The 101,470-nt window shown below is 46.3% G+C and overlaps 1 protein-coding gene and 2 long non-coding RNA genes across 3 annotated transcripts; 1 reads left to right on the top strand and 2 right to left on the bottom strand.

The window, feature by feature from the left end:
* Positions 1-15,833: 15,833 nt before the first annotated feature.
* Positions 15,834-21,234, bottom strand: LOC137324116 (regulator of G-protein signaling 17-like). The gene is made up of 2 exons (XM_067988258.1): positions 21,004-21,234; positions 15,834-16,695 (listed from the first exon to the last, which is right to left on the bottom strand). The coding sequence occupies exons 1-2, from the start codon at positions 21,232-21,234 to the stop codon at positions 16,492-16,494; spliced, it is 435 nt and encodes a 144-aa protein (XP_067844359.1). The 3' UTR covers positions 15,834-16,491.
* A 14,713-nt stretch (positions 21,235-35,947) lies between these two features.
* Positions 35,948-71,208, bottom strand: LOC137324117 (uncharacterized). The gene is made up of 3 exons (XR_010963498.1): positions 71,130-71,208; positions 40,165-40,304; positions 35,948-36,043 (listed from the first exon to the last, which is right to left on the bottom strand). It is a non-coding gene; the product is annotated as an uncharacterized lncRNA (long non-coding RNA).
* A 1,340-nt stretch (positions 71,209-72,548) lies between these two features.
* On the top strand, positions 72,549-78,679 carry LOC137324115 (uncharacterized). Its single transcript, XR_010963497.1, has 3 exons — positions 72,549-73,143; positions 73,320-73,494; positions 78,327-78,679. It is a non-coding gene; the product is annotated as an uncharacterized lncRNA (long non-coding RNA).
* Positions 78,680-101,470: the final 22,791 nt, after the last annotated feature.

Here is a 101,470-nt window from a genome sequence, read left to right as displayed (position 1 = left end):
CAGCAGACAAGTTATGGTAAGCAGGGATTCGATTATTCGGTGAAAACCAGGAATCCTGATTACTGGTCTGTTAAGGATGGACTGGGGTCCTGAAATAAAGTCACAGTGAAGTGACTTTGAAAGAACCACAGACGTATCAGCTTTTGTTTGCATAGCTGTATTGCAGTTCTATTATTTTACCTGAATTGTCTCTGTAATATATAAAGCTAAAGAGAGCATCAATGAATGGATGTAAATCTTTAACTTGCCACTCTGTGGCGCCGTGCTTGTGCAGTTGAAAGATTCAGCTTTAAAAAAATGTTCCGGGGAAGTGGGTGACACTGGCAAGGCCGGCATTTATTGCCCGTCTCTCGCTACCCTGAGAAGGTGGTGGTGGATCTTTTCTGTGAACCGCTACGATCCTCGAGGAGATGGCGCTCCCGTGATGGTGTTAGCTGTGCCCCCTGGCACTGTTCAGTCTTTGGGATAACGCCCATCAATCATGGACAATATTCAGAGTCAGTGAACCATTCTACATTCATCCAACAGGAAACCCGAAATCAGACCTGATGTAGTCAGCTTCAAATGCCGGAAGCATGTAACTGTGATAAAATACTTTTTTCTATACATTAGGGTGACTGCCAGAGACTGTAGGTGCACTTTGCTTCATGTTAGTGAAAATTCATTTTATTTTAAAAGTGGGAGGTGCAAACCGTATGTAACATCAAAATGACTGTGGAATCACTTAACATCGCAGTTGAAAAGACGCATAGAAATTGCCAGGTGAATAAAGACCAAGATCCATCTATTAGGAACATAGGAACAGGAGGAGGCCATTCAGCCCCTCGAGTCTGTTCCACCATTCAGTTAGATCATGGCTGATCTGTATCTTAACTCCATTTACCCGCCTTGGTTCCATAACCCCTAATCCCCTTACCCAACAAAAATCCATCAATCTCAGTTTTGACATTTTCAATTGACCCCCAGCCTCAACAACCTTTTATGGGAGAGAGTTCCAGATTTCCACTCCCCTTTGTGTGAAGTGCTTCCTGACATCACCCCTGAACGGCCTAGCTCTAATTTTAAGGTTATGTCCCCTTGTTCTTGACTCACCCGCCAAAGCAAATAGTTTCTCTCTATCTACCCTATCAAATCCTTTAATTGTCTTAAACACCTCAATTAGATCACCCCTTAATCTGCTGTATTCAAGGGAATACAAGCCCAGTCTATGCAACCTGTCCTCATAATTTAACCCTTATTGACAGAAAAAAAGGCCACTGCCCAAATGATTTATTGACCCTGAGCTGAGCTTCCAACCCCATATTCTCTCCATCACAAAGACCGCCTTTCACCTCCTGCCGACTTTGGATCATCGCCCGTCCCCGCCCCGGCCTCAGCCCATCTACTGCCGAAACCCTCATCCATGCTTTCATCACCTGCAGGCTCGACCATTCCAATGCTCTCCTGGCCGGCCTCCCAACTTCCACCCTCCGTAACCTTGAGCTCATCCAAAACTCTGCTGCTCCGTATCCTAACTCGCACCAAGTCCCGTTCACCCATCACCCCCTGTGCTCGCTGACCTACACTGGCTCCCGGTCTGGCAACGCCTCGATTTTAAAATTCTCATCATCTTGTTACAAAGGGGCGTAGACAGATTCGGTGAGTGGGCAAAACTGGGGCAGATGGAGTTCAATGTGGGGAAGTGTGAGGTCATCCACTTTGGACCCAAGAAAGAGTATTTTCTTAACGGGGAGAGACGAGGAGCTGTGGAGGAGCAAAGGGATTTAGGGATCCATTTACACATCACTAAAAGCAAGTAGACAGGAAGAAGAAGTAATCAAAAAGACTAATGGAATGTTGGCCTTTATCTCAAGGGGGTTGGAATTCAAAAGTGAGGAAGTGATGCTTCAGTTGTAGAGAGCCTTGGTCAGACCCCATCTAGAGAGACTGTGTTCAGATCTGGGCACCGCATCTCAGGAAGGATACATTGGCCTTGGAGGGGGCGCAGCGCAGATTCACCAGAATGATACCAGGGCTAAAAGGATTAAATTATGAGGGCAGGTTGCATAAACCTGGCTTGTGTTCCCCTGAGTACAGAAGTTTGAGGGATGATCTAATCAAGTTCTTTAAAATGATAAAGGATTCGATAGGGTCGATACAGAGAAACTATTTCCTCTGATGGGGGAATCCAGGACATGAGGGCTAAATCTTAATCAGAGGTGAAATCAGGAAGCACTTTCACCTCTGCGTCAGAGGGCAGTGGGGTCAAGCCCTACTCCAGGTACTCGAGCCCACATAATCTACGTTGACATTTCAGTGCAGCACCGAGGGAGTGCTGCACTGCTAAAGGTGCTGTCCTTCAGATCACATATTAAACCAAGGTACCGCCTGCCTGTTAAAGTTTCTGTGGTTATATTTAAATAAGATCAGGGAGTTGACCTTCAACATTCCCCTCTCCACTGAAGCCATCAATAATAAAGAATTGCAAGAGAATCAGTCACCATTTTGATTGTGGGACGTCACCGATACAAAATGGCTGCCGTGTTTGCCTACATAGCAATGGTCAGTGCACTGGGATGTTTCAGTGTTATCAAGAGCTAAATAAATGTGAGTATTATACTAAATATAATTCTCCTCTCTTAATCCAAAATGACCAGGAACCAACTTTTTTTCAACAAGCATTTTATTTACATGATGTTTAATGTTACATCGAAAATTGGCAAAGATCATACATTAGGAGACAGCCTTGTATCTGAATTATCAGCAGGCAAAAAAATAAATCCATAGCATCGTTCTCTGTATTTATTAAAAATCAGAATATTCTTTTTTTTGCTTACAATTAAATCATTTTGACAGACGACAAAGAATTTATTCCAACAGTTATAAATAGATTTTTATTTTTCCATGAATCAAAATTCCTGTGTAAATTTCAAAGTTGGCATTTATATATATATATTTGTCTTTTAAAAAAAATATGAAACTGACATGAAAAGCTCATTATTTGCCCTCGTAGCAAGGTAATGTGTTGTCAGTTTCCAATGAAATTGGCATTAGAAATTACGGCATTTCTTCTGAACGTAATTCATTTAAAATCTGCTCATTTCTGATCTGTCCCGCAATCATAGAATCACACAGCACAGAAAGAGGGGGCCATTCGGCCCATCTTGCCTGTGCCGACTCTTTTGAAAGAGCTATCCAATTAGTCCCATTCCCCTGGGACATGATGGTATTGTCAGGGTCACCTTTGAACCAGGGGGCAGGGCTGTGGATTCCTTCCTCTGCTCACTGTCAGCATTACGAGATGTAAATCCCAGCTCCAGTTTTACCTAAAAGGGACACGCTGTCTTTACGGGAAAGATTCTTTCGCAGACTTTTCTTCCTCCCTGCGTGCGGAGAGATGAAGCAATGGCGTATGGCCAGGGAGAACTTCGTCGCCTGGGCCCACGTGCGTGACCTGCTTTACCGCGAGAAATGCCCCCCCCGACCTCCACCCTTTGGGCTCTGGGAACGAATCAAAAGGGGAAGAAGAAAAAAAAAACAAATTCCACTTGCCAAACCGCTCCCGTATCCAATGGAACGCGGTCCCAAAGAACCCAGTTTCGAGAAGGAGGGCAGCATAGAGGGAAGGCGGCATTCACAATGGGCACAGAAGTGCCCACTCTTTCCTGGTTTGGATTGACAACCTGCCTGCTCTCAAACCTTGCTTTCAGGGTTTCTCTGTAGAGTCCCTCAGTTTGTGAAGGGAGATCCAAAATGTTAAGAAGAGGACGGGGAGGTGAACCAATGAATTCTGAGATTTGTAGGGACATTTTTTTGGTGTTCTACAACTGGAGAGAGTTTCTTCCTCCCACCCCCAACACATACTTCAAAATCTCCAATCTTCTTCCTCACTTCATCCTCACTGTGCTGAGGCTCATCTCACAGTCTCCTGCTCTTTCCCTGGACCCCAAATCTGCAGGAACTCCCAACCTTCCTCAGTCTCTTTCCTTCCCTCCTAAAATCCACATTCTTTCAAAGCCCAAGCTGGGAGTTAGCTGCTTCCCGGTTGTGCCCGTGGTCTGACCTGGCCTTTCCAACCTTGGTGGTGTCCCTCCAGCCTGCCCGCCCGCTCTACGGGCCTCGATCCTCCGCCTGGGCTTCTCAATGAAGAGAAAACTCCCTCTTGGATCTGAGGAGCTGAAATCACAGCGTGCAGTATTAGCAACGAACAAGCAAACACGTTTGCAGGAAATTACAGTGTCTGCCATTTAAGCAAAAGTGGTGTCCCTTTAATCATTAAAGGGCCAGAGTCTCTGCAAGGTGTCCAGCACAAGTCTCATGGAGATTGGTGTCATTTTGTAGTAGTGATTGTTGCTTCTCTACTTGACGAGTCACACCTAGCCCATGGACTATCTCCATGCTCGCCCCCCCTCTCAGAAAACAAATATGGTTGATGCAGAAATGACAGAGACACCCCCCACCCCCACCCCACCACCTTCTTGGGTCAGTTTGGATCCTCCTTCCCTCCCCAATCCTTGGAAAATAGCAACTGTAAGATGTACCTAGTGGGCACAGTAAGGTGTATCTGGTGGACATTGTAAGGTGTACCTTTTGGGTACAGTAAAGTGTACCTGGTACGCACTCTAACATGTACCCGGTGGGCACTGTAAGATGTTGGGCACTGTAAGATGGTGGGCACTGTAAGATGTACCCAGTGGGCACTGTAAGATGTACCCGGTGGGCACTGTAAGATGGTGGGCACTGTAAGATGGTGGGCACTGTAAGATGGTGGGCACTGTAAGATGTACCTGGTGGGCACTGTAAGATGGTGGGCACTGTAAGATGGTGGGCACTGTAAGATGTACCCAGTGGGCACTGTAAGATGTACCCGGTGGGCACTGTAAGATGGTGGGCACTGTAAGATGGTGGGCACTGTAAGATGTACCCGGTGGGCACTGTAAGATGGTGGGCACTGTAAGATGGTGGGCACTGTAAGATGGTGGGCACTGTAAGATGTACCTGGTGGGCACTGTAAGATGGTGGGCACTGTAAGATGGTGGGCACTGTAAGATGTACCCAGTGGGCACTGTAAGATGTACCCGATGGGCACTGTAAGATGGTGGGCACTGTAAGATGGTGGGCACTGTAAGATGTACCCGGTGGGCACTGTAAGATGGTGGGCACTGTAAGATGGTGGGCACTGTAAGATGGTGGGCACTGTAAGATGGTGGGCACTGTAAGATGTACCCAGTGGGCACTGTAAGATGTACCCGGTGGGCACTGTAAGATGTACCTGGTGGGCACTGTAAGATGGTGGGCACTGTAAGATGGTGGGCACTGTAAGATGGTGGGCACTGTAAGATGTACCTGGTGGGCACTGTAAGATGGTGGGCACTGTAAGATGGTGGGCACTGTAAGATGTACCCAGTGGGCACAGTAAGGAGTGGCTGGTTGTTACCACGTAAATAAAATGTAAAATATTGGGGGAGGGGTGGGGGGAAGAGTTCAGGTACAGGGTTCAGACCTGTGTGAATATGGGAAGGTGTTCTTACATTACAGACCTCCCTGCACCCTCACTGTGCAGAAATTAAGACTCATCGCTCCTTCTCTTACTCTAACCCCTTCTTTCCCGGGACCTGAAAACTGTGGGACTCTCTACCTCCCTTAGTTTCCCTTTCCTCCTGCAGACCACAGGCTTTTAAACCTGAGCTCTTTTAACCCCTAATCACTATTCTTGTGTCACCTCATCTTGCTTCCTGTGTTTTTCAAATTTGGTGTTCTGAACTCTGGCATTAAAACCCACGCCCGCACCTCCCAGCCGCTGCTACTGATTTCTCTCATCTTGCCTACTTTATTTCATTTAACCCTTTTTTCCATCTACTCTTCTCCTGAATGGGCCGACTTGTGCTGGAGGTCCTCACCCACGTGGCCACTCATCATATGTGAGCCTAGAACAGTGAGTGGCAGTAGGAAATTCAACTATGGGAAGCATCACAGCAGAGCTCAATGTTGCCTCCTACCCAACGTCCATGCACTTTCCCCCTGGGTTCCACTGGGTATCGATCGAGGGACTGAGTTGTCCCAGGGGCACCGAGGCTGACTACAGCCGACGACAGGGAGCCGTCCCACCAGCCTCCACCCCTGCTCCTTTGAACCTTGATTGTGACTTGCACTGTGGGCCTCGGCCCTTCAACTCGGTTCCTCCATAGAAAAGAAGACCAGCAGAGGATAACACAGTTCGTGCAGATTAGAAACCAGTCCCTCGCTTAGGAACATAGTAGCAGGAGGAGGCCATTCAGCCCCTCGAGCCTGTTCCGCCATTCAATGAGATTGTGGCTGATCTGTATCTTAACTCCATCTACCTGCCTTGGTTCTGTAACCCTTAACACCCTTGCCGAACGAAAATCTTTCAATCTCAGTTTTTGAAATTTTCAATTGACCCCCCAGCCTCGACAGCTTTTTGGGAGAGGGAGTTTCAGTTACAATCAAGATTAAGCTAAATATAATGGCATTGTGTATTCCACACAACTCGCGCACCTACACGCCAAACAAGAGGAAACTGAGAGAGAACCCCAGCGCTCCTTGAGTCCAAGCACGTTAACCCGCAGGAGCCTTTACACGGGAGGAGTGCAGCCTACAACAGCTGAACAGCTCCCTCTCCATCAGCCCCTTCACCTCCCGAGTATTAAAAAAAAAAAGGCCCGACCTGCAGGGAACCAAAGCCATCGCAGCCCCGCTGAAAATGTGGGCGACGCAGTCGAGCGGCCGAATCAATCATCTTGTAGCGGGAGTTTGGGGTGAGGAGGGGAGAGGAGGGCGAAGCAGGCGAGGGGGGAGCCAATCGCACGATTCTTTCCAGCCGGGACTCCGCAGACCCGAGCGGGGCTACGGGGGCTTTAATCTAAATGGGGAGGAGGGGGGAACTGACGGCCCTTCTCCCCAAGATCGGGACATGAGAAGAGGCAAAAAGCCCCTTGAATCTCCTACGTATCAGGATCTCGCATCAGGAGAAACCCTGAATTTATTAACCAAAACCCACCTCCATCTAGTAAGCCATTAACTGTAAACATTTTCAGCTCTTCAAAACAGATGGAGACATTTGTACAGCAGAGAATTGCGTCTACAAGAGGTACGTATTATTGTCCCCTCCTTTAAAACACAGTAACATTTCAGAGAAGATTTCATTCAAACATATTTAATGCTCTCTCTCCATATATATATATATATATGTATGTATGAAAATCATTACTTCTAAAACTCACTATCACATTGGCGGAAATACAGTATTAACTTAGAAAGGGCTGAATGGTCAGCCCCTCCATGTGTAAACTCTACACATCTCTTTAATAGTGTCTACACGACTCCTCAAATTGTACACTATCAGACATCACAACCGCAACACATCTTTGCATAGGGAAATGAGAAATAGCCCTTTTAAAATCGTGTTTCCTGAATTCCTCGGAGGAGTTAGAAAAACTAGTACGAGACGTGACATGCTACTTTATTCTCTTAAAGTGAATTCAGTGACACAAACAACCGTGATTATTTTTTTTTGCCTTATATATAATCTAAATACATACAGCAATGGCTGGTTGTAATTAAAGCGTGCGGTTTCGTCTAAAAATTCAAATCTAACGTAAAAGAAAGAGGGGAAAAATAAATCGTCAAAATAAACGAATCAAATGTAGGCACAAGGTAGTGGCAAACCATCAATGAAGAATAAAGAAGACTCTGATCAAAAGGAAAGCAACAAATTCCTATTTGCACAGAAATAACGGCAAAGCTCATTCCAGTCTTCCCAGCATCAATTTAATCCCATCAAACCATCTACACAGTGGCAAGTTTTATTTGGGGGATTTCTTTCGCTCCCGGCTAGCACTGGGGTCGAGAAGTTGTTTTGCAGGGATCTAATCCAGCTGTGAATCTTCACACGTCCGACTCCGGTTTACTGCTCCGCTCCCACGTACTCCGCACAGCCAGGGGCTGATTTTAACCCTGCCCTGCTTCCCTCGGCCAGTTAATATCTGCGGAATGACTTTCCCCGGCCCCCTTCTCTACAGTCATCAATTTTAACCTGCTGGTCTGAGCGGGCGGCAGGAACACCCGCCCGAGGCCTTCTTTAAATATACAGATCGGGGTCTAATGATGTCTTTCGGGCCCCGACTATTATTTTACCCACTGGCCTGAGCGGGGATGAGGCCCAAAGAGAACCTTTTTTTTTCACTTTCCTTGTGGGGTCAGGAGGAGAAGGAATGCTCTTCCAGGCCCCGCGAATAAAGTTTAGTCCTGCCCTGCCCCCAGATCTCGTTCCCCGTACCCTCTGACCCTGGATTATATCTCATTCCCCGCACCCTCTGACTCTGGATTATATCTCACTCCCTGCACCCTCTGACCCTGGATTATATCTCGTTCCCCGTACCCTCTGACTCTGGATTATATCTCACTCCCCGCACCCTCTGACTCTGGATTATATCTCACTCCCTGCACCCTCTGACTCTGGATTATATCTCGTTCCCCGTACCCTCTGACTCTGGATTATATCTCACTCCCTGCACCCTCTGACCCTGGATTATATCTCATTCCCCGCACCCTCTGACTCTGGATTATATCTCACTCCCTGCACCCTCTGACCCTGGATTATATCTCGTTCCCCGCACCCTCTGACTCTGGATTATATCTCGTTCCCTGTATCCTCTGACTCTGGATTATATCTCACTCCCCGCACCCTCTGACTCTGGATTATATCTCGTTCCCCGTACCCTCTGACTCTGGATTATATCTCACTCCCTGCACCCTCTGACTCTGGATTATATCTCACTCCCCGCACCCTCTGACTCTGGATTATATCTCGTTCCCTGCACCCTCTGACTCTGGATTATATCTCGTTCCCCACACCCTCTGACTCTGGATTATATCTCGTTCCCCACACCCTCTGACTCTGGATTATATCTCGTTCCCCACACCCTCTGACTCTGGATTATATCTCGTTCCCCACACTCTCTGACTCTGGATTATATCTCGTTCCCTGTATCCTCTGACTCTGGATTATATCTCGTTCCCCACACCCTCTGACTCTGGATTATATCTCGTTCCCTGTATCCTCTGACTCTGGATTATATCTTGTTCCCCACACCCTCTGCCTCTGGATTATATCTCGTTCCCCACACCCTCTGACTCTGGATTATATCTCGTTCCCCACACCCTCTGACTCTGGATTATATCTCGTTCCCCACACCCTCTGACTCTGGATTATATCTCGTTCCCCACACCCTCTGACTCTGGATTATATCTCGTTCCCTGTATCCTCTGACTCTGGATTATATCTCGTTCCTGTACCCACTGCATGTCCAATTACAGCTTGTTCCCTCCACCCTCGGCAAATCTTGTTCCCCATACTCCCCCACTTCTCTGACCCTGGATTCTGCCTCCCATCCCCACTCTCCCCCACCCACCATCAATGACCAATCTTTCAGCCCCTGCGACACGGCCCTTTTGAACTCTTTCTCTAAGCACTCTGTCCCGCTCTTTGTCTCTCCCTCCCTTCCTTCGAAAGCCTTCTATCCCTCCCCTTTTTGCGCTCGTGTGCCCCTCTAATTTCTCTGGTCTCCCACTCCCCCCGCATGAAGTGCCGCTGGACACTTTTACACGTGTGTGATGCAATATAAACGCGAGATGTCATTTTCACTCGAGGGTGCGAGCAATGGCGCAGCTCGGGACGTGGTGACATCATCACGTCCCGCCCGTCATCACGGTTATTTGTATTTGTTGGAACAAAAATGTCGGCGGGGGAAGATTTTTTTTCTCCCTTCACTAGTCGCTGCGAAATCTCAAAACGTGTCTAGGGGGAATTCTTGCAATCTCGCTATGAGTAGAGATCAGAGGGAGACTCCACCTCCAGTGCTCGCCCTGTCAGATGTAGTGTATCAATGAAGGAGCTGTGGAGGACACATCTCCTCCCTCCACAGTTGGGAGTTCGAAGACACTGCTGCGGAGAGGTGAAGCCCCCTTTAAGGAGGCAGGTTCCTACTCCTGCCTCAAGATGGTACCGAGGATCTCAATATTAAACGATGCCAGCACCGAGATGGTCTGAGACGGAACTGGAATATACCATTATTCCGTCCTAGGGCTGTTAACCCTCCAGGGTTGGCCCGGTGTCTCCTGGAATTAAAGATTAATCCCCCGGACACGGGAGGCAAATCATAGGGGCATTGAAAAAAAAAGTGTTTCTCTCATTTTCTTTGAACACTTTCATTCGTTATAAAAATAGAGGAGATGGGGAAAAAAAGGGCAGTTTGATTGGGCGGGGCGGTTGGGAGGTCATGTGATTAAACCTCCAGGAATGCACCCAACCGGAGTTGGCAACCCCATTCAGTGTGCTGCATGAAAATACTCACACAATCTGAGCCCTGCTGGTTTTTGAATTTCTTTTTTTACCCCTTCAGAGAGCTGTAACTAAAAATGTTAAGAGTCTTCGGTCTAACCCCGTAACCCTCCACTACTTTGACGGCATCTCCCGTGGCAGGCCAGGGGATCAGCGGGGTTTTGAAGTGGGCGTTTTGCAGTCGCCTGCCTGAAGATGCAGGGGTCGTGTCAGAGTTGCCAGGTATCCATTCACCTTCTGCCACTCTTGTGTTTAAAAGAAAAAAAAAATAGACCTTTCTTCCTCCTCCCCCGCCCCATCGTGTTACAACTCCCACTGTATTCTGTCAGCTGGCTGTTAGTATACAGGAGTCAGAAGGAACCCTGTCTACCAAGATAAGGAATGTTCAAAAGTAGTTCAAGATCCAGAAGGAATTCACTTATAACTGACAGCGCTGATCCTTAGAGTCACCTTCCCCTTTAAGGACGCATCAGTGACCATACCCGCCCTCCAGAGTTAGTCTCCCCTTTAAGAACCCATCAAGGGGTGTAGTGACCCTGAGAATTACTTTCCTTTTGAAGACGCCTTAATTGCCAGTTCTGATCCCAGGAGTTACCTTCCCCTTTAAGAAGCCATCGCTAACCTCCCCTTTAATGACAGTTAAGCCCTTTTTTAAAAAACAAGTTTGTATTTTTAAGCTGTGCAGAGGTTAGAATGAGATAAATTGGTCCCCAGGAGCTCTCCCACCTACAATCCTGCTTCGTTTCCTTGCTCTTTTTTCTCTGAAGTAAAAATTTGTTTTAAATTAAAGACCATTTTAAGTTTGTTTTCACCAACATTGCATTTGTCATAAAGCTCTGAATTGGCATTGACTTTGATACCATTTCTCTCTCTCTCAGCAGAGGCTGCTACATAGGAATGCACAGTCCCTGTTGTACAAAACAAACAGCGACAATTCATAGAAAGCATGCAAAGTGAGACTGCGCTGTCCCTTTAAATAAAGGAGACCGTATCCCTCTCTCCCCCCGCCCCCCGCCCCTTTCCTTCCCTCAACCCCCTTCTCACTTTCCCTAAAAACATCTACACGCTCACATCGAGAAATCCAGCAGGACCTAAAGTGACAAGAGAGTCTTCAGAGGCAATAAATCCAAAACAGTGAGGGGAGGGCGGGGACTTCAAACTTACCATCATTAAAAAGCAAATCGCCAATCACCTACCACCCCCTCTCTTCTCTCTTCTCTTCCCTCCTCTCCTCCCCTCCCTTCTCTCTTCCCTCCTCTCCTCCCCTCTCTTCTCTCTTCCCTCCTCTCCTCTCCTCTCCCCTCCCCTTCTCTCTCCTCCCCTCCCCTCTTCTCTCTCCTCCCCTCCCCTCTCTTCTCTCTCCCCCTCCCTCCTCTCCTCCCCTCCCCTCTCATCTCCCCTCCTCTTCTCTCTCCTCCCCTCCCTCCTCTCCTCCCCTCCCCTCTCTTCTCTCCTCCCCTCCCCTCTCCTCTCCTCTCCCCTCCTCTTCTCTCTCCTCCCCTCCCCTCTCTTCTCCTGTCCTCCAGCTCCTCTCCTGTCCTCCCCGCCCCTCTCCCCCCTCCTCTCCTGCAAACCCCCTCTCACCCCAAGGGGTCACTTTAACCTCACCTTTAATACCAGCCCCTTGAAGATCGCAGGTGCATTTCGTACTGAACTAAAAATATCTGTCAAGATCATAATTTATTTTTGTTTCAAATATACTTTTCTATATTTATATATATATAGCTTTTAGTTCATGGGTGAATACTTTTGAATTAAGAAATGATCGTAGTGTCCCTATAAATTTTCGCTTTACGACATTGCAGTATGTCAGGGAGTGTCTAATTGTGGGGGTAGGGTGATGGGGTAGGGGAGGGGGGAGGGTGTAGGGGGGAGGGTGTGGGGGGAGGGTGTAGAGGCGAGGGGGGAGGGGGGAGGGGGAACAGCAGGACAAGTGTAGCCTCTTGTAAGGCCACAAGAGATAGTTCAAGATTCAAAGGGACCCCACGGAGCTTTAAAGCTATCGGTTCGAGTTTAAAATTAAACAATAATCTAAAGCGAGTTGCAGTGTAAGGACATCTTTTGTTTTTACAAAGAAAGAGGTGAAAATAAATCTAATTAACGGGAGGTGGTTAGAATTATGAGGCGAACAACACAAAGTGCAGGTCAGGCAATTACTGAAAGGTCGGGGGAGGGGGCGGGACATAAAACAACGTTTCGGGGGGAGCTAATTGAGGAAGGCTCGTTCCCCCCCCTCCACCCCCAAATGCTAATGTGTTTTTTACTCTTTGTACTTTGGGCATTTTCTGTTGGATTTCCAGTCGTTCTGTTCTTTACTTCCCGCCTTACAATGATGATTCCTTCTGTTCTGTTCATTTCGGGCACAATGTCCCCCAATGATTACCCCAGAAGTGTTCCAGTGTCACTGCACTGTGTGACTGAATAACCATTTCCCCTCCTCAGGGGTACCCTACCCCAATGCGGTCACCAGCGCTCACTAAATAAAAAATGAACACAAGAAGGGTTTAATCTTCCTTCAGCAATGTACTGCTCTTACGCGGGCTTTTGTAAAATTCCCTTGAGTGCTTAAAGTGGTTAAAAGCCAGTGCTAAGATGTCAGATAAAGTACTACACAAGGATGTGTTCGGCAGTGTATGACCGGATGACATTAATCCCTCTTGTGTCTACTCTTAAAACAGCAAGTACTGAAGACGGAACTAAGTTGGATGGGGGATGGTTATTCGGTTGTGCAGGGTCGGAGTTGGAATGATGTGGACATGGTTGACTTGGAAGCATTTTGTGGGTAATCGTGTTGTGAGATTTCTCCTCTTCCCTCCTTGTTGCACTCGCGCTTATTTTGCCACATTGAGGAAACGGAGGGAACCTTCCCCCATGAGTCTCTGCAAATGACAGTTCCCTCCTTTGCCGACAAGCTAATTGCTCCCTGCCCTCCTCAAAATGCCGTCAGTGTCCACAGAATGAACAAAAAAAAACCATTAATGGAATAGTTACAAAAAAAAAAGACAGGCCATTGACCTTAATCATCTGAGATAGGTCAATCTTTCCTTAGAGATCTGAAGAAGGGTCTTTATCTGAAATGTTTTCTGGCCTTGTCTTTTTTTGGAGGCTCTTGCACCCACTGTGGATTTCTGGCATTTTCCGGTTTTATTTCAGATTGGGGTTTGTTTTTTTTCCTCCACTCCCCTTCTCCCGAAGTGGGGGGTCTTTCCACCGGGGCGCGGTTGTATGGGCGACCGTCCCACTTTGCTACCCTATCCAAGTAGCCATTTTTTTCGCGTGTGTGACCTCTGACCTCAAGTGTCAGTGGGCCGTTCGATGGTGGTGGGACCGGGATCGTCATGACTTGAGCTCGATCCTGCCCTCGTCCAATGTCCACGCGCTTCCGGACCGTGCCATTGGACCAGGAGGGAGGGATTGGGGGAGAGGGGGTTGGGAGTGGGAGGGAGACCCTAACTGAGTTTGTCCTCCCTGGCCCAGGACACTAAAGAGAACTATGACAACCCTACCACAGCTCTGACTGAAACTTATGAACCCTGCACAGGCCTGAAATCCAAACCCAAGGCCTTCATATTTATTTTAATCTCTAACGTCAGTCATAATTCCCGTTTGTGCTCTTTCAGGCTCCCTCTTGAAGAGCTGACCCACAATTCAACCAAAGCCAGATCTCTTTATCGGGTGATTTAACAGGTACTGCATGCAGTAGGCACCAGCCATTTTCACGCACAGAAACACACAAGTACATTCAAATTGAGATGTTAAAGAGATCTCTTTTTTAAAAAATATTTATTTGTTCTTGGGATGTTGGTTTCACTGGCAACGGCAGTATTTATTGCCCATCCCTTAGTTGCCCTGAGGGCATTAAGAGTCAACCACACAATGTGGGACTGGAGTCACGTGTAGGCCAGACCGGGAAAGGGGGAGGCAGGTTCCCCTTCTCCTGAAGGGTCCATTCGGGATCTTTAAATGAAAGTCTGACAGCTTTTCTCGATCACTTCTATCTGGTGCCGGCCCACAGGTTACCAGGTTTACCGAATTCAATTTCATAAGCTCGCCACAGGGGCAAGATTTGAACTCACAGCTAGCGTACCCTGCCCGATCTGTAAGCACCCGGCGACGATTCTTAGACAAAAGAAGGAGATGCTCCTTCTGTGGGAATTGGTGGAAGTACGACAGGACGCTACCCAGACTAGAAAATGCAGCTCCAACCCCATGTGCTGTCTGCCCAAAGCTCACTTGGTTTTAGATACATATAAATCCATATACTTTTTATTATAAAAAAAACTGTGGAAATTACATACAGATTTTAATCAACGATCAAGCAGAACATTTTAGCCTAGAAATTTCCCCTGGCGACAGTAGTGATTTAGTGCATCCTACGATCGCCCTCTGTCCTCCCTTTCAGTGGCTGCATTAACCCTAAACGGCAGCATCTAGTGACACCACCAGTCCAGTCAGATTGGAGATGATTGGGTAATTCCCCCGTCAATCACGCCCGAAGCCCCCACTGCTGGAAGTGACTGGGATCGATTTTACGCACGTAATTTGTACAATGTAACGACCGTCCACTCGTTGCGTTTTGCTGGAGAAATCACCCTGCTGCACTCGAGAGACCCTGCCTGCTGCAGTTTATGAGCAAATTAAAACCACAAGTTCCCACCCGCCTCCCACCCATTGTCTGACAAAGTGGTGTCACTGTTCACTCCGTTAAAATTAAACGGGTTACCGGCTGCGCTGAAAGAATGGCGAGGGGAATGTCAGAGGGACACACTAAACATTCACTCACCAAATAAAAAACACCAACGGAGATTCCTCAGCTTTTACTCGCTAATTATATATATTTTTTTGCAAGGTCTCTTTTAAGATAAATAAATACGCTCCTGTATCTCTCAAAACGATCAGAATTACTGACACTGAAAACTTGCATCCACCCCCACCCCCCCCCCAAAAAAACTCTACGTTTTAATTTTTTTGTGCTTATTAAAATTCATGAAATCCTGCCGACAGCTATAAAGAAAAGACTTGGATTTCTTATCGCTCCTTCACGACCCCAGAACCACACAGCCGATGAAGTACTTTCGAGGTGTGGTCGCTGGGTCACCGTCAGACTGCGGTATCTTTCGCAGAGGCGAGGTTTTGGTTTACAATCCCGCCTTCGTAGCTAGGTGCCACGTTAATATATTTTAGGGGCACTGGTTGTCCCCCTCACCGCAGCGCTCCCCCGCACCCACTGCTCAAGGCTCCCCCCCCCATCTCCCGGAGAGAAAGCAGGCGGAGGGGTGTAGCACGCGTGACTTTTGCCACACGTGCCCCTCTTAAAGTCGGCTTGCTCGATCGGGTTGAGCAACTTGCCCCTTTTGGCGCGCCGCAGGCATCTGTTCACCTATTCGACCCAATCACGAGCTGCTCACTTTGCTGCTGTGGGGGACAACAGTTGAATCTTGGCAAAAAAAAAATATTTTCTTTTTTATTAAAGAACAAACATGGTTGGCATTTTTTTTGTATTTCTAACTGAGGCAGTGAGGAAAAGTTTAATTCCAACCGATATATATATATATATATATATATTTTTAAATGAGCTCAATAGTCAATTTGTCACTACACCCTGAGTAAAGCTATAGTGGAGTTCCCCAGGAACCCAGCTTCAGGTCTTTACGCTGCATCTCATTGTTTAAATCATTATTATCACCGTTGGTGTGTGTGCAAACATGATCAGGTATGTATGCACAGGTGTGTCAGCACCTGTAAGTGCACGTGTTTGTGAGAATGCACATGTTTACAGGTGTGCATGCATGTATTTGTACAGGTGTGTGCATATTCACGTGAATGTGCTTTCATGTATGCACGCTGTGTGTGAGTGTATATGTGCATGTGTGTACGTGTAAATGTGCACACCTGTGCATGTGTATGTGTAAATGTGCACACATCTGCATGTGTAAATGTGCACACGTGTGTATGTGGCTGCATGTGTACATGAGTACATGTGTATGTGCACGTATATATGTGCACACGTTTGTGTGCATGTGTATGTGTGCACATGTATGCGATTGTGTACATGTATGCGATTGTGTACATATATGTGATTGTGTACATGTGTGCGTGTGCGTGGCTGTGTCCAAATTCCACCGATCTTTTCCTTTGCAGGGAGTCCAAGATTAGCTTTCAGTAAGAGGAGTAGTGTCAGGGGGAGTCTGCGGCTTTTCAACGAGGGACTTGTACATCTCCGAGTTCAAGAACCTAGGAAAGGAGTCTCTGTGCATTAGGCTGTATATCTGAAGCTGGGCGTCCTCAAACATAAGAGCATTTGGATTCAGCAAGTTCCTGTTGACTATTTCTCGCACACGAGAGTCAAGACTCACCTGCAAACAGCACAAAGAGAAATAACTGAAGTGCACATTTCACTATTATACAATCTCACTCAAGGCTGTTCAGCAACTTGCACTTAACTGACGTGAGCTCTACGTTTCATTTTGGCCCACTCAAGGGGGCCAACCATCCATAACCACCACTTTCCTAAAGACCGTGAAAGATCTGCAGGCACTGATACCCTCCGTTACCTCGTCCTAATGGACTATTTATCATGTCCGAGCCTAAACAATGACTATGGTAGGATATTCAACCAAAGGGGCATCGCCATCCTCACCCACACATGTGCGAGCTTCCCAGCAGAGGTCGCAGGTCACCGTTGAGAAGCGAGGCTGATTTATGCCCGTTAATCGTTACCGCCTCAGGCAGCATTTGATCCCGAGTGCCCTCGATGGCCCAGTTGTCAAAATCAGCCTTCAAAGATGGAACTGATCCATTCAGAGCAGGAAGCGCCTGGATCCAGTCTGGGATCTGTACTTCATCACCTGACTGTAACGGTCAGTATTATCAATGGTCACCATCACCAAAGGACACTATTACCAAAGGTCAATACTCTTAATGGTCAGTTAGGTTAATGGTCAATTTTGTCAGTGGTAAGTGGTGTCAACTGTCAATGATGTCACTGGTCAGTACTGTTACTGGGCAGAGCTACTCATGATCAGTCCTATTCAGTGCTGCCAAAGGTCAGTGCTGTTAATGGTCAATGTTGTCAATGGTCAGCATTGCCAATAGTCAACATAACCAATGCTCAGTAGTATTAATGATCACTGTTGTCAATGGTCAGTGCTGTCAATGGAGTGGAAGTACATGTTAGCGATGGCAATGGTCACTACAGTTAATGGTGATTAGTACAATCAATGAAGGTCAGTACATTTAATGGTCAGTACAGTCAATGGTGGTCATTGCAGTCAATGGTCAGTGCAGTCAATGGTCAGTAGATTCAATGGCGGTCAGTGCAGTCAATGGTGGTCAGTAAAGTCGATGGTCAATATAGTCAATGGTGGTCAGTGCAGTCAACGGTCAGTACAGTTAATGGTCAGTACAGTGAATGGTGATCAGTACAGTCAATGGTCAGTACAATCAATGGTAGTCAGTACATCCAATGGTCAGTACAGACAATGATGGTCAGCACAGTCAATGGTCAGTACAGTCAATGGTGGTCAGTACAGTCAATGGTCAGTAGAGACAATGGTCAGTGCAGTCAATGGTGGTCAGTACAGTCAATGGTCAGTGCAGTCAATGGTCAGTGCAGTCAATGGTCAGTATAGACAATGGTGATCCATTATGTCAATGGTCAGTACAGTCAATGATGGTCAGTACAGTCAATGATGGTTAGTACAGTCAATGGTCAGTACAATTAATGGTGTTCAGTGCAGTCAATGGTCAATACCATCAATGGTCAGTACAGTCAATGGTCAGTACAGTCAATGGTGGTTAGTACAGTTAATGGTCAGTACAGTCAATGGTCAGTACAGTCAATGGTGGTTAGTACAGTTAATGGTCAGTACAGTCAATGGTGGTCAGTACAGTCAATGGTCAATACCATCAATGGTCAGTACAGTTAATGGTCAGTACAGTTAATGGTCAGTACAGTCAATGGTCAGTACAGTCAATGGTGGTTAGTACAGTTAATGGTCAGTACAGTCAATGGCGGTCAGTACAGTCAATGATGGTCAGTACAGTTAATAGTCAGTGCAGTCAATGGTCAGTACAGTCAATGGTGGTCAGTACAGTCAATGATGGTCAGTATAATCAATGGTAGTCAGTACAGTCAATGGTTAGTACAGTCAATGGTTAGTACAGTCGATGGTCAGTGCATCCAATGGTCAGTAGCGTCAATGGTCAGTACAGTCAATGGTGGTCAGTACAGTCAATGATGGTCAGTACAGTCAATAGTCAGTACAGTCAATGGTGGTCAGTACAGTCAAGGGTGGTTGTTGCTGTCAATGGTCAGTACAGTCGATGGTCAGTACAGCCAATGGTCAGTATGGTCAATGGTCAGTATGGTCAATGGTCAGTATGGTCAATGGTGGTCAGTACAGTCAATGGTCAGTATGGTCAGTACAGTCAATGGTTAGTATGGTCAATGGTGGTCAGTACAGTCAATGGTCAGTACAGTCAATGATGGTCAGGACAGTCTATGGTGGTCAGGACAGTCAATGGTGGTCAGGACAGTCAATGGTCAGTACAATCAATGATGGTCAGTGCAGTCAATGGTCAGTACAGTTAATGGTCAGCACAGTCAATGGTGGTCAGTATAGTCAATGGTCAGTACAAACAATGGTGGTCAGTACAGTCAATGGTCAGTATAGTCAATGGTCAGTACAGTCAATGATGGTCAGGTCAGTCAATAGTCAGTACAGTCAATGGTCAGTACAGTCAATGGTGGACAGGACAGTCAATGGTCAGTACAATCAAGGTGGTCAGTGCAGTCAATGGTCAGTACAGTCAATGGTCAGCACAGTCAATGGTCAGTACAGTCAATGGTCAGCACAGTCAATGGTGGTCAGTATAGTTAATGGTCAGTACAGTCAATGGTCAGTACAGTTAATGGTCAGTACAGTCAATGATCAGTATAGTCAATGGTCAGTACTATCAATGGTGGTCAGTGCATTCAATGGTCAGTACAGTCAATGGTCAGTGCAGTCAACGGTCAGTCAATGGTGGTCAGTACATCCAATGGTCAGTACTGTCAATGGTTTATGCAGCCAATGTTCAGTATTTTGAATGACCAGTGTTGTCAATGGTCAGTATTATGAATGACCAGTGTTGTCAATGGTCAGTATTATGAATGACCAGTGTTGTCAATGGTCAGTATTATGAATGACCAGTGTTGTCAATGGTCAGCACTGCCAATGAAGTGCTGTGAACGGTCGGTACTATCAATTACTAACCAATAGAGCATCCTCCATTTACTGTGGTTCCGTGTGTATGTCCGTTTGACTGCAGCAGATGAATTTGAGTGGTGCAGGATAAAGGGATCACCTTTCATTGCCTCCTCTCTCCTTGGTCTCAATGTACCCAGTCTCTACCAAATATTTGCTAAAACATAAGAGCTTATAAATGCAAACATTTTAAAAGTAAAATCTGAAATAAAATAATAGCACATATGTGACCAATGGATCAGTCCTTACCATTGACAGGGGTAAATTACTGATAATCCTTACCATTGACAGGGGTAATCACTGATAATCCTTACCATTGACAGGGGTAATCACTGATAATCCTTACCATTGACAGGGGTAATCATTGACATTGATAATGACAGAGGGTCCTAATCATTGGTAATCCCAGGGCTAATCATTTACTGTGCTATCCATTGGCAGGCTCCATCTTTGGCAGAGCCAATCATTGACAGTACAAATCACAGGTGGTCCTAATTATTGCCAGATCTAATCACTGGCACTGTTGGCTATCGACACTACTAATTATTCACATTTCATGCCACTGACAGTATTCCTCATTGACAGTCCTGGTTGAAATAACCATAGATAGTACTAATCATGGATAGTTAGAGATAAAGAAAAAATCATGGATCACTCTCACCATTGACATACTACTGATTAACCGTACTAATTATTGACAGTACTAAACATTGGTAGAACTAATTATTGACAGTATTAATCATAGACTGTACAAATTGTTGAAAATACTAATCATTTACAGTTCTAACCATTGAATGCACTTATTAACACTACCAATTATTAACACTACTACTCATTAAGGTAACTAATTATGGACAATACTAAAGCTTGATGATACTTATGTTTGACAGACAAATCACTAATAGTACTATTGAACAGTATACTCATTAACAGCACTAATGGCAACAATAATAATTATTAATAGTACTAATCTTTAATAGTACTAATTATTGGCAGCACTAAACATTGGCAGCATTAATTATTGACAGTAATCATTGACAGTACAAATTGTTCAAAACCAAACTAATCATTTACAGTTCTAACCATTGATAGCACTCATTAACACTACCAATTATTAACACTACAACTCATTAAGGTAACTAATTATGGACAATACTAAAGCTTGATGGTACTTATATTTGACAGACAAATCACTAAAAGTACTATTGAACAGTACTACTAATTAACAGTACTAACTGGCAACAGTAATAGATATTGTGAGTACTGCACTAATCTTTGATGGTACTAGTTATTGACAGTACTTACCTGTACTCACCTCTTTTCAGCATACAACCTGTGTCAGAAGAAAAAATGAGCACAGCCTCTAATTTTATCAGGGTGCCTTAGGCTTGTGTTTGTCCGCAGGATGTCTCTCACCTCTCTTGGAGACAGTATCGAAATGTAGTCCTCGTATATCGTCCTTGCTCTTTCTTCAACCATCTTCATGTTCTTTTCCTTTTTGAAATCTTCGCACGCTAGCCAAAAGAGCATGTTCTCCTCGCTGTACTCTGTCCGGAGAAACTCTCGGAAAATGGTCCTGCCGGTTTCAGTTCGCATCACCTTATCAAACCCCTGAGTCCAGGACGTGATTTCCTCCATTGATGGCATTGCGCAGCTGGTTAATAAAAAAAAGGAAATAAATACTTTGGTAATCGATCAACTCACAATAAAATTGTCCAGTTTAAAAACAGAACATCGGTCACTTTGTGTCTTTAAACCATAGAACCAAAGAGGTTTACAGCACAGAACGAGGCCAACTGGCCCATCATGTTTGTGCCGGCTCTTTGCTCGAGCAATCTGAAACTCTCTCCCCATAGTCCTGCATCAATCCCCAAACTAATCCCACTGTCCCGCTCTCTCCCCATAGCCCTGCATCAATCCCCAAACTAATCCCACTGTCCCGCTCTCTCCCCATAGCCCTGTATCAATCCCCAAACTAATCCCACTGCCCCGCTCTCTCCCCATAGCCCTGTATCAATCCCCAAACTAATCCCATTGTCCCGCTCTCTCCCCATAGCCCTGTATCAATCCCCAAACTAATCCCACTCCCCCACTCCCTCCCCATAGCCCTGTATCATTCCCAAACTAATCCCACTGCCCCACTCTCTCCCCATAGCCCTGTATCATTCCCAAACTAATCCCACTGCCCCACTCTCTCCCAATAGCCCTGTATCTTCCTCTGCTTCAAATATTTATCCAGTTGTCCCTTAAAAGATGCAATAGTCTCATCCTCAACCCCTCTCTATGGCAAAGCATTCCATGCTCCAACAACCCTCTGTGTAAAAAAACTCTCTTCTACCTCAGTTAACTCATTATCTCTTAATGATAATCCCTAGTCACTGACTCACCAACCAAAGGAATGAAGTCTTTCCCTATTCACTCCATCTATACCCTTCCTTATTTTAAAAGATCTCTATTAAATCTCCTCTTAGCCTTCTCTGCCTCAGTGGAAATTGTCCCAGTGTCTCAAGTATCTCCTAAAGAACTATAGTTTCCCATTCCTGGCATCATCCTGGTGAATCTCCGCTGTACACCTTCTATGGCTTCAATGTCCTTTCTATAAAGGGTGCCCAAAACTGTACACAACACCCTGTGCCCAAACCGATCAGTACTTCTTTACTCTTGTATTTTATAAAACCGAACATGCTGTTGGCTTTTTAAAAAAAAATCGTTTTTATCTACTTGTACTTTCAGGGAATTATGCATTTGGACCCCTAGGTCTCTCTGCCCACCTCACCCTTCAGTGCCTTTCCATTGAATGTGGACTCCCATTCCTTGTTTTTCTTCCTCAAGTGTATTACCTCACACTTATTCACATTAAGTTGCATCTTCCACCTTTCTGCCCATTCTGCTAACTTGCTTACATCTCCCTGAGGTCTCTTACACTCCTCCTGGCTGTTTGCCCAAACCTGCTACCTTGGTGTCGTCAGCAAACTTCCTATGCCCAAGTCCAGATCATCTATTGATACCGAGAAGAAATGTGGACTCAGCATTGGCCCCTTGGGTTCAAACAACACCTATTTATCCTAACTCAGTTTCCTGTCCATCAACCAATTTTCTATCGATGCTGCTACATTTCCTCTTATAGAACACCTTCTGAAAATCCATATACACAGCACTCAATGCATCCCGTTATCTATTCAGTCACGTCTTCAAAAAACTATTAAATTTGTAAAACACAGCTTGCATTTAACAAGCTCATGCTGGCCGTCCTTGATTAACCCATGTATTTCTACACACTCACTCATTTAGTCTCTAATTACGGATTCTAAGAGTTTGCCCACAATTGACGTCAGACTAACTGGTGTATTGTTATCGGTTTACCCATCTCTCCCTTCTGAAACACTACATTATTACAATCTTTGCGACGAGAGCTCGTTATGATGCACAATCATGATCAAAGGTTTCTCTACTCCCTGTTTAGAACAAAATCAAACACACTTTATATAATTTCACTACAAATACAAAGAGAGAGCACCTCTTCCCCTGATCATTTTTACAATGCAGATGCTCATTTTGATGTGTGTGATTGAGATTTAGTAGGCAGGCAGTGTACTCAGTGGTATCACCAAGTCCCACATCATCAACATCTTGTTGGGGGAGTGGAGGGGGGGGGGGGTCACCATTGACCAGAAGCTTAACTGGACCAGTAATATCAACACCGTGGCTACAGAAGCAGGGCAGAGGCTGGGTAGTCTAGGAATCACCCCCTGACCCCTCAAAGCCATGTACAAGTGTCAAGTCAGGAGTGTGACTGGCCCACTTGCCTGGACGAATGCAGCTCCAACAACACTCAAGAAGCTCAACGCTGTCCAGGACAAACCAGTCCACTTGGCCAGTGCCTCTGCCAATGAACTCAATATCCACCCCTTCCACCAATGGTGCACTGTGGCCGCAGTAGGTAGCATTTACAGCAGCTCACCCAGCGGACTTAAAACAGCACCTCCCAGCCCCAAGACCTGTACCCCCAAGAAGGACGAGAGCAGCATCATTGCCTCCAAGTTCCCCTCCAAGTCACACACCATCCTAACTTGGACATATATCGCTGTTCCTTCATCATCACTGGGTCCATAGCCTGGAATTTCTTACCCAACACCATTGGAGGGAGTACCACCTCCACAAGGACTGCAGAACTTCCAGGGCAACTAGGGATGGGCAATAAATGTTGACCTTGCCAGCATCCCCCATATCCTGGCAACAAATCACTCAAAGACTCCCAGCAATGGCACTTTGAAACATGGAGGTGAGAGAGGACCTTTCCTTGAGGGAATAATTTTGCCTCGATTTGCCTCTTCTTTCCACTCTGTGGACTCCACCTTGGTGCCCTCACCATGCCGGTTGAGGACAGAATTGGGATCGTTCTGTGATGATCTCCACAGTGGGATAGTTTGGCCATACTCACTATCAAGGCTCACACTTGCCAGGATAAGTTATGTGTTGCGATACGTGATCAGTTATTGCTTGGACTGTTAACTCGGTGAGTGGTGGACTTATAATGGGTATTAAGATATGAGCAATTAGAAAACATGATGCATGATATCTTAAAGCAGCAATTTCACCTGACATTCCTGTACACATGTCTTTTACCTGCTCTGCTCCTCTCCCTCCTTTCCTTTGATACATTCCACCAGGTCGTTTGTCTGCATTTCTCTCTCAGTTCTGGCAAAGGATCGCCACCCGAAAGGTTAACCTGTCTCTTCTCTTTTCAGACACTTCTGCATCTGCTCTATTTTCAGACCCTCCTCTCCTTATATCACCTCTGTTGCTGTCGCCATGGGACTGCTCTGATTGGTCAGGTTGGCATGCCTGTTGCTGAGTGACGTGTTTGTTTTTTTTGGTAACGTGTGGAAAAGCGAAAAACAAAAGTCGGGAGGCGGTGTCCCGCACACTCGTGTACAGAACACAAACAAGTCTATAAACACGCACATAGTTGTGCAACTCAACAACACTGCCTGTGCAATAAGGATTATTCCCCAAAGGGGAACAAATTCAACTGACACAAACACAGCTGGAAGTGGAAAAGTTATAAAGCTCATGTCCCAAAAATAGCATACTGAGACACAACTCTAGCTCCAAACAAGATCTGTTTTACTGGCTGCTCAGGTCAATTCACCATGCTTGTGTCAAACATCCCAGATTTATTGTTCCTCAAATTGGCCTTGGGTTTTTTTATCTGTTTTTTTGCCTCTCCCGGGAGGTCACATGGCTTCTGGGTGGGGTGGGGAGTGTATGTATCGTGATGCACGAAGCATAACAGTTATGTGGGACAGGCTGGATGGACCAGAAGGTCTTTTCTGTCCGTCTTTGTCCGTATGTTCGTCAAAGGGCTACTTCAGTGAGGGGTGCAGAATGGGAGTAACTGCTCTTCATCGCTACTCGTTGACCCCCCCAACTGTGAGTACGTACAACTAGTCCTTGATCCCTTCATGGTCAAATAGCTGGCTGATGTCCACTGTCCAGGCTCAAGTGTTTAGAACGGCCACTATGGTGAGGGGGCCAGACGGCCTCCTGTGCCCATGGAGCTGTGCCCCTACGGGGAGGAAGGGTAGAAAATTGGCGAGAAAAAGATAGAGAAAGAGAGTCTGCGGATATAAGTACAAATTGAGACAACCTCCATGGTTGTCCATTAGGGAGATCCCGAGCAATTTGACATAACAACTTGAGCCTCTGCTGTATTTTTCCACAAACAGCTCCATCATTCAAATCAAAACATGTTTGGCAGAGCGTTCTGTCACTCCTTACACACTGCAAGGGGTTTACGGCGATATCACCAACTGTTCCCTCCTTCAGCTCCGAAGACTCATCCGTTTATTTGGTGTTAAGAATATGCAGCTGTCAGTGAAGTACTGATGGGACAACACGGAGTTGGGAGCGCAATGCAAGTAGACTTCAGAAGGTTTATCTGTCTATCCATGTATTATGTACGTATAAATGCTCTGTCTGTCTGTCACACTCAAGTGTCACCCATGCAAATTTCTGTGCCACTCTTAAAAAAATGTATAAAAGGGGAGAGGAAAATTTTTTTCAGTTTAACCTCGAATTGACCTGAATCCAATCGGGCTTTAATTGATCTCAGGAAGGCACAGCAAATACAATCTAATTGACGGCAGGGGTCACATTTGAACAAAAGGTATGTGAAGGAAAAACTAGTTTGACCTCTAACATGTGAGGAACTGGTAAGAGCTCATAGCCCACAACTAACAGCTAGGAGTGTCAGAGGGGACTGAGACATCGAAGGGGGTTTAGACGAGCTAGGAGTGTCTCGCATGGCCCGTACTGCGGGGATATTGTACAGGATGATTCCCACCGCGGTGTTAGTTTGCCTTTGAGGTGAGTGTCACGCTACACGTTACCCCACCAGCGAACAAATGTTATCTGTTTTTAATATAACAGGTCAATTGCTGTCTTTTCCTTCCGGATGTTTCTATATTTCTGCCTCTCTCGCTCTGTTTTTTTAATTGGCATCTCCACATCATCTGTTTTTTTAGTTCTGGCCGTTTGTATATTCGGTGGCCCTGTAGGTAACACCTATCTGTCTGAACACTTTGTTTGCCTTGGCAACGGGCAGTTGAAAAGACTATCTGTAATCACCAGGCATTGTTCTGTGATTTATAAATGCGATAGGTTCGAGGATTTCATTTCCACATTCACCTGAGGAAGGAGGAAGCATCCGAAAGCTTGTGGATTTTAAAATAAAATTGTTGGACTATAACTTGGTGTTGTAAAATTGTTTACATTTGAGGTGAGTGGCAGTGATGGACAATGTAGTTGAGGAGGGGTGGGATGTAAATAGATGCTCTTGGTGTCAGCTGTGGCTCAGTGGGTAGCCCTCCTGTCTCAGATTCAGAAGGTTGCAGGTTCAAGTCCCACTCTGGAGACTTGAGCACAAAATCCAGGCTGACACTTCCAGTGGAGTGCTGAACTGTCGGAGGTGCCGTCTTTTGGACGAGACGTTAAACCGAGGATCCGTCTGCCCTCTCAGGAAGACGTAAAAGATCCCATGGCAGTACTTCCACGAAGAGCAGGGGGGTTCTCCCCAGTGTCCTGGCCCAAAATTTACCCCTCAACCAACATCACTAAAGCAGATCATCTGGTCATTATCTCATTGCTGTTTGTTTTGGGGGAAAAGCTTACAGAGATTAATATAAATGGAAATATTGTAATAGATAAAGAAATGGAACCGGAGCCTGACAAATCCCCAGGCCCAGACAGGGTAGTAAAGGAAATGGATGAGGAAATTGGAGCTGCATTAGTTCTAATCTTGCAAAGTTTGCTGGATTCAGGGCTAGAACCAGAGGATTAGAAGGCACATTTATTCGTGAAAGAAAGGAAGAGACAAATTAAGTAATTGAAAGCAGTGAGTTTAATGTCACTAGTGGGAAATTGCCAGAGTCCATTATCAGATACAAAGTGAGGACTTGGAAACGTGTCAGCTGATTAGGGAGAATCCGCATGGATTTGCAAATGGTAGGACAGGTCTAACAAGCCGATTAGAGTTTTATTGAGGGGTTGGATTGAGGAGGATCAATGGATATCAGATGCATGGGTTTTCATAAAGCATTTGAGAAGGTTCTGAACAGGAGACTGCTAACTAAACGTAGGGTGCATGGAATTGGAGAAAGCTTTGTAGGGCAAATAGGAAATTGACTGCGTGGTAGAAGATAGAGAATTGAGCAAAAGGGGACATGCTTGGATTGGTGAGCTAGTTGCCAGGTAAGCTGCAGCCCCCAGGCATCAGAGTTGAGGTGCCAGCTTTTGATTGTACAAAGAGCCAGCATCGGCATGATGGTCCGAAAGGCCTCCTCCTGTGCTTTACTTACCATGATATAAATGATCTAAATTTATGAATAAAGGGGAATAGATCCAAATTTGCAGATCATTTTAATCTGGGAGGTATAGTGAGTGCTGAAGAAGAAAGCAGAAAATTGCAATAGGACAAAGATAGATTTACCGAGAGGACAAAATTATGGCAAATACAATTTAAGGTAAGGGTTAGTAGATAGGGTTCTTTGGACATTAGATAGGACTACAATGTAAATGGGGAAGCACTGGGGAGGGAAACAGATGAGCAAAGGGATTTAAGGGTCCAGTACGCAAGTCACTGAAATCTAACTTGCCGCTATAGATAAGTGATCAAGAAGGCTATTGGAATGCTGGGCTTCATCAAGAGAGATATAGGAAATAAAAGCAAGCATGGACTCCTGAAATTAAAGAGACCACTGCTCAGGCCTCATTTTGGGCACCACACCTTAGGAAGGATATCCAGGCCTTGGAGAATGCCCATCTGTGATTCACCAGACTGAACACCTGGGATGACATGGCTGAGCTATGATGAGAGACTGGGCAAACGTAGATTATATTCCCTGGAGATGAGGAGGTTAAGAGGTGATCTGACTGAGGTATTGAAAATTGTGAAAGGGAATTGATAGGGTAGATAGGTAATGGATCCAAAACAAGGGAGTTTCGTCTTATAGTTCAAGATAAGCCAGTTAAAGTTGAATCCCAGGGAAAATTTCTTCACACAAAGAGTGATGAGCACATGGAACACATGATAAATGTTTGCAACAATTTGCCTGGTAGGTTCGCAGACATTAGGGACACTAAAAAAGCAGTTAGATGCCAAGAGAGTTAGGGTACCAGAGGGATGAGTTTCAATGGGACAAATGGTCCTTTTTCAAAAAATAATTCTTGGTCTGTGGGCATCCTGGCAAGGCTGGCATTTACTGCCCATCCCTAATTGCCCTGAGATGGTGATGGTGAGCCTTCTTCTTGAGCCACTGGTAGCGAGTTTGATACAACTGATTAGCCTGTTAGACAACTTCAGAGGGCAGTTAAGAGTCAACCACGTTGGTGTGGGACTGCAGTCACATTTAGGCCAGACTGGGTAAGGACGGCAGGTTTCCTTCCCTAAAGGACATTAGTGAACCCGTTGCTTTTTTTCTTTTACAACAATCCAACAACTTCATGGTCACATTTACAGATATCAGTTTTTCATTCCCAGATTGTTTAAACTGCAATGTTGGGTTTTGAATTAACATTCTCTGGGCTACTAGTCCAGTAACATGACCACTGCATCACCGTACCCAGTAAATGTGTTTGTGGAGATTTCCCTTTTGGCATTCAAGTACTGTACCACTCTAGGCCCTGGGCAGATAATGTAGACCGGCATTTCAGTATGACCCGCTATAGGTGTGCTGTAAGGTCAAAGGTTCCGTCTTTCAGGAGAGATGTTAAACCGAGCTTTCTTTGCCTGCTCAGATAGATGTTAAAGATCTCACGGCAATATGTAAAGACGAGCGGGGAGTTCACCTAGTGTCTCAGCTAATATTCCTCCCCCAACCAACATCATCAAAAGACAGATTAACTGACCATAGATGCTCTTTGTGGAATCCTACTGTGTACAAATATGGCTGCCAGTGGCTCCAACTGCCTAGCAACACGACTGCGCTTCAGAGTGATTCAAAATTAATCGCCTTGGGACATTTCTGAGAGAGGCACAATATGAATGCAAGTCCCTTTGTTTCCCTTCTATCAACATTGCGATCGTGTTCCATTAGAATGTCACCAGGAACAGGCACGATGGGTCGAATGGCCTCCTTCTGTGCTGTATCATTCAATGATTCTACGAAAGCCCTGAACAGAGAAGATCGTCACAAGAGTCTTATGCAATATCTCTTCGTATAGCGCCTCAGAGCAGGGGAGTTCTCCCCGGTGTCCTGGCCAATATTTATCCCTCAACCAACACCGAAAAACTGAAGATCTGGCCATTATTACATTGCTGTTTGTGGGATCTTGCTGTGCACAAACTGGCTGCCGCGTTTTCCTACATTACAACAGTGACTACACTTCAAAAAAGTACTTCAATGGCTGTAAGGCACTTTGGGGTGTCCTGAGGTCGTGAAAGGCGCTATATAAATGCAAGCTCTTTCTTTTCTTTTGGAGGAATACTTACCCCACGCAGTTTGGGGTTAACAATAGACAGCAACAAGCATGGTATCGCTGAGGGAACTCTCTGTTTGTGGAGAGAAATAACTGTGGTCGAGGAAAACTAAACATTTGAGGGGGGGGGGGGGCAAAAATGTGAAAACTCCTACGGTCCGGAAAGTAAACGCAGCTGGGAAGATCTTTACGCCAAAATCAATAAACCTCCTCGTAAAACCTGATATTGTTTCTGCTGAACTGGGTAACAACTTGAATCACTGAGCTGCTCTGACTATATTTGCCAGAAGGAAGCATTCGAGGGAACACCAAGCCATTCCGATTTTGTGCAGCCGTGATCGTTTTGGGGGCTAAAGGTTTCTTGCCGCCTATTGGTAGTGTTTATTGCGGGATCGCACGGTCTCAGACGTCGATTTTCCGCTCATCAAACGTGTCAGAACTTTCAGTCCTCTATTGCTGCCATTTTCTATTGGGAGTCAATAAAAAGGAACAATCCGGCAGCATCGGAACGCACGGGCTGAAGAAAGACCATCATCCGTGGTCACTCATTCCACAGACCACGTACAATCCAGACTGCCACTCCGTAACATCGCCCGTCTCCGCCCCTGCCTCAGCCCATCTGCTGCTGAAACCCTCATGTCACCTTTGCTGTCCTAGTTGTCCAGATTCAACTATTCCAATGCTCTCCTGGCCGGCCTCCCGTTTTTCACCCGCCTTAAACTTCAGCTCATCTGAAACTCCCGTATCCTAACTCGCACCAAGTCCCGTTCACCCTGTGCTCGCTGACCTACATTGGCTCCCGGTCCACCAACACTTCGAATTTAAAATTCTCATCCTTGTCTTCAAATCCCTCCATGCCCTCCACCAATTCTGGCCTCTTGCGCATCCCTGATTTCCTTCACCCCTCCATTGGCGGCCATGCCTTCAGCTGTCTAGTCCCTAACCTATGGAATTCCCTCCCTAAACCACTCTGCCTCTCTCTCCTCCTCTAAGACGTTCCTTAAAACCTACCTCTCTGACCAATCTTTTGATCACCTTTCTTAATATCTCCTTATGTGGGTCGGTGACAAATTTTGTTTGTTAACGCTCCTATGGATCGCCTTGGAACGTTTTACTATGTTAAAGACGCTACATAAATGTAAGTTGTTGTTGCCACGGACTCTACCCCACCCATTTCATTAATTGAGGAAAAGTTCTCTAACGATTTTACCTGCCATCAGGGGAAACCCCAGACTATCTAAGTCTACACTCCACGTTATCGGTACGTCTCCGATTGGTTTCCATCCGTGCTGTGACAGTTTCAACGTCCCAGGAGCCATCATGTAGCACACAACATTTGATCATCTCTGGGACTCCCCCATCTAACCTTTCACGGGTTGAAATCACCTTGTTTTTAAAAAAAAATTAATTCTCAGGATGTGGGCAAGGCCGGCATTCATTGCCCATCCCTAGTTGCCCTTGAGAAGGTGGTGGTGGGCCTTCTTCTTGAACCGCTGTCCGTGTGGTGAAGGTTCTCCCACAGTGCTGTTTGGGAGGGAGTTCTAGGATTTTGACCTAGTGACGATGAAGGAACGGCCAATATATGTCCAAGTCAGGATGGTGTGTGACTTGGAGGGGAACATGGAGGTGATGGTGCTCCCATGCACCTGCTGCCCTTGTCCTTCTAGGTGGTGGAGGTGGTGGGTTTGGGAGGTGCTGTAGAAGAAGCCATGGCGAGTTGCTGCAGTGCATCCTGTGGATAGTGCATCCTGTAGATAGCACGCACTGCAGCCACGGTGCACCAGTGGTGGAGGGCTATTTGTAGTAAATGTGTCTGTGTTTAATTCTTCTTTGCACCCAGGATGTGCCAGTAAAGGTGACATTTATTGCCCAAACGCTATTTGCCTTGAGAAGGTGACGTTAAGTCTTCTTCTTAAACTGCTGTGTAGTGATTGTTAACACAACTGAGTGTCTTGCTTGGCCACATGAGAGGAGCAATAAGAGTCAGCAAGGTAGTGTGGGACTTGAGTCATGTGCAGGCCAGACTAGTTAGGGGTGGTAAGCTCCCTTTGCTGAAGGAAATAAGTGAACCAGTTGGGTTTTTGTGACAATCTGACAGCTTTCAATGGTCAATTTTATTTGGGACCAGCCCAGATTTGTTGAATTTAGTTTCTCTACATGCTGTGGCAGGTCTTGAACTTGTAACCTTTGGGGTGCTAGTGCAGTAAATGGAGAGAAGGACCCATGTCAAATTATCGGTCTAATGTCTTTTGTTAAAGTAGTAGATGGAGGGATTTCAAACTCGCATATTAACTTGCTTTTTTTAAGTACGATCACACAGACTGACTTCAATCCCCATATCTCATTGCCAATCACATTTACATCTTGGTCTTTTTAAAGGTGCCAAAACAACTACTTTAGCTCAGAAGCTATTCTGCACAAATACAACTTAATGGAACAAAGTGACCAACATGGAAATACATGAAAATATTTTCTTATAAAACACTGGGTACCTATGAGCTTACGAGTGATGGTGCTTTTTACTTTGAACATCCATGGGGCCGGTCAGAAATACCAACCAGCAGCATATAAGGTGATAGAATCATAGAATCTTACAGCACAGGAGGAGGCCATTTGGCCCATCGTGCCTGTGCTGGCTCTTTGAAAGAGCTATCCAATTAGTCCCACTGCCCCGCTCTTTCCCCATAGCCCTGGAAATTTTCTCCCCTTCAAGTATTTATCCAACTCCCTTTTGAAAGTTACTATTGAATCTGCTTCCACCGCCCTTTCAGGCAGCGCATTCCAGATCATCACAACTAACTACATGAAAAATGGGGAAAGTGGTAAAACTTCTTTTGTTTGGGGAAAGGATGAACCGTTCACCATATTCATAATGATCTGACAAATCAGTGATCAAACGACAAGTTCCACCTCAATTTTCATTGTCTGTTTACCACAAAACATTTTTACATTAAGTGCCTCATTACATCTCTAAACCATAGAGGTTCACAGCACAGAAGGAGGCCAGACGTGATAATGACCAGATAATTTGTTCTTTTAGTGATGTTGGTTGAGGGATAAATATTGGCCAGGACACTGGGGAGAACTCCCCTGCTCTTCTTCGAATAGTGGCTGTGGGATCTTTTACGTCCACCTGAGAGGGGCAGACGGGGCCTCGGTTTAACGTCTCACCTGAAAGACGACACCTCCGACAGTGCAGCACTCCCTCAGTACTGCAATGAAATGTCAGCCTGGGCTATGTGCTCAAGTCTCTGGAGTGGGTCTTGAACAACCTTCTGCTCAGAGGCGAAAGTGCTACCTGCTGAGCCTTGACTGACACATTTAAGAGATGATGTGGAGATGCCGGTGATGGACTGGGGTTGACAATTGTAAACAATTTTACAACACCAAGTTATAGTCCAGCAATTTTATTTTAAATTCACAAGCTTTCGGAGGCTTCCTCCTTCGTCAGGTGAACGATGTGAAGGAGGAAGCCTCCAAAAGCTTGTGAATTTAAAATAAAATTGCTGGACTATAACTTGGTGTTGTAAAATTGTTTACAATTGTCAACATTTAAGAGAGGGAGAAGAGATGGGAGAGAAGGAACAGAAACAGACTGGAGAGAAAAGGATTGAAAGGAGAGGGAAAGCGGGAGAGTGAGAGGAGAAGGAAAGAAGGAGTAAAGACAGGTGGGAGAGAGCATGAGAGGAGAGTGATAGACGAGAGTGAGGAGAGAGAGAGAGGCAGAGAAGAGCAAGGAGGAAACAGAAATTAAAGATCAAAAGGTGAAAGAGAGAACAAGAAAATTAGCAAGAGAGAGAGAGAGAAAGAAAATGCCTTTTCAAAAATGATCCTTGCAAATCTTTTGGGAATTTCTTTTTCTGATCCAATGAGTTTATGTAACAAAACACAGGGAAATCATTAACAGCTGGCAGCAGCTGTGCTCAATGAGTGCACTGAATCCACTTTTTGTCATTTTTTAACACTCATATACTGACACATCTGCTCCTCCCTCAGGGGCTGTCAGTTGTTTGAAATTCCTGCATTCTTCACAGCCATTACTGAACCAGTCAACAGGACGATCATGGGCATGTCGTCCCTGCTATTACTAAAGGCAGTCTATCTTCATTGCACAGAACTCTCCCGGAGAGTTCAAGACCTTTAAATACCATACATCACCCTCATTCTCTTCTTTCTTCTCCCTGGCCCCTAATTGGCATTTCAACTTGAGCTGTGCTTCATGCAGCTAACGCCTCAGCATCTCCCTTTTCACTCTCCCATCTCCCTGCTCTGCCACTCTGTTTCTCTTCCCTCTCACTCTCCTCCTCTCACTGTCTGTCTCTCCTCCTCATTCCTTTTCTTTCACTCCCTTTTTCTCTCTTCCTCCTCTGTCTATTTCTCTTCCCTCTCCTCTCACTCTGTCTGTCTCTCCCTCTCTCATTCCCTTTCTCTTCCCCTCGCTCCCTTTTGCCTCCCTCTCTCTCCGTCTGCTTTCCTTCCTCTCTTTTCTTACTCCCTCCCTCACACTCCCCATGTCTGTCGAACTCTCCTCTCTCTATCTCACCTTCCTCTCTTTTCCCACACCCCCTTTCTCTATTTCCTCTGTCTTTTTATCTTCCCTTTCTCACTCTACCTCTCTCTGTCTTTCTTCACTATCTCACTTCCTTTCTCTTTGCCTTGGTCACTTTTGCCAATCACCTCCCTCACTCCCTTTTTTCTCTCTCACTATCTCTCTTCTCACTACTCTCCTTTTCTCTCTTTCAGTAAAGTTCTTCCAAATATTTGTTTTAAATTTGCTTTTCACGAATTAATTTTAGGTTTTCTGGCTCTATAAGCCTGGGATACCAATGATATTTTGCGTTAATCTTACCAACATCATTTAATGTTTTATTTACCTCTATGAGGTCCCCCCTTAACCTCTCTCTCTGCCTAGACTGCAAGTCAAGCTCCTGTGACATCTCCTCAATACCTCCTCATTCAGCAAGTGTCTCCCGCATCATCACACTTTGGAGTTTCATTTCAAAAGCAAAATACTGCGGATGCTGGAAATCTGAAATAAAAACAGAAAATGCCGGAGAAGCTCAGCGAATGAGGCAGCGTCTGTGGAGAAAGAAACAGAGTTAACGTTTCAGGTCGAAGACCTTTCGTCAGAACTGGAAGACGTTAAAGAGCCGGGGGAAAGTGGCGGGGGAGCAAAAGGGAAGGTCTGTGATAGGGTAGAAATCAGATGTTGAGTCCGGAATTGATTCCAATAACTTCAGATCATAACCACTGCTCCCATTTTTTCGGTCAGCCGGTGCTGGTAATGGTTCTGCTGCTGCCATTTACAGCCACTCCTGATCAATCTTTTGTTTCCTCACCTGTCCCATTCCCACCTTCCTCGCCTTGCACCATCATCCCTTTTGTCATTTAATCATTTCTACCCTCTACCCTATCACAGACCTTCCCTTTTGTTATTTCCTCCTCCCCCCAACTTTCCCTGGCTCTTTAACTTCTTCCAGTTCTGACGAAAGGTCTTCGACCTGAAACATTAACTCTGTTTCTTTCTCCACAGATGCTGCCTCACTCGCTGAGCTTCTCCAGCATTTTCTGTTTTGATTGAAGTTTCATTTCCTCTGTTAATGAACTGCATAATGAACCCTTGTACATCCCTCCCCCTTCGCCCCACCACTGCTGGTAGAGTCTTCAGCCACCTGGGCCCTGCTCCGTTGAATTACCTCCCTAAACCCCTCTGCCTCTTCACCTCTCTCCTCCTTGAAAAAAGCTCCTTAGAACCCATCTCCTTGACCAAGCTTTTGGTCACACCTCCAATTCTCTCCTTTCTTGTCTTGCCATCTTTTTCCCCGATGTGGAGATGCCGGTGATGGACTGGGGTGGACAAATGTAAGGAATCTTACAACACCAGGTTATAGTCCAACAGTTTTATTTGAAAATCACAAGCTTTCGGACCTGACGAAGGAGGTAATCTCCGAAAGCTTGTGATTTTCAAATAAAACTGTTGGACTATAACCTGGTGTTGTAAGATTCCTTATCTTTTTCCCCCATCGGCCTTCGGTAAAGCAACTTGGGATGGGCTATTTTTTACATTAAAGGTGCAAGCTGTTGATGCGGACGCTCTCTGTGTGCTCTGTTAACACGGCTGTCAACCCTTTAACAAGATAAACAGATCGACAACTTTAATTAATACAGCGCACAAGGGATTTCATGCGAGCACATTAAGCCTCTCCTTGGTAGAGGAAATTAATTAGGTCTACAGACAATTAAGAAATGGTTGGGCGGATGGTTCGTTACAAAGACTGCCCCTTTAAATTCTTGAGTTGAGTTGAGTTCGCGAAGGCTGCAATGGGGTAAAGGGCAGTCGTGTTTTTTTTTACACAATGAAACATATTCCACTTGCCTCTCTTCAGTAGATTCGATGGTCTCCACCGTGGTCTCCATTTTAGTCTCTTCTGTCGGCCTTCCTGCCCTCTCCTCTCTTTCTTCTTTCCTGGCAGAGAGGCTGGAAAGAGGGGAAACACTTAATTTCATCCAGGTAAAGGCGAGGTTGATGCAAAGGACAACACATTTGTTGGGGTTACCGTTCCCTCCTTTATCCCCAGCCCAGGCTACTCATGACTACCGATCTTCATTTTTTCTTTATTAATTGAGAAGGAAAGGCCCATCGAGCAGGACAACGAGGAGGGTGACAGGAGTAGGGGAGAAGATGAGTTACAACAAAAACAGCAACAACAACTGCATGCATTTATATAGCGCCATTAATGTGGAACAAAATGCCCCGAGGTGCTTCACAGAGGTGTAAGGAAAAACATGGACGCCGAGCCAAAGGAGGAGATATTTAGGTGGGATGTTCAAAAACTTGGCCATAGAGGTGGCTTTTGAGAAGGTTCTTTGAGGAGGGAGAGCGGATGGAGGAGCAGGAGAGGTTTGTGGAAGAATTCCAGAGCATGGGGCCTAGACGGCTGAAGGCAGAGCCACCAATGGTGGGGCGAAGGGAGGGGCCTTGCAGAAGGGGCCAGAGTCAAAGTTCAGGTACAGATCAGCCATGATCTAATTAAATGACAGAACAGGCTCGAGGGGCTGAATGTCCTGCTCCTGTTTCCTATGAATTCCTATTAAAATCTACCACTTTAACCAAGCTTTTGGTCACCTGTCAGAATATCTCTTTATGTGGATATTTGGACACTAAGGGAATCAAGGGATATGGGGATAGGGCGGGAAAGTGGAGTTGAGGTTGAAGATCAGCCACGATCTTATCGAATGGCGGAGCAGACTCGAGGGGCCGTATGGCCCACTCCTGCTCCTATTTCTTATGTTTCTTCTATGGCTCGGTGTCAAATTTTGTCTGATTACGCTCCTGTGAAGCACCTTGGGACATTAAAGGCGCTATATAAATGCAAGTTGTTGTTTGCTCGATTTTTGTCATGGGGACCTGACGGTGACATAGACTCATTAAAGCACCCAGGACAGGGAGCTCCACGACTAACACTGATTGCTGGTTGTCGACAGCAAATTAAGAATAATACAGCGGTGTTTTTCTGTAACAATTAAAACACTAATTTCAGGCTCTTCTAATTACTTGTTTCCATGTGAAGGCAGCAGATACCTCTGGGATTCAACACCATCTCTGTAATGTGAGGAGGGGCCCAGTTATCTCTGTAATGTGAGGAGGGGCCCAGTTATCTCTGTAATGTGTGAGGAGGGGCCCAGTTATCTCTGTAATGTGTGAGGAGGGGCCCAGTTATCTCTGTAATGTGAGGAGGGGTCCAGTTATCTCTGTAATGTGTGAGGAGGGGCCCAGTTATCTCTGTAATGTGTGAGGAGGGGCCCAGTTATCTCTGTAATGTGAGGAGGGGTCCAGTTATCTCTGTAATGTGTGAGGAGGGGCCCAGTTATCTCTGTAATGTGTGAGGAGGGGTCCAGTTATCTCTGTAATGTGAGGAGGGGCCCAGTTATCTCTGTAATGTGAGGAGGGGCCCAGTTATCTCTGTAATGTGAGGAGGGGCCCAGTTATCTCAGTAATGTGTGAGGAGGGGCCCAGTTATCTCAGTAATGTGAGGAGGGGCCCAGTTATCTCTGTAATGTGTGAGGAGGGGCCCAGTTATCTCAGTAATGTGAGGAGGGGCCCAGTTATCTCTGTAATGTGTGAGGAGGGGCCCAGTTATCTCAGTAATGTGAGGAGGGGCCCAGTTATCTCTGTAACATTTGAGGAGGGGCCCAGTTATCTCTGTAATGTGTGAGGAGGGGCCCAGTTATCTCTGTAATGTGTGAGGAGGGGTCCAGTTATCTCTGTAATGTGAGGAGGGGCCCAGTTATCTCTGTAACATTTGAGGAGGGGCCCAGTTATCTCTGTAGTGTGTGAGGAGGGGTCCAGTTATCTCTGTAATGTGAGGAGGGGTCCAGTTATCTCTGTAACATTTGAGGAGGGGCCCAGTTATCTCTGTAATGTGTGAGGAGGGGTCCAGTTATCTCTGTAATGTGAGGAGGGGCCCAGTTATCTCTGTAACATTTGAGGAGGGGCCCAGTTATCTCTGTAACGTTTGAGGAGGGGCCCAGTTATCTCTGTAACGTTTGAGGAGGGGCCCAGTTATCTCTGTAACGTTTGAGGAGGGGCTCAGGAATGCCAGACCATTGCACTTCCTGTGCTTATAAGATCAGTTTTGAATTGTTGAAAAACCATTGCTAATTCATGCTCATTAGGGTCGGCAACTTGTTGTCAGAGGAATCAGCTGAGGTTTGAGCACTTCCGCAATAGCTAACGGGAGCAGGGAAGCTGCCAATTATAAATGAGAGCCCTGTAAGCGAGAGTTTATTTTTAATGAGTCCAGGATAGAACGTACAGGGGTTCTGGTTGGTGTGGGGAGAACTCCCCTGCTCTTCTTCAAGAATAGTGCCATGGGATCTTTTACGTCCACCTGAGGGAGGCAGACAGGGGCCTCGGTTTAATGTCTCATCAGAAAGACGGCACCTCCGACAGTGCAGCACTCCCTCAGTACTGGCACCGGGAGTGGTCGGCCTGGATTATGGGCTCAAGTCTCCGGAGTGGGAATTGAACCCACGACCTTCTGACTCAGAGACGAGAGTGCTGCCCACTGAACCACGGCCGATACCTGAATAGAAAAGTAAACTCCCAGACACTGCTGCAAACAACCCAGGAGAAAACAGCACCACTTTCTGATTGTAACGTGGGTGACTGTGTGAAAAGCCGTATAGCCCAGTGGTGAGGGATAGAAAACTAGAGCCTGGTCATCAGTTGTTTCCAAGCCTTTATTCACAGAGACCCCCTCCTCTTACACATCGTGCACCCACTGGACAAGCTCCCTCTTATAAATGGATGCGAGAGTTCCCAATTGATACGCTCCACCTGAATACAATTAACACTGATTGATATAAAGCACATGGATACGATTAACAGACTGTGACGTTAGCAGCACCTGAACTGCAAAAATAAATTTGGCACAAACTCCATGCTCGCTGCATGTTTCCAGTCGGCGTCGCAACAACATTGAACAAACAGAAGGGCCGCGACAAGACCAGAATCAGCATGCACTGCGGCCCTGCTGCAGGCGCAATCTAACTGGCAAATGGATAGGGCTGTTTCCGGAGCGCAGAGGATTGTGGGTGATTCAGCCGCCATTATTGACCGATTGCTGCGATGGGCCAATGTGGGCAGTTGGAGGCCATGCGGGGAAAGCCCTTCCCAGAATACATCCAACCCAAGTTGGCAACCCTACCCCCCCCCCCGCCCCCCCCCCGCCCCCCTCCCCCCCACCAGGCTTGTGGCATCCCTGACCTCCCTCTGTCTTTTCATTCCTCCCACGATCCCAAACTTAGTGTCAGCTGCCCACCATTTCTTGCTTCACCTCTTCTTCTAACCTACTCTTTTTCAACCTCGCTGCTATCCTGCACTATCGGCTCCTCAATGAAAAGAAAATAGGATTTTTTGAGCCAACCGTAAAATGATTCACGGTCATCGGAGTTTCATGTGCTCTTTGCCCCAGATCCAACACTGATCTCAACATTCTAATCACCTTTCTTGTTTGGCTGGTTGCCATCAAACTCTCTATTTGTTTTTCTTTTTAGGTGAACTGCTGCCAGCGACTTCATTGATCGGCAACTGCCTATTTTTTGATCCAGAGGTTGGAGAAATCCTAATCATTGGCACAATCTCGATGGATGGAGCACCCGAGATTCAAACTGGGTAAAAATTTGTATGGTCAGAGCACTCAAGACGCTGTAAGTGGCATCTTTGAAACTGCCGTTAACGCTAACGGTTAGCGCTTTTTTGGCCGATATAAATGACTGCCCATCTTAAACACGGATGTTTTAAGTGGTGGGGACCGTACCACAGTGGGCAGCAAGTTTTTATTCTCCCCACTGTGCTAGAGTGTAAGAGCAAAGCACCATGAAATTACATAGAATTACCTAGAATCTACAGCACAGAAACAGGCCATTCGGCCCGACTGGTCCATGCCGGCGTTTATGCTCCACACGAGCCTCCTCCCTCCCTACTTCATTCTACCAGTAAAGGCAAATATTCGTATTACCACTCGAGCGTTAGTGAGTCGGTCCCGCTGTGCACCTGAGAGAGTAACGCACAGTTTTTGAGTTGGGTGGACCTACCATGAGCAGCTGCAGCAACAGCACCAGCAGAAGCAGCAGGTGTTTGGTCTCTGATTGAGTGCTGCTTGTGGATCGGTGACGTCTCCTTCGTTTCCTGGTTCCGCCCTCTTCCCCATTTCTGCTCGTTCGGATCCCATACGCTGAAAGAAGGGGGAAAAAATAATAAGGTTCCACTTGAAAGTTGTAACCAGATATTTGCCCCGGTGAGGGGGTCGGTTGGGTTAAAGCAACTGACCTTTCACCTCTGTGACCTGTTGTAGTTGGGGTTAACGCGCTGACCCTTCAACGGCGTAAGCTGGTGCAATTGGGTTAGCACGTTGACCTTTTACCTCTGTCACCTAATGTAACTGGGGTATCAAACTGACATTTCACCTCTGTAACCTGGTCTGATTGGGTTAGTACCCTGACCTTTCATCTCTGTGACCTGCTGCAGTTCAATGAACACATTGACCTTTCAACCCCCTGACCTTGGACTGAATCCAACCCTGAAGGCTAAGGTAAAAGTCTCTTCCTTTTATTGGGTGAAATAAATTCACGGCTGTCTCAGCTCTGTTCTCAGTGGATGAGCGCCCACAGCATCAAACTGCTCTCAACTTAGCACCAATTGGCATTAAAACTAGCAGCGTCAGTCGAAAAGGTGCAAAACCTCCCAGAGGATCGCATGATGCTGATTCATGGTGCAAAAATCAGGAGGGAGGAGGTAATTGGGAGGGAGAATGTCTGGAGGAGGGAGGGGATCGGGGGGTGGGGGAAGGAAGGGGATTGGGAATGAAGGGGATCGGGAAGCGAGACATGTTAAGTGTTTCTTGCACTTGAGTCATTGTTTCTCTCAGATGCTAGGTTGGTTGGTAGTGAACAGCTTGATTGGTTACTTTCCAACATGGCAGGGCCAGAATAACATACCAATTCACAGCATGCTGCAAGAGCCATTTCGAGGGTGACATTCTCTTGAAGTAACCCGTCTCTCTAAGCCACGTGAAACAGTACACAGAGAAAACCTAGAAATTACGCACAATTTTGTCACATCAATCAACATATGTGTCAAAGTCACAGGATGCCATGACAGATTTCCACTTCCTTCCTCTTTTAGCTCCTCCCCCCACCGCCCCCCCCTCCCACAGGCCATTTTAGAAATGTTTAGCATGTAAATAACCTGCTGCTGTCCACTGCTTTCATATTTCTTCAGGAATCCTCACTGGTCCTGCTACCGTCATCAAGCCCTAAATACCCCCTCTCTTACCAGCCCCCATTACTTCCAACTCCAGTCCCTTACTCCCATCAAAGAGTTGTAGCCCACCATTTCCAATCCCTGTTTACTCCTAGCTGCAACCCTGTAAGCGACAGCCCCGCCCTCCTGTCCCATCCCAGCCTGATCCTCATTTCCACTTTCTCTCTCACCAACACCTCTTCCATCCCCTCCTGGCTCATCTTCATCCAGAGCAAGGAAAAACCATTGGTCCCATCAAGTCATTCAAACCAGAGTCCGTGCTGGATTATTCCATCATGGGGTCCTCTCCTCCACCACTGCCTTAGGTTCTTTCCTTAAAACCTCCCAGAGAAAAATCAAACAATGCAATTAATATCTCAGTAACCCACAACACCCCCTTCTCAAAAGATATTGTTCCAGCTCCTTAATAAAGGTATCAATTGAGTCTAATTCAATGATCTTCACTGGGAGTTTGTTCCATTATCATTCTGGGGAAACATTTTTTCCACTATCCCCTCAATCTTCTTTTCTCCAGCGAAAGTACGTTCAATTGTTTGAGCCTTTCTCTCGTTACCCAAGGCCTGGAATTATTCTGGCCGCTCTTCTTTGAACTCGCTTTAATGCATCTATACTGTTTTTGAGTACGGTGACCAAAATTTGTCCTCATGCTCCACACCTGGCCTCACTATTTATCTGTACAACGTGGGTATAACCGGTTCTGACTTGCAGTCCAAAGCCCTCCAGATGTATCCCAAATATTAATTTGTCATATTGACGACCATCTCACATAGAATCATAGAAAGGTTACAGCTCAGAAGGAGGCCATTCGGCCCATCGAGTCCATGCCGGCTCTATGCAAGAGCAATCCAGCTAGTCCCACTCCCCCGCCCTATCCCCATAGCCCTGCAAATATTTTCCTTTCAAGTACTTAACCATTCCCTTTTGAAGGCCATGATTGAATCTGCCTCCACCACCCCCTCGGGCAGTGCATTCCAGATCCTAACCACTCGCTGTGTAAAAAAGTTTTTCCTCATGTCACCTTTGGTTCTTTTGCCAATCACCTTAAATCTATGTCCTCTGGTTCTTGACCCTTCCGCCAATGGGAACACATGGACCAGATGTTTTTAAGATGTGATCAATGATTACTCCTACATCCTTTTCTTTCTCAATTTATATAGAATTTACCGCACAGAAACAGGCCGTTCAACCCAACAGGTCTATGCCAGTGTTTATGCTCCACACGAGCCTCCTCCCTCCCTAATTCATCTAATTCTATCAGCATATCCTTCTATTCCTTTCTCCCTCGTGTTTATCTAGTATCCCCTTAAATGCATCTATGCTATTCCCTCAACCATTGCATGTGGCAGCGAGTTCCACATTCTAACCACTCGCTGGGTGAAGAAGTTTCTCCTGAATTCCCTACTGGATTTATTGGTGACTATCTTATATTTATGGCCCCTAGTTTTGGGAGGAACTTCTGCCAATAAATCTCAAAATAGGGCCCCATTTGTGCTATAGGTATGTCTATACTTACCTCTTTTGATATGTATTATTCTACATTTAATCCACTTTAAAATCTAACTGCCAGATCTCAGATCATCTACATAATTGGTCCAAGTGTCTCTGAAGACAATCTTCCTTCCACTCACCACTTGCCCACATAGCTTCATGTCATCAGTGAGTTTAATACCCCTATTACTGACACTCGGTTCCATATCATTCACAAATAATGGGAATAAAATATCTCTCTGGTCTCCCAGTAATTACTTTTTCCCAAGCAGAGCATTTTCTATTTATCATCATCCTCTGTCTTCTGTTGCTCATCCAATTCTCTATCCATTTAGTTGTCTATTACATGCGCCGTAATCTTTTCACATGAGGAACTTTGTTGAATACCTCTTGAAATCTAAGTCAACTACATTGACTGGATTATCCCCATCCACTACCTTAATTACCTCCTCAAATAATCCCAGACATGACTTATTACTTTTAAAATCTGGTCCCTATGATATTTGTTCTCTTTAAATGCTCATTTATAGCATCGCCCATGCATTTTTCTCTCTATGGATGTTTGGCCTTTAATTATCAGGATCGTGACTGGAATAGGGTGAGTACTGGGGACTACATCTGCCAACCACCAATCCTCAGGTACCACTCTAGTATTTACAGAGCTCCGCGCATACAATGCTCCAGAATATCTATATAATTAAAACTTTGCAGCTAGCAAGTGTCCATAGGGCACAAAGTGCCTTTAAGACAGAAAGGCCTGCCACTTTCTCGGGGGGCCTGGGCCTCAGCCTGGGCCTTGCTTAATGCTCCCTTTCCAGAGCTTGGACTCTTTAGCTGGACCTTTCACATTGTTTGCCTCCCCATTATTTCTTGGCTCTCTGTGACCTCCATTCCACCTCTCCTTTACCTTCTTCTCCTCCTCTTCCTATCCTTCCTCTAACTCTCCTCCTCCCCCACACCTCCTCTCTCTCTCTCTTTCTTCTCACCTCTCCTCCCACCTCTCACCCCCCACACCAAGGCAGATGGCCCTTTCAACTCCAAAATCCAGTTTAAGTTGTCATTTCAAGATGAGATCTACTGACCTGGAAGACAGAAATTGACAGACCATGCTACAATGGTCGTGTGGTTGACCCCGGACGTTTACAGTTATCTGGGATTTGCCTATTTAGACCGTTTCCTCTCAGGCGCAGTGACCTTAAAGTGACAGGACAGGTCAGCGGCTCAACATCACAACCCCGCTTCTGATCTCAGACCGCCTGCGAGCAACGCCATGGGTGAGCAGCTAACGTTACCAAGTAACACACATGAGGTAAATGAAGGTGATATTAGTAAAACAGGAAATAGCGAAACGGCCGGCCGCCCGTTTTACATTCCGCCCGATTTTCTTTTCCAATGAGGTTAAACAAGCGGCCAGTCGACTCTTACCTCAAAAAATCAATTTCACCCCCCAATGTGTTTATGAAGATTCCTCCTGGACAGTATTTCTAACGAAGAGCTTTTAGAAGGCGTTCCCAATTTCTCTAGAAACACCAAACAATGCAAAGCCACGCGATCTCATGAATGAGGGCGTTTTTGTAATAAACTGGATAGCCCGGTGGTGAGGGATAGATAGAATACTGGAGCCTGGTCTTCAGTTGCTTCCAAGCCTCTATTCACAGAGCTCCACATTACCCACTGTGCACCCCCTAGATCAGCTCGCATATAAATGGATACAAGAGAGTCCTCAATTAGGAACAGGAGGAGGCCATTCAGCCCCTCGTGCCCGCTCCGCCATTTGATAAGATCACGGTTGATCTGTGATCGAACTCCATATACCCGCCTTTGGCCCATATCCCTTATTTGATACCCACCACCTGAATACAATTAACACTAATTGATATAAATCACATGGATACAATTAACACTTTGATGAGGTGAATAGGGAAAATCGATCTCAAGCGATTCGGTAACTAGTGAGCATCAATTTCAGATCATCACCGAAAGACAAATGGAGAATTTTGTTTTATTACTATACAGAGCATTGTTTGGACAAGGAATGCCCCAACTCTGGTCAAAGCAGAACCTATAATAGCTTTTGAAAGGGAAAGTGGATAAATATCTGGAAAAGAAAAATTGAAAAGGGTGTAGGGAAAGGGCAGGGGAATAGGAAGTGGACAGCTCTGTTAAAGAGATGCCACAGGCACAATGGGCCGAATGGTTTCCTTCTCTGCCAAAGAATTAATTGACTCTCTGATGTCCCAAAGGAATTCTTTTCTGCTTGTCACTGGTTACAGCACTGCTGCATATAACACTCTGTGTGGTCCCTGGGTGTTATTGTGTATAATCCCCTCCGAGTCACACGCCATCCTGACTTGGATAAATATTGCCTGTTCCTTCATCGTCGCTGGGTCAGAATCCTGGAACTCCCTCCCTAACAGCACTGTGGGAGAACCTTCACCACACGGACTGCAGCGGTTCAAGAAGGCGGCTCACCACCACCTTCTCAAGGGCAATTAGGGATGGGCAATAAATGCCGGCCTCGCCAGCGACGCCCACATCCCAAGAATGATTTTTAAAAAGTATTTTAAAACGGCTGGTACCTTTAAAACATTTTCACTCAGGTTTTCCACAGCATCTCTAAGATACTCTTTCAGGGTAAACGTTTACTTTAGGTTCGCCTCTGATCAACCCTTCTTTCATAGACAGTTTTGTAATTCTCTGCTTTGTGTGTGTGGCCCTGATTTAACAGGTTTTCGATTACACTCACAACAGGATTAGGAGGGTCACTCTGCTCCTTTAAGAAGGAGACGCTGTTGGGATCCATCAAATATCAGATTTCTGTGAAGCTCCTTTTCTTTCGTTTTATCTATTTCGGTCAACTTGAGAAACTGTTTTTGTTTGAACAGTGAGTATTGATTTCACTTTCAGAGGAGCTGGAATGGAGAAGTTACTAAACATGACAGTGTGAGGGAGTTGGATTAAAATTCAAGGCTGCAGGTGTTTATTCACAGATTTCATCATTATATCTCTGCTGATTTTAATCCAGCTCCCCCACAGTCTGACTCAGTAACCCCTCTCCCCCTAATGCCCTGTGTCACTGACTGTATCTCTACTGATATTAATCCCCCTCCCTCACACTGTCACTCAGTAACCCCTCTCCCCCAGCGCCCTGTGTTACTGACTGTATCTCTACTGATGTTAATCCATCTCCCACACACTGTCACTCAGTAACCCCTCTCCCCCAGCGCCCTGTGTTACTGACTGTATCTCTACTGATGTTAATCCAGCTCCTTCACACTGTCTCTCAGTAACCCCTCTCCCCCCAGTGCCCTGTGTCACTGACTGTATCTCTACTGATATTAATCCCCCTCCCTCAAACTGTCACTCAGTAACCCCTCTCCCCCCATCGCCCTGTGTCACTGACTGTATCTCTACTGATATTAATCCCCCTCCCTCACACTGTCACTCAGTAACCCCTCTCCCCCCAGCGCCCTGTGTCACTGACTGTATCTCTACTGATATTAATCCCCCTCCCTCACACTGTCACTCAGTAACCCCTATCCCCCCAGTGCCCTGTGTTACTGACCGTATCTCTACTGATATTAATCCCCCTCCCTCGCACTGTCACTCAGTAACCCCTCTCCCCCAGCGCCCTGTGTTACTGACTGTATCTCTACTGATGTTAATCCAGCTCCCTCACACTGTCACTCAGTAACCCCTCTCCCCCCAGCGCCCTGTGTCACTGACTGTATCTCTACTGATGTTAATCCCTCTCCCTCACACTGTCACTCAGTAACCCCTCTCCCCCAGCGCCCTGTGTTACTGACTGTATCTCTACTGATGTTAATCCCTCTCCCTCACACTGTCACTCAGTAACCCCTCTCCCCCCAGCGCCCTGTGTTACTGACTATCTCTACTGATGTTAATCCCTCTCCCTCACACTGTCACTCAGTAACCCCTCTCCCCCCAGCGCCCTGTGTCACTGACTGTATCTCTACTGATGTTAATCCCTCTCCCTCACACTGTCACTCAGTAACCCCTCCCCCCCAGCGCCCTGTGTTACTGACTGTATCTCTACTGATGTTAATCCATCTCCCTCACACTGTCACTCAGTAACCCCTCTCCCCCCAGCGCCCTGTGTTACTGACTGTATCTCTACTGATGTTAATCCATCTCCCTCACACTATCATTCAGTAACCCCTCTCAGCCCCTTGGGCCTGTTCAGTCATTCAATTAGATCATGGCTGATCTGTACCTCAACCCCATTTACCTGTCATTTTTCCATATCCCTCGATACCCTCACCCAACAAAAATCTATCGCTCTCAGTCTTGAAAGCTCCAATTGTCGCCCAGCATCCACAGCCTTTTAGGGGGAGAGAGTTGCAGATTTCCACCATCTTATGTGTAAAAAAGTGCTTCCCGATTTCACTCTTAAAATGGCCTTGTACTGACTTTAAGATTGTGTCCCCTTGTTTCTGGATTCCCCCATCAGAGGAAATAGTATCTCCGACCCACATTTTTGATTTTTGATGCTGATTTTTGATCAGCGAGGGAGTCAAAGGATACGGGGAAAGGGCGGGAAAGTGGATTTGAGGTAAAAATCAGATCAGCCATAATCTCACTCAATGGCGGAGCAGGCTCGAGGGGCCGAATGGCCTACTCCTGCTCCTATCTCTTATGGTCTTATGGTACCCAAGTGAATCCCTTTGACCTTGATTAGATCACCCCTCAACCTTTCTAAACTCGTGGGTTATCCGGGACTATAACTGGTCTCAGCAATGACTCGGTGGGGAAGGGGTCGGAAGGCTCCTTGCCCCCGATTGCCATCCGGTGACCCCTTTATGTGTGGTAGTCGATGTCGGCTGAGGGTAGGGTCCTGCCCAAATTCCCTTCCACCCCTCAACAGCCTTCCAACTGTCTGCGCACAGGTACCCAGGTCTGTCGGTGCCCATGGAACTTCACCTCAGCAAGGAGTCCGCACCTTCCAGGAGAGGGGAAGGGAAGGGAGGAGAGGAGAGGAGAGGGGAGGGGAGGGGAGGAGAGGAGAGGGAGGGGAGGAGAGGGAGGGGAGGAGAGGGGAGGGGAGTGATGGGGCAGAAGGGAGAAAATTGGAAGTAATTTTTTTTTAGAAACGGTAACTTTGATGAGAAATTGGGACGAATTCAATTTAACAAAATCAGTAGAGAAGCAAGAAGAACTGAAAATAAAGATAATCACATTATGGGTATGACAGTGTATTGGTTGTGTTACTGGACGAGTGATCCAGAGAACATAAGTTCAAATCCCACCCTGGCAGGTTGAGAATTTGAATTCAGTAAAAGTGACCGTGAAGCTGTCAGATTGTTGTAAAAAACCCAACGGGTTCACTGATGCCCTTTAGGGAAGGAAACCTGCCGTCCTTACCCGGTCTGGGCCTAAATGTGGCTCCAGTCACACACCAACGTGGTTGACTCAACTGCCCTCTGAAGTGGCCCAGCAAGATACTCAGTTCTGGGGATGGGCAATAAATGCCAGCCTTGCCAGTGACGCCCACAGCCCAAGAATGAAGCAAATAAAAGACCAGTCAGAGAAGATGATTCAGGTCGGACTCTTCATTAGATTTGACGTTACTCCTGAAAAGCTTTGTTGGGACTATTTAGATTTGGGCTTTTGTTGCCACTTTTCCCCACTGGAAGATCAGATTATTCTCCTCTTCCCCCACCCCCTCCCCCTCATCAATCCCACCAAATATTCTCACCAGGTCTTCAGTTGATTCCTGTTGAATGAGAAGCAGCAGGACAGAAAAAAGTCTGAGAGTCCTTGAAGTTTCTGGCTGTAATACACGGGGAGGCACGAGTCACTATTGGAACACACTGTATGTGGTCCATCTCCGAATCTTCCCTTCCCTTCCTTGATTTCTCTATCTCCATTTCTGGGGATAGGCTGTCAACCAATGTCTATTATAAGCCCACCGACTCCCACATCTACCTTGATTACACTTCCTCCCACCCTGCTTCCTATAAGGACTCTATTCCATTCTCCCAGTTTCTCCGTCTCATATATATGACGATACCACCTTCCACACCAGTGCTTCCGATATGTCTTCCTTTTTCCTCAACCGAGGATTCTCCTCCACTCTAGTTGACAGAGCGTGTCCGTCCCATTTCCCACACTTCTGCCCTCACCCCTTCCCTCCCAGAACCATGATAGAGTCCCCCTTGTCCTCACCTTCCACCCCACCAGCCTCCACATTCAACGTATCATCCTCTGCCATTTCCGCCATCTCCAGTGCGATCCCACCACCATGCACATCTTCCCCTCCCCTCCCCTCCCCCTTTCAGCATTCCAAAGGGACCGCTCCCTCCGTGACACCCTAGTCCACTCTTCCATCACCCCCAACACCCGGTCTCCTCCCAATACCCGTGCGAGTGCAGGAGATGCAACACCTGTCCTTTCACCTCCTCCCTTCCCACCGTCCAGGGTCCCAAACACTCCTTCCAGGTGAAGCCATTTTAATTCCCCTTCCCGCTCCCACTCTGTCCTCGGCCTCTTACACTGTTCCAATGAAGCTCAATGGAAGCTCGAGGAACAGCACCTCATCTTTCGTTTGGGCACTTTACAACCTCCACACTGATTCCAATAACTTCAGATCAGAACCACTGCTCCCATTTTTTCGGTCAGCCAGTGCTGGTGAAGGTTCTGCTCCTGACCAATCTTTTGTTTCCTCACCTGTCCCATTCCCACCTTCCTCGCCTTGCACCAACATCCCTTTTGTCATTTAATCACTCGTGCCCTCCATCCTATCACAGACCTTCCCTTTTGTTCTTTTCTTCCCCTTCCCTCCTTTCCCTCGCTCTGTACTTGCTCAAAAACTTTAACTCTTTTAACATCTTCCAATTCCGTCGAAAGGTCTTCGACCTGAAACGTTAACTCTGTTTCTTTCTCCACAGCTGCCTGACTTGCTGAGCTTCTCCAGCATTTTCTGTTTTTATTGTACAAGATGATTCATCGCCCTGGAAGGTCGGGTGCAATTAGGTCATGATGAACTGCTGCTTTATCTGTCAACAAACACACTCGATCACACTCACTTTCCCCCTCTCTCACACCTGTTCTTTCTCTATTACTGCACTCTCTCTCATACAACAACTTGCATTTATATAGCGCCTTTAATGCAGTAAAACGTCCTAAGGCGCTTCACAGGAGTGATTATCGGACAAAATTTGACACCGAGCCACATAAGGAGATATTAGGACAGGTGACCAAAAGCTTGGTCAAAGAGGTAGGTTTTCAGGAGCGACTTAAAGGAGGAGAGAGAGGGAGAGAGGTTTAGGGAGGGAATTCCAAAACTTAGGGCCCAGGCAGCAGAAGGCACGGCCGCCGATGGTAGAATGAAGGAAATCGGGGATGTGCAATAGGCCAGAATTGGAGGAACGCAAAAATCTCAGAGGGTTGTAGGGTCAGAGGAGGTTACCGAGATAGGGAGGATCTCCCACTCACACTCTCACTATCATCCATACTCTAACACACATGTACACACGCTCTGTCACACGCACAAAATTATACACAGTCTTTCATACATTTACTCCATGACACAATACACATGCTCACTCTCTATTACACACTCCAGCACACACAGCACACACACAAACGAACACGCGCGCATTGTCTATGACACACACACTCCATCGCACACAGTGTGCACGCAAACTTTCTCTTTACACACACTAGACTAGAAGTGACTGCTGCGGACAAACACTTAACATTCACCTGGCACAATTTATAGGAGGCGATAGCCTCTTTAAAGTTAGTTATTGGATGAAGGGATTCGGGACCAGGACTGGTAAATGTGATCAGGACTATTTGCTCAGGTGAAAGATAAATGTGACAGGGATTGGTTGGGTCGAATGGCCTGTCTCCATGTAAAAACTTCCATGTATTTCTATGTTAAAATGGTTAAATAGCAGAGAGAGGAACATTACTCAAACATGTCGGGTACTCTCTCTCTCACACAGTACACGTGCACATTCTGCACCTTATTAGCTTCTCTCGCACACACACACTTTCGCCCTTACACACACACTCTCTTACACACACACTTTCTCCCTTACACACACACTCTCGCACACACACACTTTCTCCCTTACACACACACTCTCGCACACACACACTTTCTCCCTTACACACACACTCTCTTACACACACACTTTCGCCCTTACACACACACTCTCTTACACACACACTTTCGCCCTTACACACACACTCTCTTACACACACACTTTCTCCCTTACACACACACTTTCTCCCTTACACACACACTCTCGCACACACACTCTCTCACACACACACTTTCTCCCTTACACACACACTCTCTCACACACACACTTTCTCCCTTACACACACTTTCTCCCTTACACACACTCTCTCACACACACACTTTCTCCCTTACACACACACTTTCTCCCTTACACACTCTCTCACACACACACTTTCTCCCTTACACACACACTTTCTCCCTTACACACACACTCTTTCACACACACCCTCTCTCACACACACACTTTCTCCCTTACACACACTTTCTCTCTCACACACACAGATCCTTTTTAAAGAAAGGACTTATATTTATATAAGGTCTTTCATGACATCAGCACTTTCCAAAACGTTTTACAACTAATGAAGTATTTTTGAGGTGTAGTCACTGTTGTAATATTGGAAATACGGCAGTCAATTTTCACACAAGATCCAACAATATGATAACGACAAGTTAATCTATTATTTTTAGTGATGTTGGTTGAGGGATAAATGTTGGCCAGGACACTGGGGAGAACTCCCCTGCTCTTCTTCTAAATAGTGCCAGTGGATCTTTTACGTCCACCTGAGAGGGCAGATGGGGCCTTGATTTAACGCCTCATATGAAAGACAGCACCTCCGACAGTGCAGCACCCCCTCAGTACTGCACCGAGCCTGGATTTTGTGCTCAAGTCTCCGGAGTGGGACTTGAATCCACAACCTCTGACTCAAAGGCAAGTCTTCACACTCCGTTGTACGCCTTCTCTTGTACTCTCATGCACACTTATATTCGTGCACACACACAGAATTGCACAGTCACTCTGTTTCGCATACTCTATCTTATGCACTCCTCTCTCCTGCCCACACTCACTCACTCTCTCTCTGAAACACAAACTCTTTCTGTCTCTCTCTCACTGTTAGATGTTTTTTATGTAAAACACAGCCCTAAAGCATTCCTTTGGACTTCTAGCAAGCAGTCCTGATATCAGGTGTGACATCCTGAAACTACAATAGTACAGGAAACATTTTAATCTCATCTATGGAACCATAGACGTATACAACACAGAAGGAGGCCATTCGGTTAGTTTGCTAGAACAATCCAACAGCAATCCCACTTCTCCACATCTTCTTCAAATATTTATCCAATATGGGGGTCAGACATATTTCTGGTGCCCTTGGACCACGAGAGACGGCCCCAGGAAATTGTTTTTTTTGCCCCTGAAAACAGCCATAATGAGGTCCAATTCCTAGACTACAATCTGTTCTTCTCTCCAACTCAGGAGCTCAAAACTCCTCGCCTCCCTCAGTCATTCCTCCTGCAGCAATCAGTGTCTGTTGAGAATGGGGAACAAGGTTCTAGAGAGCACAGAACGAGGCTGTTTGGCCCATCGCACACGCACCAGTGCTAGCCCATCAACTGGTGCTATCTACTCTAAACCTACTTCAATAGCCTTTCCCAGTATCCTTGTATGTTAATAAGCACTGGTTGTGCTTTTTTTCCCCCTCAAAAGAAGTACAAGTAGGATGTTCCTCACAGCAAGGGATCAACAGCTGGTGGCTAAGGGGGGAGAGGGGAGTCCGTGATGGACTGTGGATGGAGCATGCTCGCTGAGGTAGATGGTCTGAATTTTCTTACGCTTTTATGTACAAACCACAGGCTCGTCCAAACTTAGCATCACCGAGCCACTTCTTCTTGGTGCTGTGCTGCTCTGTGGACCTTGGCCCTTCACTTAGTTTTCTCAGGTTGGGTGTCAGCTGTGACTCAGTGGGTAGAACACACGGCCCTGAGTCAGAAGGTCGTGGGTTCAAGTCCCACTCCAGAGACTGGAGAACGTAATCTAGGCTGACACTCCCAGTGCAGTACTGAGAGAATGCTTCTCTTCTGCTGACCTCAAAATCGGGCAGGGTGTAAAACGGGCTACCGATTTGCTACCATGCATGTCGAATTTCACTTCCTTCAGCTGGTGTATAAAAGGGTGGGGAAGGGGAGTTCGCGCAACGACACGGTCGCTGATCATCTTCGTCACGTTGCATCACAGAGCAACGGGGACTGCGTTTTCGTATCTTGAACTCGCAGAGCTCCTGTGGCACTGGGAGAGGGAGATAGTTGATGGGAAAAGAGACAGAGACTGGAGAAACAGGAGGGAGCATCATACTGGGGGAAAGGACTTAGAATCATACAGCACAGAAGGTGGCCATTCAGCCCATCGTGCCTGTGCCAGCTCTTTGAAAGAGCTATCCAATTAGTCCCACTGCCCCCCTGCTCTTTCCCCGTAGCCCTGCACATTTTTCCCCTTCAACTATTTACCCAATTCCCTTTTGAAAATTATTATTGAATCTGCTTCCACCACCCTTTCAGGCAGCGCATTCCAGATCGTAACAACTCGCCGCGTAAAAAAATGTCTCCCTTATCTCACCTCGGGTTCTTAATGAATTGAGGGATCAATGTCACGATTTTCTGGTGATGTCAAATTGGAGGGAATGGGAAAGTGTGAAAAGGATTACAGGAGGGAATTCTAGGGGCCCGTTCTGAGTGTGAGCCTGAGACAGACCCGAGAGGAGCCTGAATGTCACGGGGAAACCAGACGGAGAAAAAAAAATTATTGGTGGAAGAAAGGCCCTTTATCATCAAAAAAACCACAGTGCGTTTCTGGAATAAGCAGTTTTTAGCCTCTCCTTTGATTTTTTTTTGTTCTGAAGTAAATCCTCCATTTTTTGAAAAAGGCAAACTTATTTTTACACCGTGACAGATAGTCTTTGGGGGACGTTATCGAATAGTGCTTAAAATAAACTACATTTAATTGCTCTAGTGAGATTGGAAGTCTTAATTAGAACTTATTAATTGAAGATATTTAAATAAATGTTTTAGCTAGCACCCTTGTGAATAACTTGTCATGTAGACTTTTCCCACTTTTCTCACAGTCTCTTTCCCTTAAGTTTTAACTCAGTAACTTCTACCCAAGGGTTTAAATTGAAGGATCAAGAATGAGGGGCCATAGATTACAAGAGAGTGGAAAGAACTTGTATTTATATCGAATTTTCATGACCTCAGGGCGTTCCAAAGCACTTTACAGCCAATTATGTCACTGTTGTAACGTGGCAGCCAATTTGCGCACAGCAAGATCCCACAAACAGCAATGTGATAGTGACCAGATACTCTTTTTTAGTGAATGTTGGTTGAGGGATAAATATTATATAAATATTGGCCAGGGCACCGGGGAGAACTCCCCTGCTCTTCTTCGAATAGTGGCCGTAGGATCTTTTACATCCACCTAAGAGGGCAGACGGAGCCTCGGTTTAACAGCTCATCTGAAAGACGGCACCTCCGACAGTGCAGCCCTCCCTCAGTACTGCACTGGGGGAGTGTGCTCAAGTCTCTGGAGTGAGGTTTGAACCAGAGGCGAGAGTGTGACCCACTAACTGAGCCCAGGCTGACACTTTGATTACAAGATTAAATGCAAGAGATTTAGAACAGAGGGCAGGAGAAACCTCTTCACACAGAGAGTTATGAGGCTGTGGGATTCATAACCAGGGTTAGTGGTTAGTTGGGAGCAGGGTGGGTAAATGTGATTGGAACTATTTGCTCGCGTGGAGAGTAAACATCGACATGGGCTTACTGGACCGAATGGCCTTTTTGCGCCATGTAACGTCTACGCCTTTCTATGTACAATTCCCTTGTGGGGTAGTACTGCAAGATTAAGCAAACATTTTTCTTTGCAAAATTCATCTTCAACAAGAAGTAGGAACAGTTGGAGGACTTTAGTGCCCAGTGTGGTAGTCACGGCAACAATAAAGGAGCATTTATTGCAGCAAAGCAACAGGTAAAATGACACAACAGGGTAGAAACTAGGCCTCGTTGTGCCTGTTGTACAGGTGTAAAACGGGCGCAGAGAGGCCTAATTTTGGGGACCAGCGACCTGCGTCCCAAGGACGCCAAAAGAATGAAAAATGTCTGCCCGTAAATTGGCGCGGGCTAATTTTCAGCCACTAGGTCCCTTAAATATGTAAACCAGGGCCTGCCACCTCTTTTAGGTCCCCTCGCAGAAATTCAATTGCAGGCGTCGGGCCTGCTCAGCTCAGGGATCTCAAGCAGCCACTGCGGCCTAAATAGAGGCTGCCAACCAAAGATAACGTTTGGAGAATTATTTATTTTTTAAAAAACCTTTGTGTGGAGCCAGGAGGAGCAGGTCTGCTTTCCCCTCAACACCAATCATCGCAATCACCCCACTCCCCCAACTCCACAGTGGTTGCAATCAATCCAGATCAGCCATGATCTTATTGAATGGCGGAGCAGGCTCGAGGGGCCGATTGGCCTACTCCTGCTCCTATTTCTTATGTTCTTATGTAATCCCTACCCCCATCCCATCCCGGCACAAACCCCAACCCAGCCCCCCGGGACATACCTTCTGGACACTGCCAGCAAGGTACAAATACACGAGTTGCCTGTGGAGGCATGACCAGTGGCGGCAGCTTGCGCATTAAATGCTAATGAGGCCGTAGGCCCAATTTCGGGCTGGCCCCGGGCCACTTGGTTGGGGCACGGACTGTCTGCGTGGCACCGAGTCTGGGCCCGAAACCAGCCTAGACGAATTTCTATCCCAATGATTCTCCTCTGACCCCAGCCAGAGTGCAAGCCTTACTCAGTACATCCGTGCAAATGTTAGTGACAACATATTGCTGGCAAATACACTCTTTCACTAATTTATCATTTATCTGCACAACAGTTACACTACCTTTGTATTGAGAAAGCATGAGAGAGAAAAAGACAAAAGACAAAAAGAAAGTCAGGGAGGGAGGGAGAAAGTGAAAGAGAAAAGAGATATGGTGGAAAAAGTTAGAGAAAGAGAAAAAGAGAGAATTTTTTTAAATAAAGATAGATTTCATAGACTGAATAAAGAAAGAACTTGCATTAATATAGTGCCTTTCACAACCTCAGGACGTCCCAAAGAGCTTGAATGCCAATGAGGTACTTTTAGAAATGTAGTCACTGTTGTAATGTGGGAAATGCGGCAGCTACTTTCTGCACAGCAAGATCCCACAAACAGCAACGAGATAAGTGACAAGATAATCCATTTTAGGTGTCGGTTGTGGGATGAATATTGGGCAGAACAAATACTAAAGGGAATATAGGATCGAGAGCCATGATGGAAGAGAGAGGGAGGGAGAGATGGAAAGCGTCAGAGCAAATATCAGTCGAAAATTTCGGTGTAACAGTAAACAAGCCAGACCCTGGACACTCCGTATTAGCTGGAGTTTTTACCAAGCCAAGGAGTGCACCGTACATAAACACAGTGGGGTCCACTCTTAATTTCATCTGCGCATCAAGCACAGGGTCGCTCATTCGATTAATTAACTACATCCCCGGCTAGAACAAGTCTGTTTGAAGGAAGCCCCACTGGTCCAGGCTGGCATGTCCTGTCATGTGGCACTGGAAATAAGGGAAGGCGCAGTTTCTATTTTCCTCTGTTGTTTCACGTCAATTAATTAATCAAGAGCAAACCATTCACGTACCAGTGTGGTGTCGTGCTTGGTTCACAAGTAAAACACACACACAGACACACACACACACACACAGACACACAACTGGTTATGTCCAGTCCAGTTCATGAGTCACACTGTATGGAACCCCATCAGCATTTGTGCTTTTCCATTTCATAGAATCTTACAGCACAGAAGGAGGCCATTCGGCCCATCGTGCCTGTGCTGGCTCTTTGAAAGAGCTATCCAATTAGTCCCACTCCCCTGCTCTTTCCCCCATAGCCCTGCAATTTTTTTGATTTTCAATTATTTATCTAATTCCCTTTTGAAAGTTATGATTGAATCTGCTTCCACCGCCCTTTCAGGCAGCGCATTCCAGATCATGACAGTCGCTGCGTTAAAAAAAAATCTCCCCTCTGGCTCTTTTGCCAATTATCTTAAATCTGTGTCCTCTGGTTACCGACCCTCCTGCCAGTAGAAACAGTTTCTCATTATTTACTTTATCAAAACCTTTCGTGATTTTGAACACTTCTATCAAATCTCCCCTTGACCTTCTCTGCTCAAAAGGAGAACAATCCCGGCTTCTCCAGTCTCTCCACTTGCTGTTAGGATCCAACTGGATTTGATATGGTTAAAAATAACTTTAGCTCAGTTTACAAACTCCGCCCTGCAGGTCCGACTGTTGCTCAGTTGCAACTTTGAGTGGTGTTAAAGGAACATCTCTAAATTCTCAGACTCAAACAGATCTACCATTGCACGCTAGGGAGTGGAGCAGTTTTAGTCACTTTTGACACTCTAGCACTCCCAGGTCAGGTACAGCACAGGCCAGATGCAGAATCGAGTTCCCTTCTACTCTGCCCAGACAATGTACTTCAGCCGCAGCCTCAGAGGACCAGTCCCTGCTGGACCAGTCAGAGACGTTTCTCCACTTGCCTTACCAGCTGTCCTCACAGCCTCTCCCGGGTGGTATTGTCCACTTTGTGCCAATTAGTGTGGAATTATGGACACTTTTGTACTGTGGGCTCACATTCGCATGGAACGCTACAGTTATATAAAGCTCTGGTCAGACCCCATCTGGAGATACTGCGTTCAGTTCTGGGCACCGCACATCAGGAAGGATATATTGGCCTTGGAGGGGATGCAGATTCACCAGAATGATACCGGGGTTTAGAGAGTTAAATTATGAGGACAAGTTGCATAGACTAGGCTTGTATTCCCTTGAGTGTAGAGGATTAAGGGGTGATCTAATTGAGGTGTTTAAAATGATTAAAGGATTTGATAGGGTAGATAGAGAGAAACTATTTCCTCTGGTGGGGGGAGTCCAGAACAAGGGGGCATAACCTTAAAATTAGAGCTAGGCCGTTCAGGGGTGATGTCAGGAAGCACTTCTTCACACAAAGGGGAGTGGAAATCTGGAACTCTCTCCCCCCAAAAAGCTGATGAGGCTGGGGGTCAATTGAAAATGTAAAAACTGAGATTGATAGATTTTTGTTGGGTAAGGGTATTAAGAGTTACGGAACCAAGGCGGGGAGATTGAGTTAAGATACAGATCAGCCATGATCTAATTGAAAGGCGGAACAGGCTCGAGGGGCTGAATGGCCTCCTTCTGTTCCTATATTCCTAATCTGGATTGAGCCTGCCTCAAATTCATTCAGTGTAGAACCCTTGCTGACAGAGGAAATGTTCCTCTCATTTCGGGTGAGGTACCGGAGGGCAACTGGTTTCTGTGGAACTGAACCTTGGCAGGGAGTTGGCATCTTCAGGGGTGAAAGGTCAAGGGTGTGTCAAGTAAAAAAAAATGGTGGTGAACGGGTTACACAGAAATCGGAGGCTCCAAGCTCCGTGTGACTCTCCACGCTGCCTTGACCCTCTGTTTTCTGATGTGATTTGAATCCATTGAGGGTAAACACCTACGATTTGTATATTATTGGACACTGTCTGAAGTAGCGCTCATCGAAGCAAGTCAGATCATGAAGGATTTCTAAAAAATGACTGTTTTACTCACAACGATTTCTAATTTTAACACATTTCTCAGTCAATAGTACCGAAGGAGGAGAGGGAATATTGTTTATAATTCTTTTTTTTTTTGTGATGTTCCCCATCTAAATATTTTATTTAGAACAAATTTGCATTCCCCAGTTTAATAAACAACATCTGTGAAGCCTGTCTCCTTTGGAGTTTACATGAATACAGAGGTGCTGGTAAATAAACCCATCTGGCTACAGAATGTAGGACATGTTAAAAGGGAGATACTTCATTAAGTCCAACAACTTTGTCCCTTGTTTGATAGATTTCAATCTCGTCTCCTCACCATATCCCTCAATCCCGTCTCCTTGCCTTCTCATCACTTCCTTAAACATGCCTACTCACCATATTCCTGAATCCAGCCTACTCTACTTCTCACAATATCCTTAATTCCAACCTACCCACCTTCTCACCATATCCCTCAATCCAATGCCATCTTTCAGGTGAGATATAAACCGAGGCAAAGCCTTCCCTACCAAGGTGGGCCCACATATGACTCTCATCCCACACTACATGCTTGATTCTCAATACCCACTGAAGTGGCCTAGCAAGCCCCTCACTACTAAAACAGCTATTACAGAGGGTCATCACCACGAGGACTGCCGTAGGTCAAGGAGAAGGCCCACCACCACCTTCTCAGGGCACCTAGAGATCGGCAATAAATGCATCCTTGCCAGCACCACCCACATCCCCAGAACAAAGTGAAACTCCAGATCTTGCACAGGATGTTGTGTCAGTATTTAGCCTCGGATGGAGTTTACCGCTTACTTTGGGCTGTACTCGGAAACAAACAGTCTCCGGGAAGGTTCAATTGATCATCTCCAGCTACTTTCCGATAATCACTCTTACAGTCTTAGACCACCTTGGAGGTAGAAATAACCACAGGCTAGAAATTACAGTGCACAATACTGATTTACAAATGCCTGATATATTTGTATGACATTCCTGAATGCTATTTAATTGAACCATTAACCTGTTTGTTTGAAATGGAATAACACCTGGGTTAAAACAGCAGAGAGAGGAACGTCATACAACCACGTAAAAAGCAACTCCGGCAGGAGACTGGTAGACCCCCTATCGAGTTTCACGGCCCAAGGTGTCAGCCTTGGCTTAGAGGTAGCACTCTCCCCGAGTCAGAAGTTTCAACCCCCACTTCACAGACTTGAGCCCATTATCCAGGCTAACACTTCAGTGCAGTACTGAGGGAGTGCTGCACTGTCGGAGGCATTGTCTTTTGAATGAGATGTTAAATCGAGGCCCAGTCTTCTTGCTCGGTTGGACATCTGAAGATCCCACGGCACCCTCCGAAGGAGGGCAGTGAGTTCTCCCAGTGTCCTGACCAATATTCATCCCTCAATCAACACCATGGGTTATCTGGTCATTTATCTCATTGCAGTCGGGACCTTGCTGTGTGCAAATTAGCTGCTGCACTTCGGTAATTACAACAGTGACTACACTTCGAAAATACTTCAATGGCTGTGAAGCGCTTTGGGACATCCTGAGAGGTGGTGGAAATATCAACCTTGATCCAAAGCCTCCTACTCTAACTTATTGTTTTCCATAGCTTCAAAACTGTGGAGCTCCTTATGTCCTCGGTCTTCCCTTCCTCCTACAGCCTATTATAACCTACTCGAAAGGGTTCATTTTCCGATTGCATCCTCCTAGCTCTGAGGCCTGCCCATTGGGAGCACACAAAAGGAAATTGCAACCTACGATTTTCCACCCATTAAAATTCATGGAGTGAAAGCTTTGGGATGTGCATCTTCAGCCAGAAGTGCCGAGTGGATAATCCATCTCAGCCTCCTCCCGATATCCCCACCATCACGGAAGCCAGTCTTCGGCCAATTCGATTCACTCCACGTGATATCAAGAAACGGCTGAGTGCACTGGATACAGCAAAGGCTATGGGCCCCGACAACATCCCAGCTGTAGTGCTGAAGACTTGTGCTCCAGAACTAGCTGCGCCTCTAGCCAAGCTGTTCCAGTACAGCTACAACACTGGCATCTACCCGACAATGTGGAAAATTGCCCAGGTATGTCCTGTCCACAAAAAGGACAAATCCAATCCGGCCAATTACCGCCCCATCAGTCTACTCTCAATCATCAGCAAAGTGATAGAAGGTGTCGTCGACAGTGCTATTAAGCGGCACTTACTCACCAATAACCTGTTCACCGATGCTCAGTTTGGGTTCCGCCAGGACCACTCGGCTCCAGACCTCATTACAGCCTTGGTCCAAACATGGACAAAAGAGCTGAATTCCAGAGGTGAGGTGAGAGTGACTGCCCTTGACATCAAGGCAGCATTTGACCGAGTGTGGCACCAAGGAGCCCTAGTAAAATTGAAGTCAATGGGAATCAGGGGGAAAACTCTCCAGTGGCTGGAGTCATACCTAGCACAAAGGAAGATGGTAGTGGTTGTTGGAGGCCAAGCATCTCAGCCCCAGGGCATTGCTGCAGGAGTTCCTCAGGGCAGTGTCCTAGGCCCAACCATCTTCAGCTGCTTCATCAATGACCTTCCCTCCATCATAAGGTCAGAAATGGGGATGTTCGCTGATGACTGCACAGTGTTCAGTTCCATTCGCAACCCCTCAGATAATGAAGCAGTCCGAGCCCGCATGCAGCAAGACCTGGACAACATCCAGGCTTGGGCTGATAAGTGGCAAGTAACATTCGCGCCAGATAAGTGCCAGGCAATGACCATCTCCAACAAGAGAGAGTCTAACCACATCCCCTTGACATTCAACGGCATTACCATCGCCGAATCCCCCACCATCAACATCCTGGGGGTCACCATGGACCAGAAACTTAACTGGACCAGCCATATAAATACTGTGGTTACGAGAGCAGGTCAGAGGCTGGGTATTCTGCGGCGAGTGACTCACCTCCTGACTCCCCAAAGCCTTTCCACCATCTACAAGGCACAGGTCAGGAGTGTGATGGAATACTCTCCACTTGCCTGGATGAGTGCAGCTCCAACAACACTCAAGAAGCTCGACACCATCCAAGATAAAGCAGCCCGCTTGATTGGCACCCCATCCACCACCCTAAACGTTCACTCCCTTCACCACCGGCGCACTGTGGCTGCAGTGTGCACCATCCACAGGATGCACTGCAGCAACTCGCCAAGGCTTCTTCGACAGCACCTCCCAAACCCGCGACCTCTACCACCTAGAAGGACAAGGGCAGCAGGCGCATGGGAACAACACCACCTGCACGTTCCCCTCCAAGTCACACACCATCCCGACTTGGAAATATATCGCCGTTCCTTCATTGTCGCTGGGTCAAAATCCTGGAACTCCCTTCCTAACAGCACTGTGGGAGAACCGTCACCACACGGACTGCAGCGGTTCAAGAAGGCGGCTCACCACCACCTTCTCAAGGGCAATTAGGGATGGGCAATAAATGCCGGCCTTGCCAGCGACGCCCACATCCCGTGAACGAATAAAAAAAAAATTCCCTTTACGTAAAGCTGGGAGCATGTAATTGGAAATGTACCCTTTACTATCAACTAATCATATTTTTGACTTACCTCACTTTCCCTCTCATTCTTTTCAGCCTCGTAATATCCTGCACTATAGGAATCCCACTAGGCTACTGCTAGAGGCCATTCACACCTAGCCTACCATAGAAAGATGCCTTGGCTTTGTCCAGGTAGCCTAAGTGATGGTGTTTACCCAGTCTTTTCTGCTGTTCTGTTGGTCATTCTCTGTTGCTTCATTTGTGAACCATGACCACCATGAACTTGCAAGTTTCTCTGAGAAGTAATGATGCTCCCTCACCCACATAAAACCAAAGATGGAAAAAGCCATTCAGCCAATCAGGTTCGTCTCATTAGGTCAACAACTCACCCGTCAGGCAACCAATTCCAACCTGAACTCCCCCAATCTACTTGCCTCTACTGCCTTCTTCATTCTTTCTGATACCTGTCTTAAATTTATTTTTCACTAATTTAAATTTCTGTCCACTGGTTCGACTAACCTGACTTACTCTGAAAGAATCTTCCTATTGATGACCTACCTTTCTTGTCCTTCTCTTTATAGGTTTTAAAGCTTGAGCACCCATTTAATCTCCCCCCACAGCCCATGTACACTCTTCTCCTATCATGGACTCTATCCACCCATTTAATCACCTTCCACAGTCCATGCACACTCTACCCTGTCATGGACTCTACCCACCCATTTAATCACCTTCCACAGTCCATGTCCACTCTCCCCTATCATGGACTCTCCCCACCCATTTAATCTCCTTTACATTCCATGTACAATCTACCCTATCATGGACTCTATGTCACCTACTTAATCTTCTTCCACAGTCCATTTACATCCTACCCTATTATGGGCTCTACCCCATCCATTTAATCTCCTTCCAATGCCCATGTACACTCAACCCTATTATGGGTTCGACCCACCCATTTAATCTCCTGACAAAATGGTCTGTATAAATGCTCCATAATCCCCAAAGGTTCTCAAGCAAATTCAGATTATTCATCTACTGTCACATCTTCACTATTAAACTGTGGTCTGCTGTCCTTCAGACAAACTTTGCCACCTATGGACCACTGAGTCCTATGGACTCATTGACATCTCAGTCTGTACCTGTCCCCCTTACCACCAATCCCATTCCCAACTAGATATTCATCCCGCTCCTTTCAAATGGAATTACTCATCCCAACCTCAACTGCTTTTTGCGTAGTCTGCTCCACATGTGTGCATGTGTTGTGTGGGGACCATGGGGAGAACTTTCTTTGAACCACTTGTCTTATTTCAGATCTGTTCATTCTGTGCTCACAGTTTAGGTTGAGTAGGTTGCTCAGATCTACATCACATGTGCTTCTCAGAAATGTTGAAACCTGGATCATGTCTCCACTGAACTTAAGTTTAGTTTTATGGATTGCTTTGCATAACAGGTCAGGGGTCTCCAAGTTTGTGTCTTCATGAGCTGCACAATGTGTACCATGGAGCCTCGAGGCCACCATTAAAGTTTAAATCCACGGTCCCCTTAATTTCCACGCATCTCAAGTTGCTGATAGTAACACATTGTGGTGGTCTGATTTAGGATTTATCCAACAATGAGGCAACAGTGCTAACATAGAAATATAGGAAACGGAGTAGGCCATTCAGTCCCTCGAGCCTGTTCCACCATTCAATGGTTAATCTGTATCTTAACTCCGTCTTGGTTCCGTAACCCTTAACACCTTACCTAACAAAAATCTATCAATCTCAATTTTCAATTGACCCCCAGCCTCAACAGCTTTTTGGGAGAGTTCCAGATTTCAAGTACCCTTTGTGTGAAGAAGTGCTTCCTGACATCACCCCTGAACGGCCTAGCTCTAATTTTAAGATTATACCCCCTTGTTCTGGACTCCCCCCACCAGAGGAAATAGTTTCTCTCTATCTACCCTATCAAATCCGTTAATCATCTTAAACACCTCAATTAGATCATCCCTTAATCTTCTATATTCGATGGAGTACCAGCCTAGTCTATGCAACCTGTCCTCGTAATTTAACCATTTTAGCCCCGGTATCATTCTGGTGAATCTGCTAAAAACAGCCCTCTCCAAACCTTCAGACCAACAAAATACAAACCAGCAAACAATAATTATAAGCACAAATAACACTGAACTGCCAGGGCTAGAGGGCTCCATGTGGCCTTGCGGTCTCTAGGCCGAAATCCATGACACAATTTATAAATGCTCCCCAACACATCAATGACCTTTGGAAGGTTCCCAAAACAATATTCCAAATATGGGCTCACCAGCGACCACACAAGGTTAGGAGAACTTCAATCAACTTATGGATTGAAATTGCGCTCTAAGATATTCGCACTTCTATCAAATTTCCTTGTCCACTATTTAAAGGAAGGGGCATATTATAAATGGGCTCATGCCTTATTATAAATGGGCTAATGCCTTAGTTAAAACAGCATGGGAAAAATAATATTTCTAGCCCACAAATGACCATATTTATTGAATTTAATTTTACAACTTGCCATGGTAGATTTTGAGCTCATAATCACTGGGTTGCTAGTCCGGTACCGTAGTGACTAAGCTACCGTACTCTGTATATTAGTAAAAATCTTGCATCAGGTGTGCATTTTCTGTCCACAAATTTCCCGTTGTCACAATTTTCAGTCACGCTTTTCTGCCAACATTTACCATTGTAAATTGTTGTCACCATTTCCCATTCAATATTGCTATGTCAACAGTCACGATGCAGGGCAGGCTCTGGCCACTAGGTGGCTCTGTGGAGTGAGTTGCTGCAGTCTCTCCCCAATTCCATAACTATCTTGTATAGAAGAAAACTTATATTCATCAACTGACCATAGCCATGCGCAATTTACTGATGTACAAAAGGTTGTGTCCATGTTCCATTAATTTACATATATACCTCACATTGCTAATACTAACAGATCTGGGTTCCTTGATGTAGGAATTATGCAATTATTGAGGCAACAAAGCTTTCCAAACCTCCAGGCCTACAAAATTCAAACAGGATAAACCAGTCAATACCAACACAAATAGGATCGACTTGCTTGGGCTTTATGGGCTGGAGGACTTAAGTATCAGAAATGACCCAAGGACTACAGTTTGGACATTCCTACTGTTCATAGTATCCATTTACTGGGTGCATGTATTTGTGCACTGGTTATTTATACTTAAATAACTTTCATCCATTTGCATTTACATTATGTCCTGACCTCCCCTCAGGGCTTCCATTAGAAGCTTTTTGGGAACCTCCAAATTTAGGCAAGATGATTGGCATGTTAGAGCTGATATTAAGAGCGAGAGGAACGCTCCACTCGTGCCTATGACAACAGCAGAGTAAGGCCATTCTTAATGGGGCAACAGGCATTTCTGGAGAGAGGAGGGATTGAGGGACATGGTGAGCAAGTGGGTTGACTTGAGCAAAAGTGATTGGTTTGCTCATGATAATAGCCTTTTCCCGTTCCTAAAACCTCTCATGGGGTTGAAATCATTTTTTAAATTAATTGTCAGGATGTGGGCGTCACTGGCAAGGCCAGCATTAATTGCCCATCCCCAGTTGTCCTTGTGAATAGTGGTTTGATACAACTGAGTGGCTTGCAGGGGCCACTTCAGAGGACAGTTAAGAGTCAACCATGTTGGTGTGGGACTGGAGTCAAATATGGGCCCAGACCAGGACATTAGTGAACCAGTTTACAAGAATCCAACAGCTTCATAATCACTTCTACTGACACCAGCTTTTTATTATAAACTTAATTCAAATTCTCCAAACGCCATGTGGGATTTGAACTCACATTCTCTAGAATTTAGTGGGCGAGGCCGCGAGATCACTAGTCCAATAACATAACCACTCCACTACCGCACATCCTATACAATATTAACAAATGCACTATTAGTTAGCAAGTTCCCATGGAAGTCATCTTCCCTCAGTTTAAGCAAAGACGTTTAAAATAAACCAATTAACATCTCATTAAGATAGCAAATAAAAGAATAAAATAATTAGCATGTTCATTACACACATCTCACACTGATTTCAGTCCCCGTGCTCTTCAATTGTCCCGACCGCAATAAGATGCTTCACAATTTCAACATAGGAACAGGAGGAGGCCATTCAGCCCCTCGAGCCCACTCCGCCATTCAATTAGATCATGGCTGATCCATATCTGCCCGCTTTGGTTCTGCAACCCTTAATACCCTTACCTAAAAAAAATCCGATCAATCTCAGTTTTGAAATTTTCAATTGACCCCCGGCCGCAACAGCTTTTTGGGGGAGAGAGTTCCAAATTTCCACTCCCCTTTGTGTGAAGAAGTGCTTCCTGACATCACCCCTGAACGGCCGAGCTCCAATTTTAAGGTTAGGCCCCCTTGTTCTGGACTTCCCCACAATTGGAGAGTCTGAACCCTTTAGAATCAAATCAGATTATTGGAAAAGTGGGGTGGATGCTGCGGTTAGATTAATGACCAGGCTGCTTTGAAAATAGCACGAATACAACTTTATGCCTCAATGCAGAGGGACGGTGGGGCAAATCCAGATGTCTGCTTGACACTGTAACGACTGTATCTGTCCTGACCTACACCAGGAATTTACTGTTGATGAGGCCAGATTATCCTAATCTAGTCACTTCCTGCAAGATAGAAACATAGAAAATAGGAGCAGGAGTAGGCCATTCGGCCCTTCGAGCCTGCCCCGCCATTCAATATGATCATGGCTGATCCTCTATCTCAATACCGTATTCCCGCTCTCTCCCCATACCCCTTGATGCCTTTTGTGTCTAGAGATCTATCTAGCTCCTTCTTAAATATATTCAGTGACTTGGCCTCCACAGCCTTCTGTGGTAGAGAATTCCACAGGTTCACCACCCTCTGAGTGAAAAAAGTTCTCCTCATCTCAGTCCTAAATGTCCTAACCTGTATCCTGAGACAGTGACCCCTCGTTCTGGACCCCCCAGCCAGGGGAAACATCCTCCCTGCATCCAGTCTGTCTAGCCCTGTCTGAATTTCATATGTTTCAATGAGATCCCCTCTCATTCTTCTAAACTCGAGTGAATACAGGCCGAGTCGACCCAATCTCTCCTCATACGACAGTCCTGCCATCCCAGGAATCAGTCTGGTGAACCTTCGCTGCACTCCCTCCATGGCAACTATATCCTTTCTTAGGTAAGGAGACCAAAACTGCACACAATACTCCAGATATGGTCTCACCAAGGCCCTGTATAACTGCAGTAAGACATCCTTGCTCCTGTAGTCAAATCCTTTTGCAATGAATGCCAACATACCATTTGCCTTCCTAACTGCTTGCTGCACCTGCATGTTTGCTTTCAGTGACTGGTGTATAAGGACACCCAGGTCCATTTGTACATCAACATTTCCCAATCTATCACCATTTAAATAATACTCTGCCTTTCTGTTTTTCCTCCAGAAGTGGATAACTTCACATTTATCCACATTATACTGCATCTGCCATGTATTTGCCCACTCACTCAATTTGTATAAATCGCCCTGAGACCTCTTTGCATCCTCCTCGCAACTCATGATCCCACCTAGTTTTGTGTCGTCAGCAATCTTGGAAATATTACATTTGGTTCCCTCATCCAAATCATTGATATATATTGTGAATAGCTGGGGCCCAAGTACTGATCCCTGCCGTACCCCAGAAATAAATACACACAAATTCTTGCATCACACTTTCTTGTCACACTTTGTTGATAGCATCCCTATTTCTATAAAATATGGTCTTCTCCAATTTACACAATCTGCTGGTATTATAGAATCACAGAATCATACAGCGCAGAAGAAGTCCATTCGGCCCATTGTGCCTGTGCCGGCTCTTTGAAAGAGCTATCCAATTAGTCTCACTCCCCTCTCTTTCCCATAGCTCTTGCAAATTTTTCCTTTTCAAGTATTTATCCAATTCCCTTTTGAAAGTTATTATTGAATCTGCTTCCACCGCCCTTTCAGGCAGTGCATTCCAGATCATAACAACTCGCTGCATCAAAAGAATGTCTCCTCATCTCCCCCCTGGTTCTTTTGACAATTATCTTAAAAGTTTTAAGAACATAACAACATAAGAAATAGGAACAGGAGTCGGCCATAAACCCCCTTGAGCCTGCTCCACCAATCAGATCATGGCTGATCTTCAACCTCAACTCCACTTTCCTGCCCAATCCCCATATCCTTTGATTCCCCGAGAGTCCAAAAATCTGTCCATCTCAGCCTTGAATACACTCAACGACTGAGCATCCACAGCCCTCTGGGGTAGAGAATTCCAAAGATTCACAACCCTCTGAGTGAAGAAATTCCTCCTCATCTCAGTCTTAAATGGCCGACCCCTTATCCTGAGACTATGTCCCCTAGTTCTAGACTCTCCAGCCAGGGGAAACAGCCTCTCAGCATCTACCCTGTCAAGCCCTCTTAGAATCTTATATGTTTCAATGAGATCACCTTTCATTCTTGTATACTCCAGAGAGTATAGGCCCATTCTACTCAATCTTTTCTCATAGGACAACCCTCTCATCCCAGGAATTAATCTAGTGAACCTTTGTTGCACCGCCTCTAAGGCAAGTATATCCTTCCTTAGGTAAGGAGACCAAAACTGTACACAGTACTCCAGGTGTGGTCTCCCCAAAGCTCTGTACAATTGTAGTGAGACTTCCTTACTCTTGTACTCCAATCCCCTTGCAATAAAGGCCAACATGCCATTTGCCTTCCTAATTGTTTGCTGTACCTGCATGTTAACTTTCTGTGTTTCGTGTACGAGGACACCTAAATCCCTCTGAACACCAACATTTAATAGTTTCTCACCATTTAAAAAATATTCCATTTTTCTATTTTTCCTACCAAAGTGAATAACCTCAGATTTCCCCACATTATACTCCATCTGCCACCTTCTTGCCCACTCACTTAACCTGTCGATATCCCTTTGCAGCCTCTTTGTGTCCTCCTCACAGCTTACTTTCCCACCTAGCTTTGTATCGTAGGCAAACTTGGATACATTACACTCGGTCCCTTCATCTAAGTCATTAATATAGATTGTAAATAGCTGAGGCCCAAGCACTGATCCTTGAGGTACCCCACTAGTTACAGCCTGCCAACCTGAGAATGACCCGTTTATTCCTACTCTCTGTTTTCTGCTGTTAACCAATCCTCAATCCATGCTAATATATTACCCCCAATCCCATGAGCCCTGATCTTGTGTAACAACCTCTCATGTGGCACCTTATCAAATGTCTTTTGAAAATCCAAATATACTACATCCACTGGTTCCCCTTTATCTATCCTGCTAGTTACACCCTCAAAAAACTAATAGATTTGTTAAACACAATTTCCCTTTCATAAAACTGTGTTGACTCTGCCTAATCCTTTTGTGATTTTCTAAGTGCCCTGTTACTATGTCCTTATTAATAGATTGTAGCATTTTCCCTACTACTGATATCAGGCTAACTGGCCTTTAGTCCCTGATTTCTCTCTCTCTCTCTCCGGTCTTGAATAGCAGGGTCACATTTACATGCAGCATGCACTTCTCTGTCACACTTACTTCCCGTAATTTGTTTGCGTCACACATTTCCTGTCACGCTTTGTTGATGACACTCCTTTTGTTACAAAACAGTGACTAACTACGAACGACGCCACACAGATCCGCTAATGTTATATTAACCATCTTTCCCTTAGCGTGCACCTCTCGTGAGTGCCACACTTGCTTCCCGTGACACTTTTCCTGTCACACCTTAGGCATCACACTCGGTTGACAACATACCTGAAACGGCCCTGCCCTCTGACAAATCGCGCGCAATGCCAAATCTGCCTCTTTGACCGAGCTCTTGGTTACCTGTCCCAATATCTCTTTATGTGACTCGACGTCAAATCTCGTCTCTCCGTTAAAGGCGCTATATAAATGCAGGTTGTTGTCTGAGTCTCGCTGGTAGATGCTACACATAAGAAAAAAAAAACCACTGTTCCTAAATTTAAGCTCATCCTGCCTGAAGAAATAACATCCTCTTGTTGTTTGTGCACATCTCACACCCCGTTGCATGTTGTCAGCCAGAGAATTTATTATTTTTCCACCCACCCAAACCCCCCCCCTGATTTTTTTCCCATCAGAAGCTTGCATATTTAACTTCACAGATAACCGGACCAGCCCCTGAGGACCAATTCAAACGACAAAAGGGAAAAAAAAGCCTGCGGTGTCTCTTTTACACACAGCAGACCTCCCAATACTACTTTCACTGGGTCCCTGATGGGGCACGGCTGCAATAAACACAATACCAGCCACCAGGGAACAGCAGCACACCTTTCCCCAGTTACATTGTGTGATGATATTATTTTAATCTCATTCTATTTACTATGGCCCGCTCTGGATGTGATACATCCTTTGTATACAATTCCCTCTTAAAAAATATAATTCTCCCTTACCCACCCACCCACCCCCAAGCCAGCCCAATCCCCCTACCCTTCCTGCTGACAAGACTGGGTGATTCTCAGATAGTAAATCAAATCCCTTTCACGTTTTGCTTGTAGGAGAGAGCATTTAGGGTTTTGCTACATTAAAAAGCTGACAGATGCATCTTGCAATCCATTGTCATTCTCAGCAAAGGGGAAGACAGGAAGGAGGGGAAAGAGAAGGAATTACACATCTCAAAAGAAAATACACCAACTCAAAACAGAATATTTCTCCAGCAATTCCGAAAAATATATTATACACGGAGAATAATTCTGAAAATCCACAAGCATCTCTCAACAAACTGCAGCAACAAGCCATAAACCAGTCATAACATGGACTGCAATCGGAATGAGAAAGGTTCAATGATTAATAATATAACAGGTATTTTCTTTTTTGAATCTTCCTTGCTGCTGCTGGGCAGGTTTGCATCCTGATAAATGTGCATTAGCTTCCCGGCTGCTGGATATGGATCTGTTAGAGAGAGAGACACACACACACACACACACAGAGAGATAACACACAGAGGGAGAGGGGGGGCAGTGCCCCCCAGGGCAGGGCAGGACAGGGGGACTGGCACCAACCTGGGCTCCCTCCTCTCTCTCCCTCTCCCTCTCCCTCTGCTGCTGTTAGCGGGGGTGCGCTGCTCGGGGAGCGGGATTCAGCAGCGGCGGCAGCGCTGGCTCCTCCGCCCACATCTGCGCGACTTGAGGCGGCGCTGGGCTCGGCTCAGCTCCGGCACTGGCCAGAGAGAGAGGGAGAGAGAGGGGGGGGGGGCGCGGGGGCGCGCCGCAGGCAGGCGGGAGCGAGCGTCGGGCGCGCGCGAGCCCCCCCAAGACGGGCGGGAGCGCGCGGCGACTGCTGATGCTGCGCACGTGTCCGGGATGGATGGATTGGGGGGGCGGGGGCGCGCGTATTGAGGAGGGGCGCGTGCCCGTCAGCCCGCGCTCCCGATATTCAGACGAACCGGGGGAGGAGGGGGAGGGGGGGAGGGAGGGGGAGGGGGAGGGGGGGAGGGAGGGAGATGGGGAGGGGATAAAGGGAGAGCAGTTAGGGGAGGAGATAGGGCGATAAAGGGGGAGATAGGGGAGGTGGATAAAGGGGGGAGATATGGGGAGGGGGTAAACAGGGAGGAGAAGGAGAAGGAGATGGGGAGGAGGGGAAGGAGATAAAGAGGGGAGAGGTGATGGGGGAAGGAGATAGGAGGAAGGAGATAAAAAGAAGGGTGGAACTAGGGGGAAGGAGATAAAGGGGGAGAGGAGATGGGGGGATGAACCAGTACAGAAAAGGGGAGAAATAATGGATTGAGGGGAAGGAAATAGTGGGGGGGAAGTAGACAGAGGGGATGGAGATAACATTTGTAGAAGTCATGTGATCAGGCATCACATGATCAAACCTCCAGGAATGCCTCCAACCAGTTGGCAAGCCTAATACAGGGGAGAGAGGGATTGGAGGGGCAGAGAGAGGGGATAGGAGGGGTAGAGATGGGATAGGAGGGAGAAAGGAGATAGGATAGAGGGAATGGGGACAGAGGGGAAAGGATATGAGGCTAGGCGGAGGAGGGAGGAGCAGAGAAAAACGGAGGATGTGAGTGGGTAGGATGGGAGTTAGACCAGACGGGATAGGAAGAGGAATAAGAAGGTGATATCAAAAGGAGAGGGAGGGCGGAGGCAGATGGGAAGAGGGAAGAAACAGAGGGATAAGAAGAGGTTAATCAGAGAAGGCAGCGAAAGAGGGAGAGAAGAAAGAGGGGTTAGATAGAAGGCAAGAAGAGGAAGAGGGGTAGAGGAGATTGGAGTGGGGAAATAGAAAGGGGAAAGAGGGAGGGAGGGAGGATTGAGGATCTAGTGAATAGGAGCATAGAGGAACGTGATTCAGAGAGAGAAGAGGGAGGAAATGGGATAGAGAAAAAGGAGAGAGGACAGTGGAAAGAGGGAATAGGAGAGGAGGAAAGGGAGAGGAGAGAGGAAAGAAAAATGGATACAAGGAGGGGAAGAGGGAGGAGAGGAGAGAGAAGACAGGAAAGAGGGGATAGGAGAAATGGTGAAAGGAAGGAAGAGGAGATAGGTGAAGGAGAAAGGAAACAGTAGATAGGAAGAGAAGGAGGGGAAAGGAAGATAGGAGAAAGGAGAGTGGAAAGAGGAAGGAAAAGAGATTGAATAAGAGGAATTTGGAAAGAAGGGCTACTAAACAGATAGAGGGGCAGGAAGGAATTTGATAGGGAAAGAGGAGGAGAGGAAGTAGAAAGGAGGAGAGTAGTGGGGATTAAGAGATGCAAAGATAGTGGAGATCCCGCGGACTGGGGGAGATGTAAAGAACAGCTGAGGGATACAAAGAAAGTGGTAAGAGTTGCAAGAACGAAATACAAGAAAAAACTTGCGAGGGATAACAAGGATAACACTAAAAGTTTTTACAAATATATTAAAAGAAAGAGGGCGGCGAAGAGTAATGTGGGCCCCTTAAAGACAGACGCAGATGATACTGTAATTGGAAATAAGGAAATGGCAGACTTGCTAAATACCTACTTTGTATCCATCGTCACAGTAGAGGATGAGAATAAAGAACCAGAGATCCAAGGAAAAGTAAAAATAAATCACGGTGAGGAACGTACTAGATTTAACATAAGTTTAAAAAATGGTAATGAAGGAAATAATGAGATTAAAGATAGACAAATCTCCAGGACCTGATGGTTTCCACTCCATTAAATTAAAAGAAGTAGGTGAGGAAATTGTAGATGGTCCAGTCATGATCTTCCAAAAACTCTCTTGATTCAGGAATTGTCCTCTTGGATTGGAAAATTGCCAATGTCACTCCATTATTTAAGAAGGATGAGAGAGAGAAACCGGGAAAATATAGACCTGTTAGTCGAATGTCTTATTAGGAGCAGAGTGACTGAGCGCCTGGACAAATATGAACTAATCAGAGCGAGCCAGCGTTGATTTGTAAAGGGTAAGTCATGTCTAACTAACCTTGTTGAATTTTTTTGAGGAGGTTACTAATATGGTGGATAAGGGATTGTCTAAGGATGTTATTTATATGGACTTCCAGAAAGCATTTGTAAAGGTTCCACATAATAGCAAAAATGGAAACGCATGGAATTGGAGGCAACATATTGACCTGGGTAGGGAATTGGTCAGGAGCTAGGAGACAGAGAGTAGGATAATGGGCCCGATGTTAGGAGGGAGGCAGGTTGGCAGCGGGGAGTCGACTCGGCGCGTGGGTAACGCGCCCAGTGAAATCGGGGTGCTCCGCACGCGATCGCAGCCTAATTGAATGTACTTACGCGTGCTTCCGGGTTTCCCGCTGCAGACCTGCGCAGCGGGCGCACTGCGCACCCGCATCACAGGCTGTCGGCTGGAGGAGCCCTATTTAAAGGGGCAGTCCTTCAATGCTCCTCCTGCAGCAAAGAACCAAAATAATAGAATGGAGCAGGCCAGAGGCAAGGCTGCCCCAAGGTTCTCTGACTCCTCACTCCAGGTGCTGCTCGATGGGGTGAGGGAAACGTTTTTTCCATCGGATGGGAGGAGGTGGCCTCCCTCCGCCACCAAGAAGGCCTGGCTGGAGGTGGCCGAGGAGGTCACTAGCAGTGGCAATGTGTGCCGAACCTGGGTCCAGTGCAGGAAGGGCTTTAATCACCTAACCAGGTCAGCCAAACTGAGTATACTTACGCATTCTCCCACACTCCGTCTTCCACATCACCACCACCACTACACAACTCCTTCTGCACTGCCACCACAACGCTCTCGCATCACTCCTCACATTCACTCGACTATCATCCTCACCTTGCCTGCACGTACTCACCGCCCCTGTCCCCATTCGAACACTACCACGCAACCCAATCCTCATACAATCTCATGGCTGTGTCTCACACGCACCCTCCCATGCAACTCCCTCACGGTCACCTCCACCCACACCAATGCATGCAGCAGGTCACCATGCAACCATCACTCAATCACGCCTCTCTGTGTTTTGCCTTGATAGGAGAAGAGATGCCAGAATGCCCGGGAGAGGGCAAGGACCGGAGGGGGCCCGCCACACCAGGTGTCCTAACGGACGCGGAGCAGCAGGCATTGGAAATAAGCCGGACGCTGGAGTGCCTGTCCATGGTGGATGCCGAGACTGGGAGCTCACAAACGGCTGGTGACAGAAATCTAACACTCAGCACTCATGATAGCGAATGATCTTAACATCACTTGGCATCTGCAGCACCTCAACATCTGTCCACATGCTTAATATTGCTTTCTGTTCTTTTGCAGGGCCATCTGCGACCGCCATGACTGCGGAGGGTGATTTCTCAGAGGATCTGCCGGCCTCTGAGGGGGTATCGTCAGATCTGAGCCAGCCATCCACCAGCGCAGATACACACACCTCGGTGGATCCCCGTCCTCAGTTAGTTGGGCTTGCACATGGTGAGTCACCACGCACATGTGAGCACGAGCAGACCCGGAGAGTCCGCTTCGGTGGGAGCACTCTTCTCCAGGCTCTGCTCAGCTGGACCCAGATGCTGAACCCTGGGGGCCAGCCATGAAAAGAAGAGTCATCGAGGGCCAGCAGCACATTGCCGAGGTACTGGAACAGGTGCCACGCGCACTCTCCACAATTGCGCAGAGGATGGAGGAGTCCAACTCCTGCATGAGTGGAATGGTGGCACAGGTACAGGAGGGGATCTCCGAGATACTGTCGCAGGGATGTGAGGGCATCTCTGAGATAGTGTCACGGGTAAGTGCGGGAATGTCTGCGATGGAGGGAAGGCTAGCCTCCCTCGAGCGTCAAGCACGGCTCAACAATGAGTCCATTCAGGCCCTGACAACGGCCGTTCGGATTCAGGGTGAGCAACATTCTGCCGCCTTAAACAGGCTGACAGATATCTTACAACTGGCCTTCCAAGGCTTCACACAAGTCCTCCAAACTGTCATCCAGTAGGGTGGAAGGAGTGATGTGGGCCTGGGCCAGGAGAGGAATGATGGTGAAAGGGGACATGGAAGTGGGGACGCCACTCAAAGCTCTCCCACGTCTCACCCGTTGCCCCCCTCTCAACCAGTACCCACAATGCTGCCTCCTCTCCAGGTGGCCGAGTCTGCTCCTGCACAGGTGCAGGTGGAGCAGTCTTTGGAGGGGCCCTCACGGGCACCGAAACCCAGAGGGTGTCCGTGCAAAGCATTTCATCGGTCAGGGCATGGACAAGAGCAACCTGCCACTACCTCTGCTGAAGCCACAGGGGTAGCACCACATAGGGGTTCCCGTAAACGTAAGGCTAAGGTTTTGTGAGCACAAAGGGGATGTACAAGGATGTATGACAGAATGTCATGTTTTTCATTTAGTTTTGTTTGTTTTGCCAAGCACATTAAAATTTGTTATCACCACTACTGCCACGTCTTTGCAAATCTTGTCTAGTTTGTGCAATAATTCCCTTTCCTGAGGATCACCATAAAGACTCACACCTGATGCCACCCATTGTGTCACCGCAGAGTGGGTGTAGGTATATTTGTAGGGCTCTTTTGTGCAGAAGACTGAGAGACGTCGGCGATGTCCCCAGTGGCACCCTGGAAGGATGCGGAGGAGTAGTTGTTGAGGGCAGTGGTGACTTTGACAGCGACAGGTAAGAAGATGGTGCTCGGGCCAGCCGGGAGCAGCTCGGCATGAAGGAGGCTGTAGATGTCCACGACTACATGTCGAGTGACTCTGAGCCTCCGTGTGCACTGCTGCTCAGAGAGGTCCAGGAAGCTGAGCCTCGGTCTGACGACCCTGTGGCGAGGGTAATGCCTTCTGCGACGCATCTCTCTCTGCGGTTGCCCTCCCTCTTGCTGTGCAGGTGGATGTGTTACAGCACTATATTGTGGAGCTCCACATGTCAGAGGTGGACGGCAAAGCTGGTGATGCTGCTCGTCCTCCGAAGAGGTCATGACTGCAGCTACAGCGGCCCCCATCCGGAAGATGTACGTTTGAGGGGGTCCGCAAGGTAGGTAAATGTGTCTGCGCACCAGGGTAAGTGTGCAAGTTTGTGAATTTTTGTGTCAGGAGGAGGGTGGTGGAGGCCAAACTTTGTCCAAAGTGACAGAGTGGCCTCCTGCAATGAGTGAGGGTCTCCCCCCGCCCCACCTGTCAAATGGACCTTTGCAGCTCCCACAGGCTGGTGGCTGCAACACGTCCATTTCAACTGGGAGTGTTTCCCCCAGTACGGGAAACACGCTCAGTTGAGATGAAAATCCCGCCCCTCTTAAAATATCCTCCCAATCTGGTCTGCAAACGACCTGAACTATGTAATTAATTGGTTTAAATGGGATCCCGCCGGCTTTAATTGCCGGTGGGAGTCCCGCATGCGGGGGCTGCGCGCGCATCTAAGCGCGTCATTGGGGAACCCGGGAATCCCCAATTTTAGCAGTCCCCCCCCCCCCCGCCACGAACGCGCCCGCTCGGCCATCCGAAAATCGACCCCAATGGGTATGTACTCCAACTGGAGGATGTGACTAGTGGTGTCCCCAGGGACCTGTACTGGGGCCTCAGCTTTTCACTATATTTAGAAATGATTCGGATGAAGGAACAGAGAGCTGTGTATCCAAGTTTGCTGACGACACTAAGTTAGGTGGCCCGCGGGGTAAATAGTGTAGACGGGAGCAGAAAGTTGCAAAGAGACATAGATAAATTAAGTGAGTGGGCAAAACTGTGGCAGATGGAGTTCAATGTGGGAAACTGTGTGAGGTCATCCACTTTGGATCTAAGGAAGAAAGATCAGAGTATTTTCTAAATGGAACTGTGGAAGAGCAGAGAGATTTACGGGTCCAAGTACAGAAATCACTAAAAACTACTGGACAGGTACCAAAAATAATTTAAAAGACTAATGGAATGTTAGCCTTCATCTCAAAGGAGCTGGAATACAAAGGGGTGGAAGTTATGTTACAGCTGTACAGAGCTCTGGTTAGACCCCATCTGGACACACTGCATTCAGTTCTGGGTACTGTATCTCAGGAAGGATATATTGGCCTTGGAGGGGGTGCAGCACAGATTCACCAGATTCCTGTGCTTTGAGCCTATAAGCGGCACACTCCCATTAACTGCTGCAGCGCCAAAGAACTTCCCTCCTTCCCAGCAGTGGAGCACCAGTTGGGAGTGGGATTCCCACGTTATACCCACCCTGCATATTTCAATTAACAATGAGTTGAAAGGGGATCTGGCCCAGGTGGATTGGAAACACAGGTAACACAGTAAATGGGCAATGGGAGGCCTTCAAGGAGGAGATAGTTCGGGCACAGACCAGACACATTCCTATGAGGGGGAAAGGAAGGGATCCAAAGTTAGAGCTCCCCGGATGACTAAAGATATTGAGATTGAAATGAAACAGAAAAAGGAGGCTTATGATAAATATCAGATTCATAATTCGGGATGGAATCAAGCAGAGTACAGAAAGTGCAGAGGGGAACCTGCAAAAGGAAATAAGAGGGGCAAAGGAAGTGTTATGAGAAAAGATTAGCGGGTAACATTAAAGTCTTTTCTAAACATATAAAGAGTAAAAGGATAGTCAAAGGAAGCTGATTCAGGACCAGAAAGGAGATCGTCTTGTGGAGGCAGAGGGAATGGCCGAGGTACCAAGACACTCCTTAAAACCTACCTCTGTGACCAAGCTTTTGGTCACCTGTCCTATTGTCTCCTCCTCTGGCTCGATGTCAATTTTTGGTTTGATAATCGCTCCTGTGAAGCACCACGGGACGTTTTACTACGTTAAAGGCGATATATAAAGGGAAGTTGTTGTATTTTATTTTAATACTCTTCCAATTTGTCTGTAGGTGACGCAAGAATTGTGGTGTTGACTGGTGTTAAAGATAGAGGGAAAAACCAGGATTTGTCTGCATAATTAAGGAAGCAAAGCTGAATCCTCACACTGGTTGTGTAACTGTGTCTTAAGAAATGGAAGATTGTCACAACTTATGTGCCAGTTTTGTGTCAACAGAAAGGATCTCCGTAAAATAACTGCAGTGTCAAGATTCCCACATTGAATCAACACTGATCGAAGTTTAAAATGTAACTGGAATTTGGGTGCTGGTGAGCGAGGTGGAGCCAACAGTATAACTCACATCTCCTGTCACTTGAAGCAGGCACTAATGGGCATGTACCGCTGTAACTAATTAAAAAATAAATAACTCTTATCCCTACTCTCCTTGGGACTTTCTCTACGTTAAAGACGCTATATGAACGCAAGTAGTTGTTGTTATAAACACAACGCTGAAGTAAAAATAAACTGAAAATCAAAAAGGGAGGGGAGGGGGCTGATCTTTCTTCCCTGTCACCTTTTCCCTTTTTGCCAACTGTATTCCAAAAGATTGAGGAGGGGCCTGTGGGTGGGATAGTTGGTGAAAAGATTGGCATTGAGCCAAATCGGTGGCACGGGCTATCGGGGGGCTGTGGTATGATTACCTCGGTCTTTAAATATTTTTCTTTGTTTGTCCAATTCAACATGTACATGAAACCGGAACAAGCAGTTAAAAGAAAACTTTCTAACACCTGACTGTGAAATCTGGATAAATATATGGCGCTAAAAATTAAACAAAAAAAGATTACTTAACAGGAACTTGCTATGCTGCCTTTTTTCCATAAACAGTAAATTTTCTGCACAGTTTTGACACCATTCAGATAACATCCCTCCGCCCCCTACTTTCCTCGCGGTTAGATTTGGTTAACCAGCACGTCTCCAGCTAAATATAAAATGGTTTGTACAGACTCGACTATTCCAATGCTCTCCTGACCAGCCTCCCATCTTCCACCCTCCATAAACTTGAGGTCATCCAAAACTCTGCTGCCCGTATCCTAACTCGCACCAAGTCCCGTTCACCCATCACCCCTGTGCTCGCTGACCTACACTGGCTCCCAGTCAAGGTACGCCTCGATTTTAAAATTCTCATCCTCGTGTTCAAACCCCTCCGCAGCCATTGCCCCTCCCTATCTCTGTAGCCTCCTTCAGCCCTATAACCCCCCGAGATCTCTGCGTTCCTCCAGTTCTGGCCTCTTGCACATTTCTGATTTTTATCGCTGCACCATTGGCGGCCGTGCCTTCAGCTGCCTGGGCCCTAAGCTCTGAATTTCCTCTCTAAACCTCTCCGCCTCTCTCTCCTCCTTTAAGACGCTCCTTAAAACCTACCTCTTTGACCAAGCTTTTGGTCACCTGTCCTAATATCTCCTTATGTGGCTCGGTGTCAAATTTTGTTTGATAATCGCTCCCGCGAAGCTCATTGGACGTTTCAGTACATTAAAGGCGCTATATAAATGCAAGTTGTTGTTGTTTCCTACCGAACATTTGATATAACAGCTGATATTTCTTTAAAAATGTGATGCTGGATGCTCGTCCCCAGATTGTGCGGTTCGAGGAGCCGAGTTCACTTGATTTGCTCTCTGCCTCCAAACTGCGAAAGTCCTTGGGTACCACAAAGTCTCAAACGTCCTCACTTCGAACAAGGGGAGGGTGAATGGAAATTCGATTTATAACGTTCAGGCAATAATTCGCAGCACACAGTCCGCAGCAGTGCATGGCACAGGAGACACAGTGTGTATGGGATCATGCAACACCGTTATAAAGATATCACCGGGGGAGTGAGCTATGCCATGTGACCCATAAAGGCCTAGGCTCATCAAGCTAAGGTTTCGTCTAATGACAGTTATACCTTGTTTATAATTATCAGTGGCGTGGTGTAGCTTATCCCTCTTGGTGTCAGCTGTGGCTCAGTGCCTGCACTCTTGCCCCCTGAGTCAGAAGGTCGTGTGTTCGAGCTCCACTCCAGAGACTTGATCACATAATCCAGGCTGACACTCCCAGTACAGGACTGGGGCAGCGCTGCACTGTCAGAGATGCGGTCTTTCAGATGGGACGTTAAACCGAGGTCCTGTCTGCCCTCTCAGGTGGACGTAAAAGATCCCATGGCACTACTTCGAAAAAGAGCAGAGGAGTTGTCCCCGGTGTCCTGACCAATATTTATCCCTCAACCAATATTGCCAAAAAAGCAGATTATCTGGTCATTATCTCATTGCTGTTTGTGGGATCTTGCTGTGCGCAAATTGACTGCTGTGTTTCCTACATTACAACAGTGACTACACATCAAAATTACTTCATTGGCTGTGAAGCGCTTTGGGACATCCTCGGGTCATGAAAGGCTCTATCATAGAATCATAGAAATTTACGGCACAGAAGGAGGCCATTCAGCTAGATCTTATCTTGAAATTTCTCCTAATCACTCCCTTCGTTCTTTTGGTGATGATAAACCTGTGCTAACCCATTGTGCCAACTACTCCCCCATGTTCGTTCCAATATACTATTTAGCTGCACTTCCTCTCCTAGGCCATGTACCGGTTTGATGTGTGATCTGGTCCTGCGACTTTCTCCTGTGCCGCTCCGTATTTGCTGCTCGGAGGACAATGGATGATTCACCTTTAGACTCTGTTGCCCCACTTTATTGGGTTGATATCTTACTGAGTAAATTTAATAATGAAACCCGCTCATGAACTCGCAGGAAACTCCGCTGTCCCCTATATTAATGAATCATTGAATCATACAACACAGAAGGAGGACATTTGGCCCATCGTGCCTGTGCAGGCTCTTTGAAAGAGCTTTCCCCTTAGTCATATTCTGCTGTCCTCTCCCAATATCCTTTTGATTTTTTATTCACAAATTTACCCACGTCCCTGTTGTGTTGGACCGAGAATTCCATATCCTAACAACCCTCTGAGTACGAAGTTAATTCTCTGAGCCTCTTCCCTCATTCTTTTGCTGATAATCTTAAATTTATGCCCTTTAGTTACTAACTCGCTGACCAGTGGAAATATTTTTTTCTCTATTTACCTTATCAAATAAGTAACATTTGCGCCAGACAAGTGGCAGGCAATGACCATCTCCAACAAGAGAGAGTCTAACCACATTCAACGGCATTACCATCGCCGAATCCCCCAACATCAACATCCTGGGGGTCAGAAACTTAACTGGACCAGCCATATAAATACTGTGGCTACGAGAGCAGGTCAGAGGCTGGGTATTCTGCGGCGAGTGACTCACCTCCTGACTCCCCAAAGCCTTTCCACCATCTACAAGGCACAAGTCAGGAGTGTGATGGAATACTCTCCACTTGCCTGGATGAGTGCAGCTCCAACAACACTCAAGAAGCTCAACACCATCCAGGACAAAGCAGCCCGCTTGATTGGCACCCCATCCACCACCCTAAACATTCACTCCCTTCACCACCGGCGCACCGTGGCTGCAGTGTGGACCATCCACAGGATGCACTGCAGCAACTCACCAAGATTTCTTCGACAGCACCTCCCGCAACCTCTACCACCTAAAAGGACAAGAGCAGCAGGCACATGGGAACAACACCACCTGCACGTTCCCCTCCAAGTCACACACCATCCCGACTTGGAAATATATCTCCGTTCCTTCGTTGTCGCTGGGTCAAAATCCTGGAACTCCCTTCCTAACAGCACTGTGGGAGAACCTTCACCACACGGACTGCAGTGGTTCAAGAAAGCAGCTCACCACCACCTTCTCAAGGGCGATTAGGGATGGGCAATAAATGCTGGCCTCGCCAGCGACGCCCACATCCCGTGAACAAATAAAAAAAACTCCTTATAATTTTGAACAGTTCAAATAGATCTTCTCTTAACCGAATGAATAGAGCGCCAGTTTCTCTCAGCTCTCATAACTAAAACCCCTGTTATCATCTTAATGCATTTATCCTATACCCCCTCTATGGAAGATCTTTTCCCACTCGTTCACGGGAAGGCTGACATTTATTGCCCATCCCTAATTGCCCTTGAGAAGGTGGTGGTGAGCCGCCTTCTTGAACCGCTGCAGTCCGTGTGATGAAGGTTCTCCCACAGTGCTGTTATGGAGGGAGTTCAGATTATTCTTTGCAGTGGTTTAATACAACTGTGCTCGCTGAGCCACTTCAGAGGGCAGTTAAGCGTCAACCATGTTGGTGAGGGACTGGAGTCACATATAGGCCCAGATCGGGTAAGGACGGCAGGTTTCCTTCCCTAAAGAACATTAGTGAACCGGTTGGGTTTTTATGACAATCCGACAGCTTCATGGTCACTTTTACTGATACCAGCTTTATATTTCCAAATTTTGTAAACTGAATTCAAATTGCCATGGTGGGATTTGAACTCACATTCCCTGGATTACTAGTCCAGTAAATGCCACTACACTACCGTTAATCCCTTTAAAGTAAACTGTAAACGCTATCGTTAAAAAAGAATTCACACAGCTACATTAACGTGTTTGTTATTAAGGCCACACAATAGAGCTTTGACCCCCATGTGTTGAAGTGTCTGTCCTCTGCCCCACTGTAATCTGCCCGTATTCCAGCGATGAGTCGGCTTGTTTTTGTCTACGTTGGAGGAAGAGACGCCCCTGGGAGTTAGGAACATAGGAACCTAGGAACAGGAGTAGGCCATTTAGCCCCTCAAGCCTGTTCCGCCATTCAATGAGATCATGGCTGTTCTGTGACCTAACCCCATATCCCTTAATACCTTTGGTTAACAAAAATCTATCAATCTCAGATTTAAAATGAACAATTGAGCTAGCATCAACTGCTGTTTGCGGAGGAGAGTTCCAAACTTCTACCACCCTTTGCGTGTAGAAGTGTTTCCCAACTTCACTCCTGATAGTCCTGACTCTAATTTTGAGGCGATGTCCCCTAGTCCTGGACTCCCCAACCAGCGGAAATAGTTTCTCTCTATCTACCCTATCAGTTCCCCTTAATATCGTGAAAACTTTGATCAAATCACCCATTAATCTTCTAAATTCCAGGGAATACAACCCTAGTTGGTGTAATCTCCAGAATTAGCTGCGCCTCTAGCCAAGCTGTTCGACTCTCTCTTGTTGGAGATGGTCATTGCCTGGCACTTGTCTGGTGTGACTGTTACAACACTGGCATCCACCCGACAATGTGGAAAATTGCCCAGGTATGTCCTGTCCACAAAAAGCAGGACAAATCCAATCCGGCCAATTACCGCCCCATCAGTCCACTCTCAATCATCAGCAAAGTGATGGAAGGTGTCGTCGACAGTGCTATCAAGCGGCACTTACTCACCAATAACCTGCTCACCGATGCGCAGTTTGGGTTCCGCCAGGACCACTCGGCTCCAGACCTCATTACAACCTTGGTCCAAACATGGACAAAAGAGCTGAAATCCAGAGGTGAGATGAGAGTGACTGCCTTTGACATCAAGGCAGCATTTGACCGAGTGTGGCAACAAGGAGCCCTAGTAAAATTGAAGTCAAAGGAAATCAGGGGGAAATCTGTCCAGTGGCTGGAGTCATACCAAGCACAAAGGAAGACGGTAGTGGTTGTTGGAGGCCAATCATCTCAGCCCCAGGACATTGCTGCGGGAGTTCCTCAGGGCAATGTCCTAGGCCCAACCATCTTCAGCTGCTTCATCAATGACCTTCCCTCCATCATAAGGTCAGAAATGGGGATGTTCGCTGATGATTGCACAGTGTTCAGTTATATTCGCAACCCCTCAGATAATGAAGCAGTCCGTGCCCACATGAAGCATGACCTGGACAACATCCAGGCTTGGGCTGATAAGTGGCAAGTAACATTCACGCCAGACAAGTGCCAGGCAATGACCATCTCCAACAAGAGAGAGTCGAACCACCTCCCCTTGACATTCAACGGCATTACCATCACCGAATCCTCCACCATCAATATCCTGGGGGTCACCACTGGCCAGAAACTTAACTGGACCAGCCACATAAATACTGTGGCTATAAGAGCAGGTAATAGGCTGGGTATTCTGCGGCAAGTGACTCACGTCCTGACTCCCCAAAGCCTTTCCACCATCTACAAGGCACAAGTCAGGAGTGTGATGGAATACTCTCCACTTGCCTGGATGAGTGCAGCTCCATCAACACTCAAGAAGCTCGACACCATCCAGGACAAAGCAGCCCACTTGATTGGCACCCCATCCACCACCCTAAACATTCACTCCCTTCACCACCGGCGCACAGTGGCTGCAGTGTGTACCATCCACAAGATGCACTGCAACAACTCGCCAAGGCTTCCTCGACAGCACCTCCCAAACCTGCGACCTCTACCACCTAGAAGGACAAGGGCAGCAGGCACATGGGAACAACACCACCTGCACATTCCCCTCCAAGTCACACACCATCCCGACTTGGAAATATATCGCCGTTGCTTCATCGTCGCTGGGTCAAAATCCTGGAACTCCCTTCCTAACAGCACTGTGGGAGAACCTTCACCACACGGACTGCAGCGGTTCAAGGAGGCGGCTCACCACCACCTTCTCAAGGGCAATTAGGGAAGTGCAATAAATGTTGGCCTTGCCAGTGGCGCCCACATCCCATGAACGAATAAAAAATAAATCTCTCGTCATAATTTAACCCTTGGAGTCCAGGTATCATTCTAATAAATCTGAGCTGCACTCCCTGTAAGGTCAATATCGTAGAATCATAGAATGGTTACAGCATAAAAGAATGCCATTTGGCCCATCGAGTCTGTGCCGGCTCTCTGTAAGAGCAATCCAGCTAGTCCCACTCCCCTGCCCTAACCCCGTAGCCCTGCAAATTTTTTTCCCTTCAAGTACTTACCCAGTTGCCTTTTGAAAACAACGATTGAATCTGCCTCCACCACCCCCTCGGGCAGTGCATTCCAGATCCTAACCACTCACAGTGTGAAAAAGTTTTTCCTCATGTCACCTTTGGTCCTTTTGTCAATCACCTTAAATCTGTGTCCTCTGGTTCTTGATCCTTCCGCCAATGGGAACGGTTTCTCTCTATCTACTCTGTCTAGACCCTTCATCATTTTGAATACCTCCATCAAATCTCCTCGCAACCGTCTCTGTCCCAAGGAGAACAACCCCAGCTTCTCCAGTCTATTCGTGTAACTAAAGTCCCTCATCCCTGGAATCATTCAAGTAAATCTCTTCTGCACCCTCTCTAAGGCCTTCACATCCTTCCTAAAGCGCGGTGCCCAGAACTGGACACAATACTCCAGTTGCGGCTGAACCAGTGTTTTTTAAGGTTCATCATGACTTCCATGCTTTTGTACTCTATGCCTCTATTTATAAAGCCCAGGATCCTGTATGCTTTTTTAACCACTTTCTCAACCTGCCCTACCGCCTTCAATGATTTGTGCACACATACCCCCAGATCTCTCTGTTCCTGCAACCCTTTTAGAAGTGTATCCTCTAGTTTACATTGTCTCTCCTCATTCTTCCTATCAAAATGTATCACTTCACACTTTTCTGCATTGAATTTCATCTGCGATGTGTCCGCCCATTCCACCAGCCCGTCTATGTCCTTTTGAAGTCTGTCACTATCCTCCTCACTGTTCACTACCCTTCCAAGTTTTGTGTCATCTGCAAATTTTGAAATTGTGCCCTGTACACCCAAGTCCAAGTCATTAATATATATCAAGAAAAGCAGTGGTCCGAGTACCGACCCCCTGGGGAACACCACTGTACACCTCCCTCCAGTCCGAGAAACAACCGTTCACCACTACTCTCTGTTTCCTGTTATTAGCCAATTTCATATCCATGCTGCCACTGCTCCCTTTTTCCATGGGCTTCATCTTTGATGACAAGTCTATTATTCGGCACTTTATCATTCGCCTTTTGGAAGTCCATCACATCAACCGCATTGCTCTCATCGACCCCCTCTGTTATCTCTTCAAAAAACTCACTCAAGTTAGCTCAACATGATTTGCCTTTAACAAATCCGTACTGGTTTTCCTTAATTAATCCACACTTGTCCAAGTGACTGTTAATTTTGACCCTGATTATCATTTCTAAAAGTGTCCCCACCACTGAGGTTAAACTGACTGGCCTGTAGTTGCTGGGTTTATCCTTACACCCTTTTTTGAACAAGGGTGTAGCATTTGCATTTCTCCAGTCCTCTGGCACCACCCCCGTATCTAAGGATGATTGGAAGATTATGGCCAGTACCTCCGCAATTTCCATCCTTACTTCACTCAGCAACCAAGGATGCATCCCATCCGGACTGGGTGACTTATCTACTTTAAATACAGCTAGCCTTTCTAGTACCTTTTCTTTATCAGTTTTTAGCCCATTCAGTATCTCAACTACCTCTTCATTTACTGTGACTTTGGCAGCATCTGCTTCCTTGGTAAAGACAGATGCAAGATATTCATTTAGTACCTCAACCATGCCCTCTGCCTCCATGCGTAGATCTCCTTTTTGGTCCCTAATCGGTCCCACCCCTCCTTTTACTACCCATTTACTGTTTACCTGCCTATTGAAGACTTATATCCTTCCTAAGGTGCGGTGCCCAGAACTGAACAGGTGCGGTCTAACCAGGGCCCTGTATAGCTGCAGCATAACTTCTACCCCCTTGTATTCTAGTCCTCTAGATATAAAGGCCAGCATTCCACTAGCCTTTTGGATTATTTTCTGTACCTGTCCATGACATTTTAATGATTTATGTACATGAACCCCCAAGTCTCTTTGGATCTCCACTGTTTCGAGCTTTTCACCATTTAGAAAGTACACTGATCTATCCTTTTTAGGTCCAAAGTGGATGACCTCACACTTGTCTACTTTGAAATCCATTTGCCACAGTTTTGCCCATTCACAATCTATTAAAACCTCTCTGTAATTTTATGTTTCCATCTACACTGCTTACAATGCTGCCTATCTTTGTGTCATCGGTGAACTTGGATATGTGGCTCTCTATACCGTCATCTAAGTCATTGACAAATACAGTGAGTAGTTGAGGCCCCAACACAGATCCCTGTGGGACACCACTAGTCACATCCTACCAATTTGAGTACCTGCCCATGTCTCCTGCCGCTCAGCCAATTTCCTAACCAGGTCAATAATTTGCCCTCAATTCCATGAGCTTCAACTTTAGCTAACAGGTTATTTTTGAGGATGAGAATGTTATTGCACCTTTGGAAGCCGTCACATTTACCATAAGCCCTAAGGGTGCCATTTTCCAAATAAAAGCATAGTAATTTCCCACTGATGGTAAATATATTTTTAAGATATATTATTATTGGGATGTGCGGATATTACACAGTGTGCTGAGAGTTCGGTAAGTGTGGGAGTTTGGTGAAGTGGGGGAAGGAGGTGCTGCTTTTCCAAACTTTTCGTGCAGAGCGGTAGTGGACCTGAGAGTAGAAGATTGAGATTGTGGAATAAAAGCAGCAGCAGACCTGCACCAAGAGACAACTACTGTGCGACATCACAGGGACTTAACTCCTGGACCTAAGATAAATAAGAAGCAAAAAGTATTCCAAGTGGGACGTCACCAAGGAAGAGGTAAGTGATTGGCTGGTGAGTATTTTCCTGCTGAATTTGTCTCAGGTTAGAGTTTGTGGATTCTCGGGTCTCTGTTGTGTAGTGGGGGACTGCTGTTCAGCAAGGGCCCTTGAGTATACCTTTTTAATTGAAGTGAAATTGGTGGGATTCATTTAATTTGAATTAATTAGTTAAAGGGTAAGTCATGTCAGGACAGCCCAGCCCCGTGTTATGCTCTTCCTGCTCTATGTGGGAAATCAGGGACCCTTCCGGTGTCCCTGACGACCATGTGTGCGGGAAATGCATCCAGCTGCAGCTACTGACAAACCGCATTGCGGCACTGGAGCTGCGGATGGATTCATTAAGGAGCATTCGCGATGCTGAGAACGTCGTGGATAGCACGTTTAGTGAGATGGTCACACCGCAGGTAAAGGTTGTACAGGCAGGAAGTAATTGGGTGACCACCAGGCAGAGTAAGAAGAGCAGGCAGGCAGTGCAGGGGTCCCCTGTGGCCGTCCCCCTCTCAAACAAATATACCGCTTTGGATATTGTTGAGGGGGATGACTTATCAGGGAAAGGCAGCAGCAGCCAACTTCCTGGCACCAGGGGTAGCTCTGCTGCACAGGCTGGGAGGAAAAAGAGTGGAAGAGCTATAGTGGTAGGGGATTCTATCATAAGGGGAACAGACAGGCGTTTCTGTGGCCGTAAACATGACTCCAGGATGGTTTGTTGCCTCCCTGGTGCCAGGGTCATGGATGTCACTGAGCGGCTACATGGCATTCTCAAGGGGGAGGGTGAGCAGGCAGAGGTCGTGGTCCACATTGGGACCAACGACATAGGTAGGAAGGGAGATGAGGTCCTGCATCAAGAATTTAGGGAGCTAGGTAGCAGATTAAAGAGCAGGACCTCAAAGGTTGTAATCTCTGGATTACTCCCAGTGCCACGGGCTAGTGAGTATAGAAATAGGAGGATAGAACAGATGAATGCGTGGCTAAAGAGTTGGTGCAGGAGGGAGGGTTTCAGTTTCCTGGATCACTGGGCCTGCTTCTGGGGAAGGTGGGACTTGTACAAGTCGGACGGGTTGCACCTGAACCAGAGCGGGACAAATATCCTTGCGGGGAGGTTTGCTAGCACTGTTGGGGGGGGTTTAAACTAACTTGGCAGGGGGATGGGATACAGAGTGGAGCTACAATAGGGGGTGATGTGCAGCCAAATATAGAGAAAAAAACAAGTCAGCTTGGAAGACAGGGCAAATATGTGAGGGCAAGGCTGGATGGCATCTATTTTAATGCAAGGAGTCTTGCGAATAAGGTGGATGAACTGAAGGTGTTGATAAACACATGGGAGTATGATATTGTTGCTGTCACAGAGACATGGTTGAGGGAGGGGCAAGACTGGCAGCTCAATATTCCGAGGTACAGAATCTTCAGGCGAGACAGAGGGGGAGGTATAAGAGGAGTGGGGGGTCGCAATATTAATTAAAGAATCAATTACTGCCATAAGGAGGGATGATATATTAACAGGTTCCTCTAATGAGGCCATATGGGTGGAGCTTAAAAACAAAAAGGGGGCAAGCACTTTGATGGGAGTGTACTATAGGCCCCCAAACGGTCAGGGGGAGATAGAGGAACAGATATGTAGGCAAATCTCAGAAAATTGTGCAAATAATAGGGTAATAATAGTGGGGGATTTCAACTTCCCCAATATTAACTGGGATACTCAGAGTGTAAAAGGCTTAGAGGGTACAAAATTCTTAACGTGCATCCAGGAGAGCTTTTTGAGCCAGCATGTAGAAAGTCCTACAAGAGAGGGGGCGGTACTGGACCTAATTCTCGGGAATGTGGCCGGCCAAGTGGAAGAAGTGCTAGTAGGTGAGCACTTTGGTGACAGTGACCATAATTCGATGAGATTTAAGGTGGTCATGGAAAAGGACAGGGAGGGGCCGGAAATAAAGGTTCTAAATTGGGGGAAGGCCGATTTTAATAGGATAAGGCAGGATCTGGCCAAAATGGACTGGGATCAGCTGCTTGTAGGAAAATCCGCATCGGAGCAATGGGAGTCTTTCAGAAGGGAGATTGAGACCATACAATGGCAACATGTTCCCGTAAAGATCAAGGGTGGTTCCAAGAACTCCAGGGAACCTTGGATGTCAGGGGATATACGAGAATGGATTAGGAAAAAAAGGAGGGCTTTTGGCAGATACAAAAGGCTAAAGACGGAGGAAGCCCTAGAGGAGTACAAAAAGTGCAGGGGGATACTTAAAAAGGAAATTAGGAGATCAAGGAGGGGCCATGAAATAACACTGGCGAGCAAAATAAAGGAAAATCCTAAGATGTTTTATAAGTATATTAAGGGTAAGAGGATGACTAGGGAAAAAATAGGGCCCATTAGGGACAAAAATGGCAATCTGTGTGTGGAGCCGGCAGATGTAGGAGGGGTTCTAAATGAATTTTTTGCATCTGTTTTCACTATGGAGAAGGACGATGTAGACATAGAAATACGGCAGGGGGACTGTGATATACTCGAACATATTAACATCGAGCGGGAGGAGGTATTGGCGGTTTTAGCAGGCCTAAAAATGGATAAATCCCCAGGCCCGGACGAAATGTATCCCAGGCTACTGTGTGAGGCAAAGGAGGAGATTGCGGGGGCTCTGACACATATATTCAGAACCTCTCTGGCCACAGGGGATGTGCCAGAGGACTGGAGAACCGCTAATGTAATACCATTATTCAAGAAGGGGAGTAGGGAAAAACCGGGGAACTACAGGCCAGTGAGCCTAACATCAGTGGTAGGAAAATTATTGGAAAAAATTCTGAAGGACAAAATTAGTCTCCACTTGGAGAAGCAAGGATTAATCAGGGATAGTCAACATGGCTTTGTCAAGGGAAGATCATGTCTGACTAATTTGATTGAATTTTTTGAGGGGGTGACTAGGCATGTGGATGAGGGTAACGCAGTGGATGTGGTATACATGGATTTCAGTAAGGCCTTCGATAAAGTCCCCCACAGGAGACTGGTCAAGAAGGTACAAGCCCATGGAATCCAGGGTGCCTTGGCACTTTGGATACAAAACTGGCTTAGTGGCAGAAGGCAGAGGGTGATGGTCGAAGGTTGTTTTTGTGACTGGAAACCTGTGGCCAGTGGGGTACCACAGGGATCGGTGCTGGGTCCCTTGCTGTTTGTGGTCTACATTAATGACTTGGATATGAATGTAAAAGGTATGATCAGTAAGTTCGCTGATGATACAAAAATTGGTAGGGTGGTAAATAGCGAGGAGGATAGCCTCAGTCTGCAGGACGATATAGATGGGTTGGTCAGATGGGCGGAACAGTGGCAAATGGAATTTAACCCGGAAAAGTGCGAGGTGATGCACGTTGGAGGGACTAACAAGGCAAGGGAATACACAATGAATGGGAGGACCCTAGGCAAGACAGAGGGTCAGAGGGATCTTGGTGTGCAAGTTCACAGATCCCTGAAGGCGGCGGAACAGGTAGATAAGGTGGTAAAGAAGGCATATGGGATACTTGCCTTTATTAGCCGAGGCATAGAATATAAGAGCAAGGAGGTTATGATGGAGCTGTATAAAACACTGGTTAGGCCACAGCTGGAGTACTGTGTGCAGTTCTGGTCGCCACACTACAGGAAGGATGTGATCGCTTTGGAGAGGGTGCAGAGGAGATTCACCAGGATGTTACCAGGGCTGGAGCGCTTCAGCTATGAAGAGAGACTGGGAAGATTGGGTTTGTTTTCCTTGGAGCAGAGGAGGCTGAGGGGGGACATGATTGAGGTGTACAAAATTATGAGGGGCACAGATAGGATGGATACTAAGGAGCTTTTTCCCTTCGTTGAGGGTTCTATAACAAGGGGACATAGATTCAAGGTAAAAGGCGGGAGGTTTAGAGGGGATTTGAGAAAGAACTTTTTCACCCAGAGGGTGGTTGGAGTCTGGAACTCACTGCCTGAAAGGGTTGTGGAGGCAGGAACCCTCACAACATTCAAGAAGCATTTGGATGAGCACTTGAAATGCCATAGCATACAAGGCTACGGACCAAATGCTGGAATATGGGATTAGAGTAGACAGGGCTGATGGCCGGCGTGGACACGATGGGCCGAAGGGCCTCTATCCGTGCTGTATAACTCTATGACTCTCTATGACTCTATTCTTAATAGGCAACCATTGAATGATAAAGAAAAAAACAACTGAATTTATTATGGTTGAAAATAACATTTCATTAACCAACTTATTGCTGGCTTACTAACTCCATCTTGTGGACTGACTAACTTCAGTCCTTGTCTAACCTGTTGCTCAATGTTCAAATAGGAAACATTTCAAAATTCTTATATTCAAACTGCTATATTTTTACAGTAAGTTGAGTCATATAGTGGAACATTAAATTATTTTGATGCGTCAGCTGTCACTTGGTGGATAACACTCTCGCCTCTGAGTCAGAAGGTCGTGGGTTCAAGTCTCACTCCAGAGACTTGAGCACAAAATTCAGGCTGACACTCCAGCGCACTACTGAGGGGGTGCTGCACTGTCAGAGGTGCCATCTTTCAGATGAGATGTTAAACCGAGGCCCCATCTGCCCTCTCAGGTGGATGTAAAAGATCCCATGGCACGATTTGTCGAAGGCCAGCGTAGTTCTCCTGGTGTCCTGGCCAATGCTAATCCCTCAACAAATTATTATCGCATTGCTCCTTTGTGGGATCTTGCTGTGCGCAAATTGGCTGCCATTTTTCTTACATTACAACAGTGACTACACTTCAAAAGTACTTCATTGGCCATAAAGCACTTTGGGATGTCCTGAGGTCATAAAAAGTGCTTTATAAATGCAAGTCCTTTCTTTCTTTACATAAATGTTAGTCTTTTAAGAACCATTAATGAGACAGTCAACCATTTGTTGGTAAATGAGGCTCACGGTACATACAGAGTAAAATCAGAACTGTCCAACGGGGAAATCCTTGGCATCAGGTTTTCGGATACGAATTGGCATCACACCAAAGGTGTTGCTTTGTGCTAAAAGTGTAAACGTGGTTAAAAGGAGGCCAGCTCCATCATGTTTGTCATGAGGGACCTCCCACTTTTGTTTTATCTGAGTTTTCTGTCCAGTCCCCATTGGGGAGGCCAACTGGTTCCCTTCAGTTACTGCTAGGACAACTGGACCATTGGGTTGAGCTCATGCCTTGTGGTGTCAGTAACGAGCGCAGTAACACATTCATGCGATGTTCCTCTACCTGCCATTTTAACAAAGGCTCTAACCCACTTGTTTTCAAATGGGTTCATGCCATTGATAAAATGGCGGACAGAGGAATGCCATGTGACCACATTGCTCAACGTGATTCCGTCTACATGGAGGGGTGAAGGAAGGGGAACGTGCACGTTTCCAGAAAGAAGCAAACTGATTGTGGGCAGTAAGTGTACGTGTACATGTGTGTGTGTGTGGGTATGTATGTTTGAGTGTGCGTGCACGTGTGTGCATGCATATGTGCGCGTGTGTGTACACAATGAAAACCTGGCTCCCACTCGCAAAGATGGTGCGTCCTACAGATTAACATGATTGGCCTGGACAGATAATCCAGAGGACGTGAATACAAATCCCACCAATGTCAGTTTGAGAATTTGAATTCAGTTTAAAATAAATGTGGAAATAAAAAGCTGGTCTCAGTAAAAGTGATCCTGAAGCTCAGATTGTCGTAAAAACCCAACTGGTTCACTAACGTCCTTTACCGGTCTGGGCCTATATGTGACTCCAGTCCCACACCAACGTGATTGACTCTTAACTGCCCTCTGAAGTGGCTGAGCAAACCCCTCAGTTCTATCAAACCACAACCAGCGGTTCAAGAAGAAGGCCCACCACCACCTTCTCAGAGCAACGAGGAATGGGCAATAAATGTCGGCCTTGCCAGTGACACCCACATCCCCAGATTTAATTAAAATAAGCCTCTAACACTGGAATCAGTCTTGTTGCTGTGCTCTGCACTATCACTAAGGCAGTGTGGAATGGTGCAGGAACACTCAACTGAGGAGGGAAATGGCTTAAAATGATAAAGAGAATGTTACATTCATCGGGAAATAAATAGTAAAATCTCTAACTACGACAGAGCACTGTTTCTATAGTTTAGTCGGTGCAGTTTACTAAACTTACTTGCTGGTAATGAGTGAACGACTTCGCTTTTAATTGAGGGGACTAACAAATTGTTGTGGCAACCAAAATTAGAACCATATTTCAGTAGTGTTGATCCTGGTTTGCAAGCCGGTAAGGGACTGGGATCTCTTTAAGACAATCAGTGGCTTTAGTTGGTACTTGGACAAAGGAGCAAGATTTCAATTACTTAGAAATTTTTTAAAAACGCAATGATCTTAGGTGGGTTGATAATAAGATATATGTTGGCTACTTGAACTTCTCGATTAGTTCTCCTGTAATATTAGAGTCAATTTGAATTAACTTCACGTCCACGGGGAAAGCACCCTCGAAGGACAACCACTCAGATACTCCCTGGATCTTCTGCTGTCATTTGCAGTACCAGCCTTGGACACTTGAAGGCACTAAAACACAGCATATTGACTCGCCAATCAATATTCTGACTGCAAATATGTAGGCAAATTTCTGAGAAGTGCAAAAAGAATAGGGCAGTAATAGTAGGAGATTTCAACTAGCCTAATATTAACTGGGATACAATCAATGTAAAAGGTAAAGAGGGTGCAGAATTCTTAAATTGCATTCAGGAGAACAGTACGTAGCAAGCCCAACAAGAGAGGGGGGGCAGTTCGGGATTTAGTTTTAGGAATAAAGCTGGGCAGGTGGAAGGAGTATCACTGGGAAAGCATTTTGCTGATAGTGATCATAATTCAGTTAGATTTAGCGTAGTTATGGAAAAGGACAAAGATAGACCAGGAGTATAAGTTCTCAATTGGGAAAAGGCCAATTTTACTAACCTGAGATGTGATTTAGCAAAAGTGGACAGGAAATAGCTACTTGAAGGTAAATCAGTGTCAGAACAGTGGGAGGCATTCAAGGAGGAGATAGTGAGGGTTCAGAGCAAATATGTTCCCACAAAGAAAAAGGGTGAGACTCCCAAATCTAGAGCCCCCTGGATGTCGAAAAGCATACAGGGTAAGATAAGGCAAAAAAGTGAAGCTGATGTCAGACATCGAGAGCTCAACACTCTAGAAAGCCTAGAGGAGTATAGAAAGTACAGGGGTGAAATTAAACAGGAAGTTAGGAAAGCAAAGAGAGGGCATGAAAAAATATTGGCAAGTAAAATCAAGGAAAACCCAAAGATGTTTTATAAATACATTAAGAGCAAGAGGATAACTAAGGAAAGAGTAGGGCCTATTAGAGACCAAAAAGGTAACCTATGTGTGGAGGCGGAAGATGTGGGGATGGTTCTTAATGAATACTTTGTGTCTGTCTTCACAAAGGAGAGGGACGATGCAGAGATTGTAGTTAAGGAGGAGTGTGAAATATTGGATGGGATAAACATAGTGAGAGAGGAAGTATTAAGGGGATTAGCATCTTTGAAAGTAGATAAATCGCCAGGCCTGGATGAAATGTATCCCAGGCTGTTAAAAGAAGCAAGGGAGGAAATAGCAGAGGCTCTGACCATCATTTTCCAATCCTCCCTGGCTACAGGCATGGTGCCGGAGGATTGGAGGACTGCTAACATTGTACTGTTGTTTAAAAAGGGAGAAAGGGATAGACCGAGTAATTACAGGCCAGTCAGCCTAACCTCGGTGGTGGGCAAATTATTGGAAAAAATTCTGAAGGACAGTTTTAATCGTCATTTAGAAAGGCACGGGTTAATCAAGGATAGTCAGCTTGGATTTGTTAAGGGAAGGTCGTGTCTAACTAACTTGATTGAATTTTTTGAAGAGGCAACAAGGAGGGTCGATGAGGGCAGCGCATTTAATGTTGTCTACGTGGATTTTCGCAAGGCTTTTGACAAGGTCCCACATGGCAGACTGGTCAGAAAAGTAAAAGCCCATGGGATCCAAGAGAAAGTGGCTAGTTGGATCCAAAATTGGCTCAGTGGCAGGAAGCAAAGGATAATGGTCAACGGGTGTTTTTGTGACTGGAAGGCTGTTTCTGGTGGAGTTCTGCAGGGCTTATTCCTAGGTCCCTTGCTTTTTGTGGTATATATTAATGATTTGGACTTAAATGTAGGGGGCATGATTAAGAAGTTTGCAGATGATATAAAAATTGGTCGTGTGGTTGATAGTGAGGAGGAAAGCTGTAGACTGCAGGAAGATATCAATGGACTGGTCAGGTGGGCAGAAGAGTGGCAAATGGAATTCAATCCGGAGAAGTGTGAGGTAATACATTTGGGGAGGGCAAACAAGGCAAGGGAATACACAATAAATGGGAGGATACTGAGAGGTGTAGAGGAACAGAGCGACCGTCGAGTGAATGTCCACAGATCCCTGAAGGACACGTAGATAAGGTGGTTAAGAAGGCATACGGGATACTTTCCTTTATTAGCTGAGGCATAGAATATAAGAGCAGGGAGGTTATGCTGGAACTGTATAAAACACTAGTTAGGCCACAGCTTGAGTACTGTGCACAGTTCTGGTCACCACATTACAGGAAAGATGTGATTGCACTAGAGAGGGTGCAGAGGAGATTTACACGGATGTTGCCAGAGCTGGAGAATTTTAGCTATGAGAAAAGATTAGATAGGCTGGGGTTGTTTTCTTTGGAACAGAGGAGACTGAGGGGAGATTTAATTGAGGTGTATAAAATTATGAGGGGCCTAAACAGAGAGGATAGGAAGGACCTATTTCCCTTAGCAGAGAGGTCAATAACCAGGAGGTATAAATTTAAAGTATTTGTTCGAAAGATTAGAGGGGAGTTGAGGAGAAATGTTTTCACCCAGAGGGTGGTGGGGGTCTGGAACTCACTGCCTGAAAGGGTGGTAGAGGCAGAGACCCTTGTTGCATTTAAAAAGTACTTGGACGTGCACTCGAAGTACAAGGCTACGGACCAAGAGCTGGAAAGTAGAATTGGGCTGGTTAGCTCTTTTTCGGCCAGCACAGACATGATGGGCCAAATGGCCTCCTTCTGTTCCGTAAAGTTCTATGATTCTATGTTAGACATTCGACCGCTGTTCTCGTGGTGGGGTTGAGGAGAAACCTCAAGCTTCAGCTGTCGGGGAAAGCAATTAATTCCACTTGACTCTTCAACCCTTTCCTCGGGCCGAATCGTCAATAATTATTTGCTCCCATCCCTGGAGTGGGGCTTATATTCTGACTCAGAGGTGAGGGTGCAACCAACTGAGCCATGGTTCAATAATTTGACTCATTAATAAATTAATAAGTGGGGGAGTATTTCCTCATCAGGGAATTGGTTCAAGTGCTCCCTGGATATTTGTTTTTCAAGGCATTTACTTTCCTTCTCATTATTAGGGATGAAAATGTTGGGTTGCTTTTTTTGAGGGGGGGGATTCAACTTTGACCTTTGGAATCCAGGTCTCATTGACTGGTGTGAGACCCAGCTCTGAGTGTCAGGGAATATGGATACACCTCCCTATTCGGTTCTCCACACCCAGCTATTCTTTCCGTCCCCGCCTCCCCCCAAAAAAAATTTACTCCCCATCTTTCCGGAAGGCATGGAACTTTGCTGGGGTACAGACCCCCCCACCTCTCCTTCACCTCACCATTCTTCCAGGGTCAGTGGGTAGTACCCTCAAGCTCTGACATCAGATGAGTTGTGGGTTTTAAGTCCCACTCCAGAGATTGGAGCACATAATGCAGGCTGACCCTAAATCAAAAGCGAAATACTGCAGATGTTGGAAATCTGAAATTAAAAAAAACGGAAGATGCTGGAGAAGGTCAGCGAGTCAGGCAGCATCTGTGGAGAAAGAAACAGAGTTAACGTTTCAGGTCGAAGAACATTATCAGTTGTGACATTATCTGTTTCTTTCTCCACAGATGGTGCCTTACTTGCTGAGCTTCTCCAGCATCTTCTGATTTTACTACAGTGACACTTCTTTTATATTTATATATATATATATATATGGGCTTAGGCAGGCAGTATTTGTTCTTCTGCTCGATGAGGTTGATCCGTAACTGCTCTCTGAAGTGGCCCGGCCAGCCCATTCAGCTAAGGGCATCTATGGGTGGGGCAATAATTGCTGGTCTTGCCAGTGCAGCCCGTATCCCGAGAACGAATTTTAAACAAAGAACTCACCGCAATCTCCAGCTTCTCAACACAGCACAGTCAGCATAACAACACTATAAGCAGCAGCTCTACCACATTGCGTCCAGTGCGGCTCTGCTCTCTGAGTGAGAAGGCGATGGGTTCAAGCCCACTCCGGACTTGAATGCATAATTTAAGCCGACAGCCCAGTGCAGAACTGAAGCGGTGATGAACTTTGGGTGAGGTGTTAAGCCAAGGCCCCGTCGTTCAGACGGACGTTTAAGATGCCGTGGCACGATTCAAAGAACAGCTGGGAGCATCCTGCCTGACATTCCTCCCCGTCCAACAAGAGGTTAACTGACCAATCTCCTCTCCGAAAATGGTCAGATCTCGTGAGGTGCAAAATGGCTGCTGTGTTTACCGATATAACAACAGTGACTGTGATTCATGTGAAGTGTTTTTGGAGAGAGTTGATCAGGTGCTATATAAATGCAAATCTTTCCTTTCAATGACTGAAAGCCCTGTTGAATGCAATGCCTTCAGAAGAAAGATAAGGCATACCCTCGCCTACAAATAAGAAACTATGTCCTGCAAGGAAATACGCCTGAGAACTCCGGACATCAGTTACAGCCGATTTGTTGTCTCTAGTCCCATCTCATTAACACAGTAATAAACTTGTCACTGATTGTGTAACACAAGGCCGTAACAGTGGCACAATTTATTTTACGGAGCGAATATTGACACCACTGTCTCAGCCAATGAGCAGGAGGCTGGGCAGGACTTACAGCAAACAGAGTCTATTTAAACAGAGTCTCTATGAACTACAGCAAACAGAGCTCATGGCCGAAACTACAGCAAAGTCTCCCGATAAAAGCAGGGTTATTCCTCCAGCAAAATGCAGTGAGTGGAAAACAGTTACATAATACAAATTACGTGCGTAAAATCAATCCAGTCACTTACAGCAGTGCGGGCTCTAGGTGTGATTGATGGGAGAATTACCCAATCATCTCCATTTCGGCCGGGAATAGTGTTGTCACTATATGCAGTCTTTATTTTATGTTCTGAATACTGTATTCTGCGGACAGTACATCATAGGGATACAATGGGAGTGTAAGACCCTCTGTTAGCCCCTGGGTTCTTTGATTGGAGGTGCCGCGGACTCCTGTTACAGGAAGAATTCTTTTTCTTCCCAAAGGGGTTTAGTTTTACGCACTTCACCGCAGTACAGCTAGACTCAATCCGCCCTGAAAACTGTATCTCCCAGTAATCATACAGGATTGTTTGTGTCTGTTGCAGAACAGTCCAGTTTTCACCTGGATGGCCTAGTTTTTCTGTCAACTTCCTCTCTTCCTCTCTCGAAGTTCCGTGGCCGCTTGGCCACATTTATTTCTAAGCCAACAGCGTCAAAAACAGATTGATTGCCCACTTATCTCATCGCTGTTTGTGGGATCTTGCTGTGCACAAATTGGCTGCCACATTTCCCTACATTACAACAGTGACTACACCTCAAAAGCGCTTCATTGGCTGTGAAGCACTTTGGGACGTCATGTAGATGTAAAAGACGCCGTAGAATTGCAAGTTCTTTCTTCCTTTCTTACTTAAATACCCTTAAGGGGGACCCCAGGATTTGACAAACTTTGTTGATAACTGCTCCACGTTGACCAGAAGTTTAGAGTGAGTAATTAATAATCACAGCAAATCCTTCCTGTTTTGTAACTTTGCTAAAGGGTGTGTCTTTGCTGTATGTACATACTTGCTGTTTTCTTTTCCTGGTCAGCCTGGATTGCACCAAGTACCAAGTAGCTAAGAGTCATTGCACAATTGTGTTTGACAGACTGTATAATAAGAGCCTCTGATTGTACCTAGACGGATGCAAAATGACACTGAAAGATACAGCTGAATGGAAGTGCTATTATGTTAGCCTAATGTGCCCATAATGGGTTTTACAGACTGTACCATGACTAAATGGTTTCATTACAAATACAATTTACCTTTTTTTTATCAATGTCTGCACTGTAGGTCTATTAAACAGAGGATGCTCATCTATTCTACTGCAAATAAATACAAATTGTCCAATTCAGATTCACGGGGATTCTTGAGAGAGAGGGAGAGAGGAAGAGATACAAATTTCAACCCGGGACAAACAAAAGAATGTGAAGCATGGAACAAGAAAAGGCTATTTGGCCCATCCAGCTTTTTCCTTGCATAGACAACTTGTATTTATGTAGAGCCTTTCACATAAAAAAACATCCCAAGGCCCTTCACAGGTCGGTCCAAGGAAAATGGACCCAGGAAAGGTGCAGTTAGGTAAGGTGAACAAAGGCTGGTTGAAGAGATGGGTTTTGAGGGGGCTTTTTATAGGAGGGGACCATTCTGTCATGGACTCTATCCCACCCATTTAGTCTCTTCAGGAGTTTCTCCCTGCACGCATGAAGACGGGTTATCAAGAATTTGAGTTATCAAGAGTTATAATGGGCCAGGCCTTCAGGGATCAGTAGCAGAATTAGTAGAGGCAGGGAGGGTTATCGGGAGAGGGAGGGTTAATGGGAGAGGGAGGGTTATCGGGAGAGGGAGGATTAATGGGAGAGGGAGGGTTAGCAGGAGAGGGAAGGTTAACGGGAGAGGGAGGGTTAACGGGAGAGGGAAGGTTAACGGGAGAGGGAGGGTTAACGGGAGAGGGAGGGTTAGCAGGAGAGGGAAGGTTAACGGGAGGGAGGGTTATCAGGAGAGGGAGGGTTAACGGGAGAGGGAGGGTTATCAGGAGAGGGAGGATTAATGGGAGAGGGAGGGTTAACAGGAGAGGGAGGGTTAGCAGGAGAGGGAAGGTTAACGGGAGGGAGGGTTATCAGGAGAGGGAGAGTTAATGGGAGAGGGTGGGTTAACAGGAGAGGGAGGGTTAGCAGGAGAGGGAAGGTTAATGGGAGAGGGAGGGTTAGCGGGAGAGGGAGGGTTAACAGGAAAGGGAGGGTTAGCGGGAGAGGGAGGGTTAACAGGAGAGGGAGGGTTAATGGGACAGAGGCCATGATTGAACAGGTAGGTTTTGAGAATGCTTTTAAGGGTGGAGAGAAATAAAACGAGGTGGAAGAGTTTAGGGAGGGAGTTTCAGAGTGGAGGGCCGTGACAACAAAAACTTAGCCACAAATACGGAAGCAAAGGGAGTAGAAGATGCACAGGAAGCAAGAGTTGGAGAACCAAAGATTTGGGTTGGCCAGTGTAGGTCAGCAAGGATCAAAGTGGTGAACAAGCAGGGACAGGAGTCATGGCCAAGTTTGTGGAGGGTGGAACTTGGGACTCTAAGGAAGAGGGCATTTGACAAATCGGGTCTTGAGGTGACAAGGGCATGGATAAGGGTTTTGGCAGCGGTGAGAATGAGTTTTTGTGGTCGCCCACCAGTGGTGGAAGGTCAGCAGACATGGACTCTGTATCATTCCAATTTGAACCTTCGAGCAGCGTTGCATGACCCCAGACTGTCCAAAAACAGAGTCGGATTTCTTCACAAAAGGCGGGTGATGTTGTGGATTGGAAGCAAG

This window comes from Heptranchias perlo, chromosome 8 (genome assembly GCF_035084215.1).
Source record: "Heptranchias perlo isolate sHepPer1 chromosome 8, sHepPer1.hap1, whole genome shotgun sequence".
NCBI classification, from domain to species: Eukaryota; Metazoa; Chordata; class Chondrichthyes; order Hexanchiformes; family Hexanchidae; genus Heptranchias; species Heptranchias perlo.
Note: the sequence above shows the minus strand (reverse complement) of the source record. Positions and strands in the feature narration are given on the sequence as shown.

Excerpts from the sequence above, each read along its gene's own strand:
- LOC137324116 (XM_067988258.1), bottom strand. The coding sequence starts at position 21,234 with ATGCCATCAATGGAGGAAATCACGTCCTGGACTCAGGGGTTTGATAAG. Across the intron at positions 16,696-21,003 it reads CGATACTGTCTCCAAGAGAG|GTGAGTCTTGACTCTCGTGT; the intron begins GTGAGAGACATC and ends TGCTGTTTGCAG.